At 41.4% G+C, this 144,179-nt stretch overlaps 1 protein-coding gene across 1 annotated transcript; it reads left to right on the top strand.

Annotated features, from left to right (window-relative positions):
• The first annotated feature begins 17,396 nt into the window (after positions 1 to 17,396).
• On the top strand, positions 17,397 to 90,086 carry LOC126189748 (uncharacterized). Its single transcript, XM_049930970.1, has 8 exons — positions 17,397 to 17,473; positions 44,819 to 45,077; positions 58,344 to 58,493; positions 62,359 to 62,828; positions 82,542 to 82,641; positions 85,346 to 85,459; positions 88,044 to 88,199; positions 90,027 to 90,086. The coding sequence occupies exons 1-8, from the start codon at positions 17,397 to 17,399 to the stop codon at positions 90,084 to 90,086; spliced, it is 1,386 nt and encodes a 461-aa protein (XP_049786927.1).
• The last annotated feature ends 54,093 nt before the right edge of the window (positions 90,087 to 144,179 follow it).

Raw genomic sequence — 144,179 nt, forward strand, 5'->3', positions numbered from 1 at the left:
ACATAGTAGGTGAATATGGATTGGGGCTAAGAAATGAAAGAGAAAGGCGTCTGGTTGAATTTTGCACAGAGCATAACTTAATCATAGCTAACACTTGGTTCAAGAATCATAAAAGTAGGTTGTATACATGGAAGAATAGGGAATAAGGGAATAATTGACAGGAATGAGGGAAAGAAAAACAATAGAAAACGAATGGGTAGCTCTGAGGGATGAGGTAGTGAAGGCAGCAGAGGATTAAGTAGGTAAACAGACGAGGGCTAGTAGATATCCTTGGGTAACAGAAGAAATACTGAATTTAATTGAGGAAAGGAGAAAATATAAAAATGCAGTAAATGAAGCAGGCAAAAAGGAATACAAGCGTCTCAAATATGACATCGACAGGAAGTGCAAAATGGCTAAGCAGGCATGGCTAGAGGTCAAATGTAAGGATGTAGAGGCTTATCTCACTAGGGGTAAAATAGATACCGCTTACAGGAAAATTAAAGAGACCTTTGGAGAAAAGAGAGCCACTTTTATGAATATCAACAGCTTTGATGGAAGCCCAGTTCTAAGCAAAGAAGGGAAAGCAGAAAGGTGGAAGGAGTATTAGAGGGTCTATACAAGGGCGACGTACTTGAGGACAATATTATGGAAATGGAAGAGGATATAGATGAAGATGAAATGGGAGATACGATAGTGCGTGAAGAGTTTGACAGAGCAGTGAAAAACCTGAGTCGAAACAAGGCCCCGGGAGTAGACAACATTCCATTAGAACTACTGACGGCCTTGGGAGAGCCAGTCCTGACAAAACTCTACCATCTGGTGAGCAAGATGTACGAGACAGGCGAAATACGCACTTCTAGAAGAATATAATAATTCCAATCCCAAAGAAAGCAGGTGTTGACAGATGTGAAAATTACCGAACAATCTGTTTAATAAGTCACAGCTGCAAAATACTAAAGCGAATTATTTACAGACGAATGGAAAAACTGCTAGAAGCCGACCTCAGGGAAGATCAGTTTGGATTCCGTAGAAATGTTGGAACACGTGAGGCAATACTGACCTTACGGCTTGTCTTAGAAGAAAGATTAAGGAAAGGCAAATCTACGTTTCTAGCATTTGTAGACTTAGAGAAAGCTTTTGACAATGTTGACAGGAATACTCTCTTTCAAATTCTAAAGGTGGCAGGGGTAAAATACAGGGAGCGAAAGGCTATTTACAATTTGTACAGAAGCCAGATGGCAGTTATAAGAGTCGAGGGACATGAAGGGGAAGCAGTGGTTGGGAAGGGAGTGAGACAGGGTTGTAGCCTCTCCCCGATGTTATTCAATCTGCATATTGAGCAAGAAGTAAAGGAAACAAAAGAAAAATTTGGCGTAGGTATTAAAATCCAGGGAGAAGAAATAAAAACTTTGAGGTTCGCCGATGACATTGTAATTCTGTCAGAGACGGGAAAGGACTTGGAAGGGCAGTTGAACGGAATGGACAGTGTCTTGAAAAGAGGATATAAGATGAACATCAACAAAAGCAAAGCGAGGATAATGAAAGTAGTCGAATTAAGTCGGGTGATGCTGAGGGAATTAGATTAGGAAATGAGACACTTAAAGTAGTAAAGGAGTTTTGCTATTTGGGGAGCAAAATAACTGATGATGGTCGAAGTAGAGAGGGTATAAAATTTAGACTGGCAATGGCAAGGAAAGCGTTTCTGAAGAAGAGAAATTTGTCAACATCGAGTATAGATTTAAGTGGCAGGAAGTCGTTTCTGAAAGTATTTGTATGGAGCGTAGCCATGTACGGGAGTGAAACATGGACAATAAATAGTTTGGACAAGAAGAGAATAGAAGCCTTCGAAATGTAGTGCTACAGAAGAATGCTGAAGATTAGGTGGGTAGATCACGTAACTAATGAGGAGGTATTGAATAGGATTGGGGAGAAGAGAAATTTGTGGCCCAACGTCACTAGAAGAAGGGATCGGTTGGTACGACATGTCCTGAGGCATCAAGGGATCACAAATTTAGCATTGGAGGGCGGCGTGGAGGGTAAAAATCGTAGAGGGAGACCAAGAGATGAATACACTAAGCAGATTCAGAAGGATGTAGGTTGCAGTAGGTACTGGGAGATGAAGGAGCTTGCACAGGATAGATTAGCACGGAGAGCTGCATCAAACCAGTCTCAGGATTGAAGACCACAACAACAACAACAACAACATGAGGATCAAAGATATGTACAGGAATTCAAAATGGTTCAAATGGCTGTGAGGACTATGGGACTTAACATCTATGGTCATCAGTCCCCTAGAACTTAGAACTACTTAAACCTAACTAACCTAAGGACATCATACAATACCCAGTCATCACGAGGCAGAGAAAGTACAGGAATTCTACGTGTGCTTGTTGAAGGACTATCGACTAAATAATGACTTCTACTTCATCCACAGTCTGTTCATTTACACATTCTTATGGAATACGACTACTGGTCACTATACAAGTGTCACACAGTGTATTGAACACACGAGTAAACACTGTTGAATCGCATTCGGGAGGACGACCGTTCAATCCCGTCTCCAGCCATCGTGATTTAGGTTTTCCTTGATTTCCCTAAATCGTTTCAGGTAAATGCCGGGATATTTCCCTTGAAAGGGCACGGCCGATTTCCTTCCCAATCCTTCCCTACCCCGAGCTTGCGCTCCGTCTCTAATGACCTCGTTGTCGACGGGACGTTAAACACTAACCACTACCATCACCACTGTTGAATCTGGTAGTTTGCTGTTAGGAAATCATATGCGATAATCTCTAGAGGCAGCAGCAGCGTTTCTGTTACAAAACCCGCACACAAATACCATATCGACATACTGAGCATGTGTAAATACGTGCAGCATGTTTACACGCTACAGTACAGTACACTTGGCCAACAAACCACAATGAAAACTTCAATGTAAAACAAAGAAATCTTCATAGCGGGAACATCTGCACTCTACTGGTGCCATTCGATAAATACGATCATCGCAATCTATAGAAACCACTGTACCAACACACGAGATGAAAGTGCACTAGTCTCAGCTGTATCTCTGTACTCAATAAAATTTGGGCAGATGTTATTTCATTGCAATTCGTCTACACTAAAACTAAGCTCCACCGGGACAGACCCTGAAGGCCCAACGGTACGGACCGGCCGACCTGTCATCCTCAGCTCACAGGCGTCACTGGATGTAGAGATGGAGGGGCATATGGTCAGCACACCGCTCTCCCGGCCGTATGTCAGTTTCTCAGTCAAGCAGCTCCTCAGTGTGCCTCACAAGCGCTGAGTGCACCTCGCTTGCCAACGCCCTCGGTAGACCGGATGGTCTCCCATCCAAGTGCTAGCCCAGCACGACTGCGCTTAACTTCGGTGATCTGACGGGAATTCGTCTCTACTACCACCTTCTAAAATATTTACCATTGGTCCTGAAACATCCTGTATATTATTTATCAGATAAGTAATGCCTCCTTCTGTGCGGACCGCAAGTTGTCACGAGTTACACTGGCTTGAATTCCCGCTCGTGCCTCTCGCTGCTGCGCAGCGCCGGGAAGCAGCTCGACTGTGGCGCCGCCCATTAGTAGCTGCAGCTTACCGGCTCGTCGGTGGAGCTTTCCTCAGCCTTCAGGAGCTTTCCTCTGCATTCAGCCTTCACACAGAAAGCGCCAAGGAGTCACCTCACTGTCAATTCAGGACGATGCTCGCTGGACGACTGTAGAGCGAGCTCTTGGTACCTGCTGGTTACCATCATACATTAATGCTATTTTGGTTACCATCATACATTAATGCTATTTTGTGTACTTGTAGCGACTGACACTGGAAAAAGCTTGCACTCTGGACTTCCAGTGTGGCGGGCGCAGCTGCATGAGTTGGCTATTGTTTTCGTGTGGCTGCTGTAGTGGGTTACTGCACAAGAATAAGAGGTCGATGGTGTCTTTGTGCAAGCCACATTGAGTTGTAGGCGTCTGTTGTTTATCAGTAGTGCCCCATTTTGAAGAGTAATTAATTGTGTTGAGTTGTAAAAATACAGGCTAGTTATGATTTGTTTCGCTTTTTGAGTTGGTTAATGGACATGCATAATGACATGTTGTTCATTGTTTAAATGTGTTGCAGTATAACGTTCAGTCAGAATATGTAAAGGTTGAAAGGGGCATAATCAATAACATTTCTGATATTGCTTCCAGACCTTGTATCATTTTAATTCTAAATACCATTTACTGGATATTTTTTGCCATTCCAAACAGAACTGTTACTTGCACGTTGTAGGTGGATTAAATGTAATGTATTTCCAAAATAACGCCGCATCCACTTCAACATAGCACTTACACTCACTGGAACTGTTGCACATTGGTATCAGGGGCTGTGGTTCGGAAGTGGTGTCTTGTGCGTCACACCAGTGAAATTTATCTTTTGGGGAACACTAGAAACTGTGTGTATGTGCCGTATTCAATTTGGTGGATATTATCAGTTGCGGTTCTGTTTCAGCATGATTGCCAAGGAGGTGCTCGTTATGGCGGAACTCGAAGGAAGAATTAAATGTCGACTTAAAAGATTCGCGGGGCTGATACACTGGGAGGCGCGGTCGAGTTATCAAGCCGTTTACGGCAGGTTGTCGATCGCCCGGTGGCCAGCTGGACTTGCTGGAATCTCAGGTGAGTGATGCCGCGTCTAACATTAAAATTGCTTTAACGGACATATAATAAGTAGTTTTGTTTGAAGTTCGCTAGGTATGTCACTCGCAGGTTCACAGAATTAAAGTCCGTGTTACGCGTTATGTCGCGAGGGTAGAGCTAAGTATTTTGTATACGAAGTGGAGGCCCTGACAGCCTTGTTCGCTTTCGAAAATTTTAAGTGTTATTTGGAACACAAACCTTTTTTGTTTGAAGCCAATAATGGGTCTCTCAGTTGCATGTTCGTGACACCAAGGAAGGTGGGACGAACCGATAGACGGGTAGCTGGCATTTCAGCATTTCAGTTTAAGGCCAGACGCATTCGCGGCTTGGAAAACGTCGTGGGAGATGGAATGAACCGAATGTTTAGTCAGGACTCGGAGGAACGTCTAAATGATGAAGAAACTACAATGGAGGTCACACCGGAGTCGTTAGCTAATCAAAGTTGTGCCATCGCCTGTGGGCTCCCAATTTTCTTCAATGACCGTGCGGTGCAGCAGGTTGGAGACCCTGAGCGACATAGCATTAAGAATGGGAGAAGGAAAGGAGAAATCTTCAGGCCCCATACCTCGAGGAGAAATAAATCGTGTTGCACTGGGCTTGGGAAACGGCTCGAGAAAATCGTGCTGACGGAAGACCTCCTTTCTTTACCGCTAACGTATTATCATAAAACCCCAGTCAGGGACTAGGGAGCGTTGAAATGACGCATGAAAGTTGCAGAAAGTCACAATTCGATACCATTGATAAACGGATCAAGGAGGTAGAGCCAGAAGCAAAACCTGTGCGATCAGCCAACCCTTGTTGAATATGCAACATGGATATCTGTCTTCAAATATGGTTAACAGAGCCCGTGCAAAAATTACTTTCTAGTTATACCGAGCCTCTCCCGCCTTCTGAAGAGGCCTACCGGTATATCTTCGTCGGAGTAGATACGTTCACACGCTTCTGGTCGTTGTCGCTCACTCATAATATCAGCGCTCAAGTGCCTACAAAGTGTTTAAGCCATGTTCACTCGCCTCGATTTTTCTGTTGCGCTCGCTCGGCGCCGCTTTGGCTCTGGCGGGCAGCCGTATCGGAAGGGAGTCAAGTGAGTTGAAGTTGGGCAACCTTCGGGGCCGGAAGCGGAGCCTTGCGGCGTTCAGCACGTGTTGCTTTCTGTGTGTTGGCGTGCTTGCCATTTCCTGTTTGGGGACAGTTGGTGGGTTTATCGGCTGCGTGCCTTTCGAGGGCTAATCGCGCGGTGCTCATGTGATCTGTACTTGCTGGCTTGCTTGTATGGCCGATGTATATTCTTTGGTGGGTAAACCTTGTGGCTGTTGGTTCTGTGGGCCTGCCTGCCGCCACGTAATCAAGTCTTCCTCTGGCCTCCATTGCTCTGAGTTGACTTACTGCCTTGATAGTGGCTCATTGTGTAATTTTTCTGGTGTATCATTAATGTGTGCTTGATATTGGTAAAATGTTTTTGAGCACAGCCTAATTTTCAGGGTTTGTTGTGGAAGGCTTTGCTTATCTTACGTGTTAGTTTAAATACATTATTAGTTTAAACGGGTCTTCTACATATGTTTAAAAGGTTACATTTTTAAAAAGAATTCTGTGTTTATTATGGTCATTATCTGTTTTTAATCAAGTATGTTCCTGAACTACGTTTCAAATGCCCTGGTGCTCACCAGCGATGCACATTTATTCACATGTCAGTAGGATTACTGGTATTATTTAAGGTAAGCTCGACGGTGTGGGCTTCGTGCCTAAGCCAAGATCCTTCCAGTTTTTTTTTAAGTGCTCTTATTCCAGTTCAGTACTTACAGATACATCTTACCTAAATTCATTAAGGTCATTGTTCGTTATTTCTCTTAGATTCTCTGGTAATCTGACGTTACCAGGGGTTGCAGAGGAACAATCACGGGCCTTTCACTAGGTTATTTGGGTGGCACCCTCCTTTTATTGAACGTCTATATTTCTGGGGCAAGCGATTTCACTTACGTACCTTTGACATTTACCTTTATTTCTTCAGGCGGAACTCGATATTTCTTCCTGTCACATGTGGCGGAGCTGGACATGTTGTACTTTTGCGAGGCGGGCATTGGGAGCGAGTGATAGCGAAGTGCAGCTTGTATGGAGTCTCTGCTGCGTGACTTCGGTGCGTATTACAGTCGCCAGTGTGGTGGTTTGATTCCAGCCTGCCTTCCTGTATCCTGGCCATTTCTCCGCAGAGATATCGAAGCTGAGTTTCTTGTCTTATTCCAGCTTAAACTGGTGAGCGTTAAATTAATTTGGGATGTTGTTCTTATTTCAGTTAATTTAGAGAAAGGAGTGCCTGTTCGTGTCTGAACAATTCTGTAACTGCCATCAGAGCAAGCTTGGGTTTTAAGGGAGAATGTTTTACGCTTGTGTTTTTAAAAGGTTCTCGTTTTACTTACAATGTAATCGTTTTCCTGTTGTCACCCAGGTTAACTTGGTAACTTATTGCAACCGATTGTGCTTTCTTTGCAGTTATTTTACTGTCGTGATAAACTGAATTATTGACTAGAGTTCATGTAATTGTCACTAATTGCTGCACTGACCATAAACAAATTTAATGTGAATAATTACTCTGTATCTGTCTGGAGGCTTATCGATTTATTGCTATCGATATTTTGCTAGCCCCATGGTAAAACCATTGTGCACTTGGAGTACTGCCACACTAAAACTTTCCTTAACTATGTTTGCTAGTGATATACTCCTGTTTTTCTGTAACTTCTAAATATGTATATTGCCTTGTAACATGTTTCGTTTATTGTGTTTATCGATCGTTTAAAAGTAGTTTCTTTATCTTAAAATAAGCTTGCAGATATGTGTGAAGAAGCTATCATATCAGATTGTGAACATTATACTAATTGGTAATAAATGCAATTGTTGTTGGTGAAGGAATTAATGATATGTAATTGCTGCCGAGCCCTTCACGCTCACCCGGCATCCTTCTGGTAGCCTAACTTGGGGCATTCCAGTGTTTGCAAGGTATATTTGGCGCCTTTCAGCCTTATCGCATGCTGATTTCGGATAACGCTGTGTCTTTACAATTTGCTGTATTTCGTACTTCCTTGCTTTGAAGTAGTGGTGTCTCATAGTACAATGACATCCTCTTATCCAAGCCTTTCAGTGGAGCAGCACGTGAATCGTAATTTGGGGGTACTCCTGATCGGGTTATGCCATATCGATCTAAATCGGTCGGATATCTCCTTATCGTTATTAGTATACGCTTCCAATACGGCCATGCACGGAGCTCACAAGGCAAGGACAGCTAGCTACGTGTTTGCGTTCAAAGCCAGTTCACTGCTCTCCTACTTATCGTCACCTAATGATTTAGTTCCGGAATAGGTGGTCGCTGCACAAATCTGCGCTAATTGCAAGCGCGTCCACAATAACTTAAGGGTAGCCCATGAGAAAATGGAAACACTTTACAATGTTGGAAGCCGGCCGGGGTGGCCGAGCGGTTCTAGGCGCTACAGTCTGGGACCGCGCGACCGCTACGGTCGCAGGTTCGAATCCTGCCTCGGGCATGGATGTGTGTGATGTCCTTAGGTTAGTTAGGTTTAAGTAGTTGTAAGTTCTAGGGGACTGATGAAGTTAAGTCCCATAGTGCTCAGAGCCATTTGAACCAATGTTGGAAGACGACCGATCTTCCTGCAGCCAGGAGATCAGGTTTGTCTTAAAAACTTTGGCGCGACAAGTTAAGGGACATATAAAATTATGGGAACGCTTTTGCCCCCGTTTGTGGGACCAGCCCGAAATTTGCTTTTGGGCATCCTGATTACCTTGCTGGTCAACAAACCGCCGAAGCAAAAAGTATGTATAACGCACATGTCTCGAGTTAAAACTTATGTGGTAAAGAATACCCCTAAATGAGAATGCATAATTATGGTGTGTCATTTATTGATAAAATGGCAGATTTTGATTTGTGCTCCGTGTAGCAGCTGGCTTAATTTTGCATTTGTATCACGTGTTCTTCCCTCTGCTTTAGAAAACGACATCTTGCCCATTAAAAGAGCAATGTGTGGGACTGTTTTCTCAGTGTTTTACACTGCGCGTATACTGGAGTGGAGAATATCCGGCTAATGTGCAAGGACGAGGTTTCAGCTACAGTCCACCCCCGTGGGCTTGAGTTAGGCGGGCGACGATATACTGACCGTAGGTAGTGATGACTTTCGCTGGTTTGAATTCCCGCGCGTGGTTCTCGCTTCGGCTTGCTTGGGCGCAGCGCGACTCTGGCGCCGCCTAGTTGCAGCTGCGACTTACTGAGCACGTCGGTGGAGTGTTCTTCTATATTCGGTTGGGCGCGCGATGCCGACGAGTGCGGACAACGGAGCGCGCGCGTCCGAGCCAGCCGGCACGGTCGCGCCGGGGCCGGCCGCTCCCCACAGGACGGATACAACGGCGACGACCCCTGCAACGACAACGGATTCTGAAAGGCAAGATAACGAGGACAGGACCACGACAAGCGCTATGCGAATGCAGAGCGGAGGACAACATACGTCAAACTCCTCTGACGAGAGACATCAGATAATACAGAACGATCGGCAACAACGGGAACTAAGACGTGAAATAGAATACATCATTCTGCAAAGTCAGGAAGTATACGACAACCGCACTAGCACAGTTCCTACTTCACAGGCTGAAGAACAAGTAGACGACGTGGAACAATTTTCTGCACCAGAAGACGACGACGAAATGGAGGGAGTCTCGTCTGAAGAAGTTTGGACCAGTCAGCCAACCGACGAAGAGGGCGATTTTACACTAGTTCGACAATGAAAACGACTCAACGCTTCTCCTAAGCAGAACAACTCTTGGAAGTGACAACGTCCAGAAGAACTGAAAACTTCCAACCGGTATGCGGCTATTGCGACGGAAGATACTACGGATGCTCCAGAACGTATGGACCAGACGAATGAAGCAGATAAAGAGGGGACAGATGGCTCTGGCCGGAACTTACTACGCAAAGTCCCGCCCTTTACTATTTACCATACCAAGAACTACATGGAACTCAACAAGGCGCTGAAAGCGAATATTGTCGGCAGTCTTAAGGCCACCTACCAACCAGACAGGATCAAATATCACTTTGACTCCTATGAAGATCAACGGCGGGCCATCAATTTCTTTGTGTCGAATGACATCCACTTTTTTACACATCAGGCCGCAGAGGACAAGGACCTCAAAGTGGTTGTAAAACGTCTACTTGACGAAGTTACGGAGGAAGAACTGAAAGACGCACTGATAGAGAAGGGTTTCCCTGTCATCAACGTCCACCAGTTTAAAAATCGAGACGACAACACGAAGGAATCACGACCTCAAGCTGCTTACTGTGTCACGTTGCCAGCCCAAAAGGAAAACTACAATATTTACGACATCAAATACCTACTATATACTAAAGTCGTTATTGAAACCTACAACAGACAAGAAGGACCTGTTCAATGTCGCCACTGCCAGCGATTCGAACATACAGATAAGTATTGCAGCTTGCCTACCCGCTGCATTCGACGTGGAGGGCAACACCGATCTTCAGCATGTACTCGTCCCCGAGGGGCTCCGCCGAGATGTGCTAACTGTGAAAAGGACCATCCTGCCACATGGCGTGGCTACCAGAAATAACAGGAACTTCTCAGGAAATACAGACAACGGTCTTCCCCGCAGCCCTCTCAACGGAAGACTCGTGTAATAAGGAACTCCAACCTGACGCCACACCCTCCGCCTCACCGTCAGCAAACGCCACAAGAACAGCCGGCGGCGACACGGCAGCCAGTAACACAGCCTCTTCCTGAAGCACTTCCACCTCGACAGCACCACCAGCATTATTCATACGCCCACGCAGCATCACCACGACGACCGGAATCGGAAACCTACGTCTCACCAGCTCTTTTGATGGAATCTATAGCTCCAGTGCTCTCTGATGTCGTCAAACTTCTCACCGCTATGCAGAACAACTAGTGGGGATACTTTCTTTGATCGAAGGTGTATTGAACGCCTTTGGAACACCTTAAGATGGATCGCCCTGGGACCTCTTCGTACTGCGCCTGTGCAGAGCCGCCCACAACTCACCACACCAGCAGAGATCCGTAAAATTATCCGGAAGACTCGGAGTAACGCGCCGGGCAACGACTCCATAAGCAACACCGATTTCAAACAGTTGCCCAGGAAGCCAACTGTGCTCCTAACCCGAATTCTCAACAGTTGTCTTCTACAGGGATATTTTCTTGCGGCATGGAAGACGGCTCGCGTAGTTCCAATACCCAAACCAGGTAAAGACCCAGCAGTACCCAACAGTTACCGGCCAATTAGCCTCTGGCCGACCCTTGGCAAGGTGGTCGAGAGAGTGCTGTTGAAGAGGCTCCATGACACGCTTACAGCGCTTGATCTTATACGACCCGAACAATTCGGTTTCAAGGACAAGTTATCTGCCGAACTTCAATTTCTACGGATCACCGAACGGATACAAGAAGGATACAACAAGCAGCGGCCCAAACTTATCGTCAAACTGCATCGCACTACCCCTATTGCGGATTGTTACATTGGACTCATAAACAGCTTTGTGCAGGACTGTATGTCCGAGTCGACGATAAAAACTCCGAAATGAAACTGATCTCCGCGGGAATTCCGCAGGGCTCTGTCATTTCGCCTCTGCTTTTCAACTTATATATAAATGACATCCCAACGGTCCCCCTTGTTACGGCGAGTTTTTATGCGGACGATACGGCCTTTCTGACAACTGGACGACACTTGGACCAGCTAATCGCTAGAATGCAACGGCAACTTGCTGTAATGGAACGCTGGGCGCTGCAAAATAACGATCAACCCGAAGAAGACGGCAGCCGTTCTGTTCAAACGGAGGAAACCAGTTCTGAACGACAGACTCCAAATAGCTGATACATTTTTCCCTTGGTCACCGGGAGTGAATTATCTCGGTGTCTACCTTGACAAAAAATTACTCTTTACGCAGCATATTGACGACAAGAAGACGGCAGCCCAGAAGATGGCCAGGTCATTGATTCCGTTCCTGAAGAGTAAGGATCTCAACCCTACGACGAAACTCCAATTGTATAAGGCAACGGTGGAACCCACAATGTTGTATGGCTCCACCTCGTGGGGAACTACGTGCGTCTCCAACTACAACAAACTCCAAGCGCTGCAAAACATTTGCTATCGATGGATCACAGGAGCTCCGTGGTGGACAACAAACGTCGACATCCGCACCGTACTCCACGAGACCACTATACAAGAGAAGGTCCATGACAAGACTCTACGAGTTTTTGACAAAATCGATGCGCTTAGGGACGAATTTCGACAATTAGAATCGGTAGGAACGGTAATCCCTGCAAGATGGCACAAGTATCGAGTACCGAAGTCAATAACGTTTCACCCCCCATAGGCAGTCTGTCATTACACGAGGAAGCAGTCACACATAACAGCTTCGACACATTTCACCCTCCACAGGAGATAGACATCACCAAAGACAGCAGGCTAACGGATCCATTGCGTGCCCAAGCCTAACTGAATGTGTAATAAATAAAGTGTTTTCCTTTTATCCTTACATCCCATCCTAGAAGAATAAGTCATCTAGGATGATCTCTTCAGTCCACACTACACACACACACACACACACACACACACACACACACACAAAATCTTCTGTATTAAGCCCCCGGTATAGAAATACCAAGAAGTGCGGTTGATCTGTTTTTTCATTACACAGGGCAACAGGCTCTCTGACCGAACACGTTGAGCTATCGTGCCGGGTACCACTCAGCTAAGCAGGCGGACTCAGTTAAAATATTTCCTGAAAGAGCGTATTCTCTAAGACTGCTGATGCTGCTTCTAGCATGATGATCAAGTCGTTAAATTGCACCCTACTGTTATGTGGAATTAGGAGATTAATGTCTATTTTGTAATAATCGTGAAGAGAGTAATTTTTAGTGTGCTTTATTATAAATGTAAGGGAAGCGACTTGTATCATCTTACACTACTGGCCATTAAAATTGCTACACCAAGAAGAAATGCAGATAATAAACGTGTATTCAATGGACAAATATATTATACTAGAACTGACATGTGATTACATTTTCACGCAATTTGGGTGCATAGATCCTGAGAAATCATTACCCAGGACAACCACCTCTGGCCGTAATAACGGCCTTGATACTCCTGGGCATTGAGTCAAACAGAGCTTGGATGGCGTGTACAGGTACAGCTGCCCATGCAGCTTCAACACGATACCACAATTCTTCAAGAGTAGTGACTGGCGTATTGTGACGAGCCAGTTGCTTGGCCACCATTGACTAGACGTTTTCAATTGCTGAGAGATCTGGAGAATGTGCTGGCCATGATAGCAGTCGAACATTTTCTGTAACCAGAAAGGCCCGTACAGGACCTGCAACATGCAGTCGTGAATTATCCTGCTGAAATGTAGGGTTTCGCAGGGATCGAATCAAGGGTAGAGCCACGGGTCGTAACACATCTGAAATGTAGCGTCCACTGTTCAAAGTGCCGTCAATGTGAACAAGAGGTGACCGAGACGTGTAACCAATGGCACCCCACACCATCACGCCAGGTGATACGCCACAATGGCGATGACGAATACACGATTGCAATGTGCGTTCATCGCTATGTCGCAAAACACGGATGCGACCATCATGATGCTGTAAACAGAACCTGGATTCATCCCAAAAATTGACGTTTTGCCACTGTTGCACCCAGGTTCATCGTTGAATACACCATCGCAGGCGCTCTTGTCTGTGATGCAGCGTCAAGGGTAACCGTAGCCATGGTCTCCGACCTGATAGTCCATGCTGCTACAAACGTCGTCGAACTGTTCGTGCAGGTAGTTGCTGTCTTGCAAACGTCCCCATCTGTTGACTAAGGATCGAGACGTGGCTGCACTATCGGTTACAGCCAGGCGGATAAGATGCCTGTCATCTCGACTGCTAGAGATACGAGGCTGTCGGGATCCAGCACGGCGTTTCGTATTACCATCTTGAACCCACAGATTCCATATTCAGCTAACAGTCATTGGATCTCCACCAACGCGAGCAGCAATGTCGCGATACGATAAACCGCAATTGCTATAGGTTACAAGTCGGAAACGTGATGGTACGCATTTCTCCTCCTTACACGAGGCATCACCACAACGTTTCACCAGGCAACGCCGGTCAACTGCTGTTTGTGTATGAGAAATCGGTTGGAAACTTTTCTCATGTCAGCACGTTATAGGTGTCGCCACCGGCGCCAACCTTGTGTGAATGTTCTGAAAAGCTAGTCATTTGCGTATCACAGCATCTTCTTCATGCCGGTTAAATTTTGCGTCTGTAGCACGTCATCTTCGTGGTGTAGCAATCTTAATGGCCAGTAGTGTATTATAATTGTGTCTGAGCTCGTCTGTAATGAACATTTACTGGAGATTTCTGTGATTCACAGTCTTGTAACAAAGAAAGTTTTAGCGCGATTTTCAATATTATATCTGAATGAAATTTTTATTGAATGTTGCAACTGTAATGAATGTAATGTGTTTGTAAAAGTATGTGTCACGCTCACTTTAACCTGGTCTTTCTACTCATTGGAACTATTCGACATTCGTGGAAGGGAGCGTGGTTTGGGTGTCTTGATTGGGTGCATTCTCAATAACACTCTTCTTTTGGGGTAAATTGAAAAGCGCTCATTTGAGTAAATGTGTCCAATAGAGTTATCGGATATTAGTTATCGCGGTTCTGATCCTCTGGTGATAGACTAAACGTAATTCGATCTGACGTTTTTACAAGGTTCCAGTAAAGCTGCACCTCACGCAGGAACATTTAAGGAGGGGACTATGGGCAAGAGGGGGGGGGGGGGGCGGAGGGGGTTGTGGTGGGGGATGGGGGACGTGGGGCGATAGGGCATCGTGTTCTGCACTAGAAATATATTTGTCGTCATTGACTGCCGAATATATGAGTAGCATTTTATAGTTTAGATCTTCGGTTTTATTGAAGTTAAATTACTGGTTTTCAGTGATGCAAAGGCTACGACATTTACCGATCAGAAATGATGCTAGGTTTTTTTACTGCAAAATGTACGAGTATGCCATGTCATCGACTACTGTTTTATTTCCTTACATTTCAAAGCAATAAAACGTACTAAAAATGACGTATTTTGTAGGGATCTTTAATGCAATGTAGCATTTAAATTACATGTTTTCCTAACACGCAAGTATAACTACGAAAAGCCCAAATACCACATGATAGCTTCGTAACCACTTACCAGAGTAGTTCCGCAGAATCGCTAAACCGTCTTTTCGACAAGACGACAATCGATAGTTGAGTTTCATCTTTGACAAGGATCACGTCTGCTTATGACGTGTAACTCCGGCCATGTCCCTTTTTCTACACTAGATGTGTCGCTCTCAGACGTCCGACCCGTCAGTCGCAAGGACTCAACGGAGCAGAAACTTCTCTGAAGATGTCCAGCCCGGTTCTCGATGAAACGTTATGAATAGAACAATTTCGTGGACCACGACCTTATAAACTGAAACGTTTACTAGCAGCAATTCCATCGGGTCGTGAGAGCCCCCATTCTACCTCACTGAAACTGTGTGCTTGGGATGCTGTTTTGGTTTTGGAATTACACCTTTTGGGAAACTTTGAACTAGTTAAAAATAACTTTTGCACTTCGGGAAAAGATTCCACTGTGCGGAGGCTATATTGGTTCAAATAGCTCTGAGCACTATGGGACTCAACTTCTGAGGTCATCAGTTCCCTAGAACTAACTAACCTAAGGACATCACACACATCCATGCCAGAGGCAGGATTCGAACCTGCGACCGCAGCAGTCGCGCGGTTCCGGACTGTAGCGCCTAGAACCGCTCGGCCACTCAGGCCGGCCGAGGCTATATTGATATATTCTTACTAGTATTATTTAGCTTGGAATTGTTCTCTTGAGCAATGCTATACACGTGTGCTTTTGTAATTGCAGGTGAAAATCTGTTGCTGTATGGGAAGACTTCAATAAGTCTGCTTTTGTGAATGACTTTCTTGCAATGATCAGTGAACTGAAACGTTATCTACTTCTCTTCTGCTTCACTTGATGGTCGGAATTTTCTTAGTCACAGTTTGAGGAGGAGTTAACATACGTTGCGTTTGTATGTGCATTGGTGTCTTTATAGTCATGTTATGGTTTGATATTGCTTGAAGAGTCGGGCGGTGCGGGCAGACGATATTTAAGAGTAAAAAATTTGGGACCAGGGATTTGATGAGGGACATGACAGAATTAACTGTAATAGTGGGGCGCACCCAAGGGAAACTGTCGTGTTTTGTGAGGAATTCTCTTTCTGCGTGGCACTGCAGAAATGTGAGAGATGTTTTATGACTAAATGGGATTAATACTGCATTATTATTCAGTATAAATGACATTCTTTTCCTTTGTTTTCTTGTAGTATTAAGAAAAAGTGAACTTACTTCTGAGAAATTTAATGAAACGTGTGCAGTAATATTCCATGTACAATTTTTGTCTGCTGTGTGCAGTGTTGTTGTGCATTTAGATTCATCTGATGGGATGGGATTTTGGATGAAGGATCTGGTTACTGGTTCACAGCAGTTGTGTTTGTGTAATAGGGTACACCTTTGGATTCGCCATCTACCTTTTCCCAGTTAGTACTTGAGATATTGTAAGAGGGATTCATTACTGGAGCTTCTTTAGGTTGTTACAAGTAGCTTTATTATCGCGGGAAATGTGGAGTAATTTTGCTTAACTATTCGTTATTTCTATAATAAGGAGCTTGTGTTTGTGTAATAGGGTACACCTTTGGATTCGCCATCTACCTTTTCCCAGTTAGTACTTGAGATATTGTAAGAGGGAGTCATTACTGGAGCTTCTTTAGGTTGTTACATGTAGTTTTATTATCGCGGGAAATGTGGAGTAATTTTGCTTAACTATTCGTTGTTTCTATAATAGGGAGCTTGTGTTTGTGTAATAGGGTACACCTTTGGATTCGCCAGCTACCTTTTCCCAGTTAGTACTTGAGATATTGTAAGAGGGATTCATTACTGGAGCTTCTTTAGGTAGTTACAAGTAGTTTTACTATCGCGGGAAATGCGGAGTAATTTTGCTTAACTATTCGTTGTTTCTATAATAGGGAGCTTGGCCCGTGCTCTCTAGAATTGTCAGATTAGCGTCGTCTGGAATATAGTGGTGAGAACCTGTCAGACGCCTGAAAGCGTTAGGGAAACGTTGCTGTCAGTTTACGCAATTATCAATAATTACAGCATCGGCTTCTCCAGATCGTTGGAAGCCGGGCGAGCCAGCAGATTGCTCGCCAGTGGTATTTGCTGAAGCTGGTGCACACCTCAGTGTCGAAGCGGCAGCGGCAGGTCACGTAGCAGCTGCTACATTATGGATTATCGTCGAACCAGTAGCTCCGGGGCCACAGCCAGCGACTTTCAATTGTCTGGAGCTCTGTTCACCACGCTACTTGGGTGCTCTCGTTAACGTCGTAGACGGCGCCCTGAAAAAGCAGCCGTCAGCTCTACACGAGACGGCTGCAGTTAAGGAGATTTGTACTACGGCCTCTGAGCGAGAGGCTGTCTTCTGACGCTGGAATCTAATCTCAACTGCGAGTCGGGGGACAGCAGTTACTTCGCTCCTGTGAGACGGTGGTGGCTGACAAACTCCTCGAGGTCCACCATTGGGGCCTGCAGAGGCCTCATGTTGGAAGCGCCAGTCTCCCCAGCAGCGAATTAGAGGATGGGCACCAGCTGCTCTTGGCTGAAGAGTTCATATGATCTAGTTACCGGCGGCATCATACGAGAGCACTCTGGAATGTAAGGCCTCAGAATTTTTCTATTTGAAAAGCGTCAGCTGTTTAAATAAAACAAACGTTATTACCATTCTACATCTTTATGTCTACGTATATGCAGCCTTCAGCCGCTAGAGGGTTCCTAACTGCAGTGTATAACATGGTGGTGTTCAACGTAGCTGCGTCTGTCAGTGAGAAACGGCGTCCTCTGATAGAATTTCGAATTCGAAGAGTTCGTCCATACATAGAGCGCACTGTCCTTCAGCATGACGGTGCCATACCACAAGAAAGCCGGCGACATCTGCAATAATCCTGTGCCTCTGGTTCTCTGTCACGATCATCTACTTCTACGTTTACATGGACACTCTGCAAATCACAATTAAGTGCCTGGCGGAGGGTTCATCGAACCACCTTCACAATTCCCTATTATTCCAATCTCGTATAGCGCGTGGAAAGAATTAACAGCCATATCTTTCCGTACGAGCTCTGATTTCCCTTATTTTACCTTGGTGATCGTTTCGCCTTATGTAGGTCGGTATCAACAAAATATTTTCGCATTCAGAGTAGAAAGCTGATGATTGGAATTTTGTGAGAAGAACCGTCGCAACGAGAAACACCTTTGTTTTAGGATGTCGAGTCCAAATCCTCTATAATTTCGGTAAAACTCTCTCCATATTTCGCGATAATACAAAACGTGATGCTCTTCTTTGAACTTTTTCATGTACTCCGTCAATCCTATCTGGTAAGGGTTCCACACAGCGCAGCAGTATTCTAAAAGAGGAAGGACAAGCGTAGTTTAGGCAGTCTCCTTAGTAGGTCTGTTACATTTTCAAAGTGTCCTACCAAAACAGCGCAGTCTTTGTCTACCCTTCCCCACAACACTTTCTATGTTTTCCTTCCTGTTTAAGTTGTCCGCAATTGGAATTCCTAGGTACTTACTTGAATTTACGGCCCTTAGATTTGACTGATTTACTAAGTAACCGAGGTTTTACGGATTCATTTTAGCACTCATGTGGATGGCATCACACTTATCGTTATTTATGGTCAACTGCCAATTTTCGCAAATTTCAGATATCTTTTCTGAATCGTTTTGCACTTTGTTTATTAGTCGGCAAACGACAGCGTCATCTGCAAACAACCTAAGGTTGTCTCCAAAATCCTCCATACATTCAGCACTTAACCACAACTGAGAACTACGCTATGGAAGTCATGTAATTGTGGGGCTACAATGATGGCGTTATCCATATGTGGTGCTGACGTCATGTGCTCTAGTTTTCTGAGCCTGACAATGGTCTTCTCGTTTGGGATATCACAACTTCGTCTTCCAGCACTCCTTACTGCTGTGTCGGTCAATGAGTACACTTGCGTCAGATCAAAGCTTTCTTGTGCTACTCTGCGTAATCACCATTATGACCATTTCCCTATGTTGTTGAGATGTTAGCTCATTATGTTACTTATTTTGACGCTCAGTCCGTCCAGGGTGTTACAAAAGTTACAGAGTTTACATTTAAGTAATCAATATTTCTTTTCCTCTGGCATTTTTCCTGGTCGTTGACCGTGTCTGTTCTGGCTCTGGCACTCTCAGGGAAGAATTTAAACAATTTTGAATGTCCGTCTGGAATAATATTCTTTGGGACAACAAACACCCCCTCCTTCCCCTTAGAAAATTCGTCACGAATTTTCTGCTTGGAGTTTCTCTGAAACAATTTCGTCATACGTATCTGACAGAAACAAATATAGACTATACAGTTTAGTTATCCATCTGTTACCACGGGGCTCAGCCACACGGCTCATCTATTCAATACTAATCCTGTGAGACTACATTCTACGTTCAGTCCACAGAATTTATCTTCTTGACCTTTACCAACGTCATCATTTACACGTTAATACAATTTTCCATATTTTTTATCTGTTTATCTGTTTTATCTGTATACAAGTTTATCTATTATTCCTGAGCTCTATAACAAACCAGTCAACAATCTGGTGTGCGAATTAAAGTGAGTCGTGTGCAGACCATTGTTCAAAGCAAAACTAGCTTGCACAAATCGCAGTCAGAACCACTACAGCAACGGAATATGTAACTCTGATGGCCGAAATGTGCTCATGTTGTTTACAACTATGTTCTTGCATACGCTGGAGCACTGGCTCCGCTGGGTTCCGTCCTTTTTGTGTCGCTAGATCTTCTTCTATTGAATCTAGGATGACTGTGTTCAGGGTATTGTTGAGAAAGGTTAGGTGTTTGGTTGACAACATATGTAATTGTTCTTGCCGTGAATATAACACAGGTTATGTCCACTTTGAGCATAGTCCTACCGGTGACTAGACTGTAGCTGGAAGACGGAACGTCATGCCCAATATGTTACAGTTCGTGCCATTTATCATACTACGCTCTCGTCATGCGCTACGGTTTCTCAGTTTTGTAAAAATTTATGATTACCATTACGGGTGAAAATCTGAGTAGATGCGGTAGGTGCACAGCCTCTGGAAACGGGGCAAACACTTCCTTCGAAATTGAGTTGCTTCCAGTTTCGAAGACAACAGCATAACACGCTCCTGTGCAGCAGCAGGTACCATCCTACTTGACCAGACTGTAATACTTCTACTCTGGCATCCGCGTAAATTTTCCAATGACTTCAGAACGCATGCTTCCCTTCGCTTCGAAATTACTAACACTCCGCAGCTTCAACTATTTTGTTACGGTTTATGACTTCGCGTCCCATTTTCAAAAGGCGTGGCTCCATGGAGTCAACAACACATCCTCAGCATCTCATAAAGGTAACTTTCGCTTTATCCTCTGACACAATTTATAAACAAAGAGTGAGAAATAAAACTAGCTCCCTAAGTCAAATAGTCCTACCGGAGACTAGACTGTAGCTGGAAGACGGAACGTCATGCCCAATATGTCGCAGTTCGTGCCGTTTATCATACTACGCTCTGGTCATGCGCTACGGTTTCTCAGTTTTGTAAAAATTTATGATTACCTTAGCTTTCTAACTTAGCGTTCCATAGTCATGATAACGGCACTTCTGGTAAGGCTTCGACACCTCCCTGAAATGGTTCCATGAGCCACACATGAATTATACAATTTTTGTCAGGATCTGTATCATGACACTGACAAGCGATGTCTTTTCCGCCATTTGGTACCTTTCGTGCTATCAGATTAGTAATTTCTTCATTCCACACTTAGATGTGCGAAAGTCTCTTAGTAGACCCAATGACCAACCTTTTATTGTGGCAATTACCCGATACATTGTCTTATCCATTCGTGTCGCTTTGAAACTTTCCGCCAAATGTCTCACAAGCTTTTTGTAAATTTTCGCATCGATTCAGTATCACATACCACCTCTTTAACACTTGCTAATTACAGACTCAAATATTTGCTGGATGTATTCCAGTCGATGTCTTCGTCTATAGGTTCTGTTCTCTATAGCTCCCTCTGCTACCACAAAAGGTATATCCTACTTTCCTGAAAGATTTTCTAATGTCCTGCCCCTTCTTCACTGTACTGACTTTTTAAGAAAACGCAAAAATTTTAACTGGAAGTTAAACTTCTCACTCCTGTATCGGAAGATTGCAGGTATTCGACATTCTAGCCAGGTGTCACCAAATCTGCATATGAGGTTAAGGCTGAGAGAACGACATACCCTTATTGAAGTTGTGATGAAATGTAGACCTTCCGCTGCTCACAGGAGTTGATAAACATCAATGGGGACAGTTGAAGAATGCGTGCCCCGTCCGGAACTCGAACCTGGGACCTCCTGCTTACATGGCAGACGCTCTATCCGACTGAGCCCCCGAGGACTCAGACGATATTGCGACTGCAGTGACTTATCTCTGACACGCTCCCAGTGAGACACACCTTTTCCAATTTTCTGTCCACACACTACATTTGTAGTGCCCCTGCCCACCACACTCATTACTCGCGGCAGTCAATCTACCGATTCCCGTAAGAGTTTGAGCAATGTGAGTGCATCCACACACATTTTCAACTGTACCCGATGGTATTTATCAATGCCTTTAAGCAGTTAAAGGTCTGGATTTCATTGTAATTTCATTCTTCGAGAGTTACAAGATTACCAATGGTATCTGTAACGATATAAGATTCATATACAGGGTGTAAATTTTAAGTTGAGAAACCAGAATAACTCCGAAAATGAGCCTGACACGAAAAAATGTGTAGAATCCAAAATTGATTATTTTCGAGGGGGACATCTGCTGGTGCAAAAATTAGCCCGCCACCCCAGCCCCCTGTGGGTGCGGCGGGAGGCAACTTTATAATTTCAAATGGGAAGCTCCCTTTTAATTGCAGAATCAGATTCTACATAAGAAACTATGTACATTTTCTCTTAAACATTTGTTTTGATTCTTGGTAGTTGGCGCTGTAGTTCAAGAAAATCCATGTTCTCATTTTTGCGTGGAAAATGGTTACGGACAAATGGAAAATACTTATTTACTTCGTAAATTTTGATTCGCTAAAATTAAAACTCTCCCTGTCTCCCCATAAGGTGGGGTTTGAGAGAAAGGAATTAGAGGTCTACAAATGTAGACCCAAATACTGTATTAATTTTTTCATCAGTTTCGGTTAAGTATTGTTTGTTTCGTGGTCATGAGGCCACACAACTTTTAACTATCAAAAATATCACCTGACTAGCTAACTAACTAACCAAACATGGCCACGAAACAAACAAAAGTTTTAACGTGCCAATTGGACAGAATTTGGCACTGTGTTGCTCAGGAGGGCTTCCAACAACTTTTCCAGTCAATGCCAAGCCGAATAACTGCTTGCAGAACAACCCATTACTAACTTGATCAGTTTGTGACACACTTTCTCTTGTGTACATCATCCAATATTTTAAAAATATAATCGTTTGTTTGTCTGTACATCTACATCACAATATGATAATTTGGATAATTTCTTCACAGTGCACCGTAGTTTCTTTTACTTAGAGTATATTCAGCCTAAACCAGATGGCTAAAATATCAAACTTAATCGACGTTTCTTCTATACTATTAGTGAATGTTATGAATGTGATGATACGTCATATCGTTAATACTATGGGGCTTGTGTTGTAGTTAGAGCATTAATTTCATTTGAATTACAAATGATTTGTTTCAGAAATGGAGGTAGAGGGAGATTATTTTCTGCTTGTAAGACTGCGTAAGCGTGGTATGGCTCTCGTTGTGGTACTACTACTGCCTACTAGTTCCATCCTTCTCGAACTAGACCTCAAAATATGTAAATGCCGCTGCATATGATACCCACCCACCCACACACACACAAACACACAGACACACAGTCATTGATTCTAGTGAGGCTGACAACTACTGTGTGTTGAACAACACATGCACCAGTCAGTTCCTCAGTTGGCGTCGAGTGGATGGGATTTTTCAATTACCTTGCATTGCAAGAATTGTAAGGAGGAGCCTGAAAGTAAATGGACTTGTATGCTAAAGAGCTGCGACAAAGCGAAGCCTGACCGATTATCAGATAATTGTCCACGTGGGTTTTGTGGACGAGTATACTTTTAGTAGCCGCGCGGGATTAGCCGGGCGGTCATGGGCTGTGTGGCTGATCCCGGCGGAGGTTCGAGTCCTCCCTCAGGCATGAGTTTGTGTGTTTGTCCTTAGGATAATTTAGGTTAAGTGGTGTGTAAGCTTAGGTACTATGCTCCTTCAGAGCCCCAGTAAAAAATATACACTCATCAATGCACGTGTCCCCACCAACATCGAAAATAAGAAAAACACCGAAAATGTCGAAAAATTCTGGTTCAAAATGGTTCAAATGGCTCTGATCACTATGCGACTTAACTTCTGAGGTCATCAGTCGCCTAGAACTTAGAACTAATTAAACCTAACTAACCTAAGGACATCACACTCATCCATACCCGAGGCAGGATTCGAACCTGCGACCGTACCGGTCGCTCGGTTCCAGACTGTAGCGCTTAGAAGTGCATGGGAAAAATTCTGGAACCAAGTCGAAAATACTATGAGCAAAATTCACCAGGATGACGTGAAAATACTAATGGGAAACTTCAACTCTCTATTTGGGCAGAAAAAACCTGTAGAAAAATCTTTGGTACAAATTCAACACACCGAAACGCTTAGACCAACGGCACACGTCTGACTGACATTTGCCAACAATTCAACCACAAATGGACGTCTTCCCAGTTTAGGAAAAAACCAGTTCCCAGGTAACATGCTTAGCTAACAGGTGCAAGCTGCTTTCGTTCGCCATTCGCGACTCGCTGAAAGCCAGATTTTTAATTCTTTTGTAGCACAGCTACAAGCAGGCTGATAAAAACTCAATAAGGGAATCGTAAGACAACGCTTGAGCAAAATTCGTCTTGCTACTTTCAGTAACTCTTAGTGTCAGAGCGAAAACCTTACGGTACTGCCAAATTCATAATGCCACTTTTGTTTTCTACCGACATATTTTTTGTTGTTGTGAATACATAATTTTACCTATGAAATGTCACATTTTCATAATACTTGCGAATGGTACAGGAAATGAAATAAATACAGATCTTTTCGAAGTCAAAAGTTGGTAATATCCTACTAATTCGTGTTAAAATAGGTTCAATCGTCTCACAGACACTTAATGCTTTATTAAGATAGACTGCCGTCGTGATGTTCTGTAGGAAGCTGAATTTAATTTGTATTAGTACAGTGAATATTTTAATTGCATTTTCCATTAGTTTACTAAACGCAACAGTAATTATCAAAGAGAAATTAATCAGCAGCAGAATTTTCTTTCACGATATCTAAAACGATCTGACAATGCTAAAGTTGTTTACAAATTCTACACCTGTAGAAACCTACTGGTTCTAACGATGTCATTAAACCAGAGTAGTTTTAAGAGTATTTCCGTCTAGAAATGAATTGCCTTGACGGTTGATCGATCAAGAGCGGGAAAGGTAAAATTTTACAAATATATGACGAGAGGGACAAGTGCTTGAGAGAGGACTTCCCTATCAATACAAGTGCCTGACAGACGACTTTTCTATCAATCTCCTGGATTGTTTTCTTTCTCAAATCAACATAGTGCGTTATCATACAGTAGCACAGGTGATGTAGTTTTGTTGCTCGATTCTCTTACACTGCGAAAGAAAGGTGTCTCAGTTGTGGCAACAAACGCCAGCTGTGTTGCACACACCCTGGGTGCAGAATTCGTAGCCCAAAACACACTTTTGGAATTATCAGATGTAAAATATCATGTTCACGTTACTCTTTCCTCGAGTTTACGTCTTTTGGTGGGGCACAGCCTTTATTTTTTCTTAGGAAGTTGACAATAAAAGCAACAAAATACGTCACCAGTAACAGTACTGCATAGGAATGGTCGATGAGTGACCTGATGACGTTCAATAATAGTCACTCCATTGATTTTTGTTGTTTCGAATCAGAGCATGCAGTACTCCTACACCAGATTTCAGAACTTTGCCTGTTGAATGCAAACATCGCATGATGGTTAAATAGTAATCTATCACATCTATCAGTAGTCGAGACTTCCTTAATGTGGAAAATCATTCATGCCAGAACGATCTTTGTTGAAACACGAATATCTTTTTCTGGCGTATTTTTACCAAAAGGACTCGCTCCAAACACAGTTCAAATCTTTCCAGCTGCCTCCTCTGCATTCACCCCTCTGTTATACCAAAAGTGAACGTTGTGTTGCAGATGTTACACCTTTTTCCACTTGCGACTCAATTTTACAATGCTTAACTGTAGTTCATGATTTTCAAGTATGCAAAATCCAGTGCTTAACTGCAAGATGATAACTAGAACTTCAAATTCGAAAATGACGGTTGATACATACACTGACAACGCGGCGCCGCGTTCACATGGGCGGCGCCGGATTTCAGGCGGCGGGTGGCGTCTGGCCGGTGGCCGGTAGCCGCTGCAGCGCGAGGAAACGCTCGAACGGAAGCTGTTATGATCGCGGCGCAGCCACGAGCTGTCCTGCGGAATTGTTTCTGGAATACTTGTCGTTGCTGGTGGGTAGAATGTTAAGCGAATTATCTTCGATGCTCAATCAGAATCATAACTTTAGACCGAAATGTGGTAAAAAAAAATTGTTGGACACGAACAGGAGACCATAAGCTTAGAATGCATGACGATTACCATTTTTTCTTTTCTTTTTTTTTTATTGTTCATTATCGATCGTTGTGTTTGGTCGTTGCGGACGTCGCAGGACATCCTGTTCAAGTTCGGTGGTTGATCCTTCCACTCAGTTTTTTTATTACAGAGGCCAACCGGCTCTCTGACCGAACACGCTGAGCTACCGTGCCGGCTAGCACTAGACCACGGGCTCACACAATCCGAGAACAACTCGGAAGTAGACAACACTTCCTCCTAACGCTTCCGCATCTTACAGTGTTGCCATATTGTGCAGATGGCCGGTCAGTTTTATTGGCTACGTTAAGTGAATAGACTCGGACTTAGTCTCTGTGGCAAGCGGCCGGCGGTCAGTTTTTATGTCTAAAACTGTACTCCAATGTGTTTCATTCACATATCTGTGTGGCGCTGAAGTGTGGTTATGGATAATACGTATGCTCAGATTGCGAATGTAACATCATAAGTAAAGAGAGGGAAATGAATTAGGTGTCCTTCGTCTTCCGTAACATCTAATATATTTTAGTTATTCTATCTTAAATGAACTGCGCAGAAAATCATTCACCAGAAGTAAATAACTTGTTAGCAACATCAGATGATATTAACAGCTTTCCGGCGCGGGTTAGCCGTGCTTTCAACGGCGTCATATCGCGGATCCCACGGTGCTTGCGCCGGTGGTGTTTTTATGTCTAAGGCTGTACACTTGAGATATTTCGTTTCCCATGAAATGGTGGCAGACGATGCTGTGGTGTCTTCGAAGCGCGAGCTTCGTCAGTGCAAGATATCTCATCACAGCTGAGCGCACGTTTTCTTCCTGCTGCTAGTCTAATGGACAATGGCAATACTGTAGACTACTTTTTTACAACTATGTGATCATCGATTTATGTTCGTGGGTGGTTTATAATTATGTTAGTAAAATCACTCGATATTTTTATGTCCTTTAAATTACATTTGCTTCATGATTCGTATTGAAGACGTAGGAAACGTATGTTATTTGGTCCAGGAAGCACGTTCCAACATAAATTGATGCTTACACTGACATTTATGTTGCGAATTAGTCGTCTTATCCATCACATGGATAACGAGGATGCTCCGTTTCGCTACAGTTGTTTCATAGCTAACAAGGGAACCTCCCTATAAGTTGGCGCAGTGGATAGGCCTTGAAAAACTGAACACAGATCAATCGAGAAAACAGGAAGAAGTTGTGTGGAACTATGAAAAAAAAAGCAAAATATACAAACTGAGTAGTCGATGCGGACTGTGATGTCCTTAGGCTAGCTAGGTTTAAGTAGTTCTAGGTCTAGGGGCTGATGACATAAGCAGTTTGGTCGCATAGTTCTTGAAGCCATTTTTTGACCTTTCGCGTAAATTTTCTTTACATAAACGGCCGTATCTTTAGATTGCGTTGACATAGAAGCTCACTTTTTTACACCACCAAGGGACCGGTTACCACAAGAAGTGCGATACATTTCCGCTTATTATGTCTACCCGTTCTGGAGGTAAACGGGTTTGAAAGGTTGGGTAGACAGATAGACGGTCAAGAAAGTGAGACTAGTAGGGTTCCGTTTTTACCGGTTTAGGTGACGAAATCCTAACAACGAAAACAGCTACGGCAGCTACTGAAGATGAGGGCCGCATAAATAACACCCCCTACTCTTTATTCGAAATGTTCTAGTTGTAGTCGATACATCAGCATATTAATCGTAGCTACGCTTTCGATCCAAATCACGTTTACAGGAATGCAAATAGAATCCATTTGCCTATACACGTTGTAATTCACATCCCAGTATTAATGCTACCGTGTTTTAGAAGTGCGAACATTCCCATTGCTAGGTAGCTTAAGAAACACTTAGGCTAATGAACGTTTTCTGGCTGCGGCGAGTCTAGTGGAGAATTCGAAACAGTGTAGAATATGTTTGGCAGCTATGTAGCCGTTTATTTCCTGAGGTGGTGCAGAATTATCCCACTAAATTTACCCTCTAATAAGAGTATTTTGTTATTTCGATAAACATCCCGAATGATTATCACATAAGCGGTGACATAAAGGAAGAAAATTCATGTTTTTGAGCCCAGAAAGCTCTATGGAACAGAATCTGTAGATCATTTTACCATTTTCATTGCGAAATTGCCGGCTTATTCATGTCTGGGGTAATACTAGAGGGCTGTTTGCCTGGGTTGTCTGCTAGCGTAGTGAAAGGAAGGTCTGGTTTGTTTTCGGTTCTAATCTCGATGGAGGCAGGTAGAATATCAGTAAAGCAATTTTAAGAAATTCTCGCGCCCTCAATACTTTTTATCTCTACCTTTATTCTGTACTGCCGCCCTGTGCATGTCAATATGACACTCTTGTAGAATTTCATACATGTTACTGCCTACTTTCTCCGCTTCTGTCAATAATGGAATTGACTTAAGTGTGGCACTGAATGATTTTTAACTGAATTTCGTTATGAATCTTCACGCATTGCTAAATTTTCACACTTTCATGGTAGGTCAGCAACGGTAATCCAGTAGGACTGGTCTGAATGTTGACGCAGACCGTTTCGCGGCCGAAAGCGGATAATATTTTGCTAATTCGTAACGATCCGGCGTTCTTTGTATTACTAAAACAATTATGTTATCTCGATAAGTTGAAATTCATTTTTATTGGTACAGTTCATACCAATTAGCGTTTCTTCCTTCATTCTGTCTTATATTTACGTGTTGTATTTAACACACTAATCAGCATTAATATAGTCTTACAAATTATTGAAAACAGCCTAAAAAAGATCAGATAGTTTGTCAATTTCACGCCTGTGCATAGTATGTTGGTAGCACTTCGTCGCCTTGCCGGTTATGCTGTGTAGCAGACTTTAAAGCCGTGCGGATCAGCATAACGAAAAGGCGAGGGGTCTCGCTCGTTTTGTCCACGACTGTACATCCAATGAATATAACGAATATTTTGTGAGACACCGTCCTCTACGATCACCGAACATCCATCACAGCTTGAATCCTTCCAGTCAAATGCATGGTAACTATGATTTGATGTCTTGTTCAAACACTTTGTGGGAAACAAGTTTTTTTTCCATTTAATTGCTCCATTTCTTCCTTTATTACATCGCACAGGTGACGTACCTGTCAGTTATGTAAGATGTACTCGAACCAACAACAGTAGGTGCACCGCTGCTGACAGAAAGCCAAACATCTTCCACTGCACCACCAGTTATTTCACTATTACTGTCATGATCACTGTTTATTTGGAAATTTGGGTCCCTGTCAGAAGAGAATCGTGTAATTCAATCTCATCATCATGTAAAATTCTGTAAATTTCAATGTATGGAAGATTTTCTCTTGCCACTGTAAATTTTAAACTATTGACGATGATAATTCAGTTTTAGGACATCACAAATAGTTCGCAAAGTAGCTCAGTGGTAGACGTACACGAAAAGAATAATAGGATCGTACTGGCAGAAATTAGTAACGTAAACAGTCTGACAGACCCGCGCGCTTTTTGGAAGGCTGCCGAACACTTACTAAACAACGCAAAACCTTATTCATGATGTGAACACTTTCTCTCGGATGTTACAGGAAGCAAGCAGAGCGCTCCAGTCAAATCAGCAGCTATAAGAATACAAATTGGGTGTCACAGACATAGCTCGATCGTTCTGGTTCAAAATGGCTCTGAGCACTATCGGACTTAACTTCTGAGATCATCAGTCCCCTACTACTTAGAACTACTTAAACCTAACTAACCTAAGGACATCACACACATCCATGCCCGAGGCAGGATTCGAACCTGCGACCGAAGCGGTCGCGCGGTTCCAGACTGTAGTGCCTAGAACCGCACGGCCACGCCGTCCGGCGATTGTTCTGGATAAAGGAATCTAAAGTGATAAAAAATGAAGGAAACAGCGTCCGTGGAATATCATTAAAGTGTAAGGACCATTCTGGATATGTATCTGTAATGTCTCTATGTTCGTAAAGAGCTACAATTAACATACATATGCATTGCAACATTCTACCGTAGCCCAGATTGAATGCGCTGCTCTTCAACAAACATTCATGTTCCCTCATGGTAACGGAATCAGTTTCACTTTTCTAGGATGCAGTGCAAATATTCGAATAAGTATATCGACACAGAAAAATTAAATTTAATAGCTCTTAGAGTCCTTACATTACTGGCGACTAGGTCATCGGGAAAGACCCCCGTGCTGCGTGGCGCAGTTGTTATCTGATTATGTCATCCCACTTTGAACGAATTTATCTGTATTAATGAGACTATACTTCTGGGCGCGACTGTTTAATATACAATCCATATAGAATAAGTACCCGCCGAACAACCGATGTCCATAAGAAACGTATAGTGGTCTGCGATTAAAACTGTTTGAGTCCACGTAACGTGCGTTCCGCGTTTTGTCAGTGTATTATTCAATAGGTTTTCCACAGACAGTAAGAGCTGTCGTTGGCTCCTGCAGAGGTCTGTCTACGCCACGGGAACCAGTATTTATGATTGACGCGCCTATGAAGCTTTCCATTTGGTGAAAGAATGACAGCTCTTTGAACCGCAGGGTATACATTACAGCTTCGAGAGATGCGACGTCAAACAAATAAGGCCGTTTCGTAAAACAGTCGCAGTCCACGTGACCCGAGAGCGACAGTTAAAATTCCGTCGTAAGGCCAGCAGGCGATTTCTTGTCGACTGGAATCCGGGGACGGCACAAGGGAGAGAGTCTGTCAGGCCTGCTTCCGTCCGTGGACAAAGATAAGGTTTCTTCCGATTAACTATCTTCTCCTTCTCTTTAATAGTTTTCATTCAAAAACGATATTACGAATCTTCCTGTTTGGTGATTAATATAAAATTATATATGAGATCCCATGTAGTTTTGCAACGTGTAGAAAATTACAATGCCTGTTTCTAGGTTTCATTTGCAAACGTTGTAGATGACGTTATAAGACCATCTCATTCTGGTAAGCTAATGTTCGTATCCTCATATAGTACGTTTGAACGATCTCTTCGCGTTCTGTTGCGTGTTATCAATTCGGAGGTATGCACTGTTATTTATTTTGCTCAGTGCTGATTACTTCAGAAAACTTTCTACGCCACTGTTCTTCTCACATGTCAATGCATATATTCAATACATTGTCTGATGCAGCAGAGTGACTGGTGCATGTTTGTACACACTATCATCCTTACAGTTTACGTTACGTCTGTTTCAAAGGGAATATGATACATTATCCTAGAGAAAAGAAATGGCAGCAGTAGTTTTCGATCATTTGCAGACCATGTATTATTAACAAATTTTAAGATGGAATTGTAAAACCAGTCTCCACAACCATCAAAAGTAGGACATGGTGTCACACGTGAGGGGTACACAAAAATCGCCACAACTTCGTTGATTATTTTAGCCTTTGTGTCTTTTATTCTGGAAGAATGTTTTGCATCTTTGTACTTCCACTCATAATTGAGCCAATATTTTAACAAATATGTGAACATACATATTTTAAGCTCATTTTTGTATTACAACATTCTTTTCCGTATATCCAAGATATTCGTCTTGCGAGAATCAGCAGCCTTATTAATATTTAAGACCATTCTCATTTACTGTTCCGTCTCAGTCGCACATTTTTCATTATATCCCATGTTTAGATCTCTCAGGATCGTCATTAGATCTAAGTAGTAGCCCCAACAGCCCGCCTTGTCCACTCAGAACCACATACAACAGCACTGTGATGTATGGTTCTGAGCAGACGATACAGGATCATGAAGGAACGACTTGGATCTGAGGATGATCCTGAGTGATCGAAACACGTAGTGTAACGAAAAATGTGACACTGAGGAGGGATAATAAATGAGAATTGTCTTGAAAATTTTTTTTATATTTCTCAATACGTTGGGTAAATGTCTAGTCTCTGACCGCTACACATCTGTAGATCTGTAATTAACCAATACAGTGGAAGAAATTGGTACGTACGTAATCTTTAGAATAGTATTAAAAGATAAGATTTATGTGATAGAGAAAAGTTTCGAAAAAACCATGGAGTGCTCTTAGTTTTTTCTTTTGCTATTCGCTTTCTATAAGAGAGGAGTTAATGAGAAGTTAACATTGCTTATGGACTTCACAAACTGATGAATACAAGGGTACTAGGGAACGTCCTGTTAATCGGTCGGCGGAGGTTCTTATGGCTACTAGCTTATCGTTTTAGTAGTTGCACGGCTTTCCTTGAGTTTAATCAACTGCACTAAAGGACCATATCACGTGGTAAGGTAAGGTTAGAGACCACATCGGAGCAATTTCAGAATTACCATTTGCAAGAGATTTCCAAAGAAGTTTCTAAAACGTGTAAACTTGTTTAATACTGAAAGCGATATCAGGGTAGATGAAGACCTCTTTCACTTCCGTTTGTTCTTTATTACAAAGTGAATTAAGCTGTTTGGCACAACATGGAACTTTACGTTTGTTTCTAAAAGCAAATAAAAAGGTATGTGCGGTGATTAAAATACTACCTAATAGGAAATAGGGGTCCCTGCGTTGACAGTTACCAATGATGGTAGCGCCCTATAGCACTTAACAGATACAAATTACCATCCTGGAATGGAATATTTAGTTTTTAGAGCAGATTTCCTTATGAAATATTAGATATTTATGTTCTATTTTAATAGTTTTACAGCAGTAGAAGGACTTAGGCTACACTAATATTTTTCGCAGTATTTGTTCCATGTAGAACTAATTAGTGCACGGTAGTGGCACCAATTTCGAAAGCAACGTGTTACAGCAGAAATGATGCATCCAAACGTAATAGATAACAAAACAAGCACTGCATCTAAGACGACGGTTGTGTGAGACAGTGTGTGTAGAAAGTCCCGGAATGAGTGGTAAATTTTCAGGGATGTGAAAGGGCCGATCATTGGAGGCAAAGAATTCTAGCAAACAAGATTTCTAAAATGCATTCTGTAACAGCTACGACCAATTCTATATCTTTGCTACTCTGAAACGCGTCTTTTCTATTGAATCAGTGCTCATAGATCTGCAGGTGCGCATTTTAGAGCTCGTATTTACTGGACAAAATTGCTTCGAATGAGCGTTCGTGACAGACCCTTGATCAATGACCATTCCTAATGGTACAGCCTGTATGCTTGTTACCTTATTAAAAGCAAAATCGAAGATGATGATGTATCAAAGAAGAGATGTGAACAAACGTATCAGGTACGTACACACTAGTGAGCCATTGAATTAGATGTGCCCGATACACTAGTCAGACAGTTGATCCGTCACAGTGGTGGAAGACGTAATTCCATACGAAAGTTTTAATATATATATATGTTCATTCCACCAGTCTTCAGTGTCGGTGAGCCTGATGATAGAATATAAGGTTGCCCATATCCATATACGCATGGGGGAAGGGGGGGGGGAGAGGAGGTAGCTAATGGAAAGAAATAAGTATTGTGTAGTCAGGTGTTTTTCTTTCAAAAATAATGATTTAAAAGTCGGTATTACGCAGCTTTGTAACAGGTTCGGAACTTGAACTAATTAGGCTATTTATAAGTCACTATTGGTCTTCCATTGTATTAAAAGTAATCAATACTCCAGGTCTTACACCCCCCTCCCTAAAATCTATCGCACGGGCGCCTTTCGGAGACTATGTCAAAATGTTAACAGTTAGTGAAACGAATAACAACACGTTGAATTGTTAAAAGCCAAAATGAAATGAGTCATGGAAAGTATGATACAAATAATAAAAAACACACAACACAACAGTCCGTTTCTATTTACGCAGATAAGCGGAGCTAATAGTCTAGTGGGTAGAGTGCTCAATTCCAGTCTAGAATTCCTGCGCTCAATAGTGGAAGCTAGACTCCAAGTGCTACTAGATTCCAATTGTAAAGTTTCCGGGTTCGGTACCGGGTGGGAGGGGAAAATATTTTATGTTCCAGTTCTCCACGACAGCCTCAGACCCATTCAGCCCTCTATCGGGGGATCTTTTCTGGAGGGAAAAAGGCGATCGCGGCTATGGAGTCGTCGCCTTCACTCTACCAGCGGCGCGGTGAGCGAGAGGCTGCTCTCTGCCTGCTGTCAGAAGTTAAAAACTAATATCCCTTCCCAGACTACAGAAGTGGGATACTTGTTCTAAGATTTTCACATTTACTGTTATTTTCCATGTGGCTGGATATTTCCACAGAAAGCAGGTATCTTAGTCTTATTTGTAGATATACTGAAATTGTAATATATTGCGTTCTGTCTCAATCTATGTACTGCTCTTTCAAAACGATCTTCTTTTTGTACAGTTATCTGGTCATTAGCATCAAATACAGTTTAATAGTGTGCAATATATTATTTCTATTTCGAACTGTATTTCATCTTTCCACTTCAAAACGTGTCACCCATACATTGATTAATTAATGTGAGTGAGGGACTAAACTTTTGTCAAACACCATAGGTTATTAAAATTTCATCCAACATTTCACCAACTTCAGGAGACTTATAAGAGGAAAGGTAACGTTTTAACAACGCTGAAATGAATTGCCGAAAATAGTGGAACATCTACATCTTGCCGTGATGCCCATACAATTATTTTCATCCTATGCCTTCCAACAAAGTAACTTTAAGCTGGATAATAGACGTGAACCTCCACGGCAATTCCTTAAGCGTATGCCATTCGTCGATACAACGACAGACTCCACGCCACACTCAATTTCCCTCCTCCAACTGCGGCATAAAATAAATTTTTGATATGGTGAGGTAAAGAGTAGATTATGTGACTACCATTACAACAATAAGTTCGTTAAAATTAATACGATCCTCATAGTGTGACTTTGGTATCGATGTACATCGTAATTTGTTAGTGGAATGTTATTCGTATAATGACTCAAGATGAATTACATTGTACGATTTCTAAACGGCAACTCTCTAGCTTGGAGCTTAAACAGTTTCCTTGCTTAATGAATTTTACATTTTTTGGTCTGTGTGAAAGAGACTTTAAAACGCATGCTACGTTCTTGCATTGTCAGTTATGCAAACTTACACATAAGAGGACAGTTAAATCTTACAAGTTGTGCAAAACAAATGTCCAAATGTCCTGTTTCATCTGCGTTATACTACATAACTGTATTCGATACGTCGGCGGGAATTCAGATCAAGCTCAGAATCCAATTTAACATAGAATCTGGCCGTAAGAGCTTTGTCTGCAACCAATAATAGAAGGGAAACGCATGTGGCCATTCAGTCTGAAGCTACTCATAGTTACAGGAAAAAGATGCACTGTCTGATAAATATGGCTCCGTTGTCATCATATGTCTGTACAAAGAGATTGACATAGTGATGGGAACAGTTAATGGGATTATAGAAAAAGTGAAAATCAGCCATAAATCAGTTTTCAACATTTCTGCATGACGCATCTAGATGACGAAGAAAGCCGCCCTATGGGATCCGCGACCTCTCACAACCATTCAGAAGCCTGATGAATCCAGGCAGCAGCAGCAATGTAGGAGCGAGGTTGAACAAATCCGGATGACTTATTCAGGCGCTTAACCAATTTTCTTTTTACATAATACAATTAGATATTACTAACTTTAAAATTGGTATGAAGAGTATTTATTTAGTAAAAAGTAAATACAAATACATTTGCCTTTACGCAGTGAACAAATACATGACACAGAACCGACAAACTCTTGCACAGTAAAATATTATATTCATTATTGAGATCCTTATTCACACGCTCAATAGCATCCATGAAAATGTACCTCATTGCATCTTGCCTCCTTACGTTTATGTTGAATCAAATTACATTCAACATTTCTGAGTATTTTACAAGTTTATCCTTACTCAAAGATTTGCTAAAAATGTGTGTTACATTGCTTTCTGACTCGACTTTACATATGTCTATAATTCTTTTCATATAGCACTCACTTACAAAACAGTAGTGTGCCTCAATATACTATGAATTTTTAGTAAGCTTCCCATATCCAGCAATACTGATTGTCAGTGAGTTGTGTTCATATACTTTAATACGCTTGTCAGACTTAGCATAAAAAATATTCAAAATGTCTCTAATTTATTCAATCGCAGTGAGAGCTTCTGACGATGCTACATACGTAGCAAAAGTGTAGTCTGGTCTTCTCGGCAGCCGAGTACTGTGAGTCGGTGTAGCTCAATAACTGCCACACGAACTTGATCGACGTCAAGTTGAATTACACTATGTGGTTAATAACTGGGGTAATCCGACCAATACCAATTTATTGATTTTCTCTGCTGAGCATCATCTATCCACCCACAATTTGCAGAAGGGGGGGGGGGCTTGTTTAGGAAATACCGCAAGCTACTGTAGAATCTGGAATTACCCATACAGGGAGACATACCAAGTCTACAATGAAATAGACAACGTTCAAGAAACACACCATTACAGCAAGCAGAACAGCTAGACGCCAGTAATAGTAAAGTGGGAGACCTGTGGGACCAGAGCTGTCAACGTATTGAAATTCCTGAACAGCGTGAGTGGTTCCAAAAGTGTAGCTGTGATACTGCTGGCACATAACTCGATAGGAAACTACAGGTCAAACTGATCAGAGCGCATGCTGGGCATGGACGATGTGCAGACTCTCTTCAAAAAATGTGTGATATGGTACTATGGGACCAAACTGCTCTGATCATCGGTCCCTAGGCCTACATACTACTTAAAATAACTTTCGCTAAGGACAACGCACACACCCATGCCCGAGGGAGGACTCGAACCCCGACAGGGGAAGCCGGGCGAACTGTGACAGGAAGCCTCAGACCGCACGGCTACCCCACGCGACCACTGTCTTTACAAATGGGGCGTTACAGAGTATCCAGTTTTTGATTGTGGGGCTCCAAATCAGACAATCAAGTATATTAGAGATGAATGCACCTTTCGTTCCCAAAAAGGGAGTTGGAGCGACCTCATGGAAGCTGATGATATGGCTTTTATACGGATTAGGAACTTGGATATTGACATTTAGTTAGTTTTATATGTAGTTTTGTATTTTCATGTTCCTGTTATATTTACTATGACTTAAGTTACATATTTGTATTTTTAAACTGCATGTGAGCCATACGAATAAGTAAATAATAAATAGCTCAGCAAAAGTAAAATATTTCGTGCAATTTTCTTCTTTCTTAGAGTTCCAAAACGTTAAATTTCCAAATAATCCAATTACATAACCTAAAGTGGACTTATAATCTATAGATCCCCTGCCCAAACTACATCTACAAAACTATATCGGAAATCAATATTTTCAGCTCTTTCAAATGTTAACATCATACCTTTTGTTCCATATAAATATTTCAGAACTCACAAAGCATACTCAGAGCAGTATTGTAATAGTTTTGAAGTCTATTCAAATAGTTCACACTTTAGCTTATATCTGGCTGACTTCTTGATCTGATGTACAGGAGATCACCTACTCCATATCATGACTTAAATATTGAGCTACTTTCAGTATGTAATTTTCTTCCATTTCAGTACTGTGTAACTTTGAATGTTTAATCTGGTATTATTAGCTAGAGATACTGTATTGTTTCCCTGACTCAGAGTAATATACCCTCTGCATAATTATAATTAATACTTATCCCAAGACAATTATTTAACTTGCTCATTTCTGTTATCTGAAATAATTTGGATAACAGATATTTATTTCTTGTAATTTCCCTTTATTTTAAAACAAATTAACATATTACCAATAAACATAATTAAATAAATCACATAATTTTCTGTCATCAGTGCATAGAGGCATTCATCACATTTACTTCTTTTAAACCCATGATCTATCAAAGACTCACTTAAATAATCATACCATGCTATGGACTTCCCATCAAGGCAAACAACACATTAAAAAACATACAAAGTCTGTCTTTTCTGTCCTTGTGTCCAGGGAGCTGCTTCACATAAACTTCTGAGAAGACTTTACCATTAAGAAATTCAGTCGTACATCCATTTCTTCCACAATTAAACCCTTTATTAGAACAGAATAAAAACATAACTTCCAATGTATGTGTCATAGCTACTGAAGAATAAGTGTTATCTACTATTTCTTTTTGTTGAAAGCGCCTTATACCTAATCTTGCTTTAAAAGTATCACCTGATTTTCCATTTCACATGTTCACATGAAGAACACTTACGTTCAGTGATTTAGTTACTAGTTTATAAGTTTTATATTTGTTCAAACTTCCGATTCCCTATTATTCCTCGCTTCCAAATTTCTCATTAATACTCATCATGGATTGTCAGCACTACAAACGATTTCATAGCTGTAGATTCTCATGACATAATCATTAAAGCTGCCAGACCTTCTGTATTTTCCCATTGACCTTCTCAACTCTTGTTCCTGTTTATGATTATGATTGCTATAACACTCTTCGATACCACTTTCTTTCAGTTGCTAATTTACTGATTCACTGTCTATGATGTTGCGCTCAGAATCGATTCCTTAACATCAGTACATCAGACATCACTGTTGTTGTTGTTGTTGTTGTTGTGGTCTTCAGTCCAGAAACTGGCTTAATACAGCTCTCCAGGCTACTCCGTCTTGATCATCTCCAAGTAGCTACTGCAACCTACGTCCTTCTGAATATACTTAGTGTATTCATCTCTTGGTCCACCTCTACAGTTTTTATTCTCCACATTGCCCTTGAATACTAAACTGGTGATCCCTTGATGCCTCAGAATATGTCCTATCAACCTATCCCTTCTTCTAGTGAAGTTGTGCCACAAATTCCACTTCTCCTCAATTCTGTTCAGTACCTCTTCATTAGTTATGTAATCTACCCATTTAATCTTCAGCATTCTACGGTAACACTACATTTTGAAAGCTTCCATTCTCTTCTTGTCTAAACTATTTATCGTCCATGTTTCACTTTCATAAATGGCTATACTCCATACAAATACTTTCAGAGAAGACTTCCTAACACTTAAATGTATACTCGATATTAACAAACTTCCCTTCTTCAGAAACGCTGTCCTTGCCATTGCCTGTCTACAATTTATATCCTCTCTACTTCGACAATCAGCAGTTATTTGGCTTCCCTAGAAGCAAAACACATTTATTACTTTAAGTGTCTCATTTCCCAATCTAATTCCCTCAGCATCACCAGATTTAATATGACTACATTCCATTATCCTCTTTTTGCATTTTCTGAAGTTCATCGTATCTCCTCCTTTCACGACACTGTCCATTCCGTTCCACTCCTCTTACAGGTCCTTTGTTGTCTCCCACAGAAATACGATGTCATCGGCAAACCTTAAAGTTTTTATGTCTTTTCCGTGGATTTTAATTCGTACTCCCAATTTTTCTTTCGTTTCCTTCACTGCTTGCTCAATATACAGTTTGAATATCATCAGTGATAGGTTGCAAGCCTGTCTCACTCCCTTTCCAACCACTGTATCCCTTGATTGTTATAACTGCCATCTGGTTTTTGTAAAAACTGTAAACAGTCTTTCGCTCCCTGTATTTTATCGCTGCCACCTTCAGAATTTGAAAGACAATATTACAGTCAACATTCTCTAAAGTTTTCTCTACATCTACTAATACTAGAAGCGTAGGTTCGCCTTTCCTTAATCTGTCTTCTAAGATAATTCGTAGGGTCGGTATTGCAATATGTGTTCCAACATCTTCCCCAAGGTTGGCTGTAAAGAATTTGTTTTAGTATTCTGCAGGCGTGACTTATTAAACTGATAGTTCGGTAATTTTCAAGCCTGTCAAACCTGCATTCTTGGGGGTTGGTATTATTATATTCTGTCTGACATCATCTTCCATAATATAAAAATGTTTGGTAATGATAAGTTTGTCGTTATTCAGTACTCTGTATGCAACTTCACTATACCGTGTTAAATTTCCCAAGTCTGCCTTAACGATTCTACTTTGAGATTCTAGGCTGTCCTGGCGCAAGTACAAAAATACAACTTCCATAAACATTAAATGTTTAAAATTAGGTTCCTTCCCAAACAACATCTCATAAGGAGTTTTCCTTTTAATATATTAGCTGAAGTCCTCTTTAAGGTGTGCAGCTGGACAAATTTCATTAGGATAAAGTCGCCTACCTTCTCTTGCTTCAGCTAACAGGCGTCTTGACACACTTATAATTCATCTGACTATCTTTCAGCTGTATTATTTCATTTATGTATGCAAGGACGACATTCATCTAAAATGATTCTTTTCTGTCTTATAAATTGATACACATCTGAATTTAAATATTCTTTCCCATTGTCACATCTCTGTTTCTTAGTAGTTTCAGGAGATGAATTTTCAGTTGCAGTAGCATTTTCTCCAAGACAACTATAAACTTGATTTTCAAATTTGACAGTGTGTACTCGAACTGCTGTACTATAATCGTTGATGAAAGTTAATTGCTTTACCCATGCGAATCATGAATTGATGGGGTCCATTCAAATTAGTTTGAATAATCTTTAATGGCTCTGAGCACTATGGGACTCAACTGCTGAGGTCATTAGTCCCCTAGAACTTAGAACTAGTTAAACCTAACTAACCTAAGGACAGCACACACATCCATGCCCGAGGCAGGATTCGAACCTGCGACCGTAGCGGTCTCGCGGTTCCAGACTGCAGCGCCAGAACCGCGCGGCCACTTCGGCCGGCAATCTTTAATGTTTCTGTTGCTTTGCTTACATTGTTTTCGAAAGGTAAATTCTGCATTTTGTTTTCAGTACAAACTTTACATCTCATAAATTCAGCCTCTAAATTTTTTGGCAGTTCGTGAGCTACCTGATGTTTACACAACGTTTTAAAATCATTAAAATTTACCTCTCCAAGTAGATGAAGGCATTTTTCCTTTACCAACATATTATTTTTACAGCTGTCACTATTTTCTTTAATCACTTTCTTGTAAATTTAAGTTATTGTATTACACAGCCTATGTTCTTTCAAAGCAAACGCAAGTAACTTATTGTGTTTATCATAGAATCTTCGAGAACTCGCCTATAGCCACCATTTCTTTGTTTTTCTGTTACTTTTACTCAGTCAATCAAATTTCTGTACAGGCATCTGACATAAAAAGTATTCTTCATTTCGACTGGAATCATGTCATCATGAACTGCAATATCCATCCAACTTTGTAGCCTGCAGAACTTTACCATTCGCAATTCTTACATTCAAAGGCTCCTTTAAGTTTATGCATTGAGACATATAGTTCCCTTTATTTACAACATGATCTGTACAACTGCAAGCCAATAATCGATCAGTCTGTAAGTTGTCACTTGACTCAACATTATTAGACCTACATTCCACTGTAGGTTGTTCCTCCATTACAAACCTACTCATGCCAGTGACGTTCTTTTCACATTCTTAGTGTCCTGGGTGACGGTTACCTCTTGAACCGTAAAGTTTTCTCTGACCACATAACCAGTTGTTGTACCAACTGCGAAGATCGCTTTGTCAATGTTGCCAACAGTTGCTACCGCCTCATAAATGATGTCCGCCACGTGTCCATGTACCTCTGCTAGTTCTTCACTGGCAACAGCCTCTTTTGAAATCTCCTGGTTTGCGACATCCGTAACACAGCTGCTCGCGATAACTCATGCTTGTTTCCCTTTCAGCGTAAAATGACTTGGATATCACACCTTCCCTTCCACCATTTTCTTTTAAATCCACCAACTGAAGTTCAGTTTTAACATATTCCATTTTCTGATAGTTTTCTTCTTTCAAATCATCAATTTCACCACCAATATAACGCAAGGATTACGGCAAAGTTCTGAACATGGAGTTTAGCTTCTCCTGTTCCGCCACATTCGCACATGCTAATTTTAATTTATTCACAGTTTTTTTTCTAAGATACTGAGGAATATTGCCATGCCACTATAGTCCTTTAACTTTAGTTTGTCCAGACTATTTTTACACACAATTCATAGAACCGTTCTTTTGAGTATAGCTCCTAGAATTTTTCATTATCCTCATTGCTTACGAATTCTGGTTGCTTGTTCGAGACTGATCTGTATGCGTCGTTCATTGCAGTCACGTTTTCTTTATCCAGATACCCACCGTTTTCGTGTTTGTTTTCGCTCCTGAAGCCGCTGCATAGTATTTCTTCGTTTTCAGGCACATTTCCATTCTCTATTTCCAGTTACCATAGTCTGCATGTCAGCAATGTCCAGTTTCACAAAGCGCACAGTTCGAAGACAATCTTGTTTTTCGTTCATAACCTTTTTCGTTCATAACCGATCACTACTTTTGCGAATGATGCTCTTCTTTTTCTAGTTTACAACCGCAGACTACTACCATCAGTAGAACATTTATTTAAAAGAAGGTAAATACAAATACACCTGTTTTTATACAGTGAACACATTCATGGCACGGAACTGACTGTTGTGCAACAAAAAATGTTCAAATGTGTGTGAAATCTTATGAGACTTAACTGCTAAGGTCGTCATTCCCTAAGCTTACACACTACTTAACCTAAATTAATCTAAGGACAAGCATACACGCCCATGCCCGAGGGAGGACTCGAACCTGCCACACAGTCCATGATGTTATGCACCAAAAATACAATAAACATTGATGAGATCCCTATTAACACAGTCAGCATTAGCGATACAAATGTAACACATAGTAGCAATTAATATACACAGAAATATAAATTTCGAACATTAGCATTTAGAAGTAGAACACAGAAAATTTACCTTGACTGCATCTCGGTTTTGTTCCTTTATTTGAATGAAAGCTCGGCTTTTGGGAGCATTTCAGCTTCAATCGACCATTGTTGCGGGCTTTTGGTCCACAGTTACAAAAGTGTGACCGTTATGTCCAGCATGTTGCCAAACAATATTTGATTCTTATTATGGAATCTTATTGTTTGATGTTGGAATTCTACGTATGGACAGTAATCGTTGAAAACGTCTGGTCAGTCGTGAAGTATGTGAAGTGCCACGTGTCTGGTCTTCAACATGTTTGCGTTTTATTTGCATCGTGGGTACTGCAGCTTTCGCGGCCATATCATTCCCTCTGTGTCCACGTCAATCCCCTTCCGATGAAGACCTGATCAGATACGGATCCTCATGTCAACCTGTCAATTAATGCTTCGACTTAACCGCGTATTTCCACTGTAAAAGTTGTACTAAGATGGAGGTAGTATTAATTTTTCGTTTGTTGCTCGTTTTTCGTTGACGGTCTTGTACCATATGGTTTCAACAAAACATGAGGTGATAACGCTGTGTAGATTCCTCCAGACGATGTTTCACTTTATCTGAGGACAGAGATTTACTATATGATTTCGACAGATGTTGTTCGTTAAAAAGTCGTAGATCTATTTGTTTGGTAAGATCTACTAGGGATTATGGTTCTCGCGTACTTAGCTGAACTATAAAATATAAGACCTAATATTTTGTAACGTGCTTGGTTTCACTCTTTTGTCGACACCGGGCTCCGTACTCTCTTGCTCCATCTCTTGGGCCGGCCGGTGTGGCCGAGCGGTTCTAGGCGCTTCAGTCTGGAACCGCGCGACCGCTACGGTCGCACGTTCGAATCCTGCCTCGGGCATGTATGTGTGTGATGTCCTTAGGTTAGTTAGGTTTATGTAGTTTTAAGTTCTAGGGGACTGATGACCTCAGATGTTAAGTCCCATAGTGCTAAGAGCCATTTGAACCATCCATCTCTTGGTCATGGAATTAATTATACATTGAAGAGCCAAAGGAACTGGTACACCTGCCTAATATTGTTTAGGGCCCCTGCGAGCACGCGGAAGCGCTGCAGCACGACGTCGCATGGACTCGAATAATGTCTAAGAAGAGCTGGAGGGAACTGGCATCATGAATCCTGTAGGGCTGTCCGTAAATCCGTAAGAGTACGAAGAGGTCTCTTCTGACTAGCACGTAGAAAGGCATCCCAGATATGCTCAATATTGTTCATGTCGAGGGAGTTTGGTGGCCAGAGGAAGTGAATAAACTCTGAAAAGGGTTCCTGGAGCCACTCTGTAGCAATTCTGGACGTATGGGGTGTCGCATGATCCTGCTGGAATTGTCCAAGTCTGTCGGAATGCACAATGGACATGAATGGATGCAGGTGATCACACAGGATGCTTACGTACGTGTCACCTATCAGAGTCCTATCTAGACTTATCAGGGGTCCCAGATCACTCCAACTGCACACGCACCACATCATTATAGAGTGTCCACCAGTTTCGGCAGTCCACTGTTGAGATCCAGGGTCCATGGATACATGAGATTATCTCCATATCCGTACACGTCCATATGCTCAATACAATTTGATTCGCGACTCCTCCGACCAGGCAACATGATTCCAGGCATCAAGCGTTCAATGTCGGTGTTGACAGGTCCAGGCGAGACGTAAAGCTTTGTGCCGTGCAGTCATAAATGGTACGTGAGTGGGCCTTTGGCTCCGAAAGTCCATATCGATGATGTTTCGTTGAATGGTTCGCACGCTGACAGTTGTTGATGGCCCAGCTTTGAAATCTGCTACAATTTGCGTTCCTTTCAGTCGTCGTTGGTCCCGTTCTTGCAGAATCTTTTTCCGGCCGCAGGAATGTCGAAGATTTTATGTTTTACCGGGTTCCTGATATAGACAGTACACTCGTGAAATGGTGACACGGGAAAATCCCCACTTCATCTCTGTCTCAGAGGTACTGTGCCACATCGCTCGTGCGCCGATTATAGCACCACATTCAAGCTCACTCAGATCTTGATAACCTGCCATTGTAGCAGCAGTGTGTTGTTGTCTTATATAGACGTCACCGATAGCAGTGCCGTATTCTGCCTGTTTACGTATCTCTGTATTTGAATACGCAAATCTATGGTAGTTTCTTTGGCGCTTCCGTGTATTGAGGCACTGGGTGTGTCACCATGATGCCGAGTCACTGTTATTGCTACTGCCATTGTGAAGTGCTAAGAGATCGTGTTCTTTAAAAGTCTGAGAGTGTCCAAGGAAGTGTTTCTGCTCCACGATATCGTCTCAGCTCATTGCGTATAGGACACAGCGACACACGACGTATTTTTTGAGCTAATACGCTTAGTATTTTCCAGACATAGCACCAACTGACTTCCTACACTTCCCTGAAAGGCAGGCTTCTATAACTAAGATCTTCGTCAAGTCGTGAGGGAAAAAATGTCGCACTTCAGGATGGATGAGTAGAGAAGGATTAACCCCTTCGCCTAGTCTCAAATTCGTATCTCGATTTTTCCGAGTCGACAATCAAAGTTTTACTCCTCTCCCTCATATTTCAATAACAAGGAATGATAATGTTTTGTTTGTCAGCGAACTGTGAACCTGATTTTACTGTCATGTGTTTGAGAATTCTGTTACTCTCTGCAGGAGCATGAAACATACAAAAAGCGACTGCAGCAAGGTGCTGGGTCCGGAGGCACTAGTGCTGCATGTGTTGGGACTTTGGAGGCCTCAGCAAGTTGGCGGGAACTTGCCTGGAGTTCTGCTTGCGTCTGTAACTCTGCTCTCCATCGCTGCAGTTCCTGCTGGGGCTGCTCTCAGACTGTGCGGAGATTTTCCAGAAGAGCTGGAGGATCTGGCACTCTGCAGCTACATGCTTATTATTTGCTCCGGATCTTTCATCAAGGTGAGGCTCACAACGTTTCATATAAAGACAGCACTCGGAAAAGTGTCGTACGGATTTGAAGGAGTGTTCAGGTCACCAATCCGATCTCGATGGTGTTTCATATTTTCTTTTCTTTCTATGTTTTCACTTTAATATTATTATGCAATGTTCAAGTAACAGTTGGTTCTTGCCTACGTGCCATGTAGGATCGTCCATTCAGAAATGATTGTGAGTACACAACAGGATGCTTGCGAGAGAAACCACTTGTTGGCTGCTGGCCATTACATTGAGTGTCGGATCCATACTGGGGTCTCTCTCTGCAGCCAGGTTTCAGTTGGCAATGACATGAGCGAACTCCTCACCGTCCATCCTTCTGGGACTTTGTTCTGACACTAGAACTTTGATCTTTTCATGATCACCATCACGGGCTGACCATCTCACAATCAGACCAAGGAGACCCCTTATCTATATAGCCTAAAGAATGACTCTTTTATTGAAGAAACTCGCTGTAAAAGCTCAAATTCCTGCCTCTCGTGGGTAGATTCCTCTCTGTACCTGAACACAACAGCTCTGAAAGAAATGTTTCTAAAAGATAGCAAGTTCCCTGTGTTAGGGTTTATTGCAAAATTTTCGCCTGTATTTTGACACTGATCTAAAATCGCAAAGAACTCTACACTCTTTCGCAGAAATGGGACTGGACGAGAAGAAGAGCCCTTGGTCAGATTTCACCAGGGCACTACATCTCCTCTGCATCGCCTCGCCACTCCGTTCTATTCTTCCTACGTGTCAAATTAGGATTCTAAATCAGATCATTGATGTTTTCTAGGTAGTTTCTACCAATTGACCACTTGATTACAATCCACTGATCAAGTGAATTTTTGAATCTGCCAAGACACTTTTTGTATAAATCACTAGCTTATTTTCTTGTAATATTTTCCTGGAAATTATAGTAATGCATAATAATGTAACATAAAACTCCAACTCTTAAAAAAGATGCCCGGATTGAATGAAATCTTAGAAGAAGCTTCTGAACACTGTACCAGCAGTAAATGAATGAATGGTGTTCACTCTGTCTCAACAACACCCTCTCTTATGTGATTGGAAAAATCAGCATTCTCCAAGTTTCTTATATAAAGCGCCATTAAACGAAGCAGGAAAACGAAAATTGCTGACGAGTAACATTTAGTCTTCTAGAGATCAAATAGTGGTGTACTTGGAACCAGAGAAGGTATAATGATCGTACACAGCGACAAAATGGTACCAGACCATGCAGTTACCCACATGATGGGATGAATGACATCCATACTTCGTAATGCACTATGTAGCTCCTTTGGCTCGATGCAAGTGCACACACTCCATTGCATCGACGTTTAATTTCTAGAAACTTTGACCGCTCTCCAATGCAATACCAAGTGAACCCTGTGGGTGGGCCGGCCAGTGAGGACGAGCGGTTCTAGGCGCTTCAGTCTGGAATCGAGCGACCGCCTCGGTCGCAGGTTCGAATCCTGCCTCTGGCATGGATGTGTGTGATGTCCTTAGATTTAAGTAGTTCTAAGTTCTAGGGTACTGATGACCTCCGATGTCAAGTCCTATAGTGCTGAGAGCCATTGGAACCTGTGGGTGGCATGCTTAATAGAGGAATGTAGTATGCTATAAAGGAGTGACGCTACTGCAGTGACAGCATGCCTATTAGCTGTCACTATGGTGACCGAAATCTAACAGCATGCTTTGCTGATTAGTCAGCCAGTCGACAGTATTTTAGCGAATCGGTTAAAGAAATGTATGTCAAAGGTATCAGGCACTTCTTTCAAGCACTTTCCCATTTCATTTCCCACTCATTTAAAGTGCCTACCAACCAACCCAGACCAACTTTCTAGAAAGAAGCAGTTCACCCTGATAAAATATGGTGACATGGGATGCCATCAATGCTCTGCTGAATAAACAAGCATACTCACACCACAGTGTCAACCCACACTGTCAACCAATAGCGTATGGGTGAAGCTAGTCAAATGTGTGGTTATCGGAGGGTCTTAGAGGACAGAGTGGATTTTCATCTCTCACTTACCGCCTAGTCGTCGTACAGACTTTCTTGGTCTCTAGCTTTTGAACAGTGTGGGTGGCCTCGTACAGTCCATCTTTGGCCTGCTCTCCAGGACAGGGCACCAGCCACACAAGTGAGAAGTGCCTGCTCTCATTCTTCCTGTTTCTTTCCTTTGTTCACGGCGCAGCTAGACTGGGTGTCAGCCTTTGCTCTTGTCCTTTCAAGCTCTTTATAAAACATCATTGAGAATGACTTTAACTTTTTTATACCATCAAATATCTTTTGACGTTCACCAATCTCTCTACATAACCTGTACAACTGGTATAGTTATCGTTCGGTCTCGAGAGTGACTGCGAAGTTCTCGGTTGAAATTGAAGCTGTGTGGCAAATCAGAAATCCCACACTGGCTGGGATTTGTGGACAGGCTAGGGACAGGTCGTGTTCACTACCTTCTGCCTCGCCAGGGTCATAGTCTAACTGTTCGTCCACCAACGTTGCGTGCAGTCCGAGTCATGGGTTCACCTTGCAATGGAGTGCAGCACAAAGTACACATATTCGTGACATGCTTTCCAGTGCCTGCTGCGAGTGCAGAGCACAAGATTCCAGCCGTACGCTGCCGCTCACAGCCACCTTTCCCTTAGTTGGCTGTTGCCCAACAGAGTCGCTCACCAGGTGCCTTCCTGCTGGCTCTACTAAGAGCGTCGCCAAGTCCACATGGGCACCGCCCACCAGTTGCCACACGACTTAGCCTGCCAGCCACGTCACCATTCTGCCTGGTCTGTCGGCCACGTTGTCTATACCGCAGACCATAATGTTTAAAGCCACTTAGTCACGTGGCACATTTCAGTCCGTTAATCACTGATCAAGAGCATTATGATTCCGTCACCAGAGTGGCATCTGACCGCTGCAGTCTATAGCTGTGCAGATCATCAGCTCACACGTGCTGCCTGTTGTTGAGCAGGCTCAAGTCGCTTCCGACCTGTAGCTACGCCTTACTTGCTAGTAGCCGCTTGCTGCAAATCATACTGCCATCCAGTATCGCGGCCTACATTGCTCTGTGCCATGTGGCGCATCCGTCACCTGTCTGTCGAAGTAGCCTGCTCTGCCTAAGGGTTCTAGCATCTTCCCGAAGGCCACATTGCTGTTGCGCTGTTGCAGCACTGTTCACTCTGTCCAAGTCCACGTGTCACATGCATACTCTCTCTGCTGACCAAGCGTCTGGTTGCTGCCATCAAGCACAGAATGGATAAGTTTTTCACACTGACCAATTCCATGTGTCACATGGATATTCTCTCTGCTGACCAAGCGTGTGGTTGCTGCCATCAAGCCCAGAATGGGTAAGTTCCCTTCACTTTTGGCTCAGTGATAGCGAAAAGGGACTTATGACCAGGAAATTTTAGCTTTAAATGGACAAAAACCAAAAGAACTTTCTGCCTTCAGCAGCAATCGTAATATCTGGAGAAGGTTGGTGTGTGCTGAAATACAAATCCCATTGGGTCAAACTAAATAGGGACAGATTAGAACATAGGTTTAATTTACGAGACCAGTGGCTATGCTATGATTCTAGTGATGCTATCACTAGGTAGAGATGTATAATGGAGTACATAGAAAGGCGTCGGCGAATAACACCTAGCCAGAGGGGGTGGAAGTGTAGACGACCCAATGTGCTGATCTAATATCAAAATTATTAACAACCAGACATGACTGTAGATCAGTATATCTGCAGCAGACAGCCTTCAGGTGCCTAGGAATATCGTCAGTACCTAAGAACCCCAGCACGGATGCATCAACAGTGTGAGGCAGAAGGAAGACTGCATAGACAGCATGGATGCGACAGTTTCCGTTTTGGTGGCTGTATTGGCAGGGGCGTTGACCGACTGACTGGCTGTGACTGCGGGCTGATTTTAGGCCTCGGCTTTTCTTGCATGCCGCTACTCTTATATGCTGCTACAGATACATTAGTGACTGATGAAGAACTGTAATTCTATTGGCACAACATCTAGTTTGTTTATCAGGTACGGCATTGCACTAGCCACACCGTCTTGTTAAACAAACGTGATGACCACTGCCATGAACAGCATTACCTACAGATGTACGCTCTTAAGTGTCATTTTTTAGTTGACTTCTGTTATTCACTTCTAATAATATATAGTGATCGACGTGTGGACTATTAGGGAAAACGTGTGGATGTATATTTCTTAGAAAGTATTTTCTTAATCTGATTATTAGGCAGTGTTGTGAACTACTTTCAAGGACATTCTGCCTGCCAAGATGTGGATTACCAGCTACAGAGTATCCGAGCTGGACATGGCATTCCCTAATAATTAGCTTAGGTGTCATGACAATCACTGTCTTTTTTATCTTTTTTGTTGTTGTGGTCTTCAGTCCTGAGACTGGTTTGATGCAGCTCTCCATGCAACTCTATCCTGTGCAAGCTTCTTCATCTTCCAGTATCTACTGCAACCTACATCCTTCTGAATCTGCTTAGTGTATTCATCTCTTGGTCTCCCTCTACGATTTTTACCCTCCACACTGCCCTCCAATTCTAAATTTGTGATCCCTTGATGCCTCAAAACATGTCCTACCAACCGATCCCTTCTTCTAGTCAAGTTGTGCCACAAGCTTCTCTTCTCCCCAATCCTATTCAATACTTCCTCATTAGTTACGTGATCTACCCACCTTATCTTCAGCATTCTCCTATAGCACCACATTTCGAAAGCTTCTATTCTCTTCTTGTCCAAACTAGTTATCGTCCATGTTTCACTTCCATACATGGCTACACTCCATACAAATACTTTCAGAAACGACTTCCTGACACTTAAATCTATACTCGATGTTAACAAATTCCTCTTCTTGAGAAACGCTTTCCTTGCCATTGCCAGTCTACATTTTATATCCTCTCTACTTCGACCATCATCGGTTATTTTACTCCCTAAATAGCAAAACTCCTTTACTACTTTAAGTGTCTCATTTCCTAATCTAATTCCCTCAGCATCACCCGACTTAATTTGACTACATTCCATTATCCTCGTTTTGCTTTTGTTGATGTTCATCTTATATCCTTCTTTCAAGACACTGTCCATTCCGTTCAACTGCCCTTCCAAGTCCTTTGCTGTCTCTGACAGAATTACAATGTCATCGGCAAACCTCAAAGTTTTTACTTCTTCTCCATGAATTTTAATACCTACTCCGAATTTTTCTTTTGTTTCCTTTACTGCTTGCTCAATATACAGATTGAATAACATCGGGGAGAGGCTACAACCCTGTCTTACTCCTTTCCCAACCACTGCTTCCCTTTCATGCCCCTCGACTCTTATAACTGCCATCTGATTTCTGTACAAACAGTAAATAGCCTTTCGCTCCCTGTATTTTACCCCTGCCACCTTCACAATTTGAAAGAGAGTATTCCAGTTAACATTGTCAAAAGCTTTCTCTAAGTCTACAAATGCTAGAAACGTAGGTTTTCCTTTTCTTAATCTTTCTTCTAAGATAAGTCGTAAGGTCAGTATTGCCTCACGTGTTCCAACATTGCTACGGAATCCAAACTGATCTTCCCCGAGGTCGGCTTCTACCAGTTTTTCCATTCGTCTGTAAAGAATTCGCGTTAGTATTTTGCAGCTGTGACTTATTAAACTGATTGTTCGGTATTTTTCACATCTGTCAACACCTGCTTTCTTTGGGATTGGAATTATTATATTCTTCTTGAAGTCTGAGGGTATTTCGCCTGTCTCATACATCGTGCTCACCAGATGGTAGAGTTTTGTCATGACTGGCTCTCCAGAGGCCATCAGTAGTTCAAATGGAATGTTGTCTACTCCCGGGGCCTTGTTTCGACTCAGGTCTTTCAGTGCTCTGTCAAACTCTTCACGCAGTATCTTATCTCCCATTTCGTCTTCATCTACATCCTCTTCCATTTCCACAATATTGTTCTCAAGTACATCACCCTTGTATAAAGCCTCTATATACTCCTTCCACCTTTCTGCCTTCCCTTCTTTGCTTAGAACTGGGTTGCCATCTCAGCTCTTGATATTCATACAAGTGGTTCTTTTCTCTCCAAAGGTCTCTTTAATTTTCCTGTAGGCAGTATCTATCTTACCCCTAGTGAGACAAGCCTCTACATCCTTACATTTGTCCTCTAGCCATCCCTGCTTAGCCATTTTGCACTTCCTGTCGATATCATTTTTGAGACGTTTGTATTCCTTTTTGCCTGCTTCATTTACTGCATTTTTATATTTTCTCCTTTCATCAATTAGATTCAATATTTCTTCTGTTACCCAAGGATTTCTATTAGCCCTCGTCTTTTTACCTACTTGATCCTCTGCTGCCTTCACTACTTCATCCCTCAGAGCTACCCATTCTTCTTCTACTGTATGTCTTTCCCCTATTCCTGTCAATTGTTCCCTTATGCTCTCCCTGAAACTCTCTACAACCTCTGGTTCTTTCAGTTTATCCAGGTCCCATCTCCTTAAATTCTCACCTTTTTGCAGTTTCTTCAGTTTCAATCTGCAGTTCATAACCAATAGATTGTGGTCAGAATCCACATCTGCCCCAGGAAATGTCTATAATTTAAAACCTGGTTCCTAAATCTCTGTCTTACCATTATATAATCTATGTGATACCTTTTAGTATCTCCAGGATTCTTCCAGGTATACAACCTTCTTTTATGATTCTTGAACCAAGTGTTGGCTATGATTAAGTTATGCTCTGTGCAAAATTCTACAAGGCGGCTTCCTCTTTCATTCCTTCCCCCCAATCCATATTCACCTACTATGTTTCTTTCTCTCCCTTTTCCTACTGACGAATTCCAGTCACCCATGACTATTAAATTTTAGTCTCCCTTCACTACCTGAATAATTTCTTTTATCTCGTCATACATTTCATCTATTTCTTCATCATCTGCAGAGCTAGTTGGCATATAAACTTGTACTACTGTAGTAGGCATGGGCTTTGTGTCTATCTTGGCCACAATAATGCGTTCACTATGTTGTTTGTAGTAGCTAACCCGCACTCCTATTTTTTTATTCATTATTAAACCTACTCCTGCATTACCCCTATTTGATTTTGTATTTATAACCCTGTAATCATCTGACCAAAAGTCTTGTTCCTCCTGCCACCGAACTTCACTAATTCCCACTACATCTAACTTTAACCTATCCATTTCCCTTTTTAAATTTTCTAACCTACCTGCCCGATTAAGGGATCTGACATTCCACGCTCCGATCCGTAGAACGCCAGTTTTCTTTCTCCTGATAACGACGTCCTCCTGAGTAGTCCCCGCCCGGAGATCCGAATGGGGGACTATTTTACCTCCGGAATATTTTACCAAAGAGGACACCATTATCATTTAATCATACAGTAGAGCTGCATGTCCTCGGGAAAAATTACGGCTGTAGTTTCCCCTTGCTTTCAGCCGTTCGCAGTACCAGCAGAGCATGGCCGTTTTGGTTAATGTTACAAGGCCAGATCAGTCAATCATCCAGACTGTTGCCCCTGCAACTACTGAAAAGGCTGCTGCCCCTCTTCAGGAACCACATGTTTGTCTGGCCTCTCAACAGATACCCCTCCGTTGCGGTTGCACCTACGGTACGGCCATCTGTATCGCTGAGGCACGCAAGCCTCCCCACCAACGGCAAGGTCCATGGTTCATGGGGGGGGGGGTTATCTTTTTTAAGAAATTTATTACTACTAGCTGGTGCACTTGTTAAAAGCAGTTTTCTGCCACAACAGATGTAAGGATTTGAAAGGTTTTGCCTCCCTCCTTGCTCTATAAAACTGAGTTACACAAAGGATATGAAAGTGACGGTAGTAGTACGCTGGGTATAATATAATTTATGAATTTAATTCTTTATTAAGTACACATTCACAAACTATCTGTAATTTTGGTGCTTGTACTTGTCAGATATTTGTAGTTATAAATGACTGAGTCAATGCGTGATCTCATATTCTGCGTATGTTTCAAGTTGCTATAAACATTAGTGAGTTTTGTGAGAAAGAATTCGTTTTTTTTTCAGTACTAAAACATAAGTATAAATGTGCTGGAATTAGGTGTTGAAGTATACACTTTCTCATTTATTGTATAGGTCTTTGAAATTGTAGTATGATAAGCAGTTTACAATATGTCAGTATAGGTTCATATTTTTTTCTATATGGAAAGATTTTACTTCCTCTATTTGGAGGACTTCTTTGATATTGGAAAGAATGTTCTCAGCTTTACCCTATCAATAAACATGTTTGTAACCTGTCATGTACATTAATCTCAGTTTTTTAATGTTACACTGCTCTGTATTTGAGTTAATGCATCTGTTTCCGTTCATTTTCAAGATGTGAAAGTTAAAAGTACTGCATAGATTTTAATTACGACCACTAAACTGCATTCTGCTTTTCTTTGTAAAGCTTTCCTCCATCGATGGTACTCTGTTCGTGTTCGCTTGCTTTAACTAGCCTAATTTCATCTGAAATCTGAGCTACAATATTCTTTTGGACACCCTTTTTTTCTGATCGGAGTTACGTCGTCTTTACGCTTCTGCATAGTGGAGCTGCACTGAGCCATTGCGAAAACATTGAAACAGCCCATTTATGACGTCAGAAATCTACAAAAAATCTATACTTGCCACACTGAATTAAGCTTTTCATAATATGTTTTGTCTCCTAAGTTCACCATTCTTTGAGGTCATTCTATCCAGCGTACACACTTCTCCATCTCATAGCCGCCCCCCCCCCCCTCTTTCCAACCTACGCACCTACGCACCTCGCAGAGATACGTCCTCCCCACTTTCTCAGCCTCCCAAACCAGGCAGTGCCTCCTCGTCGTCTCCTTATCTGTCCTGCGAAAGCTATATCTCACACCACAAGGAGTAACCCCTCTTCACTAGAGTACTTTGGCACGTAAATTATGAATTTAGTTCTGTGCTTCTTAGGCGATTCTTTATTTAATGTTCATGTTATGAAAAGTAGAATGTTAGTAACGTAGACAACTGATTAACAAGGCTAGAGCAATTTTACTTGAGAATTTCCAGTTTTACTAGAGATTCAGTAACAGATGATTAATACTGAAAGTTCATTCAGTTTTATTCACATTATGAACTTGCATTTAGTCCTGCTGAATGTAGGTGGCTGCCTCTTGCCAGTTTCACGTTTTATACATCCCACGCAGAATTTGAAGCAATGGAAATTTTTGTGTGATTTTTCTTTCAGTTGTACCTGAGAAATGAAGCTTAAGTTTCGTTGGCCTGTTCCTACTCTTATATTCTGAGTTTGCCATTGAAGGAGAATGCTTAAGACATTTTTGAAGCTAAGAATCACCGTTTAGTGTTCACATACTAGTTCTGTATCTGATCCCTTAACTGTTGTCTCTACATAGCTGTAGCAATAACTATTTATGAGTGCTTGAAATCTTTTGAAGCAACTGTGAAACCGTCTGTTGAACTTTTTATTGTTTGCTGAATGGTAAAAGGAAGTTTGTCACTTCTACTGTAACTGCTAATGCAGTACATTCTATTCGCTGTGCACCTGTATTTGGTTCGGTCATTTACAACTGCCTAAATTTGGTTTGGGGAAATCAACGGTAACTGACTTTTGTGGAAACTTAAGCCACATGTTGTTCCATACGATATAGACTTACATGGTCGGTATTTGTAATATTGTTCATATTTGATTTCAGAGGGTACGTCTGTGGGCCAAAGCATATATATCTGCCTATCTTCTTCCTCTGCTGGAGACTTCACAACAGGCTCTAACGATTCAGAAAGCTGTTAGAAACTCAAAATAACTTCAGCAAACCAACTTGTTTATATGTACCCACGCTGTAGTCCTTTTGTGACGTAATCAGACCGCCGCCTAGTGCTAAATAAACGAACAGTGTCAACTCTACCAGCTGCAGGGCATACGTCGGCGAGGCTCCTCTGTCCAAGGAAGCTATCTAATGACGTCATGAACCGACCGTTGAGTAGAGGGAGATCTTAACACTTCCGCTTGATGAGCTGTCTGTGACAGCTTCCTGAGTCGTTAAAGCCTGTGATGAAGTCTCCAGAAGTGAAAGACGAAATGTTAGGCACAGAATTATGACCTTATGCCCATAATCAAATATCAGAAATATTACACATTCCTTGCAACTGTTTGAACATAAAATAGTACCTTTCTACAATAGTAAAATATTGTGGACTCTAGATTTTATTGAGTGTATTTAATAGCTTTATAACAATTGATCCCAGTTCTTTTTATGCATACGGTGTGAAGGAACAGATTAATTATCAGTTTCATTTTACATTTAAAATGGAATTCCTTATTTAATTTTTAAGTTATGATAGGTGGGATGTTAATTATATAGATAGTTGATTTACAAGGCTAATGTAGTTTTCTGGAGAATTTAAACTTTATTGTGGGTTTAGTAATAGGGGATTAATCTTAAAAATTCTTCCCAATTTCAACCACATTATGATCTTGTAATTATTCTTAATGAATCAACTGACGTTTGTGTTTGGATTCCATTCTACAATACCCGTATTGCACGACATTTTTGATTAATTTTAATTAATTTCGTTAAATTAAACCACTGGTTTTCATATCTAGGCGAAGATTCATAAACTATGGCTCACTTACATTGCTCTTCAGCATTGTGAAGGAATTTACTTGCAATCACGACAGGCAAGGACTAGTTCGGACACACACTCTGCGACACAATTTCTTGTGCTGCTAAGGCAATGACATCACAGTTTTCTGTTCTGCCAATATAGATGGGCAGTTGCCTGTGACACTAACCCGATTTATTTTTTGGCCTCCCCTATTCAGTTTTTATCCTCCTGCTGTGCTATCAACGCTATTGTGTGTTTCTTCTTTTGTCAACGAAGGATACCTCACGCTTAACCCCTTCTGGCTGTACCTGTTTTTCTATCTCGCTTTCCCATCCATGATTACTGAGGCAGCGTGCTTTCCTTCTTACAGATTCCGTCTAGTTATGTTTGCTGAAGCTCTCCTGCTGCGACTGAGCTTCCCTTTCATTCTCCCTGCGCATAATTAATAATGAGTTGATTCCCTTACCAATTACTTCCTATTCTCATATTTCATTTTAGTAACTCATAAATATTCGAAAATACCTTTCCAACCTTAATTACACATGTGCACACAAGAGTTGTAGTTACTGCTACGATTTGCTGAGAGACTAGCTGTACATGGGAATTAAATAAGATATTCTACATTGAAAGTTGTAATTTCATTCTTACCATATCAAAGTATATGAGAATAATTCAGCATAAATTAAAACATGTTGTGTCTTAGTATTTCTACTTCTGAGCTGACGAAAACCAAGAGAGTTTGTATACTGGGAGAAAGTTACGATTTCGCAAAATCAATGAAACGACAATGGCGTAGATATGTCTGAGTAGTGATAGTATGTCTCATTATTGGAGAATACTACAACAAGACAAACATTTGTATTTTATTTGAATGAGTATTTCAAGATTATTTCAAAAGATTACTTTCATTTTGATGATTATGTTTTTAACTGTTAGGATTCAGAGAAATTTAAGTATATAAAAATCCCATGCCTATGGAAACACTGCAAACATCAATTGTAAGATAAGTATCACATAGACTCTAAGCACCTACGGGGCGAGCTGCGTTTCTGAAGGAGTGTTTGATGTCGTTTGGTAAACCTGGTGAACTGCCATTTCCCATGGCAGGGGGAGAAACATGTACAGGATGGCCAGGAAGTAGAGAATATTTTAGAGAATTGGTTAAAAATATTTGTTTCAAATATACCGGCCACATACTTCAAGCACTTTCCCAGCTTCACTCCTTACGCCATTTCAGCGTCTACATACCAACGAAGTTCACTTTTCAGGACAGAAGGAGTTCACTCTGGTAAAAGTTGATGACATGGGATGACTCAAACGACCTTCTGAATAAACCAGCATACCCACGCTACTGTATTGTATTAACCAAAAGCGAAGATGAGAATTGAGTCATGCACGTGATCACTACTGAGTGCCGGGTCCACCTACACCCTCATCTCAGAGCGAACCATCACTGAAAATATATCCCAAGTTTATTTAATTTAAATCTCTTTCTTCGCCACATCCTTTCTGGTACTCATCCGCACTCATGCATATCCTCGACGCAAACTAACGTCTTACGTTTTCTGCAACCGACAACTCACAGCGTGGAGAGTGAGTGGGCAGTAATATATCCACGTATTCTTTGATGCCATATTATGGTGTTAGATGCTACTACAGCAGTAAGATCGCCACGCCTTATTGAAAACTCAGGATCGTAGGTAACGTGCTATTCCGTAGTTATCCTAAATTACGCATTTTCATGTAGCCAGTCTACGAATATATGTGAGTTGTAGTTCAACAACTGACAACGTAAATTAACAACCACTCATTAATTTATGTTTAATTTTAAATTATTCATTTACCTGTGAACTATTTTATTACATTGCACAACTGCTAAAAATTTCACTAATTTTATGAATATGTTAATGACTTCCCGTTTTTACTACAGTTTCAAACAGTGAGTACAGAAGTGGACAATAAACAAATAACTCATTTCATTCTAATTGTTATATGAGATGGTGAATGCAAGCATTGCTAAAAATATATCTGCCGTGCTACATCAAAATGAAGAAAATTGTAATCAGTTTAATTCCTCTGTTACTATTTATTATTATTATTATTATTATTATTATTATTATTATTATTATTACCCTTTTCTTCATTAGGCAATCTAAACTTAACTGTTAATTTAGTTGCCTAAGCGCAGTTATTACTATAGTTGTCTCTTGAATAAACACTGTTCCTTTTTGTCTTTTTACTGTAAATATGCGACTCTTGAAATCCAACCCCAGTGGTATTGTCTTATGTAGCATATTACGTAGCTGTAACCTCCTCATGTGAATCGTATTCACAAAAAAGTAAAATAAACTAAATTAAAATAAAAGATCCGAACCAAAAAAGATAGGTAAAATACTATTTAATTCAGAGCGGTAGGAAATGCTCATAGTTCCCAGTGTTCTCGATAACACCTCAGTAACAAGCATACTGATTATAGATCTTGCTAATACGGTAGTGGCTGTACAAGAGAGCTGAATATTTCAGGTAAGGTGTCGGAAAAAAAAACTGTCTTCCGCGTTTATACGCCGTGACCGATGACTTATACATTGTTGTAGATGTTCATGCCTCAAATTAAGAGGATGGCGTAAGAGGAAGCTGCGGTTAAGAAGCATTGTTCGTTTCTTTAATTTTTTTCAGGCCGCTCTTTTCATTGGAGAAGGGGGAACACTAGACGAACTGGTGCGGCTAATGAATGCCATAAGGCAGCAGTACGGTAGTGGTGACAGCACTGGCTGCATCCGAAACCATTACACAAGAATGATGGACACTCTGTATCGATGCTTCCAGGTGTGTGTCTCTGGTAACTTCTTGTGGCTTTCTAAGGCTTCTTGAAGTAATGTTACTGATTTTTATTTCTATTCAAGTAACACAAAACTACGCTGTTTGTTTGTAATCTGATATGGACAAGAATGGAATTTTTTTGCGCCATTATGTGAACTTCCTTCGCAAGAACACTATACCTATTGCTCCTTTAAATAACGTATGCTGTTAATACCGCGAAAATAAACTTACATTGTAATTATATTATATCCTTCACACTATTAATTTTATAGTATTTGGTGGCCGCCATCATTTATCTGAAATTGTTTTCGTTCATCTCGTGATTAATTTTTTTGTTTAATTTAAATGGCATTAGCAAATATCATACATGTAGCCAGCAAAATTGTACTTCAGTTGATTGACAAAGACATTTGATTTAACTACGAGAATATCATTAACGTTACAGTGTAATCCATATGCAGTAGAGAAAATATAAGAAATAAAACAGTCACTTTACATATATGTATCTACTCTGAAAACAGTTTCATACAGAACACCAAATTAGGGAAAGTGTAAGACTTCATTTGCAGGTGTAGATGACTGTTTATACAGACATGGAAAAAATGTCAACGTCTTCAAATTTAGTATACCGATGAATGCAATACAATCACCAGCTTGCCAGTCATCTTAATAGGCCTCAGATCTGCTGCATTTGTACTGTGATTTTTAATCTGTATTTTGGCCCATGCCACTTATTTATAAATCGCATTTTACTTGTGTAATTTAAACTTATGCTGTGATATAGTAACAGCATATAGTAAAAGCATTTGGTCATGAATTTATTTGTACTCTGTATCTTGTAGCTCGTTACTATTACTGCATGACTTAGAAAATCAGTCAGGTCAACTTCATCATGTTTGAGGTCATCACAACTACCAAATTATAGAGTTACAAGGCAATGTAAATGTCTACACAGCATTCGTATGCCCATCACGGACGTCACACCAAGTTCGCTTAGTACCACACAATCGAACTATGAAGTAATTGTCTCGCCTTCCATCTGCCGTCAGGCAGCTAAGAAGCACATTTGTGTTATTCGTATTAGGCAGATAATCGCATCTCAGTTCTGAAATCAGTATGTGGGATCGTCATTTGCTGAAGCTGACCTTCAGTAATGGCCTTGTTTGAAAGTTGGAGAACTGTCTCATTACCACAATGGAAAATTGTACTGAAATGCAGGAGGATCTGCAGCGAATTGACGCATAGTGCAGGGAATGCCAATTGAATCACAAAGTAGACAAGTGTAATGTTTTGCGAATACATAGAAAGAAAGATCCTTTATCATTTAGCTACAATATAGCAGGTCAGAAACTGGAAGCAGTTAATTCCATAAATTATCTGGGAGTAGGAATTAGGAGTGATTTAAAATGGAATGACCAAATAAAATTAATCGTCAGTAAATCAGATGCCAGACTGAGATTCATTGGAAGAATCTTAAGGAAATGCAGTAAGAAAACAAAGGAAGTAGGTTACAGTACACTTGTTCGCTCACGGGTGTGGGATCCGTACCAGATAGGGTTGATAGAAGAGATAGAGAAGATCCAACGAAGAGCAGCGCGCTTCGTTACAGGATCATTTAGTAATCACGAAAGCGTTACGGAGATGATAGATAAATTTCAGTGGAAGACTCTGCTCTGCAAGAGAGACCCTCAGTAGCTCGGTACAGGCCTTTGTTGAAGTTTCTAGAACATACCTTCACCGAGGAGTCAAGCAATATATTCCTCCCTCCTACGTATATCTCGAGAAGAGGCCATGAGGATAAAATCAGGGATATTAGAGCCCACACAGAGGCACACGGACAATCTTTCTTTCCACGAACAATACGAGACTGGAATAGAAGAGAGAACCGATAGAGGTACTCAACGTACCCTCCACCACACACCGTCAGGTGGCTTGCGGAGTATGGATGTAGATGTAGATGTAGATACCGAGCTGTAGATGCCGCTGTCCAGAGCAAGCCGACATGAAAAGTTCATTTAGCATCCCTTAACCTTTTCCATTTTTTTTTTTTTTGAGTGTCCCAGACATTCTAAGCTACAAAAGTCATGAAAACTGGCAATATGGCAGTATGGCTCTTCTTAACAAGATTATCAATTATTTTCATGTAAATTGCCAGTCCAACATGTGCAGTATTGTATGTGTGACTGAATAACCCGTAATTTAAGCCTTAGTGGTGAATTTGAGTTGTTGCAACAAATGCAAAATTCATATTTTCTGGTTTAGGACTCTTCCTACACATCTATATATCTTTAAAATATGTGTTGTGAGTAAAACTCAAAGATAACTTAACAAAATTTGGGTTTTCGATATTGTTTGTAGTATCTTAAAGTACGTCTCATCTCCATTTACATATTACAGGAAGTGAAACTGTTATTATTATGATGATGTACAAAGATATCTGCAGGTTCTAGACCATACCTGTGCATCAGTACCTGTTTCAAAAGATGTGTTGTTAACAAAAGTTAACAACAATCAACTAAATTTGTTTTTTAATTATCTTTTGTTGTTCCTAGTACCCTTTTTTTTAATTACTTTTTGTGGTACCTAGTATCCTGCACTTGGTAGTACACATGATGTAAAAATTTTTGGTATTGCTGGTGTTAAAATCTTGTCAAAAGCTTAATTTTTAATGTAGTTAAATGTGTCAAAGCATTAGAAATGAGATGTAGGTGCAGAGAACACCACAGGAACCGAACTGCTTGGAGGTCCCATATTGACAAAGTAATTAAGTAAGATATAAATATGCAAGTCAGCATCACTAATTTCATTTTTCTAATGTAGATCACAATTCATTCTCTGCTCCCACAATAATAGAGCTTGTTGAGCCTTTCTTGTTCAGTCTCTCATTTAGAACAAGGATAAAATATTAAGTCTTTCTTAAGTACACTACAAATGTTTTGTAGAGTTGTAAAACAATTTACGAGTAGACCTAGGATTATGGAAATCAATTTGACGGGTCTCTGTCACACTGTAGCTGCCATGCACTAATTGCATCCTTCCAACGGCAATCAGCAATGTAGACTACCTATTTGTCTGTGTGCTGGCCTGCTTTGCACAGTATTTTGGCTAACACATGTTTTGAGGATTTATAGTTTTAGTCAAGTTTCTTTTGCGAACATTGTTTCATTCAGTCTTTATATTAAATGTCAACTGCCATCGTAAGATGTTACTTTTAATCCACATGTGGTTTATGATAACTGAAATGTGGAAATAGCATACTGCCACACAATTTGAAAGCCCACAGTCATGTTTGAAGCATCAATTTTATCAAATGTGTGTGTGTGTGTGTGTGTGTGTGTGTGTGTGTGTGTGTGACGATCGAGCTATAGATGTTTATAAGTTTTACTTAACCTGTTAAGTTCATGGAAAAAAGTGTGTTTGTGTGTGTGTGTGTGTGTGTGTGTGTGTGTGTGTGTCTGTTGCTCCTACTCTAGATGAATAAATATGTTACACTTTTATATAATTTTTATTTTTTGTGTACTAGTGTGAGTTGACAGGTATATTATTTAAAATAAACATCATTTTCGTATTTTTCATTGATAATAAATGTCGTTCAGAAATTATGTACATGTTAGCTGGTGAAGTACTGGACTGTGACTGGGAGGGGGGAGGGGGATTGTGATGTCATGGGTATGCCCTAATGCCCTACATGACCTTTAGCCAACATCTAAACGTCGAGCTATATCACGTCCCTTATCCCCCACAGCCACACTACATTAAATTCAATCTAATTACTGGTAGGCAGCATATTGTTTACTTCCAACCACGAATTCCTAAGGACAGAAGGATAATCGCAGCAGACAGTGCCTGTGATGCTTGCCGTGATTTGCAGGTGATGGCTGTTCCCTCGCTGATGTGGTGGGTGGTTTCTCCGCTGCTTTCCATTGGCGCCCAGAAAGAGGGCCAGGAAAACCATCGACAGCTACCTGCACCTCTCTGGCTACCTGCAGACATACACTCGTCGCCGATGTATGAACTGCTTTACGTCACCCAGATCTTCTGCCTGACACTAACAACTGAGGTTACGCTGTGTTTGGACGTTTTCTTTGTTCGCCTCATGATGATGACTGCAGCTGAGATTGAAGTTTTGAATCACAATATTTCAACAATGCGTGATTTCCATTTGAAGAGTGCAGTATCGGATAACCATCTACGTGGGTTGAAAGGCAGCGAGCTGTCGTCGATGGTGTCCGATGGAGATCAGTCATTTCCAGCTGCAGACAACACCACACAGAATGGTTCAGATGAGGAGATGTTGTCAAGGCTAGTGAAGAATGTTCTTCATCATCAGACAGTTCTCAGGTTAGCACCAGAACACAAATGAAATCCACATCTTTCACTTTCTTGCACAGTTAATATCATACAATTTCCATAACATGTAATGAATAGAGTTTTTAGAGAAGTTGTACTGTAGCAGCGTAAATATGTTGACAAATATTTGTAAGATTTTACGTTGTTCTCGAAATAATTCTGAAATTACTAACGAAATGTAGTCTACACAAATTTCTATACACTATCACCAACATTCCTCGAAAATGCGGTATCAATACCCGTTGCATGCTGTAACAAAGTTTCGACTTGCTATTTCTCTGTAATATATCAGATTTGAAGGTATTGGACTGTTACATACAGAGTATGTATAATCATTTTATTAAGCAATCATACCCGAAATTATACCACTTTCATCCTATGGAATTAACATGTATAACGTTGGGTTTAGCTCTATTGCACCTCCAAGACAAAGGAGCGAGAGTGATTTACTCTTAATGTAGCAGTTATTAAACTTGAAACCAACTACCCAATGTAGCTAAAAACTCAATTTAATAATCGGCGCTGCAAAAGTATTTTTTTAACATCTGCACCCACCTTTACAAAATCAATGTTTATTTATTAGTAGTTTCGGTTACAATATAGCTCTCAAGTCTGTTTACTTAACAGAAAATAGTAAAAATATAGTAGGTCACTTATGATTCAGCGTACATAAACGTGTGAGCAAGTAATATATAACTATCATTCAAGATACCACATAAGATACTCAGATAATGTGATCGTATTAAAAGAATATGTAGATAACTAATAGGTGTCATACGTCATATATGGGTTGACAGGCGTAGTAGAACGTAAGACATTACAAAAATAGAAAACCACTGGAAGAAAGGAGCCTATAAATTAATACTGCTAACAATAAAAAAGAATGGCAATGATGTGAACGTAATATGTGAAAGGAACGGAGCAGAAAATGTGCTCAGGTGTCTCAAAAATTGTGATTTCTTCTTCCGGACAACTGCTTGACATAAATACGTGGAAAAGAACGTCCTCATTCTGAATGGAACGTCATTTTGAGGATCGTTCACTAAGCTTCTGTTAAATGTTGGCGGTATACAATCTTGAACGACCACTCAACAACCAACGACCGACGGAAATGTAGAAGATATATTGGATCGAAGCTACTGTTTCGCTACATTTTGTAATAGTGGAACTGTAATTCACAGTTTTACGAGCATTTACGCTTACTGTGGACGATCATCTCCTTCTGGAAACCTAAACCTAGCAGTTATTTACAGAACAGACTCTAACAACACCGAGTTAACAGACACACGAAGAGCATAAAAATTAAGACACCTGTAACTCTAACCTAAAATCAACACAGAAACATGGATATTTACTGGTACTGAGATATGCGTGACAGCCAGAAAATATGGTCTTATGACTATACGTCACGAGTAGATAATGAAAATTGGAGTCAGCAGCTCGTGGTCTAGCAGTCAGTGTCGCTGTCTCTAGATCGTGGTTACCCGGTTCAGTTTTCGGCACGTTCGGAATTTTTCTTTATTCAGGGACTGTGTTGTTCCAAAGAATCCATCTTTTTATTATCACAAAGACGCGCTAGTAGCAGATGCGGCGTCAAACAAAAGAGTTGGGCCAGGCGGCTGAACAACTCAGATGAGATCTCCCGGCAAATAATGCCTTGTTATGATTTCATCTTGTGAGTGTTGGGATGTTAAACAAGACCCGCTAGAGAAGGGAAAATTTAGTAAAATTTTATGCTTAATTTGATGTCATAACTGCCATCCATGGTAGGACATACAGGTAGTTAGCTAATCCATCAGTTATCGGAATGTACAATCGATCATTAAACAATATGGCAACATACTGATGAATTACATAATACGTAAAGGTATGTTTTTACACGACAGCTGTAATTTTTATTTAACTGCACTCTAAGATAGATGAAGAAGAAAATAAACGGCGCAGCTCGAAGTAATTATCCAAATAGGACGATATCGGTAGATGTAATTTACGTAAACAAACAATCAAATAATTACGATTTCAGAAAAGTGGATGACTTATTCACGAAAAGAGCTTCACAAGTCGAATAAGTAAATAACACGTTGGTTCACCTCTGGCCCTTATGCACGCAGTTACTCGGCTCAGCATTCATTGATATAGTTGTTTTATGTTCACCTCAGGGGTATCGTGCCAAATTCTATCCTATTGGCGCGTAAAATCTTCAGATTCCCGAGCTCGTTGGTTCGCTCTTCCCATAATGCTCCAAACGCTCTCAACTGGAAAGAGTGATCCGGCGACCTTGCTGGTCAATGTAGAGTTTTGCACCCACGAAGGCAAGCAGTAGAATCTTTTACCCTGTGCGGGTCAGCATTATATAACTAAAATGTTAGCCAGGATGCCTTGCCATGAAGGGTCAACAAAACGGAGCATAGAGTATTGCCTACGTACCGCTGTGCTGTAAGGTTACCGCGGATTTAAACCAAAGAGGTCCCGCTATGAAAAGAAGCGGCACCCCAGACCACTACTCCTGGCTGTCGTGAAGTATGGAGGGCGACGATCATGCCAGTGTCCCACCACTGTGTGCGGTATCTCCAGATACGCCTTCGCTAGTCATAGAGGTTCAATTCGAAGCGGGACTCGTCAGTGAAGACAAATGAGATTCCAGACTGAAGAAATGTCTGAAGAAGGCACGGGCAGCACCGGATACCTACTTTTCCGTGCCTGCCATACAGCCAGACAATCAGGAGTGATGGTTTGGGGAAGCCATTCTGGGCTTACATTTCAGCAAGATAATGTCCGTCCACGCACGCGAAATATTCTATTGCTTATCTTCGTGCTTATCCCAGAATCTCTTATCATTTGAGAGCGTCTGAACGATTAGGGGAAAGGTTATTCAATCTCTCGGAATTTTTACGACCAAACGAGCCAGTTCGATAGAACTTGGCATGACATTCCACAAGAGGACACACAAGACTACGTCACTCAATTTCCAGCCAAAGGATTGCTTGCATAAGGGTCAAAGGTAGACCTACACGATACTGACGTATTCAATTTGTGGGACGTTTCTGTTGAATAAGTCATCCATTTTTTTCTGAAATTGTATTCATTTGTTGGTCTACACATGTACATAACCTCTACCGACTTTGTCATATTCTGATAATTCCTTAGTAGCGCGTCGTCGTTTTTCTTTTTCTTCTTCTTCTTCCGGTGTATATTTAATTTCTTGTCATATATGTTCAGTTTTTCTTACGCTTATTTAAACACGTATTCACATTACGATTACACAATCAGGAATTCTTCTGTGGAATATAAGGCAATGTGAGCACATCCGATTTCAGCTCAAGATTGTAGATAACTGTATTATGGATTACATCCTTTATAATACTAGATATGTTGTGAAAGATTTTTACGTCTGAATATACTCACTCCTTACTGTGGCACATTAAGTTTGAGAGACAAGTAGAGTAAATTATTTATTCCTCTATTTTTATATTTATAACAGTTACTGTTGACAATAGAGTTTAGGACTAGTAAATGTGGGACATTTGTCCATATGCCAAATCGTTTAAAGAGTTGATTAGAAGATAATGTAAAGAGAACACCACATATTATTCATATGGCAAGCGTCTGTGCCACAAACACTGACGTCTCTAGTAATCCCAGAGTGTGAAGCCATAAGGAAAAATAATCGAAATTCTTGATTGTACAATATGATGTTTTCCTTAGCCCAAACGTTTCACAGTTTGTACGTGTAACAAAAACGGCAACATGCGACTTCCTTTTCATTTTCTTATCAACATAAACACCTAAAATTGGGAATAACCTGTTTCCTTTATCAATTTAAGTTATGTATTATTTATAGCGGTATAGTCAATTCATGTGCCTCGCAGAATTGTGTGTAACGTGTTGGACCTAATTTCAGCAACTGTCCATTAGCTAGAAGTCAATTACTGTTCTTCTAGAAAGTATTGTTTACATTTTCAAGTGTTGAAGTAACTTCATTACCCTCGAATGTTATATATACATTGTCAGTAAGGAAAACTATTTCTTCATTTTCGGTATATGTTGGAAGTCATGAAATTAGAACAAGAGGGGACAAATATCGATCTCTGTGCTAAATCATTGGTAACCTTTGCTTATTCAGAAGATGACGTGTCGTTGCTTACGCTTTCCGAGTTTCATAACGCAATAGTGTGTCGTATCAGCTAGAAACAATTAGAATTATTTACCAGTAAAGAGTCAGCTGATGAACAAAGGCTTGAGAGTCGAAACTAAAAGTCTATTGTTACTTATTACATAATGCCGCCCCTATGTCGACTGCACAAGAGGTGGTATTCCTCCTACACGTTGGTCACGTAGCTGAAGATGGCGGGGTGAAACGTTGAAACTGGTCGCATAAATAAATTACATTCAAAATATACAGGGTGAATTACTAACTATTGCCACGTAGAATACCTCCTAAAGTAAGGAACTGAAAAGTTGGTGGGACAAATGTTGTATGAGACAACGGGGGCCATAATATGACGTTTGGTTTTTGTTGCTGGGTGGGCTGTCTTTAGAGATATCACTGTGAACTCTATTTTTTCAAATGGGATGCAATTGTTTTGTAGTCATTTTCTGATAGCGGCTATCGAGACGAATCCAATGATGTGTAACAGTAATGTCTTCGAAGGTCAACGAAGGTCACACAGGTGGCATGAACGTCCATTTACAGAAGGTGTTCGAAGTGATGACCATTGGTGTCAATGCAATTCTGCAATCTTCTTAACATGGTTTGAGTGGTATTCCCTATCACATAGACATTTATCGAAGCACATGCTCTGACAATTGTCTCTCGCATATCTTCAGGTGTAGTTAGAACGTCTTTATAAAAAATGTCTTTTAGGAACCCCACAGGAGAAAATCTTAAGGCATCAAGTCTGGTGAACGAGCCAGCCACGACTCATCCCCTTCGCATCCAATCCAACGATTTGGGAACTGTCTCCTCAACTCATTTCTAGCCAGCAGTGAAGAATGTGCTCGATACCAATCGTGTTCATACCACATTCTGTTCCTTGTTCCAAAAGGTATTTCTTCCTATAACAGACCTAATGTGTCTTGCAGGAATGTGGTGTACTTCCTACCATTAAGATTTCCTTCGAAGAAATAGGGCCTGTAATTCTGTCCTGCAGAATCCCGCACCATACATTCACCGATCACGGTTTTTGGTGAGCAACTTGCCGCAGCCAATATCAATTCTCAATTGACAGTACTGCATGTTATGCACATTAACATTTCTATGGTTCGTGAATGTAGCCTCGTTAGTAAATAAAACAAATTGATAAATCTGTCATCCCTCTGAATCTGAAGTTGAGCCCATCGGCAGAATTCAGTGCGGCGCGTACAATTCCGTACCAGTTAATTCTTGGTGGAGACTGATGTGGTAAGGATGATATTTACGGCGATGCAGAACAATACTCTCGTTCATGCCAGATCCCCTTATGATTTGATGCGAACTCACACAGTGGCAACAGTACCGATTTAGGTTTCTTCGTCAGTAGCTTTCCTTCGCCGTGTATGTTTCCTATCCTTTAAAGTTCCAGTTGTTCTCAATTTATCATACACATATTTAAAGGTACGACGTGTAGGGTGAGCACGTTGAGGATTTCTTTCAGCGTATAAGTCTCTAGCTCTCATTAAATTTCGTTGCAATTCTCCGTATATCGACAGTCTCTTGATTCGACGATACTAGTCTTACCGTTCCTATTAGTGTTGTAATGTGAAACCGTCAAATGATGTTGACATGTCAATGACACGTTAAATGGATACTCCGTATTCGGCAAATATTTATTATTTACACGATATACGAGAGAGAACTGTAAGAGCATGTGCTTCAATATGCGCCCAAGTCATAAGGAATACGAGTCAATCCATGATAAGAAGATTGGAGCACTGTACTGATACCAATCGTCATCACCTTCTATAAATGGACGTTCATGCCATCTGTGTGACCTTTGTTGACCTACAAAGACCTTACTGTTACACATTATTGGATTCGCCCCGCTAGCAGCTATCAGAAAATAAGTACCAAACTATAGCATCCAATTTAAAAAAGCGAAGTTGATCTTTATATCTCTCAACAAGAAACCAACGTCACATTATGGCCCCCACTGTACCATGCAACATTTATCCCACAAACTTTTCAGCTGCTCTCATACTTTCGGAGTTATTCTAGGTGGCAATAGTTAGTGACTCACCATGTAGATGGTTGAAGGTGCTTTTGATTTCATATTTTCGTGAAGTACCAACTGTCAACATTTGTAGTTATTTAAATTCTGTATAACCTGATTCGAGGAACGACAAGCAGCATGTGTCGTCTGGTGACATGTTTGGCAAGACGCACCATGGAGGTGCAGAGCCACGTTTAGATAGGCCGATGAGTGTAAAGTGACAGTGGATTCATGGCCCGACTACAGATACAACTTTGGACGCTAATTTCATGCCGCTTGACGCCAGCCTCCAGTAACTTCCCACAGGAGTCTTTTCTCTCTTGGAGTTCTCCAGAACTGTTTGTACTTCACAATGCTTCTGTTGACTGCAACTTCTGTTATCTCTCACCCATAGGACTCTGAAATCTGTGGTGCCAACATTCCAATACTTTGCTTTTACTAACTCTGATAGATAGTCTCCTGTGTAATAGTTTAGTCTGAATGAAATAAAGGAGATTTATGCAGAACCTTGAGTCCATGAGGCTCCTACGAGTACCCTTCTTGAGTCACAAAATGCGGACTTCTCAAAGGTTTCCTGTGACAGTGTTTGACGCTAGTCCGATCAATCACCAGCCATCAGTGGAATTTTGTCTTTCAGCACTTTAATCTAACCTCCGTAAAATTTCAGACTTATTTGAACCCTTTGAACCCTTCTTCTATTCTATACCAGTACACGACAACGGGTCAAGTGGTTTCTCCACGGAAGGGAGTATGAACATCTCAGGAAAACGACTGGCACAAGAAATGAGCAGCTATTCCATGTAATTAATGATCACTTTTTACCAACTATGCCGGCCGCTTTGGGCGAACGGTTCTAAGCACTTCAGTCCGGAACCGTGCAGCTGCTACGGTCGCAGGTTCGAATCCTCGGGCATGGATGTATGTGATGTACTTAGGTTAGTTAGGTTTAAGTAGTTGTAAGTCTAGGGGACTTATGACCTCAGATGTTGAGTCCCATAGTGCTTAGAGCCATTTGAAGCATTTTACCAGCTATATTCACAGCTCGCAAGCCTACTATGACAAGAGGGCTGCACGAGGCATCGCTAGCGTGGGTCAGCAATCAGCCACCATGAGCTTCGTCAGTCGCCGCCACTACATCAGCTTCTGGCACATACCACATTTTCTGGGACTAGGTGCTGGTCCCCTGGTGAAAAAATTCCAGGCTGACTCCAGCCGCTGCTCGACTTCTGACCAAGGTGCAACGGATCCTGCACAGTTATGCAGGTACATTCCCTTCTACGCTGGGGTGGGTACCATGGCGGGACACGTCAACATTCGCAGAGGTGAGATTTCCGACTGGGTGGCTGGCAACTACTGTATTTAGAATGAGAAATCACTCTGCAGCGGAGTGTGCGCTGATATGAAACTTCCTGGCAGATTAAAACTGTGTGCCCGACCGAGACTCGAACTCGGGACCTTTGCCTTTCGCGGGCAAGCGCTCTACCATCTGAGCTACCGAAGCACGACTCACGCCCGGTCTCACAACTTCAGCTGGCAGAAGTGAAGCTGTGAGACCGGGCGTGAGTCGTCCTTCGGTAGCTCAGATGGTAGAGCGCTTGCCCGCGAAAGGCAAAGGTCTCGAGTTCGAGTCTCGGTCGGGCACACAGTTTTAATCCGCCAGGAAGTTTCAACTACTGTATTTGTTCGGCCATCGTCTGCACTGGTGATGCCTTGACTTGCGCCATAGGGTGGAGGGGTTTCGGGTTGCGCTGAATAGGTCAGGAGTTCTCAACACTCAGCTGGCGGCTACACGGGTAGCGAAGGCTGTGTGGCGTGGATTGGGCGGTTTTTTACGTTAGAAGGCCTCGGGAAAGTACGGGGTGGACTGCAATCTCAAAGGGTGCACGGCAAATACAGGACGTGCTTGGATCAAGGAACAGTCGGAATTGTAGTTGTAAATTGTTGTAGTTGTGCTGGGAAAGTCCCTGAGCTTCAAGCGCTAATAGAAAGCACAGAAGCTGAAATCGTTATAGGTACAGAAAGCTGGCTAAAGCATGAAATAAGTTCTGCAGAAATTTTTACGAAGTCTCAGACGGTGTTCAGGAAAGATAGATTAGGCAGAATTGGTGGTGGAGTGTTTGTGTCTGTCAATAGTGATTTATCTTGTCTACATCTACATCTACATCCATACTCCGCCAGCCACCTGACGGTGTATGGCGGAGGGTACCTTGAGTACCTCTACCGGTTCTCCCTTCTTATAGAGAAGTCGAAGTAGATACTCCGTGCGAATTGGTATGGGTGTAGGTTATACTTAACAGCCGAACTAAGTTAATAATTGGCTCCTTCTACCGACCCCCAGACTCCGATGATACAGTTGCTGCACAGTTCAGAGACAATTTGAGTCTCGTAGCAAATAAATACCCCACTCATACGGTTATAGTTGGTGGGGACTTCAACCTTCCCTCGATATGTTGGCAAAAATATTTGTTCAAAACTGGTGGTAGGTAGAAAGCACCTTACGAGATTGTCCTAAATCCTTTATCCGAAAATTCTTTCGAGCAGTTAGTCCACGAACCCGGGCGATTTGTAAATTGTTGCTAAAACACACTTGACCTCTTAGCCACAAACAATCCAGAGCTAATAGAGAGCATCATGACTGATACAGGGATTAGTGATCACAAGGTCGTTGTATAGTGCGGGCGCTAATGACCATAGCAATTTTGCGCCCTAAAACCAAAAAAAAGAAAAAAAAAGGTCGTTGTAGCTAGGCTCAATACCGTTTCTTCCAAATCCAACAGAAACAAACGCAAAATAATTTTATTTAAAACGCGGATAAAGTGTGACTAGAAGCCTTCCTAAGAGACAATCTCCATTCCTTCCGAACTGACTATGCAAATGTAGACGAGATGTGGCTCAAATTCAAAGATATAGTAGCAACAGCAGTTGAGAGATTCATACCTCATAAATTGGTAAGAGATGGAACTGATCCCCCATGGTACACAAAACAGGTCCGAACGTTGTTGCAGAGGCAACGGAAAAAGCATGCGAAGTTCAGAAGAACTTGAAATCCCGAAGACTGGCTAAAATTTACAGACGCGCGAAATTTGGCACGGACTTCAATTGGAGGTGCCTTTAATAGGTTCCACAACGAAACATTGTCTCGAAATTTGGTAGAAAATCCCAAGAAATTCTCGTCGTATGTAAAGCACACAAGCGGCAAGACGCAGTCATTACCTTCTTGCGCAGTACCGATGGTGCTGTTACCGACGACTGTGCCGCTAAAGCAGAGTTATTGAACGCAGTTTTCCGAAATTCCTTCACCAGGGAAGATGAATGGAATATTCCAGAATTTGAAACACGAACAGCTGCTAGCATGAGTTTCTTAGAAGTAGATACCTTAGGGGTTGCGAAGCAACTCAAATCACTTGATACGGGCAAGTCTTCAGTTCCAGATAGTGTACCGATTAGGTTCCTTTCAGATTACGCTGATACAATAGCTCCCTACTTAGCAATCATATACAACCGCTCGCTCACCGATAGATCTGTACCTACAGATTGGAAAATTGCGCAGGTCGCACCAGTGTTTAAGAAGGGTAGTAGGACTAATCCATCGAACTACAGACCTATATCATTGACGTCGGTTTGCAGTAGCGTTTTGGAGCACATATTGTATTCAGACATAATGAATCACCTCGAAGGGAACGATCTATTGATGCGTAATCAGCATGGTTTCAGAAAACATCGTTCTTATGCAACGCAGCTAGCTCTTTATTCGCACGAAGGAATGGCCGCTATCGACAGGGGATCTCAAAGCTTCTGACACCGTTCCTCACAAGCGACTTCTAATCAAGCTGCAGGCCTATGGGGTATCGTCTCAGATGTGCGACTGGATTCGTAATTTCCTGTCAGGAAGGTCACAGTTCGTAGTAATAGACGGCAAATCATCGAGTAAAACTGAAGTGATATCAGGTGTTCCCCAGGGAAGCGTCCTGGGACCTCTGCTGTTCCTGATCTATATAAATGACCTGGGTGACAATCTGAGCAGTTCTCTTAGGTTGTTCGCAGATGATGCTGTAATTTACCGTCTAGTACGGTCATCCGAATACCAGTATCAGTTGCAAAGCGATTTAGAAAAGATTGTTGTATGGTGTGGCAGGTGGCAGTTGACGCTAAATAACGAAAAGTGTGAGGTGATCCACATGAGTTCCAAAATAAATCCGTTGGAATTCGATTACTCGATAAATAGTACAATTCTCAAGGCTGTCAATTCAACTAAGTACCTGGGTGTTAAAATTACGAACAACTTCAGTAGGAAAGACCACATAGATAATATTGTGGAGAAGGCGAGCCAAAGGTTGCGTTTCATTGGCAGGACACTTAGATGATGCAACAAGTCCACTAAAGAGACAGCTTACACTATACTCGTTCGTCCTCTGTTAGAATATTGCTGCGCGGTGTGGGATACTTACCAGGTGGGATTGACGGAGGACATCGAAAGGGTGCAAAAAAGGGCAGCTAGTTTTGTATTATCTTGTAATAGGGGAGAGAGTGTGGCAGATACGAGAGTTGGGACGGAAGTCATTAAAGAAAAGACGTTTTTCGTCGCGGCGAGATCTATTTGCGAAATTTCAGTCACCAACTTTCTCTTCCGAATGCGAAAATATTTCGTTGAGCCCAATCTACATAGGTAGGAACGATCATCAAAATAAAATAAGATAAATCAGAGCTCGAACAGAAAGGTTTAGGTGTTCGTTTTTACGGCGCGCTGTTCGGGAGTGGAATGGTACAGACATAGTATGATTGTGGTTAGATGAACCCTGTGCCAAGCACTTACATGTGAATTCCAGAGTAATCATGTGGATGTAGATGCCACCCACAAGCAGTCATGCTACGCGTAACTGGACCATGTGCTGGTAGGTGACCAGCAGGTATCATTATTCGTAAGTGCATTCGTTACGGCATACCCATATTATGAGGAGCTCGCTTACCACGCTGATATGCCGAGAGGTGTAGTTGACACGTTGCGGCGTATGAGTGTAGTCAAACGAGAAATAATAAGGTGACTCTAATTCGATGTTGTTTTATGAAGTTACCATCAGCCTACTTCTCGCCATGACCTTCCACTACAACCCAAACCTACACAGAAGTGGCCCATCAAATTCAAGTCCACCACAGTGGGTATATGAATCTTACGTTATGACGAATTTCATATGTGGTACTAGGATCAAAGTATGTCCACCTACTATGTAGTGGTCTTTAGTACTGAGACTGGTTTGATGCAGCTCTCCATGCTACTCTATTCTGTGCAAGCTTCTTCTTCACTGAATAACTACTGCAATCTACATCCTTCTGAATCTGCTTAGTGTATTCATCTCTTGGTCTCCCTCTACGATTTTTACCCCCCACGCTGCCCTCCAATACTAGATTGATGATCCCTTGATGCCTCAGAACATGTCCTACCAACCGATCCCTTCTTCTTGTCAAGTTGTGCCACCAACTCCTCTTCTCCCCAATTCTATTCAATCCCTCCTCATTACTTACGTGGTCTATCCATCTAATCTTCAGCATTCTTCTGCAGCACCACATTTCGAAAGCTTCTATTCTCTTCTTGTCCAAACAATTTATCGTCCATGTTTCACTTCCATACACGGCTACACTCCATACAAATACTTTCAGAAACGGCTTCAGGATACTTAAATCTATACTCGATGTTAACAAATTTCTCTTCTTCATAAACGCTTTCCTTGCCATTACCAGTCGACATTTTATATCCTCTCTACTTCGACCATCATCAGTTATTTTGCTCCCCAAATACAAAAACTCCTTTACTACTTTAAGTGTCTCATTTCCTAATCTAATTCCCTCAGCATCACCTCACTAAATTCGACTACATTCCATTATCCTCGTTTTGCTTATGTTGATGTTCATCTTATATCCTCCTTTCAAGGCACTATCCATTCCCTTCAACTGCTCTTCCAAGTCCTTTGCTGTCTCTGACAGAATTACAATGTCATCGGCGAACCATCCCTCTCCATGGATTTTAATACCTACTCCGAATTTTTCTTTTGTTTCCTTTACTGCTTGCTCAATATACAGATTGAATAATATCGGGGAGAGGCTACAACCCTGTCTCACCCCCTTCCCAACCACTGCTTCCCTTTCATGTCCCTCGACTCTTATAACTGCCATCTGGTTTCTGTATACATTGCAAATAGCCTTTCGCTCCCCGTATTTTACCCCTGCCACCTTTAGAATTTGAAAGAGAGTATTCCAGTCAACATTGTCAAAAGCTTTCTCTAAGTCTACAAATGCTAGAAACGTACATTTGCCTTTCCTTAATCTTTCTTCTAAGGTAAGTCGTAAGGTCAGTATTGCCTCACGTGTTCCAGTATTTCTACGGAATCCAAACTGATCTTCCCCGAGGTCGGCTTCTACTAGTTTTTCCAGTCGTCTGTAAAGAATTCGTGTTAGTATTTTGCAGCTGTAACTTATTAAACTGATAGTTCGGTAATTTTCACATCTGTCAACTCCTGCTTTCTTTGGGACTGGAATTATTATATTCTTCTTGAAGTCTGAGTGTATTTCGCCTGTCTCATACAGCTTGCTCACCAGATGGTAGAGTTTTGTCAGGACTGGCTCTCCCAAGGCCGTCAGTAGTTCTAATGGAATGTTGTCTACTCCCGGGGCCTTGTTTCGACTCAGGCCTTTCAGTGCTCTGTCAAAGTCTTCACACAGTATCGTATCTCCAATTTCATCTTCATCTACATCCTCTTCCATTTCCATAATATTCCCCTCAAGTACATCGTCCTTGTATAGACCCTTTATATACTCCTTCCACCTTTCTGCTTTCCCTTCTTTGCATAGCACTGGGTTTCCATCTGAGCTCTAGATATTAATACAAGTGGCTCTCTTTTCTCCAAAGATATCTTTAATTTTCATGTGGGCAGTATCTACCTTACCCGTTGTGAGATAAGCCTCTACATCCTTACATTTGTCCTCTAGCCATCCCTGCTTAGCCATTTTGCACTTCCTGTCGCTCTCATTTTTGAGACGTTTGTATTCCTTTTTGCCTGCTTCATTTACTGTGGTTTTATATTTTGTCATTTCATCAGTTAAATTCAATATTTCTTCTGTTACACAAGGATTTCTACTAGAACTCGTCTTTTTACCTACTTGTCCTCTGCTGCCTTCACTATTACATCCCTCAAAACTACCCATGCTTCTTCTACTGTATTTCTTTCCCTCATTCCTGTCAATTGTTCCCTTATGCTCTCCCTGAAACTCTGTACAACCCCTAGTTTAGTCAGTTTATCCAGGTCCCATCTCCTAAAATTCCCAACTTTTTGCAATTTCTTCAGTTTTATTCTACAGTTCATAACCAATAGATTGTGGTCAGAGTCCACATCTGCCCATGGAAATGTCTTACAATTTAAAACCTGGTTCCTAAATCTCTGTATTAGCATTATATAATCTATCTGATACCTTCTAGTACCTCCAGGAGTCTTCCGTGTATATGACCTTCTTTTATGATTCTTGAACCAAGTGTTAGCTATGATTTAGTTATGCTCTGTGCAAAATTCTACCAGACGGCTTCCTCTTTCGTTCCTCACCCCCAATCCATATTCACCCACTATGTTTCCTTCTCTCCCTTTTCCTACTCTCGAATTCCAGTCTCCCATGGCTATTAAATTTTAGTCTCCCTTCACTACCTGAATAATTTCTCTTATCTCATCATACATTTCATCATTTTCTTCATCTGCAAAGCTAGTTGTCATATAAACTTCTACTGCTGTGGTAGGCGTGGGCTTCGTGTCTATCTTGGCCACAACAATGCGTTCACTATGCTGTTTGTAGTAGCTTACCCGCACTCCAATTTTTTAATTCATTATTAAACCTACTCCTGCGTTACCAATATTTGATTTTGTATTTATAACTCTGTATTCACCTGACCAAAAGTCTTATTACTCCTGCTACCGAACTTCGCTAATTCCCACTATATCAGACTTCAACCTATTCATTTCCCTTTTTAAATTTTCTAACCAACCTGCCCTATTAAGGGATCAGACATTCCACGCTCCGATCCGTAGAACGCCAGTTTTCTTTCGCCTGATAACGACGTCCTCTTGAGTGGTCCCAGCCCGGAAATCTGAATGGGGGACTATTTTACCTCCGGAATATTTTACCCAATAGGACGCCATCATCATTTAACCATACAGTAAAGCTCCGTCCCCTCGGGAAAAATTACGGCTGTAGTTTCCCTTTGCTTTCAGCCGTTCGCAGTACCAGCACAGCAATGCTGTTTTGGTCAGTGTTACAAGGCCAAATCAGTCAATCATCCAGACTGTTGCCCCTGCAACTCCTGAAATGGCTGCTGCCCCTCTTCAGGAACCACAGGTTTGTTTGGCCTCTCAACAGATACTCCTCTGTTGTGGTTGCGCCTACGGTACGACCATCTGTATCGCTGAGGCACCCAAGCTTCCCCACCAACGCCAAGTCCATGGTTTCCTGGGGGGGGGTCCACCTACTAACTTATAAGTTATTTCATTATTATCTACAAGTGAGCCATGTGTATTTTAGTACGTAATGTAGACAATTAAGATGTGGAAATAGTTCATTTTAAAGCATATTGTGCTTGCAAAGTGTGGTACAGCAATCTAAATTTCGGTGTTAACAATTGCTGCTTAACCTGAAAACCGTAACCTGTGTTTTGTGTTCAGAATCTTACATCTTTCGAAAAATAGAACAATTATAGTTTATCTGCAAAGTTCGAATTTATGGTTGAGACCAGAGATCTGTAATTATACTTCCGTGGCAAAATTTTGCTTTCGAGCTATCGACCTTCAATCTGTGTCTTGTTACACCACCATCTTTGGCGATGTTCCATCTCTGTCTTCTGCCAGCTCCGTCTTTGTCGTGTTTTAATCTACGTAAATTTTTCTTTTGAGGATGAGGAGTTTCCTTTTGCATATTACGAAAATATATAGTTAAACGATGTAAGACATAATACATGTTATCAAAACGCATTATTTTTAGTAAGATTTGTTGTGCTATAGTCTCGGAACAAGTAACGTAGATGGATAACCATAAATCTATTTTTTTTTTTTTTTTTTTTTTTTACTACTAGCAACATTTTGTCCTAGCAGAAGCAGTTAACTGCCCACTTAGCAGCTACATGTGTGTACATAATACACACAAGTTACACACGGAATTAACATGGGTCACTTAATATGTGACTGTCACATTTTACGCATCCGTTTTGACGGACATGGCAATCTTTAGTTTTTACCTTTTTTAATATTTATCGCTGTTGTACTGCAACGTTTGGCGCTATGGACAGATGGTGGCAAATGTTTGGTACTGCAAGACAAAGTCGGTATCCCACCATGGAGTCGCTATACTGTTTAGCTGACTGCAAAAGCCTAGAAACCCTTGTTATATACCTATATGAATGTGTATTACTACTGTTCAATATGCTATTGCACCACAGAGTCGTGTAATTTCCATTGTGTTACAAGAGAGAACAAGAAACGTTTTGAACTGCAAGATGTAGAATGTCGTGTGACTAGGACCTCCTGTCGGGTAGGCCGTTTGCCTGGTGCTAGTCTTTCGATTTGACGCCTCTTCGGCGACTTGCATGTCGATGGGGATGAAATGATGGTGATTAGGACGACACAACACCCAGTCCCTGAGCGGAGAAAATCTCCGACCGAGCCGGGAATCGAACCCGGTCCCTTGAGACTGACATTCTGTCGCACTAATCACTCACCTACCTGGGGCGAACAGTTGCAAGATGAAACTAATTCCCCAACATCGTGTCACCATAATGTTTATCTGACCCTGATAGCAGTATTAGAGACGAGTTTTTAAAAATGTTCAAATGCGTGTGAAATCTTTTAGGACTTAACTGCTAAGGTCATCAGTCCCTAACCTTACACACTAATTAACCTAAATTACCCTAAGGAACAACACACACACAGACACCCATGCCCGAGGGAGGGCTCGAACCTCCGTCGGGACCAGCCGCACAGCCCATGACGACGACTTTTCGACGGACTTAGACGTTCCTACGTTCATTTAGGTGATTCTCATTGACAAGAGAACATTTAGGTATAAGTTAAATGGGCAGTGACGCCCACGTATGATTAGTAACGCAGAATGTGTGTTACGCTACACTATGCTGTGAGTCAGATGAATTGGATTTTAGCAAGATAAGTCTTTTTGGGATAAAAAGAACTCAGACAGCAAATTCACTGCTGATGGCAGCCTGCCAGCCTTGTGCCACTTGACAGTCTTTGTAAAACAATTTAGAAGAGGAAAATAATTTATTTGAGCTTCTATTATGCCCTGCATAGTCTACTGTACGAATATTAAAGTTTGCTTTTACGCAAAGTTTCCTTTACATACTTTTTTGGGTAAATGCTTTTCAACGTGGGCTCTGCTTTTGGATACTTTTACCACAGTTAAGATGACTAAATTGTGATTACATGTCCTTATCTGCTGTCAGCTCTCGAGAAAGATAACTCACCAACCTCTCACGGCTAATCTACCTTCTGCAGTGACACCTCTCGATAATGTCAACAAAAATGCCATAATAGGTAGTAGTAGCAGGAGCTATTAGCAGTTATAGACATGCCTGGATACGTAGACAATAAAATTGTGACATCTGCCTTGTTTCAAAATATGGATTCCGGACTCATTTTTTCAGGCAGTTTCAACGGAACTCGACTTCAGTGAAATGTACGACTGGTTCAAATGGCTCTGAGCACTATGGGACTTAACATCTGAGGTCATCAGTCCCTTAGAACTTAGACTTCTTAAACCTAACTAACCTAAGGGCATCACACACATCCATGCCCGAGGCAGGATTCGAACCTGCGACCGTAGCGGTCGCGCGGTTCCGGACTGAAGCGCCTAGAACCGCTTGGCCACCGTTGCCGGCAGTGAAATGTACGAATTACATTTTGTTCCGTTTTTCTTTCTGTTACTTACTGACGATGCAAGGCAATAGTAAAGTGGTTAGTGGTGGAAACAGTTTAAAGAATGCATAAAACACATTGTACCAAATAAAAAAATCAATAAAATATGCGAAAAAACGTAAGTACAGACTATCAATTAATAACCATTGTGAAAATAACTGCAAATCCATACTTATACTTCTTTTTATAAAATAAAATATATATGTCGGAAATTTGGACGGTATTTAGGTACGAGAATCTCATTGAAAGGAATGTGACAGTACTATAGTTTAAAATTTTTACCAAAAGTCTCGAAAAGCTCTTGACAGGTCTTTTTTCAAAATATTACACAATGGTCTAAAGAACGGACGTTACCTGCATGTAAGCAAGGGAGAAAGGATTTTAGCAAAAATCTCAGAAAGTTCTTGAGCGATTTGCGTCAAATTTTCAAACAATTTACTACAGACTTTTCCATGATACTCTAATAAACGGACGGATATAGGCCATATATTTTAGAAGTATGTATGGTACATAAATATAAATTTAATACATTAAGAGGAAATGTTGCCAGTAAACATCTCGGAAAACGTTGACCGATTTTTTTCTATTTTTCTCTACACTAGAATAATCTTTCGGACGGATATAGGCTACATACTTTTTAAACATATGTGGCATATAAATATATACGTGATAGATAAGGAGTAAATGTTGTTAACAAAAATCTCGGAAACTTCTTGACAAATTTACTTGAAATTTTTACTCAATACTTACATAAAAATTCTGACAAAAGAAGGCAGTATTTTTTTAAATATATAGTATATTTAAATGTATATAGAGTACATAAAAAGGAAACTTTGGTTAGCAAAAATCTTAAAACGTTCTGGAGCAAATTATTTCAGATTCGTACACGCTGCTCTAATAAATTAAAAAACACACTGGCTGCATCTTTTTTCAGAAATATGTAAGTATAAAAAAGTATTTAATATATAAAGGGAAAAAGAAGTTAGCAAAAATCTGTAAGAGTTCGCAACTGATTTCCTACAATATCCTTATACGGTTCTCTATTAACATTCAGATGCTCATGAGTTACATATATTTTTTAACAATAGAGTGAAAGAAAATGCTGTGCTGGGAAAATGTGCGGACTGCTTTGTTTTTCTTTTTTGCATATCAGGGCTTTTAAAAAATTAGAGAAACCGTTTATTTCACATACATTATTACCCCTACATGCCTAATTTTAAACAAAAACTATACATATGACAGTATGTTTTGTCATCTTTGTTGCAGTCGGTTTTAAGAGGACATAGAAATGTTGTATTTATAACTTATCGATTTGTACTTTGAATACTACTAGGGAATATGGATCATCCGAAACTTAGCAGTCGTATCCATTGGTAGATTACAACTATAAGAAATACTGTCATTGTAGATACTTTCCTCATAGACTCAGCTGTTGGAGAAGTCTGCCTTGTATCCCTGATATTAATTATCCCAAACAAATTACCCATTCATTTTGATTGATTCCATTTCCCTATCCAACGTTCGTCCACAATAACAATAAACAAGGCTGAGATCTGAAAGAGTGGGTAAGAGGAGAAGGACAGAGAAGAGGGAGGGAGGGAGGGTTGAGAGTGAGAGAGATAGATAGAGGGAGGAGATTGGCAGCGATAGGTGTGAGGTGGAGATGGTGAAAGATTGGATGGGAGGAGAAGATGGACTGAGGGAGGGGGGAGAAGCTGGAGATAGCCGAAGAGGTGGGGGGGGGGGAAGAGGAGGAGATGGACAGAGAATGGAGGCAGAGGAGATGGACGGTTAGAGTGGGGGAGAAGGAGATTAGAACATACATACAATCTGTATACACATTTAGCAACTGCGAAGCATTGATGACCTGTCTAATTTGTGGTAAGTCCTTAGATGAGATGCTGCCAGGCTTGTTAAATTATGTATTTTGGTGTGAGAAAGACTATCAAAGCTTAACTAAATCACTATGGCCTCATATATAAAATAAAAATAGAAAACCAATCAAACCTGTACCACTCTCATGCATAAACAAAGAGTAAATTTTCATCAAATGACACGTATGTAAGAAAAAATGACTTATTAACGAAACTGAAAAAATAAAAGAAAGACATTAAGGCCTTTTCTGAAAGCGAAACGATAAAAGTCATACGATCATAGCACTTTGTCGTATTTCAGAGAACATAGAAGGATGAGCGAATGCATCCTGTAGCATTGATAAAACCATTCTTTGTGACTGAAAGCAGATTTTCATTTCACATTTTACTGGGACAACGTAGTCACGATTCTACTATCGACTTAAGTTCCTACAATAATGTCCTTGTATCCTTTTCACTTTTGGTTTATTTATTTTATTTTTAGAGGAACACCATTATCTATTTTCATTAATAAACTGAAAAAGAAGGAAAAAAAGTAATAGGGTTTTTGCAGAGAACGATGTGACATAAATCACACGAGCGGAGCACTCTGTCATGCAAAACAACAAAAAAATTGTTCTCTGATTTAAACATCTCGCACTGAATGGCTAAACGCATGCTTTCATATCGTATATTATTCTTTTGCAGGTCGGTCTCTTTGTTGCAGACGTCAATGAACATATCCATCTTCATTCTTCTGTTTATCAACATGGCAAACTTATGTTCCAATATGTTTGTCACATGTGGTGTAAGTAATTTTACTTCATCGATGATAAAGTGTAAACAACATTTGCATGATTGGTAGTGCATATAGTAAACGCTTGTATTGGTTGCTGTGAGGACACCATACAACACGAAGCTCGAAAGCATCGCTAACCCAGAAAATGTCTAGCAAGTAAGACGTTCAACTAGTGCAAAGCTGTTTTGCTTTGATAATTGTGTTGTGTCCGTCTCAGCAAATTCCTGCATGTGTAATATTGAAGTATCAGATGTAGACTTACGTAATGCTTCCAAACATTTAGCTTGCGCTTATATCACTAGCATCTTCTCAGGAGGAAATTTTGTGGTAAGTTCCTATGGGACCAAACTGCAGCGTTTATCGGTCCCTTGGTTTACACACTACTTAATTTAACTTAAATTAACTTATGCTAAGAACAACGAACACACATCCATACCCGAGGAAGGACTCGAACGTATGACGGGGGCAGCCGCGCTAACCGTGGCGAGATGCTTCAGACAGAGCGGCTACCCAGCGTGGCTTGTGCGGAAGAAGATAAACTCGTTACCTACGAATCATTTTCCAATTAATATGAAGGAAATGAGTATAAAGAGCTATTAGTGATGTAATACAGCGACCCCACTTGCTTTTTCGTCACTCTCTTACTGACCGATCGCTGCTTGTTTTCCGCATTAATGTTGAGGTAGCGTATGTTCATCACACCCTTATCTTGCTAGGTAAAGCCAACTGACCAAACTGTGGATGCTGCTACGACTAAGCAGAAATCATTGTTGGATCAATCTAGTATATCCTCATTTTTCCTTAATTCAACTTACACCGCATTGAGTAACATAAAATGAAATTAAAATATGCCATTAGCATATTTCTAGGTAATTTTTCTTGTAATAGATATTGTCTTCATTTCTATATTAATTGCATCTTTTTGCGACTGTTTTCGTCGATTCAAGTTTACGGTAACAAACCTGATGTAAAGACTAGTGATTCCTTAACTAGGAGATTTTTTGTATTTCACACTGACTCGTTATGTAAGTTTTAGTAAGATTTTAATGGTGTTGACATGAAGGATTGAGTAGCATCAACTGCAAGGGCTCATAGTGAGGTTTACTTTCTCGCTAATATTTTTCGTGCAGTAATTTGAAAGTGTGTTAGCCGTAGCACCTTCTTCTGGGAGTTGTCGCCGTTAACTACATTAAGTTTACGAGAATGGAAGTATTCGTAATTTTAAAGCAAGAAAAATTCCTGTATAAAATGCATTATATCTAATGATCACAACAAAAATTCTTGCTTGACTAGCGGGTATTATTTTTCATTTGTTGACAAGAGCAATGTGCATTGTCAACTTCACCTAGCAGAAAATGTACTCTGTTGGTGCAACATAATTTTCGTAATATTAACTGTGATAAGCTGACGCAGCAGTGAGTGTAGAAGGTGTTACAAATTAAGCTAACTGAAAAAAAAAAAATCAATGGCATTCGCAGGTTTGCTTACACGCTTAGGCTGACATCCGAATTTTCTTATGTGTGAGTCCACGTGCATTGCACTTATGCTTCTCAACTCTAATCCACAACTAGGACGCTTCATTTAAGGTCTTGATAAGGTTTCAGGGTGGTGTCGTGTTTGTCAAATTATTTTAACTGTTCAAAAAAGTCAATAGAATCTCTTGACTACATTATCAACGAGACACAGTCGGAATCAGTAAACTCTACACAAATACCTAGGAGTAACGCTTTGTAGGAATATGAAATTGAACTATCACATCGGCTCAATCATAAGTAAGGCACGTGGCAGACGTTGATAGAATACTAGGGAAATGAGATCGGATAACAAAAGAGGTTGCTTACTAATTATTAGCCGTGCGACCCATTCTAGAATAATACTCAAGTATATGTAACATGTAACAAATGGGACTAACAGGAGACACTGAATTTATACAGAGAAGGGCACAACAAATGATCACAGGTTTGTCTGACGCGTGGGACAGTGTGCACTCGGATTGAGAATAAACTGAACTGCCTCACGGTTAGAGACAAATGCCAACTATCCAAGAAGCCCTACATACAAAATTTCAAGAACCAGCCTTGCATGACGATTTAGGAATGTACTGCAACCCACCACACATTTCACTATAGGTATCATGAGGACAATTTTAATTACAGCTCACACACAGGCGCTAAAACAATCATTCTATCCGCGTTCCATACATGAGTGCATCAGGAAGACTCCCTAATTACTGGTCAGTGGGAAGCACCCACTGTCATGTACTTCACAGTGATTTGCTTGGTGTAGCTGTAAATGTAGATGTGAAGCAAGATTTCATATTCCGTTGCGGAGAGTTCTTTCGTGTGATACTCGCAGAATCGCTGTTATTGCTTCATAAGTCATGAGTAATGCGTGACACTTTACCAGAGTAATAATTACTTTTGATTCGCGTGTAGTGGTTGTAGTCATGCTTATACCAGTTAACGTAGAAGTCATATGTTTCGCATACTTACCCATAATTCTTGCTCTGCTATTTTGTAGGCAGTTTTGTGTGTGTGTGTGTGTGTGTGTGTGTGTGTGTGTGTGTGTGTGTGTGTGTGTGTGTGTTGTTTAGTGCACACGCAGGTTGCTTCATAATACATATGTCCAGTGTTATATCATAGGAATATTGTTTTACAAATATGGCCAGCTGATTTCAAGGGCGCTCAGTACACCAACGTTCTCTTATGAATAGCTGCTGCAGAGAGACGGAAGTCTGACAAAGGCTATGAAGGCGCTCTTGACGATACCTCCTGTCCTCTTCCAGACGGGGATGTACTGCATTTTCGGACAAATCACAACTGACCAGGTACGTGGTGTTATATATAATGCCATTCAATTGTATCGACATCCATTTAGAACTCTATTTTTTATTTGTTCGTTAATTTCGGAGTCTTACATACTGCATCCCTGCATAAACAGCTGTAGAGTTGCGTGGAAGTTGGAAGACTGTAGTCAAAACATTACCACCTTGGAGACAAGGAAAATTACAATCTGTCATTTTAGAAATGCGAATCGATTTTACTCACACCTGAGGTTGTAAACTTTACCAGCAGGGTTTCCCAAACTGAATGGAAATCTTTAAGACAGAATTCCTCTACTAGCCTGCACCAAGAATGGAAAAAAATTCTAGTCCTTTCTTTAATAAATCTGTGCTGTATCCTGTGCATGAGGGGTGGATCTCCCAATCGCACACTAAGATTTATTTCATTGATTCAGTACCAGATAACTACCAAGAGACAGTTTGCGAAATTTAGTAGCTCCATTGAATAAAATGTAAAGAGAGAAGAAGAAGAACAGGCACGTGAACACAAAGTGTAATAAGTCCTGCAGCCATATAATCAACTAACATGCTAATATAATTCTGTGTATTAGGAAAGGTTCCACTAGACAACTCAAGAAGTTGTTGGAAAATATGAACCAGTACCATTATAACAGAAAATTCAATACTGAGTTAGGGATTTCCACCACTGATTTCGTGGAGTCAACTTACAGATACAAAACTGTAAATGGAAATTTTAAATTTATCTGGAGAGGCACCTTTACTGACATGTTCGTCCCAGTTTCTTCCCTACATCCCACAGCTTACAAACATGCAGCATTTCACCACATGATCCAAAGCTTCCTTTCCATCACCATGTCCCAAGAAGGCTAACACCAGTAGTCTAATACAAGGAAAACAATAGCTACAGCAGTAATTTAAGGTCCAACACTACCGAAAACTTTCTCAGTTATAAAAGCGAAGAAAGAAGTCAGATCTTTAATCTACCTAGCGAACAACATAGACCGAATAGGAAGTGATGCAGATCACCATTTGTAGGTATAATTTCTATCTGGACAAGGAATTTTTGAAAGACAAAGAGTTTCTTTGTGCTTATCTGTTTTCATTTAAATTAGGTATACGTTTCTTCAACGCAGAGAATAGACAACCTACTATCGTGAGAACAGAGGTTTATAAGACTATTTGCCAAGAGTGTTAGTCCTGCTATATAAGGTACACTGGGTATCCGATCTGTACTAGGCTCCGGCAACATCGTTGAAGCTGGAGATTAAAGAAGGCAAAGTCATCCTTTGTTGAATATTGTTTAAATTAGGACCATAGAACGGCAATGGATGTAGAACTTCGACACATAGAAGGAACTGTGGCAAAGATCACACACATTTAAACATTAGATATTAAAAAAATAATGTGTGTATCCCCACTTTTACTATGGAATGAGTACCCTCAATTAAATTATTCACCCCTCTTAGGTAATGTGTAAACTTCCACATAGGATGGGAACCTTGGTGTCTTCATTCCTAATTAGGTTAACACAAATACACATTCCTGTCCACATAATCCAAAGTCTCTCTATTCCTAGTCAGACTACATACTGCCCTAATGAATATTATAGGGGTGTACAACACAAATATACCAATGTTAAAGTAGCCAACACAGATAAATTTTACTGTGTGGGCCGTCTACTGATAGATTAAGATTTTGATAGTTTTTCTTTGCTTGGTTGCTATCTTTGGAATCAACAGTCTTATTGCAGAAATGACTTAAAACAAGGAAACTATGTCACATGTAAATAAAAAAAAAGAGAAACAACTCAAAATGGTATTTCGTTTAGTTCATGCAACATAAATGTTTCACTAAGAACTCATAGTTGAATCAATAAAAATTTAAGTAATGCTGCTATGCACATTTGATTTCAATTAACTTCCTGTTCTCAATGATACGAGAAGATTATTTCAGTACGTATGTATTTACACTGTTGAGGCTTTACCCTGGACGTTCATGACTTTATCTCATTATTTTTACAGGGATTATCTCTTCAATGGATTAACTTTCAGGACCCATTCATTGAAAGTGGTCTGTTCACAAATTTCATATTGACATTGCTTGAGAAAGTTAAATTGTAACTATGTCATTCATTGCAAATAGCAATGAACTGTCTGCTATCTGTACTGAGCTGACCACAGCTAGGTCTTCCAGAGTACTGTTCCATTACTATGTTTAAAATCAGTTTTCTTCAAAGACACTGTGGACTCTCACATTCCGTTGGGGCTCTTATCACAAGTAAACAATTCTGTACAAGTAAACAGCACTATACTACATCCAGCTTAAAAAATGCATGAACCGGTTTACTCTGATGCCATGGTGCTATCACATTTTTAGTCACTACAAAACCGTAATATATGTTCATTACAAATGTAGCGTCAGTAGTCCTAGTGATCGTCAGCTAATCCTTTAACTTCGACACCCAGAGGATATAGACATACAAAACGCTGTGAATAAATGTAAGAACTATGGCGTTACGAATTCTGCAGATGTGCTATCTAACCACCAGTAGTGACTGTAAACCGGTTTACCAAGTTCTTCCTCGTTAATGAGACATTCAATGTTACAGAGTGAGAAGCTGTCCGATTCGGCCTTCGGCTGTGGTTGGATCAACTGCAATGCTGACTTTAAACGTAGCCTGATCATCCTCATGATGATGGTGGGAAGGCCAGTCGAGATCACAGTGGGAAAGACGTGTCAGCTGTCGAAGCAGATGTTGCTCCAGGTTAGCAAGCAGCATATAAATCTTGAACGTACATAGCCTGATCTCTGCCTATTTCCGTAAATTTTTCTCTCTATCGACCCCTCCCTTGCTAAGTTAACTACTCGCCACGTACTATAGAGCTGGAGCCTCGTTTGAAGAGGGACAGTTGTGACGTACATGCTAAGGCATCTGTTAATAATACGTAAGGTTGTCTTCCTTGTGAACTGGGAGCAGGAGTATGTAGTATAATGTGGATGATGAATTCATGGAAATGGGCCAACTGGCGGAGTACCGAAAAAGCCTGTGGGGAAAGTAGTGTGGCGCGAAATGTCGGTCATTTGCTGGCTGTTACTTCATCAATTACAACCACAACTGAAATTCTTTAAACCGGTGCTGCCTTACACCCCAACAGGCCTTTCATCACTATTATTCTGCTAACAGTGAGGATTGCCCGCAGATTCCTTTCCGATGCTATTCATACCACTAACTCTCCATTTCAAACTTTCTCTGTCCACTTAAGTCTTATCGGTCTTCTGTAGCACCTCCATCACGTTTCAGCTTCTAATTACTCCACCCTGGTTGTCCCCTAGTCCTGAGTTACTGCTATGTAATGCTGCTTTTAGAACAAAAGTTCTGGTTTAGAAACATCTGCCTCAACTTTGTTTCAGTATGTCCCTACTTCTTCTACCCTTTGCAGCTTTGCATACTAACTGGCTAATTAATTCAGCTCTGTACTTCCTCCATCTCATTCTGCTATGCAATTCTGACTCCTTATTGTTTTATGCTAGTAATTTTGCAATAACATCTGTAGCAATATTCTTAAGGAGACTGCCGATCAACTGCTGATTTCGTTGCCTGTGACATGTTCTTGTCCCTATTCCGGTGGGTGTGAGAGTGACTTTTAATTTTTTTTTCAGCTGCCAAGTATTCAAATGTTTCAGTTGCACACTCCCCTGACTATACTGGAGCATAGCTTTAATACAATGACAGACTTTTTAAGAAATTTTAAGTGTTTATTTAAAATGCCGAAACATTTTCTGTGTTGAATTATATAGATAAATACTGTGCCTTGTACGGAAATAAATTCATTTTATACACGTAAACAGAATAAGAGACGAGAAAAGGATACGCATGTGTTTTAGAATGATGGAAATTTCTATGTCAGCATGGTTAGGGTCAAACTGACAAACGTCTTGTGGTCTTTCTGTATCTGAATGTTTCCTCACTGGCATCAAGACAATACAGGAATGCAGCAAAGTCAGTATCATGTTCTAAATCTGTTTGCCAAAATAAATTGTGACGAAAACCTAATATATGTACCATTTGTCACATATGTATTCAACTAATACAGAAAGTGTCATTATTTGAGAAATATCTTCTCGAAAATTGGAGGAGAACTAGTTTGTATTTGAATCGCATTCCACTTACACATGTGAATCTATTACTGAACGTATTTAAGAGTAGAGTACTACATAGTGAAATATATTTGCTATAGGTGTTTCCGTTGCCACCATATTGTTGGTAGGTACCGAAACATACAACAACGTACAACAGCCTAAGATCATATTAGATTTGGTTGGATAATTCGTACAAAAAACTTATAATCATAGAAAAGAACATACTGATATCAATAAACTTGATAAAAATAACGTTGAAGTAACGAGGAAAGTATGAAAACGCGCGTTGGTACATAACAAGCACAACACATTAACATGTAAGATACACGTGTTTGAAATTGTTAATGAATTGTATGTGAGGTGTTACTATGAACCCGACAGCCACATTTCACGATTTTTCATTGTTTAGCCTTTTGTAGTCTGTTCTAATTAGGTATTGTTCTATCTACAGGTGCTCAACGGAACTTACGTCCTGCTGAACATGCTATTCCAGGTGCGCAGCACTGAGTGAAATCTCAGCAATGAATGTGGCTGATAAGTGGCACAGTGTTCGAAACACATCTCCACTGCAGCCTTGAGCAAAAAAAAAAAAAAAAATAGGAGTACTAGTATCAAATTGGAAGACATATAGCAAACGTTAATTATATATCTTACATAAGCTAAGACAAAAATTTCAAATGAATAATACAGTTGTTCACAAAACTGCTAGTTTAAGTTATTGTGCACGCTCCTTTTAAATGACATTTTCAATATTTGTTATCTCAGTTGTGTGACAAATCCTCATACACAGTTCCAAATCATTTATATGTTCACCTGAATAATAAACAATGGCAATCTATACCAATCAAGTAATTTACCTATTTTTTGTGATTATTATTTCTTTAATAAGTAAATTAATTCAAATAGCAACTGAACACAGCAATGAAATTAACTGCACTAGTTGCAGAAGGGGCACTTAGCTACACAAATTAGCTTTGTCACGTTGGTTATGTCCCTCTGCAGCGTAGCTTACGACGCTATGGAACTGTCTGACAATTTAAAGCAGTGTACCATACCAGATCTGGACCCTGTAGCTTTTCTTAGGCGAGATATATATATAACGAGAAATGAGTGAAAAAACTGTATAGTTGTGTAATTTACAAGCTCGCACAATGATCAAAGTTTACATGCTACACTAAACTTCAAATTACTTATTGTAAAGTGTAAAAAACGACAATATACAGGAGTTAGTATGTTAAAAAGAGCATAAAAAGTTACACATTAATTTATGTGTATCCTATTATAGAACGTAGAGGAAGGATTTTTATCCTCCCTTCATGGCGGGTCAATACTTGACATTGTGAATGTCTCAGATATATTGACGTTCTCATTAAATTTATATGTACTGTTACGCAACAAGGTATGTAAATAAAGAATGGTATTATGTATCAACTGAAAGCAGTTGTTACAATAGAATTTTATAACTTTGTGACGCCGTTCGCTAAGTGCAATGAATCTGCTTATCACTGGCTACAGATAACATTGTGAACACATATGTACAATTTTGCTCCACATGAACCGGAAAGTTCACAGGAAGAGATTCTTTGGGATACTAGTGTTCAAGTTAGGTATTTTCATTCACTGCATCCTAAAAAAATAACGTAAAAGGTTTTAAGGTGCTGAAGGGGTTGTGGGTACAGTCAACTATACAATAATAGGTAGAAATAAATATCAAATGGGAAAGTGAACTTTTCTTCCATTCTCTAAATCGTACATGAGACTTAATTGTTTCTTCTGTTTGATTGTCCACTTTCATCGGAATCCGATATAGTATTAGTGATGCCTGCTATATTTTGGAAATATTAGCTCCAATATATTGCTATCTGCGGAATCGTTTCACTAGAAATTTCGCCTTGGTTCGTGATTCGGAAAAAGTTTACTTTTGAAGCTGTTTTGCCAACGAAGAGGACTCATTAAAATCCCAGATAATTGGACTCATTTATCAATACTCCAGACGTCATACAATTTAATGGAGAAACATTGATTACGGCACAGTCTGCCATTACCTATGACACATCCTCATCAGCAGGGATAATGGATGACCTGTATGTCTATTACCCCATTCACTCTTTTAGTATGAAATCATTACGGACTGAGATCGACTCCTAATCTCGTAAGCCATCATTTGCTCTGGTAGTAAAATATTCCAACGGCTTAGAGGTGTATAGGGTATAAATTACAGTCCCTGGATTTGTAATATAGCTCTAAAGTTAAAAGGTGGCGAACTTAGCAAGAAACGTCAATAATGGATGACAATCGATTCCCACACAGTTGTCAATGAAGTAAGAAAATTCTTGTTGCAGCAAAATTACAGCAAATCAAGAGAAATTCAAGAACAGTTGCGTTCAATAGTTAATATTATGGAACTCAACTGAAATACAAGAAATAGGCTTTCCAACTTCTGAGTAAATAACTTATGGCGTTTATTCCACAAATCTATCTACATTTTATTGTATTTTGTTATTAAGTTTTAACCAATAGCATATAAATATAGCGGGAAGGTAGCACTTTTGAGTTACCCATACGACTACTTGGTAGATGGCTTAGAAAGTGAGAACGTTGGTATGTGTGGAAGCCATATCGCTCTGAAACATGGAGAGACAGCGGGAATTCATTCATGTGGCCCGGTATCAGGGAGTGCACCTTTCATTATTTACATGTACTGTTTAAATGTTAATACACATCTCCAACCACGCTACTAACTTCTATTCCATTGATAACATGTTAACAATATATCTGTCACTTTCATTTCTTATTGAGACCGTAATTACAAATTTTAGCTGCTATTATTAGTCATTTGTAGATAAGATGAGCCAGTCATAGTCGCGACATGGGTGGGCAAACGCCAAACTATTAAGATAGTCCACTAGTGCCTGTAGTCTACCATCGGCTTCCGAGGAGTTAATACACGAATCCATGTATGAAATGTGATCTCAGATAAAACGGAACAGTTTGTTGTAAATTGCCTCGGATGATGTACATATGCACTCCAATGTTGATCTAAAAATCGTGTATAGGAGTCTACGATTTCCAGAGATGCAACAGATGATTAATTGTGTGTAGTGCTATTTCGTGTATTAATGGAACAGTTTGTTAAGAGTTGCCTCAGGAAAGATATATATGACGTGAAGCTGTGAGGACTGATCCTGACTCGACTCGTGCTTGGGTAGCCCAGTTGGTAGAGCAGTAGCCCGCGGAAAACAATGGTCTGGAGTTGGAGTCTGCCGGCCGCGGTGGCCGAGAGGTTCCAGGCGGTTCAGTCCGGAACCGCGCGACTGCTACGGTCGCAGGTTCGAATCCTGCCTCGGGCACTGATGTGTGTGATGTCCTTAGATAGGTTAGGTTTAAGTAGTTCTAAGTTCTAGGGGACAGGTGACCTCAGCAGTTAAGTCGCATAGTGCTCAGAGCCGTTTTTGAGTTGGAGTCTCGGTCTGTCACACAGTTTTAATCTGCCAGGAAGTTTCATTCAGCGCACACTGCGCTGCAGAGTGAAAATTTCATCCTGCAAACATATATATGTGCGATCTCATGGGTATTCTGAGATCGTGTGAATCATTTTTTCCCCCTGGAAGTTTCATTCAGCGCACACTGCGCTGCAGAGTGAAAATTTCATCCTGCAAACATATATATGTGCGATCTCATGGGTATTCTGAGATCGTGTGAATCATTTTTTCCCCCTTTTCTTATGGTGGTCGCGAAATAATGATTAGTATCAACGAACTTTGCTATGAAAATCGGTAGCAGACTGGCTCCAGGAGTCGGTTTAATAATTTTGTGATAGGATGAATTAAGCAAAACTAGTTGGCACCCCAACATGTTGCTTATCTCATTATAGTGAAATTGGAACGTTTTCGTTTGCCATTGTATTATGCGCTATTTATGGCAAGAGCGTTAGCGCCTGCCTCCGGCGATGATGAAATCAATTGGGATGACTACTTCGAATCATCTTTGGAAGACAGAAGGTAAGCAAGTTGACCACAATTCAGCTACGAGAAGTTGGCGCGGATGCTTCGTTTAGAAAGGTATCGTGTAGCAGACAAGGGTTATAACTTTTATTTGTCCTGAAACCACAAACAGAAATTAGACATTCAGTGACATACACTCCTGGAAATGGAAAAAAGAACACATTGACACCGGTGTGTCAGACCCATCATACTTGCTCCGGACACTGCGAGAGGGCTGTACAAGCAATGATCACACGCACGGCACAGCGGACACACCAGGAACCGCGGTGTTGGCCGTCGAATGGCGCTAGCTGCGCAGCATTTGTGCACCGCCGCCGTCAGTGTCAGCCAGTTTGCCGTGGCATACGGAGCTCCATCGCAGTCTTTAACACTGGTAGCATGCCGCGACAGCGTGGACGTGAACCGTATGTGCAGTTGACGGACTTTGAGCGAGGGCGTATAGTGGGCATGCGGGAGGCCGGGTGGACGTACCGCCGAATTGCTCCTACACTGGCCGTACACCACTGGTGATCGTCGAGGGGACACTGAATAGTGCACGGTACATCCAAACCGTCATCGAACCCATCGTTCTACCATTCCTAGACCGGCAAGGGAACTTGCTGTTCCAAAAGGACAATGCACGTCCGCATGTATCCCGTGCCACCCAACGTGCTCTAGAAGGTGTAAGTCAACTACCCTGGCCAGCAAGATCTCCGGATCTGTCCCCCATTGAGCATGTTTGGGACTGGATGAAGCGTCGTCTCACGCGGTCTGCACGTCCAGCACGAACGCTGGTCCAACTGAGGCGCCAGGTGGAAATGGCATGGCAAGCCGTTCCACAGGACTACATCCAGCATCTCTACGATCGTCTCCATGGGAGAATAGCAGCCTGCATTGCTGCGAAAGGTGGATATACACTGTACTAGTGCCGACATTGTGCATGCTCTGTTGCCTGTGTCTATGTGCCTGTGGTTCTGTCAGTGTGATAATGTGATGTATCTGACCCCAGGAATGTGTCAATAAAGTTTCCCCTTCCTGGGACAATGAATTCACGGTGTTCTTATTTCAATTTCCAGGAGTGTATTTGTGATACTTTTCTTTAGTTATACCCTCACAGTTGTTAGAAACTACTAACGTGTCGCTATGTATGAGAACATAGTTTGGTTACTGTTTGAGAAGTAACTCAGACAATACCCAGTCCTTGATGGTCTACCACCTAATTAAATTGAACAAAAACTGATAGAAAGTCTGCCTGTGACATACACGGGATAAACACTCTCTTATTAAAAAGTGACAGCCGAAGTACATTCATTGTTAGAAACTTCTCATCAGCTAAATCCAGTGGTAATTTTCTGACAACCAACATCTAAAGATTTTTTTAAAATGTGTGAAGGTAATTCTTATTTCAGGGGCACAGTTCAGGCAACAGTTTTTCTGTTGGAAGAGGGAGAAAAAAGTTAATTTTCCGCTTTTTTAAAAAAAAGATAACTAATTTAAAATAGATTGAAATCAATCACCATTACACATTTCCGTCGCTTAAAATTTCTAAGAAGTGCGAGTCATGTACTCACTACAGTATTCAACAATAATTACTTTAATGGAATAAATTGTGGTCTGTCGTTTGTATGAACTGTGTGAGGACGTTATTTTATATGATGTATAAATATTTCGTCCAAAATGGCTAAACTATGATAAATGTAAGTCCTCCGCAGCTATGAAAACATCCATACATGTTATATAGCTCCCTGAATTATTTTTTATATCTGTATGTGAAGGCTAATCTCAGGAACAACTGTACATATTTTGACACGATTTTCACAAATAGAATGACCCAAGGGTTGTTTGCGGGTTCAGCAGAGCCGCTTGGCTTCAACACCACGTCGCCTATTCGTAAGCAATGTTCAGTACGAAGACGTGTGAGACATTAAACAGATAAGACACATTTTTCTGGTATACAATAAACGTTTAATGGATGTGAATGGAAATGTAGGGAAATTTGTCACAGATAACGGCGCTCAATCTCGACAGTCGCTAAAGTCAGGTGCCTGGAAGTGGCTATAACAGGCGCCGAACTCGCTCTGCCGTCTGCCGTTTGTTTCCCGCTACAAAGAAAATTATTTTTAAAGCTGAGTTTTTCGTGGACATTCAAGAGATCAGTCCCAAATTATTCTGATACCATATCTGTTTTATCGTTATGCATTAACAGGGACATAAAAGCACGAAAAATGAACAGCTCTCCAGCAGCGGCTGGCGCGTCACCCTTGCCCCCACTGACTGCTGCCGCCGTTGAGCAGTGCTGCTCAGCCGCTGCTGCAGTACTGGCTGATCTTCGTGTTTTTCTGTCCTGTTGACGCACATTGATAAACCTAATGTCGCACTACATTAATGAGGGACCCCTCTAACGAATGGGCACGTAGAGTTCGACTTCGAAAACCATTTCCTTTTTAACGCGAAAGATATGATGAATGGTATTTCTTTGGGCTGATTCCAGCCACACATTGCAAAAGCGAAATTGCAACTACTTGGTGAAACACCAGAGCAAATAAGTCTGACTATTCTTTGAAGGCCGGCCGCTGTCGCCAAGTGGTTCTAGGCGCTTCAGTCTGGAACCGCGTGACCGCTACGGTCGCAGGTTCGAATCCTGCCTCGGGCATGGAACTGTGTGATGTGTAATGCCCTTAGGTTAGTTAGGTTTAAGTAGTTCTAAATTCTAGGGGACTGATGACCTTAGATGATAAATCTCATAGTGCTCAGAGCCATTGGAATCATTTTAAACCATTCTTTGGAGGGACGCCCTAGATACCAGCTACACTCTCTAGATACTCGCGGGTAGCACTAGATACCTTAGTTGGACACCTTGTCAAGCGTAGTGGTGATAACATTATATACGCAAAGTTACCTCAAATATCACTGTATTAGTGAGCTTAGTGAGCACCGCATCAAAATCGCTACCGTGGTTCCTCTGTTTTGCCTTCACACAACGACAAAAATCGGGACCGGGGATTTTAAATCGTCGTTGTTTGGCCTGTTTTCACGAAATGTTTATAAAGTATGCACACAATCTACCCTCGTGGATCAGTCCCTCCACTGGTGAAAATTGTTTCAAAGTCCTCACAGTACTTCCTGAGACTGTCCTTCACATGGAGACCAATAAGTGCGACTTGCGACTTTAATTCACTATAGCATAGTAAATTAGCACAAACTGTTTATGAATTATACACACAAACCTCTCTCGAAAGTCACTATATGTCTTAGTGAATATATCAGAATCCCTAGAGCAATTACAGAGGTGTTTTCCAAATTATTAAATTTTGGGAGACCTTAAATGTTGTCTTCATGTTGTGTGAATGACCTTTTCTCCATAAATGGTATATCTGTATACATCATTATCATTTCACGTTTATTCCTTCTCCTGTAGTTGACTGAACCTTTATTTTAAATGTCACTTTCACTAATATTCAAAAGTAAAAAAAAGCTAGTGTTGCTCAGAGCTGGATCACACAACGTTTAATTACCAGTTTTATTCACTGTGTGACTATTCCTCTTGGTCCCAAATTCAATTCATGCATCTAGGTATTGACGTTATCCAAGTGATATTTCGGAGATTAATTGCTGCATATTCTTAAGAGAACTGCGTGTGATTACCTTTCATTGTAATACTCCCTTCCAGTTAATTAATATTATTTTGGCGAATTATGTAGCAGAGGCATCAGTCACATTAACAGAAGATGTTGAGAGGAAGCTCACACTCAGTTCGTATTCTGTATTTCACATATAACAGAAAGACGTATTCCATGAATTAGCTTCCAATAAACTACAACTTAGTTTTACTGGTGAGAACATGCCGATTACGTACAGTGCATTTACTGCTCTTCAAGGCCACTGACATTTTGATATGAACATCTGGTGTAATTCATGCTGTTACTCTAAGGTTCTCATTCTCACTCCAAAGTAAGCCACTGCTTTGATTAGTATTTCCCTACCGAATTAATGAAAATATTTACTGTCTCATGAGTTTATCACCACGTTCAAGAACGATCAGAATAGATATGATCTTGAGCGTCACTCAAACATAGATAAACCACTCAAACCAATCTTGTCGCCAAAACCCCAACACATCTCAAGTTCCTATACTGTTCGTCATTAAATCCACCCATTTTAAATAGGTGAATATCTATATGCTGTCTCGAAACTAAGTGGTGCGTATATAAAGTGACCGGTCCGCACAGCTTAAGAACTTCAGTACGACCCCTCTGCAACACACTCATAAAAACTATTAACTCATAAGTGGCACGAGTGTCTATCTTGACAATGCCAAATAAGCTCATGTCAGCGTTAGCCACGTATCCAGAATACACCGAACTACAGGTTGGGCAAATGAAAGTGGTCGGGTGAACAGAGTTCCAGCGTGCAAAGAAGCACAGCAGAGAAAAGGAAATACAGAATCAATCTCACATCAGCAGATGTTGAAAGCGACCAACATTCATCTCTTGGCACTTTTGGGCGCTGCTCGAGAAGGTGCTGAAGATTGATCGAAGTTGGACTATTGAAATTGCTGCAGTCTCTTTCGAATGTTCTGCTGCACTTCTTGAGGAGTGTAAGAGTTGTTGCGTTACACCTTAAACTTTAGGGCTCCAGTGATGGGACCAATAATCTTTCATGTAGACGCTGCACACTAAACCCCAGCCTTCAGATCATACTGTGCTCTTTCGTGGAAGTTATGCGGATTTCACGCTGCCCAGAACCTGTGATTCTGTGAGTTGATATTACCACTCAGTTGAAACCAGGCTTCATCAGACAAAGAACAGATCCATATACAAGCAATTCATTGTTATCTCAGTGAATAGCCACTCACAAAACTGACGGCGCTGAGGAGCAACTAATGGTTTTAATGCGTGAACAACAGACAGTCGGTAGCGACGCATGTGCAGGTACAGGTGTAGTAATCGCCCGCATGACCAGCTTGATATGCTGGTCTCTTGCGACAGGTGTCGGGTTGATTTTCTAGGATTCTGAAGAATTTTATGGTGTATTCAGCCACGTTTCTGAATGTTTTTTGACTTTTTCAAAACAGGTCCTATCTGATACCATTTTCGGACTATGCTTTGCATGGCACTGTTTGCTGGCACTTTAACACAACTGAACCTGTCAGCAAACAACTATTCACACCGTTCGCACGGGTTTCTTGTCACGTAACTTTCCGAAATGGACACCCGCTACTCTACTGTGAATACCATCGTCCTCTTTATCACAGCTGCACTCATACTCACAAGCCCGTCACACGCTCTTAGCCGGTATGGATCTCATGGCGGGTGTACACATGGTGTACGCGATACGGGGTGTGATTATACGCATATGTTCACGTCCAACCCAACCCACTCATCTGGGCAACTTTTGGTTGCTCCACCATGTATAACGCACTGTATTCTTACGTCAGGAAATGTACTTTAAACTCTCTTGTTGTGAGAAATAAGGAATAAGTACTGCAACAGTCTTCGTTATACAGAGACTGTCTCGTACGTTGGAGCCCTCAACATCACAACATGCGCTGTAAGAATCAAGGTAAAAATCTTAAAAGTACGCTTTGCAGATCACTTCTGTTTGAGCGGTGTTACATGTCTACGTTGCAATGAAATAGTGTATTGCCAGCAGAAAGACAGTGCTCTTGAACTGCGAATGTGTTTAACTTATCTCAGAACTCTTATGTCTTACAGTCCGTTGTTAAAGAAGCATATCACACGATTGACAAGATTCGTCACTATATAAGTACAGGTTTGTAGGAATCATGAAACCCTCTCAGCTGCTACTGCAAATAACCGACAAAGGGTAACAGTACAGATGGTCAGTGAATGGTTCTCATTTGATGATATTCGAGTCTGCAGTATAATCAAGTTAATATCTTACTTAAAAGCATTAGGTGTACTTGGAAAAAATAATTATTTACTACAAAAAGCAGTTGCTTTTGTTAAACATCTTAGCGGTGACGTAAACACCTTACGGCTTTTCTGTATGATTACATCCATGAATTTCTTTAATTCTTGCAACGCCGCTCTCTAGCTTTCTCAGACTGAAGGAACCTGCATGCATACCTGGACTAGCCTACCTAGGAGGAGTCATATTGTGAAAGAATGATTTGGCCGTCTTGATTCGAATTTTCCACGTCAAAGGTTTGAAACTTAAAAGAAAAGCGTTTCAAACTGAATGCCTCGTCTCAGTGTATTAGTCGGTAAGAGCAGTCCCAGTCTGTCATGCTGTTTTAATCTGCCAGGAAGCTTCAAAGCGGTCCACATTACCATACAGCGTGAAAGATCTATTATGGCCACTATCGAGTCTTTTAGGATGAAGATGACGTCAGAAACACTCTGTTAGGAACAGACAGACTTTTCACATACACTAACATTTCTCAGAGGTCATAACTATGAACTCCTCTGCCGAAATATATGGAAAAATATTATTATATGGAAGTAAACCAATTCCCGATTAGAATTCCTAAACTTGAAATGCTCAAGGGAAAAAGGATTTTGATGTGATAATACAGTATCGGTGGATAGATAACTGAATAATATTATCCCTCAGAAGTGAAAAAAACTGTATTTAAGGACTTATTCTGGAAGATATAGTCGCAGGAAGAAAGTTCATTTCGCATTATAGACGCAGATCGAATGTTAAGCTAATAGATAACGTCAATGGAAATGGTTTTCAGCACTGTAATTTCTGTTCTAGAGAATACTGAAGGTCCCTTACGGAAGTAAGTTAGGAGATTAGTAACTCGAAAACCACTAAAAGGTGTATCCAAACACTTGTCAACTGGACCGGCCGGGGTGGCCGAGCGGTTCTAGGCGCTACAGTCTGAACCGCGCGAGCGTTACGATCGCAGGTTCGAATCCTGCCTCGGGCATGGAAGTGTGTGATGTCCTTAGGTTAGTTAGGTTTAAGTAGTTCCGAGTTATAGGGGAGTCCCATAGTGCTCAGAGCCATTTGAAACATTTGAACTTGTCAACTGGAAGACGTACGTATTGGCTTAATGAAATATAGTTGCTACGTTTATTTGTACAGGTAGTTGCAAAATTAACACACAATCTACCCAGGACAAATCTTTTTATTTTCCTTCAGCGTTTGTCCCAAGTGACTGTGGGGTCTACTACATGGGTCCGTTGTTTCCAAATGTTCAAATGTGTGTCAAATCTTATGGGACTTAACTGCTAAGGTCATCAGTCCTTAAGCTTACACACTACTTAACCTAAATCATCCTAAGGAGAAACACACACACCCCTGCCCGAGGGAGGACTCGAACCACCGCCGGGACCAGCCGCACAGTCCAGGACTGCATCCGTTGTTTCCATTTCGCTCTATCACGGGCTGCATCTGGGTGCATTTAAGGTCTTTATGAATCGTAAGGTCCTGGCAGCATAGTCATCACCGGCCCGAAAAAGATGCCCAGACCAGCAAAGACGACTCTCACAAATCTTGTCTTGGACCAGTGCAACACCAAACTGTTTCGTAATGCTGTCATCGGAAACGTGATCTAAGTAAGTGAAGCCCGGTCTGCACCTTAGCATCTTCGTTTCCATTACACTTAGGCGACGTTCTGTCCAACTGTAGTCGGCCATCACTTAACAATCATACAAGGCGACTGGTCGGATGACACTGCGATAGATTTTTGATTTTAAATTATCTTTCATCTTGCGGTTGCAAATGACTCCAGTTGTTGTTCGCCACTTCATCCAGGCTGCCTGAGTTGGAGTATTGATCTCTTCGGTAAGTTGGCCGTCAACAGTGATCGTGGAACCAAGGTGCTTAAACTTGCTGACACGGGTCAGATCTTCGCTATGACCCGTGATGGTTCCCATTTCATGTCTGTACGTGTCATGTACTCTGTTTTCTTTAAATTAAGGCGCAAACCGTGTAGCGCCAACCGGTCACTCCATTTTTGAGTTTGACTCTGCAAATCAAGCTTGTTTTCTGCTGCCAGCATCACGTCGTCAGCATAAAGTAGGGTCCATGGTAATGGCCGATGCAGGTCAGCTGCCACGGCGTCCATTACTAGAATGAACAGAAGTGGTGATAATGCAAAACCTTGATGGATGCAGACTGTGATGGGGAAGTCGTCGCCAATCAAGGTTCTGCATTATCACCACTTCTATTCATTCTCGTAATGGACGAATCTACCAAGTGCAAATAAATTATTAATTTATGTAAGAACTTCTGTGCTTCGCCGATAGCTTTCGACGATACAGGATTGTACAACTAGAATGCGGCCAGTTAATGAATGTACCAACTCTCAGTTCTTGCTTGGGGACATTCACTACAAATAATTAGAAATAAAGTATTACGTTCTCCTGCTTACAAAATTTGTTTTTTTCAGTGTCCGCTTTCTCTTGTTTCATATGGACTAAAAATCTTTGTAGTCTAGTCGTCTAAAGTAAGCACATAAACAACAATTTGTTCGAGAATAGCGCCGACAGCTGTCGTATAGCTTTGAAGTCACGAACAGTTTGATCTTAAGAATGTTGTGTCATGGTCCACATAGTAGTTAAGGCAATTTTCTGGTTACATCTTTTTAATAACTGACGTATGGCAAAGAGGACGCTTCATTATAATACGAGGACTGCAGAGCTTCTAGCTCACGGTTTATAGGCTCAATGCTGTACCGTCTAGTATCGCCCCCTAAAATCGCTAACCTGACTTGCCTGCAAACAGGGGCAGATTGAGACAAGTGAGACAAGACGTGTAGCTATACTTGGAATTAGTCGAAACAAATATTGCTCATCACGTTTCATGTGAACCACAGTCTCATTAGTAAATATCAGTTTCTTTCCCATTATAAACGAAATCATATTTCAAACAGAATACTACGTTCCAAGTATAGTATAGTGCGGCCCCAGAAAAGTGTAGTGCCATACTTCTTTTATTGGCATGTCTTAACAGGGACAGTAAAACCCGAAGAATAAGCGTAGTCGAACAGAGACTGAGTAGTGCTGCTGCATGGTGGTAACAGACAGAGTGGGGCAGCCTTACTCTGTCACTGCAGGTGCACTGGTTATTCTTCTTATTTTATTCTGCGTGTTAATAGATATCGATAAAACGAATATCGCCTTACGCTGATATAGGACTACTCTCTCGAATGGGCATGTAAAACTCTAATTTAAAACATTTTTTTGTAAGGGGAAACAAATCGAACCTTTCCACTGACGCTGCGCATTGCTGATGGGCAGTATTTGTTTAGGATGACTCTAGCTGCACATTACAGGAACGAAACTGTAGATATTTATCGAAACATTAGAGAAGGGAAGTGTTTCTGCTAAAACGAGCATGTAAGTAGTTGTTGGTATCTCACTTAGTCAATGAATTGACATCATTTGGTTCCAGTATGATGGACGTATAGGTGCTAAGGGAAAAGTTCAAGTAGATTGTAAATCGCGCTATGGAGAAATATGTGTGTTGTATGTGTATTAAAGATAGATAAGATTCATGTGGTTTAACAACAAAACTTGTAAAATGCTGAGGCAACACAGGTCGTTAAACTCTTGATTCGAAAGAGAACGCATAAGTGATGACAGAAAAAGCTTAGTAGAGGTTTGTGAGTCTGTAAAACGACGTACGTGCAAAGAATACAACTACTACCATTATACCTTAGCAAAAGATCTGGCAGAGAACCCGAAAAAATTCTGGTCCTATGTCAAATCGTCCGTGGGCATAAGTCATTAACTGACCAGCATCGTGTGGAAGCGGAGGACAGGAACAGGGAAGCCGAAGTTTAAAATGTCCCGTTTAAGAAATCGTCACAAAGGAGAATCGTACAAACATATTGTCGCCTGAGCATCATACAGACTCTCATTTGGATGACACAGTAATAGGCATCGCTGTCGTAGAGAGACAACTGAAAGAGTTGAAAACAAATAAATCGGCAGGTCCATATGGAACATCAGTTCGGTTTACAAAGAGTAGTCAGTGGCATTGCCCCTTTACATAGATTGCATTTATCGTGAATCTCTCCTCCAGCGTAATGTCCCAAGCGACTGGAATAAAAGCGTAACTGACTCCCATATAACTTTACTAAAAAAAACGGATCCGCGAAAGTAAAGACCGGTATCTTTAAAATCTGGTTGCTGCAGAATTGTTGAACACAATCTAGTTCGAGTACAATAAATTTCCTTGAGTCCGAAAAGCTGCTGTCCATGAATCAGAACGGTTTTAGGAAACATCACCCTTGCGAACTCAGCTTGCCCGTTCTCACGTGATATAATGCGAATTATGGATGAAGGGAAATTGGAAATTCCATATTTCTATATTTCTGGTATCGTTTGACACATTACACCGCTCCAGACGGTTCACGAACGTATGAGCATACGAAATAGGTTCCCAGTTATGTGAGTGGCTCGAAGATCTCTTAAGAAATCGAACCCAGTAGGCTGACCTCGATGGCAAGTGTTCATCAAGGCCAAGAATACAGTCAGAAGTGCCTCAAGTAGGTGTGATACTGACTCCCGTTGTAAAATAATTTATGCATCAGGTCCTAAGGGGAAGGAAGCATATGATTGCGCTCTGATTGCAAGGAATCTTCACATGGGACATCGATGCCTGTTACGTTTGCCAGCGGAATTAGGTTGCTAAACGAATAACAAACCTGTGCGGAAAATTAGTAATATTTAAAGTCTGTACTCAATAAATTGTAAATTACCTTTACTCATTAGAAAACAAGATCAACGAACATTTTAGGGTTAGATGCAGGTTATTACTCAGTGACATCATTTTAATTAACCACTGCACATCATTGGAAATTCATTATCAAGCTTATTAATTGTATTTACGCCAGAGATATAAACATGGTGTTCTTACGAGCATCTAGACAGAAAAAGGAGTGGGGAGTATATACGTCTCTAAGGAACTTCCTTTGTTTCATAGAAAAGAAGAACTAAACTAATCTGTCGCCTCTAATACACTCCTGGAAATTGAAATAAGAACACCGTGAATTCATTGTCCCAGGAAGGGGAAACTTTATTGACACATTCCTGGGGTCAGATACATCACATGATCACACTGACAGAACCACAGGCACATAGACACAGGCAACAGAGCATGCACAATGTCGGCACCAGTACAGTGTATATCCACCTTTCGCAGCAATGCAGGCTGCTATTCTCCCATGGAGACGATCGTAGAGATGCTGGATGTAGTCCTGTGGAACGGCTTGTCATGCCATTTCCACCTGGCGCCTCAGTTGGACCAGCGTTCGTGCTGGACGTGCAGACCGCGTGAGACGACGCTTCATCCGGTCCCAAACATGCTCAATGGGGGACAGATCCGGAGATCTTGCTGGCCAGGGTAGTTGACTTACACCTTCTAGAGCACGTTGGGTGGCATGGGATACATGCGGACGTGCATTGTCCTGTTGGAACAGCAAGTTCCCTTGCCGGTCTAGGAATGGTAGAACGATGGGTTCGATGACGGTTTGGATGTACCGAGCACTATTCAGTGTCCCCTCGACGATCACCAGTGGTGTACGGCCAGTGTAGGAGATCGCTCCCAACACCATGAAGCCGGATGTTGGCCCTGTGTGCCTCGGTCGTATGCAGTCCTGATTGTGGCGCTCACCTGCACGGCGCCAAACACGCATACGACCATCATTGGCACCAAGGCAGAAGCGACTCTCATCGCTGAAGACGACACGTCTCCATTCGTCCCTCCATTCACGCCTGTCGCGACACCACTGGAGGCGGGCTGCACGATGTTGGGGCGTGAGCGGAAGACGGCCTAACGGTGTGCGGGACCGTAGCCCAGCTTCATGGAGACGGTTGCGAATGGTCCTCGCCGATACCCCAGGAGCAACAGTGTCCCTAATTTTCTGGGAAGTGGCGGTGCGGTCCCCTGCGGCACTGCGTAGGATCCTACGGTCTTGGCGTGCATCCGTGCGTCGCTGCGGTCCGGTCCCAGGTCGACGGGCACGTGCACCTTCCGCCGACCACTGGCGACAACATCGATGTACTGTGGAGACCTCACGCCCCACGTGTTGAGCAATTCGGCGGTACGTCCACCCGGCCTCCCGCATGCCCACTATACGCCCTCGCTCAAAGTCCGTCAACTGCACATACGGTTCACGTCCACGCTGTCGCGGCATGCTACCAGTGTTAAAGACTGCGATGGAGCTCCGTATGCCACGGCAAACTGGCTGACACTGACGGCGGCGGTGCACAAATGCTGCGCAGCTAGCGCCATTCGACGGCCAACACCGCGGTTCCTGGTGTGTCCGCTGTGCCGTGCGTGTGATCATTGCTTGTACAGCCCTCTCGCAGTGTCCGGAGCAAGTATGGTGGGTCTGACACACCGGTGTCAATGTGTTCTGTTTTCCATTTCCAGGAGTGTACATCGAGATCAAACATATAGAGTTATCCCTGCATTGTACTTAATTAAACGATGAGAATTAATTTATTGCACCTCTTTTCCAAGGAAGAGTAAATTTATTACGAAAACCACCAGCCTTACCCTGTATAGCTACTTCCTCACGTAACCTTCGTCGAATAGGTGTGCAACTATACGAACTTTCCCAGTTCATTCATACCATTTATATTTAGATTTTAACAGCAGGAAAAACACATACTTCAACTGACGTTTTTGCAGATAGTTCGTGCACATTATAAGTCACCAGGAAATACCCGCCAGCAGTTATTTGAGATGCAAAACCACCAATATACAAAGTATTTCAGCATTTGAAATGGCTGCACTTATACGAGCCACCTGTTCCGAAAAGCCAATTGCAGATAAGTCACTGCCTTTAAATAATATTGTTGGGGCTATCTGAAGATGACCAATCTTGTAACGGTGAGCTGGAAATCCGGAATAGTGAAAGAACGCTTAGGAGAACAACTCAACATAGTGGACATATGCAGCTTATTATATTCGATTTATCTAGCAGGACACAACGGCGCGAATGGGACCAACACTGGATTGTACAAACTACTGAGCGCTTACTGGAATAAACCTCAAATAACTGAAATATTTTCCACAGACTAAGGTTCAAAATTAAGTGGACAGTTCGTTTCAGGTTAGACAGGAAGAGTAACTCTTCTTCTTGAGGACAAAGGGAACGTTGGTCGAACACTAACGCATACAGGATTAGGTAATCGGGCAATATATAAACCAGTGGAAAGTAGTTATAGTAAAGGGTACTAACAATAGGCTATGTACTACAGATTAGTGACAGCACTGAACGTAGTAGAGATAACGGCGAAGGGTGTCGTCTTGCTTATATCTATAGATGTACATGATGTGCAATGTCAATTTCCTTCTGTCGAGGAAAGTAATCGGCATTATAAATATTTGGAAGCCCGGAGAATTTCAGGTCAGTCTTCCCTGTACTTAAAATTAGGGACAAGGTTTACTTCGACTCCTTTTAGTCGTCTGCCCAGATTCCTAAACAAAACTGAAAGCAATGTCGTATCATTTACATGATTAGAAGACGTTAAGAATCAATAACTTAGATGTTTGGAGCAGTTCGCCTATGGCAATCTACAGCACATAATTTTCATCCTCGTGTACTTTACGAATACGGATGATTTTATCGATTACTATTGGTGAGCGGACGAGTGAAACTACAAGTGGGGATTTCCCTTTGTGCTAATGTTCGCAAAAACATATTGCAGAAAGCTGTTAACTGTAACGAGTTACTTAGTATCCAGAAAGGGTGGGGTAGGTAGAATTTCCTGACATCCGGATGCGTGGGAAACGATAAATGGGCGACAACACTCTTACCCAAAGAACGTCGGGGCACCCCTGCTGCAGATCATGAAACACAACTTAAAATAATATACAGCCAGTCTTGTTCACGTAATTCTAATCGACTGCCGTAACAGCGTATATTGCGCCAGGCCAGTCTCTTGTTGGATTAATGCTGGGTCTAGAATAACTTTAAAATATTTATGAAATAAAAATTTTTCAATGTGAAGGAAACATTTAATGCTTGTACCGGAATTTTCAGCATACAATTAAAGCACGATGACTGGTTTCCAGACGTTTCAAATCGTAAAAAACTGTGAACGTGCATTGATACGATCGTCAACTGTAGTCATGCACTGACACGCATACGTATGATGCGCCAACTAGACTACGATAGTATGCAGTTAAAAAATTCATCGTGAGTGAGTAAGGTCAATAGTCATAATGTCGCGAAATGACAGTAATTAAGAAGAAAAATCGCCTGTTCCTTTGGTAATAACTGTGTGATTTGTAGTTGCACAGCACGTATTGTAGTGAGAACAGTATATGCAACGGTAACAGGCGTTTCATAGCGTGGCGTACAAAGCAGTGATGCAACATACCGTACAAAATAGTCACCATGTAGTTTGAAGATTAAAAGTAAACTACCACAAGTCCAACCTGCCTGGCGAGACACATCAAATAAATGAAACAATTCGTTAGAGCGTTTGTAGTCATAAAATTGAATTAAATTAGTCTTGACGGCAATACAACATCTGTAGGCAATGGTAACCGGCTTCTGTCATAATGTGAGCATATTATGCCATAATAGTAGGAGGAGATGGTGAACAGAGCAGATATCGCATATCTACGAACGTCAGCTGCTCATGTAGTTGACTTTGTGGATCCGCCATGCTTACTCCGTTGACCGCCGCCGGCTGCTATTGTCGTGTAATAGGGTCTGAAGATGGTTTCGTTTTGACTGCCCATAAATGTTTAACTGTGGTCAGGACTGCTGTTATACAGTTTTAAAATAATTAACAAGGCCACTGATATTCAGCACTGGAAATGTTCTCAAAAATATCAGTTTGTAATCTTTATGATCTGTAGTCTGGAGTGCTGAAGTGATAGTGTATTCCAATGTGATTGCTGAATTTGGATTGTTTTCGCGTGTAGTGAACAAGATCACCTAACACTTTCAGGTGAGATGCAGTTTATTTGTCAGGACCATCATTTTAATCAACCATCGCACATCATTGGGGAGTTATTTTAGAGTCCTATTCCGGATAATCTCGCATGGACCGGACTTAATATTCATTCCTAGCCCAGGAGCGGGAGTATGTTAAGATGGACAGACAGTGTAGGAAGACTCGATATTTACTCACAGACAGATAGATTGACACATGTTAATGTTGTTTAGCAATTTTTCTTGCAATATTTATATGGACTAGAAAGTAGTGGTACTGTCAACAATGTCAGAACGTCATCGTTTCAGCTTGGATAGCGAGACAGAGACTCATAGCAGGTCCTTTCCGACACTATTGTAGCTACAGTGCTGTTAGCTGTTATGGAAGTAAATGATCACTGGAACAAATGAGGTTTGTTCCAGGAATATAAACTGAGTGTTTAGCCTCTGATATTTATAATAATTCGCTGTGAATACTACAACGAATACGAATGAACAGTATCACAGTCTTCATCACTTGTATTAATCACTGCAAAGGAAGTGCGAATCATATTGCAATCAAAAATAGTTATCCGCAATTTACGAAATACATACCACTTCGTCTTGGATTCATAGATTTTAGAAAACTTTTGTCTAAGTTTTAAAAAAACTGTGCAAATAGCTCTTGAGAAACAAGGCACTCATTAATCTATGTTGGTGTACAGAAGAATACGTACTTCAGTGCTTCAGTTCCATTAGGCTCCTTTATGATTGTAAAACTTAATTCAGCCAGAAAGATTAGATATCACTAAAACTATTTTTAGTGGTCCTAGGTACTATTGGTAAGCTAAAAGAGAATTTCCAAACGAGGAATGCCTACAATCAGTCGATGTTATTTGTTTTGCGTTGTCGCAGAGAGACAAGGATTTTTAATGTGAAATCCAAAACCAGAGGCTCACGCTGCGTACAGTGGAGAGGTGAAGTAAGTTTCGAATTAACGCGAGTGAGAATAAACAAACTACGATACAAGTTTCACTGATTCATTGAAATATGCCATGGAGCATTCGGGAAATAGTAACTATGAATTAATCAAAATGAAATGCAAATTAAGAAAAGGAAGGAATGAAGATTAGATTTTAACGTCCCGTCGACATCGAGGTCATTACAGACGAAAACACAAGGTCGGAATGGTCCGTGCCGTAGTTAAAAGTGCTCCAGCACCGAACTGTCTTTAACTTTCTTCTTGGGAACTTTGTCTGGCGTATGGCGGAAATGTAAGTAGTCTTTGCCTTGTGGGGCCCTCTCTGGACGCTAGCCTTAACTAAGTACTCTCTCAGTTTCCGGCAGCTCGGGTGTTATACGATCTTGACAAGCATATTGCGATTGTCATCGAATGAGTGTGTCATACCTCTTCTTTTAGCTATCAGCTGCTCATTGTCCACACGAGCAGCACAACAGCACGACTTCATATTACGACATCCACATCCACCTACCACATGAGACCAAATGTGTTTTCTGAAATTCTTTCCTCCAGGCGAAAGCTCTCATAACTTTAGAATCAGATGCCTCATTACCCTGTTACATATGCAAAATCTCAGGGCAGAAACAGAGTCCAAAATTTAAATATTATTGTCATCTTTCTGGAAAAAAATATACAGGAGTATTGTTTCGTTTAATAGTTGACAAAAGGTAAATTCCTATGGATGGACGCCTGGAAACCAACATCTCGGGAACGGCAAAGCAGATAGAGTTTGCACATGCTACTGTTGTGAGAACGTCTTTGGAAAATGTTTGAAGGACGCTGAAACCACAAGTAGGCGCTAAGGAGGTGACGTCCACACATCTCAGAACATCTAAATCAGAGTCTTCCACGCACTGTAAAGGATAGGGAGCGATCTGCATCACACCCGATGACAGAGCATAACGGTGGTGCGGGCACAAAGGTTTCGAAGTGCATAATTCGACTCTCATTGTTTGAACATGTGTACCCACCTGGCGCCAATGATATTTTCAAATTCCATTGCTGTGGGTACGGAATCATCAACATTGGACTGTGAGTCAATGGAAACTTGTCGCCTTGTCGGAAGACTCTCTGTTGTTTTTATACCAAGTCGACAGTCGTGTCCAGATTCGCCGTCACCCAGGAGAGCGGCTGCTCGAAAAATGCACTGCGGCACGGATGCAGACCTAAGAGGACAGTGTTATAGGACTGGGCTAGGGTATATTCACCTGCGCTTCCATCACTAATCGAAGGCAACACGGCTGTGAGATACGTGAGCATTAATGTTGACCACTTGTAACCATTTCTGCTTGATGTCTTAACCAACTGTGACGGCAGATTCCAACAGTATAACTGTCCTTGTCACAAAGCCAGAAGTGCGGAGGAAGAGCAAACCGCATTTGGTGGTGGAGATGGAATCAGAAAACACATGGATGCTTGCGTCAGTGCTTTCCAGAATGACGAGATCACTCAGGGAATGTCTTAAAAACATCTTACCGACCATCATTTTCAAGAACATGATAATGAATTCACATTAACATACTGCCCACCAATTTCTCCTGGCCTGAACTCGACGGAACACGTCAAGGAAGCTATCAGGAGCCAACGCCATGCCCACAAACCACTGGTCCTCAAATACTGAAATTTGATGACCTGGGCGTAGACACATGGTACTGTGTAATCGGGAAATGCACGAACGTACTGCCGAATCAATCCCACGAACAGTCGCCACTATACTGCATCGTAAAGTATACCTTCATGCTCTTAGCCTGGTAATTATAATACTTTGGCTAACAATCTTCATACATTTTTGCCGGTATTAAGCACTTTTTGAAACACGTGTCACCAAACAGCCGCCTAACAACAGCAACGTTAATGAGAGTAGCGCTGAAAGGTAAAATATAGCCGCTACGATAATTATAGTAGTCTATCTTATTATCAGATAGATTATATAATGGTAAGACAGAGATTTAGGAACCAGGTTTTAAATTGTAAGACATTTCCAGGGGCAGATGTGGACTCTGACCACAATCTATTGGTTATGACCTGTAGATTAAAACTGAAGAAACTGCAAAAAGGTGGGAATTTAAGTAGATGGGACCTGGATAAACTGAAAGAACCAGAGGTTGTACAGAGTTTCAGGGAGAGCATAAGGGAACAATTGACAGGAATGGGGGAAAGAAATACAGTAGAAGAAGATTGGGTAGCTTTGAGGGATGAAGTAGTGAAGGCAGCAGAGGATCAAGTAGGTAAAAAGACGAGGGCTAGTAGAAATCCTTAGGTAACAGAAGAAATATTGAATTTAATTGATGAAAGGAGAAAATATAAAAATGCAGTAAATGAAGCAGGCAAAAAGGAATACAAACGTCTCAAAAATGAGATCGACAGGAAGTGCAAAATGGCTAAGCAGGCATGGCTAGAGGACAAATGTAGGGATGTAGAGGCTTCTCTCACTAGGGGTAAGATAGATACTGCCTACAGGAAAATTAAAGAGACCTTTGGAGATAAGAGAACCACCTGTATGAACATCAAGAGCTCAGACGGAAACCCAGTTCTAAGCAAAGAAGGGAAAGCAGAAAGGTGGAAGGAGTATATAGAGGGTCTATACAAGGGCGATACACTTGAGGACAATATTATGGAAATGGAAGAGGATGTAGATGAAGATGAAATGGGAGATACGATACTGCGTGAAGACTTTGACAGAGCACTGAAAGACCTGAGTCGAAACAAGGCCCCCGGAGTAGACAACATTTCATTGGAACTACTGACGGCCTTGGGAGAGCCAGTCCTGACAAAACTCTACCATCTGGTGAGCAGGATGTATGAAATAAGCGAAATACCCTCAGACTTCAAGAAGAATATAATAATTCCAATCCCAAAGAAAGCAGGTGTTGACAGATGTGAAAATTATCGAACAATCAGTTTAATAAGCCACAGATGCAAAATACTAACACGAATTCTTTACAGGCGAATGGAAAAACTAGTAGAAACTGATCTCGGGGAAGATCAGTTTGGATTCCGTAGAAATACTGGAACACGTGAAGCAATACTGACCTTACGACTTATCTTAGAGGAAAGATTAAGGAAAGGCAAATCTACATTTCTAGCATTTGTAGACTTAGAGAAAGCTTTTGACAATGTTGACTGGAATACTCTCTTTCAAATTCTAAAGGTGGCAGGGGTAAAATACAGGGAGCGAAAGGCTATTTACAATTTGTACAGAAACCAGATGGCAGTTATAAGAGTCGAGGGACATGAAAGGGAAGCAGTGGTTGGGAAGGGAGTAAGACAGGGTTGTAGCCTCTCCCCGATGTTATTCAATCTGTATATTGAACAAGCAGTAAGGGAAACAAAAGAGAAATTCGGAGTAGGTATTAAAATCCAGGGAGAAGAAATAAAAACGTTGAGGTTCGCCGATGACATTGTAATTCTGTCAGAGACAGCAAAGGACTTGGAAGAGCAGTTGAACGGAATGGATGGTGTCTTGAAGGGAGGATATAAGATGAACATCAACAAAAGCAAAACGAGGATAATGGAATGTAGTCGAATTAAGTCGGGTGATGTTGAGGGTATTAGATTAGGAATTGAGACACTTAAAGTAGTAAAGGAGTTTTGCTATTTGGGGAGCAAAATAACTGATGATGGTTGAAGTAGAGAGGATATAAAAAGTAGACTAGCAATGGCAAGGAAAGCGTTTCTGAAGAAGAGAAATTTGTTAACATCGAGTATAGATTTAAGTGTCAGGAAGTCATTTCTGAAAGTATTTGTATGGAGTGTAGCCATGTATGGAAGTGAAACATGGACGGTAAATAGTTTGGACAAGAAGAGAATAGAAGCTTTCGAAATGTGGTGCTACAGAAGAATGCTGAAGATTAGATGGGTAGACCACATAACTAATGAGGAAATATTGAATAGGATTGGGGAGAAGAGAAGTTTGTGGCACAACTTGACCAGAAGAAGGGATCGGTTGGTAGGACATGTTCTGAGGCATCAAGGGATCACCAATTTAGTATTGGAGGGCAGCGTGGAGGGTAAAAATCGTAGGGGGAGACCAAGAGATGAATACACTAAGCAGATTCAGAAGGATGTAGGTTGCAGTAGGTACTGGGAGATGAAGAAGCTTGCACAGGATAGAGTAGCATGGAGAGCTGCATCAAACCAGTCTCAGGACTGAAGACCACAACAAACAACATCTTATTATGAAAACGTTGCTTTTATTTTACTACCCGTTATATTACGTCGATGATATGTTTTTTATTTTCTATTGTAACACAACTGATGTGGTTCATGGTGTGGGTTCCCGTAGTCATGTCCTAGTTCATGAACCATGGGCAACGTATGAGTGGCCAAGTAAGTGGTCCCGACAGTCAGGATACCAGTTACTTTGGAATAAGGCAGGGCATCTCGGACATATTCTGAGTCGTCGTCACCTTTGTGCTCATACGGCAAAGATTACCAAATCCACCGGTTAATCCCTCAACCGTTAGGGGTAATACCCAATGGGACTCGGGGCAAGTAAGGCTAGCAACCTGCTTCCCTGGTACTTTAAATATGATGCTGGCAACAATCAGAGCAAAATGCCTCGGACCTTTGGAGGTGACGGAGTCCCACCTCTAACTGACAAACCAGGGACTCCTAAGATACGACTTGGCAAACAAATGGTAATGAGATGGGGAGCTATTAATATCAATGGGGGCTACTCTGGGAAGAAGGTAGAGCTGGCAGAGGCTGCAAGTAAGATGGGGCTGGACGTTTTAGCTGTTAGTGACATTCGGGTAAGGGGTGAGAAAGAAGAGGAAGTGGGAGAATACAAGGTCTACCTGTCAGGAGTCAAAGCAGGAATAGCACAATGGGGTGTAGGGCTTTACATCAGGAGAGAAATGGAATCCAGCGTAGTTGCAATAAGGTATGTAAACGAACGACTGATGTGGATAGATTTGACAGTGTCTAGCAAGAAAATTAGGATTGTGCCAGTATATTCGCATTGTGAAGGGACAGATCAAGATAAGATGGATAGTTTTTATGAGGCACTCAGTGATGTAGTTGTTAGAGTAAAGGACAAGGACAGTGTTCTGCTCATGGGTGATTTTAACGCCAGGATTGGAAATCGAACAGAAGGGTATGAAAAGGTTATGGGTGAATTTGGAGAGGATATGGAGGCCAACAGGAACGGGAAACAACTCTTGGATTTCTGTGCCAGTATGGGCTTAGTAATCACAAACTCCTTTTTTAAACATAAGAACATTCACCGGTATACTTGGGAAGGCAGGGGAACCAGATCTGTCATTGACTATATAATAACAGATCAGGAATTCAGGACGACTGCGAGGGACACACGTGTATTCAGGAGATTCTTTGATGATACTGATCATTATTTAATCTGCAGTGAAATTGGGATTGTGAGGCCGAAAGTGCAGGATGTCAGGTCCATATATAGGAGGATAAGAGTGGAGAAACTTCAGGTTAAGGAAATCAGGCACAAGTACATAACAGCGATCTCAGAAAGGTACCAGTTAGTTGATGTAGTCAATTACAGTCATCGGAAAAGGAATGGACAAGGTACAGGGACACAGTACTAGAAGTGGCTAAAGAATGTCTTGGAACAGTAGTGTGTAAAAGTAGGATGAAGCAAACAGCTTGGTGGAATGATACAGTCAAGACAGCCTGTAAAAGGAAAAGGAAGGCGTATCAAAAATGGCTACATACCAGAACCCAGGTAGACAGAGAAAGTTATGTTGAAGAAAGAAACAAAGGCAAACAGATAATTGCAGCATCCAAGAAGAAATCGTGGGAAGACTTTGGAAACAGGTTGGAGACTGTGGGTCAAGCTGCTGGAAAACCATTCTGGAGTGTAATTAGCAGTCTTCGAAAGGGAGGTAAGAAGGAAATGACAAGTATTTTGGACAGGTCAGGAAAACAGCTGGTGAATCCTGTGGATGCCTTGGGCAGATGGAGGGAATATTTTGAAGAGTTGCTCAATGTAGGTGAAAATGCGATCAGTAATGTTTCAGATGTCGAGGTAGAATGGGATAGGAATGATGATGGAAATAGGATCACATTTGAGGAAGTGGAAAAAATGGTCAATAGATTGCAGTGCAATAAAGCGGCTGGGGTGGATGAAATTAAGTCGGAACTCATCAAATACAGTGGAATGTCAGGTCTTAAATGGCTACACAGGATAATTGAAATGGCCTGGGAGTCGAGACAGGTTCCATCAGACTGGACATAAGCAGTAATCACACCAATCTTTAAACATGGAAACAGAACAGATTGTAACAACTACAGAGGTATCTCTTTAATCATCGTTGTGGGTAAAATCTTCTCAGGTATTGTTGAAAGGAAAGTGCTAGTAATAGTTGAGGACCAATTGAATGAAAATCAGTGTGGGTTTAGGCCTCTTAGAGGTTGTCAGGACCAGATCTTTAGCTTACGGCAAATAATGGAGAAGTGTTATGAGTGGAACAGGGAATTGTATCTATGCTTTATAGATCTAGAAAAGGCATATGACCGGGTTCCTAGGAGGAAGTTATTGTCTGTTCTACAAGATTATGGAATAGGAAGCAAACTTCTGCAAGCAATTAAAGGTCTTTACATGGATAGTCAGGCAGCAGTTAGAGTTGACGGTAAATTGAGTTCATGGTTCAGAGTAGTTTCAGGGGTAAGACAAGGCTGCAACCTGTCTCCACTGTTGTTCATAGTATTTATGGAGCAGATGTTGAAAACAATAGATTGGCTGGGTGAGATTAAGATATGTGAACACAAAATAAGCAGTCTTGCATATGCGGATGACTTAGTTGTGGTGGCAGATTCGATTGAAAGTTTGCAAAGTAATGTTTCAGAGCTAGATCAGAAATGTAAGGATTATGGTATGAAGATTAGCATCTCCAAAACGAAAGTAATGTCAGTGGGAAAGAAATATAAACGGATTGAGTGCCAAATAGGAGGAACTAAGTTAGAGCAGGTGGACGGTTTCAAGTACTTAGGATGCATATTCTCACAGGATGGCAACATAGTGAAAGAACTGGAAGCGAGGTGTAGCAAAGCTAATGCAGTGAGCGCTCAGCTACGATCTACTCTCTTCTGCAAGAAGGAAGTCAGTACCAAGACTAAGTTATCTGTGCACCGTTCAATCTTTCGACCAACTTGGTTGTATGGGAGCGAAAGCTGGGTGGATTCAGGTTACCTTATCAACAAGGTTGAGGTTACGGATATGAAAGTAGCTAGGATGATTGCATGTACTAGTGGATGGGAACAATGGCAGGAGGGTGTCCACAATGAGGAAATCAAAGAAAAACTGGGAATGAGCTCCATAGATGTAGCAGTCAGGGCGAACAGGCTTAGATGGTGGGGTCATGTTACACGTATGGGAGAAGCAAGGTTACCCAAGAGACTCATGGGTTCAGCAGTAGAGGGTAGGAGGAGTCGGGGCAGACCAAGGAGAAGGTACCTGGATTTGGTTAAGAATGATTTTGAAGTAATAGGTTTAACTTCAGAAGAGGCACCAATGTTAGCACTGAATAGGAGATCGTGGAGGAATTTTTTAAGGGGGCTACGCTCCAGACTGAACGCTGAAAGGCATAATCAGTCTTAAATGATGATGATGATGATGATGTTGACACAACTGATTTGAACATCTACTGGCTACATTTAAATGTAAATTACGGGTTATACAAAAAAAGTAAACTGTGTATCTGAAGTACACCTAAATTCTGCACTGTCCAGTCACTTTAATGCGACCACCTGTTAAGAGCCGCTACAACCACCTTTTGCAGCGAGTACCGCTGCGAGACTTGCAGGAAGAGAGTCATGGAGGTTCTGGAAAGTACCAACAGGGATGTGGAGTCATGGCGACTCCAGTGCCGTGGCCAACTGTTTCTTGGTTGTGTATCTTGGCGCGAACAAGATGGTTCCAAACACTCTCGGTCGGGTTTAAATCCAGGGGCTCTCTGTGGCCGGGGGAATACAGTAAACTTACCGCGGTACTCTTCCAATCACTGACGTACACTACGAGCTGTGTCTAACACGTTGCAATGTCCTCCGGATAGATGCCATCGTGCGGAGGAAAGGCAAACGCGCGTTTAATGGTGGACATGGTCCCACACAATACATGCATACTCACGTTGATCCATTGTGCCTTCCGGAACGACGAGATCACTTAGAGAGTGTCGCGAAATCATTCCACAGACCGTACATCTCCAGCCTTCGTCTTGGACACTTTCGACTATTGTTGCTTGGCGTTTGCTTTCAGACGTTTTACGTCTAAATCGTTTGGAAAGGCCAGCAGTCACCAGTCAGTGCACGTAAAGTAGCGCTACTGGCGTGTAAATTCCACCTTCGTTGCCGATGAACCGCAGTCAGCGTGGCTGTATGAACCAGGCGCTTGCGGCGGAGGACCACACGCAGGAGCGTTCGCACTGTAAGCAGCTTCGTGTTTCACCTGTGCAGTCAGTTACTCAACAGTTGCACGTCTATTCGCCCCTACACATCTCCGCAGTCGTCGTTTACCCCTACCGTCTATGGACCGTGGTGCATCACAGATGCGTCGACAACAGTTTCGGATACCGTCACTTTGCAATGCAGGGTATACTTTAACCATGGGGGCTTGCGAAAGTTTACGAACTTACCCGTTGAGGAAGTGGTCCCAGGCCTAGGTCCAAAAGCCATTGATCATGCCCCTCTGGACGTCAGAAAAATCACTACCTTTCCGCATTGCGAAAACGGCTGCGCTGTATCTGCTGTGTTCCTCCTCTGACACAGGCTTCAATGGTTGCCACCTGCCGTTTGTTAGCGGTTACTACACGTTGACTTGGGACATAGATGGTTGTCACTATATATGTCAAGAAATAAAGGAGCCGGCCGGTGTGGCCGAGCAGTTCTACGTGCTTCAGTGTGGAACCGCGCGACCGCTACGGTCGCAGGTTCGATTCCTACCTCGGGCATGGATGTGTGTGATATCCTTAGGTTAGTTAGGTTTAAGTAGTTCTAAGTACTAGGGGACTGGTGACGTCAGATGTTGAGTCCCATAGTACTCAGAGTCATTTTGAATACAGGATATTCATAGCTAAACTCTCGCTACTTGATCCATTGAAAATGGAAAACTATTCATCGTATGAGAACGCATCTTTACAGGACTGACGCTCAGACCTTGCGCTGCAGGAACTGCATTGTCAGTAGTGTTAGTGTCATGACTTTCAGTTAGGCGTCGCTACTGGCAAGGACACGTAGAGCTGGAACACAGGCATCAGTCAGCATTGCTGACAAAGCTGGCGGCAGTGTGCGATCTTCAAACAATGTTGGTGCAGTGTCACGGCAGCTGAACATTCCATGATGCACCGTTCAAAAAGTGAGGCGAACAACTGTGTAAAGGTATCTCTAGTACATTTACAGGGTTCGTGGGTGCATATGTTCGTCAAATTCAGCAAGGTTAGTAACCTGGAACATATATGTATGCTACGCAGTTAACGAATATTATCCTCTATTGTGGGGATTAAAATTTAATTATAACCACACGCACATCAAATATTGCCTGAATTGCCTGTGCATTAACGATGAGATCTGTTCGTTTAGCTTAATTGTAGTGCGCTGGCTTGCGGCACAGTGAGGTGAGACAGACTCGCATAGAACCTGCATAGCGTATTAACAACGTTTGGTCTCATTCACCGTCCAGTTGGAGTGTAGTGATTATGAGTGTTCCCATGTAGTTATTACGAGGGTTCCATGTTCTTTTAGGCGAATCATGGGAGGGTCTCCAATTTCGGTCTTAGAAAATATGTTAGAGATATAGTTAAAGTACGATGACGTACTGAACGATGTTTACGCTATATACAGACAGGTGTTTGACGCTTCTTCCGTCTTAAGAAGACTGTACTTACAGGAAGCGCACCCAGCAGCAAAGTTGAAATGAAATAAAGTCTCCTAATTAACGAGAGCAGGTTTCGTTATAAATAGGAAGGTAGGGCAGAGAGTGAGTTACTGTGAACAGGTTTGTTCCCATTAGTATTGGGAGAAAATCAACACCACCAACAACAGTTCAGCTACACATGCCGAGGGCGCAAGCACAAGGTGAAGGGACAGAGAAGGTATATGAGGTTACGTAAAGGGTAATTCACTACTTAAAAGGATACGAAAGTCTAGTAGCCATAGAGCACTGCAATGCGGTTGTAGGGGAACGAGTAGAAAAAATAGTTAAGGAGGATATGGGTTTGGCAGTAGGGTGAGTTCTGCAATAAAGTTCAGTTGTTAATAGCGAATACTCTGTTATACAATCACAAAAGGAGGAGGTATACTCGGAAAAGGTCCAGGCATAAAGAAAGACTTCAGTTACATTACAGCAAGGTCAGGCAGAAATACCGAAATCAGATATTGGATTATAAGGCGTACCTAGGGACAGAGACAATACACAGTCTCGTAATGACAAAGAGTAGACTGAATTTTAAGATACTAATCAGGAAGAAACAATACACGAAGAAGTGGGATACAGAAATAATAATAAATGACGACAAACGCTTGAAGTTATCCGACGCTATGTCTACATCTACATCTATTTCTACATGGATACTCTACAATACATATTTAAGTGGCTAGCAGACCGTTAATCGATCCACCTTCACGATAATTTTTTACTATTCTAATCTCGAACTGCGTGCGGGAAAAACGAATACCAATATTTTTGCGTGCGAGATCTGATTTTCCTCATTTCATTGTGACGATCGTTCCCCCCTATGTAGATCGGCGTGATCAAAATATTTCCGCATTTGTAGGAGCAAGTTGGTGATTGAAATTTCATGGGAAGATTCCGCTGCAACGAAAAACGCCTTTGTTTTAATGAAGTCCACCCCGAGTCCTGTATCATTTCAGTGACGCACTCTACCCTATTTCGCGATAATACTGGCCTTCCTTGAACTTTATCGAAGTGCTCCGTCAATCCTATCTGGCAAGGATCCCACACCGCGCAGCAGTATTCTAAAAGAAGACGGGCAACCTTAATGTAGACAGTCTGTTTAGTAGATGTGTTACATTTTCTGAATGTCCTGCCAATAACACGCAGTCATTGCTTTTCCTTCCCCGCGGCATTTTCTATGTGTTCTTTCCCAATTAAGTTATTCGTAATTGTAGTTCCTAGATATATAGTTGAATTTACGGCCTTTGTATTTGATTGATTTATCCTACCCTAAGTTTAACTGATCCCCTTTGGCAGTCATGTGGATGACATCAAATTTTAGTTATTTGGGGTCAATTGCCAATTTTTGCAATGTAGATACTGCGCGAATGAATATCTCAGGAGCCAGTTCGGTTGAAGAAGAATGGACATTCCTAAAAAAGGCAATCACAGAAGTTATAGGGAAAAACGTAGGTACAAGGAAGCTAACTTCGGAGAAACCGTGGGTAACAATGAAGTACCAAAATGTTCAGGGAAATTCAAGAACACAAAAATATGTCACTTAGAAATGAAATAAATAAGGAGGGCAGGGAAGCTAAGGCGAAATGGCCACATGAAAAATGTGAAGAGATGTATGATAGTCGGACCAACTGACTCAGCATACAGAAAAGTCAAAACAAACTTCAGTGAAATTAAAAGCAATGACGGTAATACCATTCACAAAATTCAGAAGATGCAAGAGCCGACAAGTGCGTGAATTACCGCACAGTTATCTTAACAGCCCATGGATCCAAGCTGCTGACAAAAATATTATACAGAAAATTGGGAATCTGTCAGATGACGATCAGTTTGGCTTTAGGAAATGTAAAGGGACCAGAGAGGCAGTTCTGATGTTGCGACTGATAATGGAAGCGTGATTGAAGAAATATCAAGACACGTTCTTATTATTTATCGACATGGAAAAACCGTCCGAGAATGTAGAAGGTGTCATATGTTCAAAATACTGAGGAAACTGGGGTTGAGTTATTGGTAAAGAAGAGTAATATACAGCAAGTAGAAGAACCAAATGGTTACAATAAGAGTGGAAGACCAACAACGAAGTGCACAGATTAAAAAGGGTGTTTGACAGCGATGTAGTCTCTCAGCCCTAATGTTCAATCTATACGACGAAGTAGCAATGACGAAAATAAAATAAAGGTTCAAGAGCGGGATTAAAATTCAAGATGGTAGGATATCAGTGTTAAAATTCGTTGATGAGATTCCTATCCTCAGCGAAAAGAAGAAGAATTACAGCACCCGTTGAATGTAATAAACATTTTATTGTGCACAAACTATGAATTGAGACTAAATCGAAGAAAGAACGAAGTAATGAGAAATAACAAAAATGAAACAGCGGGAATCTTAAATCATAAGGGGTGATCACGAAGTAGATGTTGTTGTTGTTGTTGTTGTGGTCTTCAGTCCTGAGACTGGTTTGATGCAGCTCTCCATGCTACTCTATCCTGTGCAAGCTTCTTCATCTCCCAGTACCTACTGCAACCTACATCCTTCTGAATCTGCTTAGTGTATTCATCTCTTGGTCTCCCCCTACGATTTTTACCCTCCACGCTGCCCTCCAATACTAAATTGGTGATCCCTTGATGCCTCAGAATATGTCCTACCAACCGATCCCTTCTTCTGGTCAAGTTGTGCCACAAACTTCTCTTCTCCCCAATCCTATTCAATACTTCCTCATTAGTTATGTGATCTACGCATCTAATCTTCAGCATTCTTCTGTAGCACCACATTTCGAAGGCTTCTATTCTCTTCTTGTCCAAACTATTTACCGTCCATGTTTCACTTCCATACATGGCTACACTCCATACAAATACTTTCAGAAATGACTTCCTGACACTTAAATCTATACTCGATGTTAACAAATTTCTCTTCTTCAGAAATGCTTTCCTTGCCAGTGCCAGTCTACATTTTATATCCTCTCTACTTCGAGCATCATCAGTTATTTTGCTCCCCAAATAGCAAAACTCCTTTACTACTTTAAGTGTCTCATTTCCTAATCTAATTCCCTCAGCATCACCCGACTTAATTCGACTACATTCCATTATCCTCGTTTTGCTTTTGTTGATTTTCATCTTATATCCTCCTTTCAAGACGCTATCCATTCCATTCAACTGCTCTTCCAAGTCCTTTGCTGTCTCTGACAGAATTACAATGTCATCGGCAAACCTCAAGGTTTTTATTTCTTCTCCATGGATTTTAATACCTACTCCGAATTTTTCTTTTGTTTCCTTTACTGCTTGCTCAATATACAGATTGAATAACATCGGGGAGAGGCTACAACCCTGTCTTACTCCCTTCCCAACCACTGCTTCTCTTTCATGTCCCTCGACTCTTATAACTGCCATTTGGTTTCTGTACAAATTGTAAATAGCCTTTCGCTACCTGTATTTTACCCCTGCCACCTTTAGAATTTGAAAGAGAGTATTCCAGTCAACATTGTCAAAAGCTTTCTCTAAGTCTACAAATGCTAGAAACGTACGTTTGCCTTTCCTTAATCTTTCTTCTAAGATAAGTCGTAAGGTCAGTGTTGCCTCACGTGTTCCAGTATTTCTACGGAATCCAAACTGATCTTCCCCGAGGTCGGCTTCTACTAGTTTTTCCATTCGTCTGTAAAGAATTCGTGTTAGTATTTTGCAGCTGTGGCTTATAAAACTGATTGTTCGGTAATTTTCACATCTGTCAACACCTGCTTTCTTTGGGATTGGAATTATTATATTCTTCTTGAAGTCTGAGGGTTTTTCGCCTGTTTCATACATCTTGTTCACCAGATGGTAGAGTTTTGTCAGGACTGGCTCTCCCAAGGCCGTCAGTAGTTCCAATGGAATGTTGTCTACTCCGGGGGCCTTGTTTTGACTCAGGTCTTTCAGTGCTCTGTCAAACTCTTCACGCAGTATCGTATCTCCCATTTCATCTTCTTCTACATCCTCTTCCATTTCCATAATATTGTCCTCAAGTACATCGCCCTTGTATAGACCCTTTATATACTCCTTCCACCTTTCTCCTTTCCCTTCTTTGCTCAGAACTGGGTTTCCATCTGAGCTCTTGATGTTCATACAAGTGGTTCTCTTATCTCCAAAGGTCTCTTTAATTTTCCTGTAGGCAGTATCTATCTTACCCCTAGTGAGATAAGCCTCTACATCCTTACATTTGTCCTCTAGCCATCCCTGCTTAGCCATTTTGCACTTCCTGTCGATCTCATTTTTGAGACGTTTGTATTCCTTCTTCCCTGCTTCATTAACGGCATTTTTATATTTCCTCCTTTCATCAAGTAAATTCAATATTTCTTCTGTTACCCAAGGATTTCTAAGAGCCCTGGTCTTTTTACCTACTTGATCCTCTGCTGCCTTCACTACTTCATCCCTCAAAGCTACCCATTCTTCTTCTACTGTATTTCTTTCCCCCATTCCTGTCAATTGTTCCCTTATGCTCTCCCTAAAACTCTGTACAACCTCTGGTTCTTTCAGTTTATCCAGGTCCCATCTCCTTAAATTCCCACCTTTTTATAGTTTCTTCAGTTTTAATCTACAGGTCATAACCAATAGATTGTGGTCAGAGTCCACATCTGCCCCTGGAAATGTCTTACAATTTAAAACCTGGTTCCTAAATCTCTGTCTTACCATTACATAATCTATCTGATACTTTTTAGTATCTCCAGGGTTCTTCCATGTATACAACCTTCTATCATGATTCTTAAACCAAGTGTTAGCTATGATTAAGTTGTGCTCTGTGCAAAATTCTACCAGGCGGCTTCCTCTTTCATTTCTTAGCCCCAATCCATATTCACCTACTACGTTTCCTTCTCTCCCTTTTCCTACTCTCGAATTCCAGTCACCCATGACTATTAAATTTTCGTCACCCTTCACTATCTGAATAATTTCTTTTATATCATCATACATTTCTTCAATTTCTTCGTCATCTGCAGAGCTAGTTGGCATATAAACTTGTACTACTGTAGTAGGCGTGGGCTTCGTGTCTATCTTGGCCACAATAATGCGTTCACTATGCTGTTTGTAGTAGCTTACCCGCATTCCTATTTTCCTATTCATTATTAAACCTACTCCTGCATTACCCCTATTTGACTTTGTGTTTATAACCCTGTAGTCACCTGACCAGAAGTCTTGTTCCTCCTGCCACCGAACTTCACTAATTCCCACTATATCTAACTTTAACCTATCCATTTCCCTTTTTAAATTTTCTAACCTACCTGCCCGATTAAGGGATCTGACATTCCACGCTCCGATCCGTAGGACGCCAGTTTTCTTTCTCCTGATAATGACATCCTCTTGAGTAGTCCCCGCCCGGAGATCCGAATGGGGGACTATTTTACCTCCGGAATATTTTACCCAAGAGGACGCCATCATCATTTAATCATACAGTAAAGCTACATGCCCTCGGAAAAAATTACGGCCGTAGTTTCCCCTTGCTTTCAGCCGTTCGCAGTACCAGCACAGCAATGCCGTTTTGGTTATTGTTACAAGGCCAGATCAGTCAATCATCCAGACTGTTGCCCTTGCAACTACTGAAAAGGCTGCTGCCCCTCTTCAGGAACCACACGTTTGTCTGGCCTCTCAACAGATACCCCTCCGTTGTGGTTGTACCTACGGTTCGGCCATCTGTATCGCTGAGGCACGCAAGCCTCCCCACCAACGGCAAGGTCCATGGTTCATGGGGGGGACGAAGTAGATGAGGTTAAGGAATTCTCCTACCTTGGCAGCAAGATAACTAATGATGGACGGAGCAAGGAGGACATAAAAAACAGACTAGGGCTAGCAGAAGTGACATTCCTTGGAAAGAGAATTCTGCTAGTGTCAAACATAAGTCTTAATTTGAGTAAGAAATTTCTAAGAATGTATGTTTGCAGCACAGCATTGTATGGCAGCGAGTCATGGGAAACTGGAACAATAGAGAATATAAGCATTTCAGATATGGAGCTACAGAAGAACGTTGAAAATTAGGTGGAATGACAAGGTAAGGAATCAACAAGTTCTCCGCTGAATCGTCGAGGGAAGGAATATATGGAAAACACTGACAAGAAGAAAGGACAGGAAGATAGAACATCTATTAAGACCAGAATGAGATTTTCACTCTGCAGCGGAGTGTGCGCTGATATGAAACTTCCTGGCAGATTAAAACTGTGTGCCGGACCGAGACTCGAACTCGAGACCTTTGCCTTTCGCGGGCAAGTGCTCTAGCAACTGAGCTACCCAAGCACGACTCAGGCCCCGTCCTCACAGCCTTACTTCTGCCAGTACCTCGTCTCCTACCTTCCAAACTTAACAGAAGCTCTCCTGCGAACCTTGCAGAACTAGCGCTCCTGAAAGAAACGATATTGCGGAGACATGGCTTAGCCACAGCCTGGGGGATGTTTCCAGAATGAGATTTTCACTCTGCAGCAAAGGTCCCGAGTTCAAGTCTCGGTCCAGCACACAGCTTTAATCTGCCAGGAAGTTTCATCTATTAAGGCTTCAGCAAACAATTTCGTTGGTGCTAGACGGAGTTGCAGAGGAAGACAGAGATTTGATTACATCCAGCAAACAGATGAGGACGTAGGTTGCAATTGCTACCCTGAAATGAATGTTTCAAACCTTAAGCTAATCGTAGTTAGTTGTTACACCGGTGCGCACTTCACTTTTAAAAGAACAATGGAAGCAAATACATTCAAGAGTATCACACTGACCTTAGCACATTCTGCAGACGATTTACCCGTTATTTATAATCAGAGGGCACAAAACTACCTGTAGCAGCTCCTCTTCTCCAGCGACGGCTTGCAGATGGAGCTATCATACTATTCCAGAATTTCGAGGATATGTTTTGTAGTTACGGAACGCAGGAAGAAAATGTTCGGAAGCTAGTAGAAATATATAAGAACTGATTATATTAGTAGTAACATCCTTAGGCTTACTCTTTGAAGCTAAAGAGGTGTATGTGTATACACAAAATATCTCAGTGACACATATACCCTGGACTGGTATGGCTTACACCTGCTAGTGGCTACCCTGATTTTATTACGTATCATCCTGTTTAGTCAGCAATTTGAAGCAAGCTTTGTTGGAAAGTCGAAACTTGTTAAAATCTGTATTCACGAAATTGTTGATGCTCACATCAAGCAAGTCATAATTTGCCCAACTTACTTGAATCAACGTGTGGAGAACGTTTCCTGCAAAGGCACAGCGCTAGTAATTCGCGAGTCGAGGGTTTGTTGAAGAGCTATGTTCAGTACAACACGTTAGACTAAAGCTAGCTACTAGTCAGATTATTAACATATTTATAAGTTTAAATAAAAACATCGCCAGCAATATCGTTATGCACTTCAAATGAAGCCACTAGCATCTGTCGAAATACAGTGTGTTTTAAATCAAATAATTTCATACCAAGCCAAGTAGCTCACTTAAGGTTTGCGAGTGGCTCATATTCTGTAGGTGAGCATGAATGTCTGAGATGATTGCTTTGTAATATCACTAGCAACGGTCCCTTAAAGCTAAGTGGCAGGAGCAACTTAATGAACTCAAGGTGACGCTCTCCATTTGCGTTGCGGTGTCTCGTACCTAACACTGATCCTGAGTGCATTCACAGACGTGGGCGGTATCTTGTTATCTATGAACAGTGTAAATTCGTGCTACAGATGTATTTTCTACATTCGTAACGAAATTCACCGTGATAAATATGGACAAAAGTTGTAAGCAATGAATGTAGAAAGAGCCTCTAAAACATAGAACATGGTAGTAGACACTTTGATATTACTAATATTTTTCAGTGTTTATGGCGGTTTTTCGGTACTACTCGGTACTTTCAATATCTTATATACTTTTAGATACCTTCAGATAGTGTTATCAATTTCCTAGTGGTTTAAAGCGATAACAAGTGGCCTTACAAAAACATTAACATAAAGCCAGTGGCGGTCTCATGTTTTATTCCAACTTTCACCCAATCCATTGAAATTTGTCTGTTATCTTATACAATTCTGTCGTATATTTCAAATATGTTAAGAGCCCATAATCCAAAGACCCATATACACACTGAATACGATGATCTCTGATATCCTTACAATTCTCATCCATGTCTTATCTAAGTCTTATTCACCTGTAAATACACTAACGTTGTTCACGGGTGCCTAGACGTCGACAGATATCATTTTCGTCTCATTCTTGAGTACAATATTCTTCCTCTATAACAGTGGATGAAAATAGGTAAAGTAGAATTAGAAATTGCAGTCACTAATCTATTGTGGCCGAGCGGTTCTAGGCGCTACAGTCTGGAAAGTTTAAGTAGTTCTAAGTTCTAGGGGACTGATGACCTCAGAAGTTAAGTCCCATAGAGCTCAGGGCCATTTGAACTAATCTATGAAAGATTGAATATGACAGCTAAATTGTCTATGAGGTTGCTTCTGAGTGCATGCTTAGTTTTCGATACCATTATCTGCTTCATGATTCAGCTCATATCACTCGAACTGTGCCATTATTTTCTCAACATACAGAGATTTATATTGTCTCATATTTCATAATTTGAAGACGGGTGATGAAATACATACAGGAAATGTATCGGCGTGGAGAGAACGAAAATGATCTAGATTTTACAGTTTTAAATGTGGACTTCCACGAATCATCATCACACACCAATAAGATCACTGAAATAATTTGGAAAGACTGGTACAGTAATTACTTTTCTTGCTAGAATCTAAACGTCAGGAAATAATTCATGCGATAATGAAGTAATATCTGGTGACGAGGAACTTAGAGAACTAGCTGTCACTGTCTGAAGTTTTAGTTTGCTACAGAAAATGAACCGAAAGATTTAATTGCAAAATGGATGAAACATTCCTTCTGCCCAAAGATGACCACATAAGATGCAATTTGCTAATTCGAAAGAGACGGGGGTTCGCATACCAAACAGCCAATTTTGGACTACAGGCAGAGTTTGGGAGCTGCCACTAGAAAATTATGACAGCAGGTAAATTCCTCTGAGACGTTAGCAGATGCACTTGTGTTATCTTAATGAGAGTCAGTCGTCATGTCTCGCGAAAGAGCATCAGCAGACCTGCACGTCGCTTCACGCTGGCCTGCCTGACCAACCAGAAAGACGTTGGACAGCAACGTATGTCATTAACGCTGGCCAGTGTCTGGAACACTAGACGGTGCGCTAGTGTATTATCTGAGCATGGAACAGTCATCATGATTCAGACATCGGTTACACTGTAGAACCACGCCCTGAGTATCCAAAAACTACCACTGACCTTCATTCAGTTCTACCACTACGCTCAGAGAAAATAATATCATCACTAAGCAGCATCAAGTCAGAAGTTCCAATGAAATTGATTTTCACACTATATGGCAAAAATTATGTGATTCATACAGTAACTTAAAGGAGTGCCTCAGCATTAGATATAGGAATGCCTAAATGAGATAATTTTAAACGCTACTTGTAGGTTTGTGTTATGAGTATATGCTGAAGAAATTTCAGGAAAAAAGCTTTAAAATCTGTTACACAGAGACAGATAGTTTAATTTCTAATGTAACTACCTCACATATTCATGATTTTATTAAAAGAGCTGTGGCTAGGTGTTTGACACATAGACTCACCCCAACAATAACATTTACAACGTCCAGTATTTCAGTAAACGAGAGAAGGGTTTAAAGAAAGATAAATTATCAGGTGCTACAACTACGGAATTTAGAGAAGTGAGAGAGAAAATATACACAACTGAAAACACAAGTAGAAACCGAAACACAATTTTTAATGCTTAGAACTAAGGACGTAAGACATTTGTCAGCAAAGGAATTAAGCATAACGATTATTGATAATGTTTGTTAAGTGATGTTGATATATCGACTGTTCAGTACACAACTCAATAAATGCTTCATACATTATGATAAAGTGAGCTTGTAGCATGGGGTTATTTAGTGGTCCAGTTGGCAGCTCTGTGTGCAATAGAACGCGACTTAAAATTAGCAGTAAAGTACTGATTGCACTGTTCTGAAATTGTAATCTACACGTAGTAGTGCTGCATAACATCCTAGTGTTTTTCTTATGATCTGTAGATCTGTATCTATTATTCTTGTTCGTACCTGATTAACTGACAGGTTAGTGACAGAGATGCCTATTCCAACCTGCGTGGCGAATATTTACAAAGTTTCCATCACCACCGGATGAGAAAGATGCCGTGTGCTCTCACCCATTCTTGTGGCACGAGCTGTCTGATTGGATGTTTCATTTTTATACCGAGCTGTTATTTAGATAACTAAATAGGTGTATTGGCTTAGGAACTGTGTAACTGGCCCATTTCCTAGAAAGGGACGTGGCTGGTGGCTGATGAAGAGCTAAATATGTGTACTTGCCTAGAAACTCTCTGATTAGGTATTTGCAAGAAGCTGGCGTAGTTTAAGAAAGGGGAGGTGGGGGAAGGGATTTGGCTTAGGAATGGCGGAGCAGATGTTATGGCAGGGAAGGAGAAGTGAGGGGGAGGACAAAGAGAGTGGACAAGAGTGGGAGAAGGAAGGAGGGGAATGGAAGGATCGGGACAGTGAGTGGGAGGGCATGTATCAATGGCCGTATCAAAGTTAAAACTTTTGGTCTGAAGTGTCTATTGCACCCGTACTTGTTTTTCACTGATGTGTGTGAGGTGAAATGTTGGACAATCCTACATTTCTCGATCGACATCCAGTGTAGTTTACTGGGATTTTTTTTTTTTTTGCGCACATACGCCGATCCAATCACATATTGCTGAAAAAACACAACACTGATGTGTTATGATTATCAATCAACGAGGTATAGTGTCAAACGACATTTGCAAACATAGGTAAATGGAATATACCTGTTCACCTGAATATATAGTGAATCTACTAGCATTGTTATGACTCGCAATATCTTAAGCATGCTATACCAGATGGTTGTAATTAAACTGCCGGCCGTTGTGGTCGAGCGGTTCTAGGTGCTTCAGTCTGGAACCCCACGACGGCTACGGTCCCAGGTTCGAATCTTGCCTCGGGCATAGATGTGTGTGATGTTCTTAGGTTAGTTAGGTTCAAGTAGTTCTAAGTTCTAGGGGACTCAGATATTAAGTCCCATAGTGCTCAGAACCATTTGAACCATTTGTAATTAAACCGACACTGTTCCGGGCTCTATATATCACATGACGCTGAATCGTCACTGGTATGTTCATTAATTGATGCACTCGTGGAGTATGTGGAACAAATAATATCTCCAATTTCTGCCACCAGGTGAATATATGACGCTGTAAGCAGTCAGAATGCCTAATGTTTCACATTTTGTTGTCAATATGCGGTTTGTGCCTTGGCTAAGCATGTTGATTCCTTCTGTGAAGTGACGGTTGGTTTAAAGCGTTAATAATGTTAAAGCTTTTCATAAGAAATGAAAAGGCCATTGAGAAGAAAGATCGTGTACTATTGATAAAGTTAACACAATGGCGTTAATAGTAGCTCTGCGTTGCAGGAATATTGCCGACAGAAATAACTACAAAGACGACCCATATCAATAAATGGGCTAAAGAACATGATCAGGAAAGGGAGGCAGTGAGAAGAAGCGGCCCATTCCCATGTCAGTTGCTGATGGAGTTGCTGTAGCTATACTGTAGCTGGCCGTGCAATACGTGCCTCAAACTCTGCAGCTAGTGTTCGAGCTGTGTCATGGAAGTTGTCTCTCACATGGTCGACAGCGCATTTACATTGGTAGTCCTACAAGAATCAGAATATACACCAAATGAAGACCCAAGATAGGCTACAACGCCGTGAGTTTTCTCTTAATTTTTTGGCCCGCATGGAAATGGATGACATGTTGCCGGTGTACATTCTTTTGATGGACGATGCACATTTTAATCTGAATAGTACCGTGAATGCACTAAACTGTCACATATGGGGCTCTGCTCCACTACTTACTGTGCAGGAACATCCACTGAGCCCAGCGTATGTAACTGTGTGGTGTGGTTTTTCACCAGCTCCTTCATTCACGTTCCGTTTTTCTTCGAGAAGATGACATCTTGCTGGCCTGTTAGGTGCAAGAGAACGCATATAGTTGTATGATCACACCACCATTTTTATGCAGGAAACAGCGACGCTACATGTCACTTGCAAGATGAAAGATATGCTTCCAGAAACATTCGCTACTGACAGCATCATCTGTAGACAATTTCGAGTTGTTTGGCCTTCCGGATTCGCCGACCTGAATACATGACAGTTCCGGTTGTGGAGATATCTGAAAGATTATGTGTACCAGTGCTGTATCCACACTCTTCCTGATCTAAAGGGTAATGAATTCTTGTGTTTTGGAAATGTGCTCTAGTTTATCCATAAGAGCAACTGAATTCCCCTTGTCCACCAAGATTAGGACAAAAATTAGTACCTATCAACATACAATTTCTCACTTACCCTTACACTATAGACACGGACACCTGTCGCCCATGTACACCCGGTGTAACGGGACGCGTAAGAAATAACAATGCTGCCTCAAAGGGCGAACGAGACATCAACGTCGGCTCAGCCACTACAACTACACAACGCTGAGCAACACTGAGTCCGTAACGAAGAACGCGCACGCACTCGCGAGTAAACACTGTCAGGCTTCCAACCTAACTGACAACAGAGGTTATCAGGAGCGACGTTTATATTCACTTCTTCCAGGTGTCGCTCTTAGACGCGGAGTGGTCCGATTCCGTGCGCCATTAGCCGACTTTTCCTCACCGCCTTCTCTGCTCTTGCGTTCCATATTTTCGTTCCGGCCCTTGTGGTTACGCCAGAACAGTTCCCTTCCATTCATAGTACTGCATGACTCGAGAATTTCTTTTAAGTGTTTAAAATTTTCAATACACCATGATGTGAGGGCCATGTCGCCCCTATGTTTACCCTTGCATATCGATATGGCAACACTGACTGAGACCTGTAACTAAATGCGCCATATTCTGCTAGTCCGCGTTGATTTGTAACTAATATAAAAATAGTTGTTCAACACGAAAGAAGGTTCTTTGTGATTTTGAGTCTTGAGACACTGATTACATCAACAAAATCCCTTAAAATTCTTCAAAAGGCGTCGCCTGGAGCATGCGTTCTCTGACGTTTGAGAATCTAAGCAACTACTACTTTGGTTTTATAAGGCACACCCTTAATAAATTATAGTGGTCCAAATGCTGTTTTTAAAGAGGCATGTGCGGCAAATTAAACTATCTGAATTGAGAACAAGCTTTGGACTTGATATGATACACTCTGCAATAGCCACAACAAATGAACCACGACTGTGATCATTATTTAAAAGGGGGACCCTCTGTTTAGTTCCACACCGAAGGTCCAGTTATCATATTTATTTTATTTTCATATATTTTGGAAAGTGACTCGGACTTACGTAATTCTGTTTATTAACGAGATCCTGTCTAATGAATCGAATATATTCACAAAATGAAGAAAATAACGTCCCTGGACTTGCTTAAAGGTATGACAAGTCTGGATAGGTGTTCTTAATTGTCCCAAAGTTCATATAGTGCAAAGGTTGAAAAACGTATACGCAAATGCATTGCAAAATTGTGCTGCAACCCGGGATGACAGTGTCGCTGTTCAGTTAACATTTATGTCCTCTCGTGGTAACGGAACCGTTTTCTCATCTCCACTTAGATATGTTAACCTCATAATAAGGATATCGACGCTAAAAAGAAATTTAATACTTCTCAGAATAGTTAAATTACAGGCAGTGTTCTACATTGGAAACGAGGTAATTGGGAACGACCTCCGTGCTGTCTGGCACAGGTGTTATCACCTCATGTAGAACGAATTTTTCTTTATTGATGGAACGTGCTTCCGGGTGCGAGTGTTTGATAGTCAATCCATACAGAACCGGCCCGCCAGCAGATGGCCAGAAGAAATGTATAGTGGTCTGCGACTAAAACTGTTGGAGTTCACGTAATGTGTGCTCCGTGTTTTGCTTGTGTATTATTCAGCAGTCGCTCTACCGACAGTAAGAGCAGTCGTTGGTTGCTGTACAGCTCAGTTTGCAGCAACCAGTATTTATGATTAACGCGCCTGTGAGGCTCTCCATTAGTGAAAGAATGACAACTTTGAGAAGTGCCGGGTATACATTACAGCTTCGAGCGATGCGATGTCAAACAAATAAGGGCAAAGATGCCCTTCGTCATACCGTAAGACTACCGCCGTCCACGTGACCCGAGAACGACGTTAAAATTCCAGCGCAAGACCTGCAGCCCCTTCCTTGTCGACAGGGACCCGGAGAGGGCGCAAGTGAGCGAGTCGCCCGAGGTCTGCCTCAGTCCGTGGCGAAAAAATAAGGTCTATACTAATTTATTTTCTTCCTCTTTTCTTTAGTAGTATTCACTGTATGCATACTTGTATTTTATTGTAAAATTTGGGTCATCAGATTCACTGTTTTCTGATTTAGTTCGTAAAAATGTAGGTGTTATTATAAACGTCATACTCTTCCTGAAAGTGAAACTTCCGATACACCCTTAGTTTGTTTGAACGATTTCTTCCCGATCCGTTACGTGTTACCACTTGGGACTTAAGAACCCACATTAATTATGCTTAGAGCTCTTCACTTCACATATCTTTTCTTTTCTTTTGTTGTTTTGTGCAACACTGTTTTCTTCTCAGTAATCAATTCCTACATTAATACATTGTCTGATAAATCACACTGACTTATATATGTCTGTACGCAGCATCTGTCTTACAGTATATGTTATGTATGTTGCAAAAGAAATATGATACATTATTAGACTAGAGAAAAGAAACGACAGCACTCGGTAGTAATGTGCAAAATGTAACCGAACTTAAATATTGAATTCATAAGTCCAGTCTCTTACAACTTTGTACTATAAGGCATAGTTCCACATATGAGCAGTACACATAATTCGCTTTGGACAGAATGGATATTTCAATCGTTATTTTTTTCACTTTGGAAGAATGTTTCACATCTTTGTACTTAAATCCATCATCGAGGCACAGTATAAAAAATTCTTTAATGTCGTGTAGATTAGAATATTTTTGAACATCTTTTCCCTGACACATTTCTCAGTATGATAAGCAAACACCAAAAATCAGATAACTACAAATCAGTGACTCTGTAATTAAACAATATAGTCGCTAGAATTAGTATTTGCGTACATCATTAACATAGCGTTAAAAGGTAATATTCATAAGATATTGATTTTGTTTTTTTTGTTTTTTTTGTGAACACGAGACACACAATTCGGGATCTGTCACACCACAGAGTCAATAGGGTTCATCCTTGTTCTAAAGTTGATAAAGTCTTTCCGTTAACAGAAACCTAGGGCTAAAAGGAATCTCAAATGAGCCTTGGCGAATCTCCACATTATGTCGCTATACCCTACTATTACCCAGACTATACTTACGGCGGTCGAGTTCAACTCTTGCTAATGCTAACGATAGTGATCTGCGCTTAAAACTTCATGCTTCATACGAAACCGTCCAAATGGCACTGAGTTCATCTTCACCGTTCTCCTGACCAGCGACCCATCTGTGTATAATCGCAGAGAGTCGTTTCCACAGATCATATTTTCTAGAATGTGGTTTTAAGAAGGGATGGAAAATTTGCAAGAGCGTCGGTATGTTATAGACACGCATATTAAGCTTAAGCCCTAAACGAAATACTTCATCGTGCAAAATCTCTTAGTAATGCCTTTCGGGAGTACACTCGGCCGCCTTCGGATATTATACAATTTACTCTTCTGCTGGACTATTTTAATAGATTATACTAGACTATGAAAAAGTCGACAAATTTTGGCTCTGACCAGTGATTTCGCATTGTGCTTCCATTAGTAGCTGTCTTCGTTTTATTTTACAATTAAGTTCTTCATCAACTTGATCTGGGCACTTAATTTCGGACCCTCTCCTTGCTATGATCCATATTACGAACGAATCATCACAAGGAACCCAGCTGTCCACTATCGAGACAGAGAGCTGCGACAGTAGGTGGTCACTGTTGGTGTAGCCAACGCTCCGGAACTATGAAAACGACCACAGGCTCAATACAGTGCTTGCAGCGCTCAACCCGTCATTCACTTAAGAATGTCACATATAATTCGCGCTTCCATCGCCAAATTAACGCGAACCATTAAAGAAACGGGTGTGACAAGGAATTTAACTCGTTTTTCAGTGGTTCACTCTACGTATGGGAACTGAAGTGGGCCGTCCTGTTGCGAATGTCTGCTGTTTGCATGAATATATGTTACTTTTGTATTGCTTACCCGATTTGACGTTAGGAATTCACAAAAATATTCGACATGTATCAAACGTTCTTCCTTCACTCTTGTATGATCATTTACAACTTACAAAAAGGTTTTGATATCATTTTAACTATTATAGGACGACAGTAATTGTACTATTTTGATTACGTAGTTATATATCCTATTACAATGCATTTACGTGTAGAGAGTTGCGCGTTTTCAGTAAGACAGCAGTTAAGGAATGTATATTGCTTGTTAACTTGACTGAGTGGTGAAAACAAGGGGACTAGTGAACATCCGCCGGCAGCTGTGGCCGAGTGGTTCTAGGCGCTTCAGTCCAGAACTGCTGCTACGGTCGCAGGTTCGAATCCTGCTCCGGGCATGCATGTGTGTCATGTCCTTAGGTTAGTTGGGTTTAAGGAGTTCTAAGGCTAGGGGTCTGATGATCTCAGATATTAAGTCCAATAGCGCTTAGAGCCATTTGAACCATTTTGAAGTGAATAGCCCATAAATCGGTCAGCAGCGGTCCTAATGGCTTCCGGTTTATGGTCTCAGTAATTAGTGTTTTTCCTGAGCTTAATAATTTGCAGTACTGAGCAAAAGGGTCATATTACGTCGTTAGATAACGTTGAAGTTTACTTCAGAGCAATTTCGGAAGTATGATTTGCAAGACGTGAAAGGAACTTTCTAAACCTAGTGTGACCGTCAAAGAGAAATTAAGGTGGGTAAAGAACTCTTTCTGTTCAATTAGTTTCACATTCTACAGGGAAATAAACTGTTTGTCAAAGTGTGACGCATAAATTTTGACAGTCAGTCAATTTCTAAAAGCAGTACTTACATTACAGATACAGACCGTGATGAATCTACCAAATTCAATGAAGAGTGTGGCACTGTCCTGGCAATCGCTGTTGATATTAGCGGTCTACACCGCTGACAGGATTGTAACATGCCAACCTGGTATGGAATATTCAAGATTTGAGAAGATATTTCCTTGCGCAATATAACTATATATTCTGTTTTGAGTAGTTTTGTAGCAGCAAGAGGTTCTAGCGTATGAAACTGTCTTCACTGTCACAAAACAACCTGAATGGGTACCACAGGGACATCAGTTTCGACAGCGACTTGTTGCAACAGAAACGCTTTATCAAAACGCAATATAAAATAAAATAGCCACTGACGCTAAAAAGGGGATTGTGTTAGATAATCCATATGGTTCTTGAAACTTCCTGGCAGATTAAAACTGTGTGCCGGACCGAGACTCGAACTCCAGAGTTCGAGTCTCGGTCCGGCACACAGTTTAATCTGCCATGAAGTTTCACATCAGCGCACACTCCGCTGTAGAGTGAAAATCTCACTCTGTAAACATACCCCAGGCTGTGGCTAAGCCATGTCTCTGCAATATCCTTTCTTTCAGGAGTGCTACTTCTGCGAGGTTCGCAGGAGAGCTTCTGTAAAGTTTGGAAGGTAGGAGACTAGGTACTGGCAAACGTAAAGCTGTGAGGACGGGGCGTGAGTTGTGCTTGGGTAGCTCAGTTGGTAGAGCACTTGCCCGCGTAAGGCAAAGGTACCGAGTTCGAGTCTCGGTCTTGCACACAGTTTTAATCTGCCAGGAAGTTTCATATCAGCGCACACTCCGCTGAAGAGTGAAAATCTCAATCTGGCATATGGTTCTTACCGTATGAAATGCAAGAACATATGGCTTTTATCATGGATGACAGAAATCATTTGACCAGTAGCGTCTCTTAAAAAACCTATGAATTTTTAACAATGAACAGTAAGCAAAATCACTTAGAAGAAATGCAGATAAAGTGGAATGTTGTTAGGATTAATCTGATCACAAGTGTCCTACAGGTGTATAGGAGGGTAAGATACGGTTCCACATGACAACGTGTGAACTGACATGTCGAAGGAAACCTATGTTTCACATTTGAAAGTTGTACTGGGGTGGATATTGTACAATTCTTCGTTCGTTGCCGTATCTTTATTGATGATCGAGTCATACATGGCTTTAATATTAAATGACAGGAAGGTCCTGTGTAGATTCCTCTTGAAGATATTTCACTTCATCTAGATTTCCCCTAATTGATTTGGTTTCATGTAATTCGTTAAAATATCTTGGATACTTTTTAAGATACACTACCGACCAAAAGATATGTATCACCAATGACAAAATCTATACACTTTTTTATGTACAAACACATCATACAAACTGAATAGACCAAGAAAATAAGTATTTTTTTGTTTCTGTCGTTAAGTGCGTTGCAATACGGTCTATATTTTAGCCTGTTCAGGATACCCACCCTTTGCTCTGAGGAGAGCTGCACAAACTCTTGTTATTCTGCAGGTAAGATATTTTAGTGGTTTTGAAGCTATGGCAGTCCAACAAGTTCGTAAATTATCGCATAGACCTTCAACATTAGATGATCTCACTTTTCTCACATCCCTTTTCAAGTTCATCCTATGAGAGGTTAATGGAAAATAAGTCATATGACTGACTTGTCCAAACCATATTCTTCTGTTCCCAGCCACTCCCTTTTCTACTGGTATACTCTCTGCACAAATCAGGAGCATGTCCTCCTACAGAACAAATCCACGACCAATAAGTCTCTTTCCAGGTGGAACTGCATTGTTGGTCCCCTATCGTGTGGTACTCTTCCTTCTTAAATGTTACATTACTTCTCACAACATGAGCGAATTTATCACCCATAAAACATCCCGACACCACTGCCACTCTCCACCATGCTTCACCTTTGGCGTCACACACTGCCTCTTCATACGTTCTCCTCGAAGTCGACGAACGAACATTCGACGATGGCTTCCACATTCCTCAAACTCAAATTAGTCCGTGAATAACTCCGTGTACCAATGCTGCACGCTCCCGTTTTTATGGTGCTTTACCCAGTACAATCTTTTCACCATATTTTGGTTACGTGGTGAAGGTTCTATGCATCCATTGAAACCTTGTTCACGAAGACTGCATCGTACTATTGGGATCGAGACTGGAGCTGCTCACATACTATTTACTACCCTGCGAATTTCAGTTGCTGTGCGAATATTCTGACGTTTACCCAGTACGCGTGTGAACTGATCTTCCCCATCTCATGTTGCTCGGTGTCCTCTGGATCGCGAAACACTTGCATTGCCATCAGTTTGCGTGATACGTTGCATTGTATACAACACTGTAGATTGACCTATGGCAGCCTTTTTTGTTATAGCCCTAGCAGAATAGCCTTTCTGAATCAGAGGTATAATTACAGCAAATTTTTTCAGTTCCAATTTCCTGCTTGTCCCATTAGAAGGTAATATGTTACGAACATGATCAGGTATACTAGCACACTACTACATGCACATAATTTACATCTTCACCTACATCATACTCCGCAAGCCACCTAATGGTGTGTGGCGGAGGGTTGTTTCGATATCAGTATCTGATCCCTCCAGCCCTGTTCCACTCGTGAGTAGTGCGTGGGAAGACTGACTGTCGGTAAGCCTCTGTATTGCCTCTAATTTCTCGAATTTTCTCCTCGTAGTCAATACGCGAGATGTATGTGCGGGAAAGTAATATTTTGTCTGACTCCTCCTGAAAAGTGCTGTCCCGAAATTTCAGTAGTAAATCTCTCCGTGATGCACAACATCTCTCTTGTAACGTCTGCCAGTGGAGTTTGTTTAGCATCTCCTTAACTCTCTCTCGCCAGCTAAACGATTATGTGACGAAACGCGCCGCTCTCCGTTGGATATTCTCTATCTCTTCTATCAGTCGTACCTGATGGGGATCCCAGATAGATGAACAGTACTCAAAAATCGGGTGAAAAAGCACTTTATAAGCCACTTCTTTTGTGGATGAGTTACATTTCCTTAAGATTATTCCAATGAATCAGAGTCTTGTGTCTGCTTTTCCCACTATCTGTTTTATATGGTCATTTCACTTAAGGTCCCTCTGGATAGTTACGCCTGGATATTTTATGGCAGACACTGTCTCCAGCTGTTTATCATCAATAGTGTAGCTGTACAGCAGTAGATGCGCAATATGTTACATTTAATTACGTTCAGGGTGAACTGCCAGGGTCAGCACCATTTATCAGTTCTCTGCAGGTCGTTCTGCCCATTCTTACTATCTTCTGCTTTGTCCCGACGCTGCTACTTTGGTATAAAGAACTGCATCATCTTAGAACAGCCTTAAAGAACATCCGACGCTTTCTACTAGGTCATTTATGTATATTATGAAGAACAACGGTTCTATCACACTTCCCTGTAGTGCTCTGGATATTACCTTTCCATCTGTCGATTTCTTTCTGGTAAGAGCGACAAGCTGAGTTCTATCTGCCATAACGTCATGAATCCAATCGCCAGTCTCCTCCGATACTCCGAAAGTTCGTAGTTCTTCTTTAAACGGTAATGCGGGGCGGTGTCAGGTGCCTTACTGAAATCAAGGAACACGGTATCAGCCTGAGCGCCGTTGTCCGCTGCGCAGTGGGTATCATGGAGGAACAAAGCGAGCTGAGTTTCGCAGGATCGCTGTCTGCGGAATCCATGTTGATCTTTATAGAGGAGCTGTTCATTTTCCAAGAACGTCATAATTCTTGAGCATAAAACATGTTCCATAATTCTACAACAGACTGACGTCAACTATAAGGTCTATAATTCTGTGGATCTGTCTTACGGCCTTTCTTAAAAACGGGAATGACCTGCGCTTTTTGCCAGTTGTTAGGTACCATTCGCTGCTCAAGCGATCTACGATAAATTACTGCCTGATGGGGAGACAGTTCATTAGCATAATCTTTATAGAATCTTATAGGTATCTCATCTGGTCCTGAAGCCTTTCCACTACTAAGCGACTGTAGCTGCTTTTCAATTCCGCAATCGGTTATGTCAATGTCTGCTATTTCGACGTTCGCACGACGATTGAAAGGAGGGACAGTGTTACTATCTTCAGCGGTGAAACAACTTCGAAAGACCGAATTCAGTATTTCGGCCTTCTCTCTGTTATCTTTCGTTTCGTGCCGGTGTGGTCACTGAGAGAATGAACAGATGATTTTGACCCACTTACTGATTTTGCATACCACCAAAGTCTCTTAGGGTTTTTACTCAGGTCCCTCGGTAATGTCTTGCTTTCGAAATAATTGAACGCTTCTCTCATTGCTCTCCTTACGCTCATTTTCGCTCCGTTCAGCTTTTGTTTGTCAGCTAGGTTTTCACTTCTCTTGAATCTGAGATAAAGCGTTCTTTGTTTACGTAGCGCTTGTATCCACGTACTGTATTATACTGTACTGTACGTATGTGCTATAAAATAACGCGAACCGCTTGCTGCACAAACAACCGAAGGAATGAATCCTAATCGAATAGAAGCAACTTACGTAAAAACACGTCAATGTTGTGGATACAAGTCAGCTCTCCTCTGTACGAACAAATTGTCAAGTACACAATACAGGCGCTTAGTCTTTACGTGCGTAAAGTTATTTTATTACCCGAACGGGGATTTCATAAAATACTCAAAAAGAAATCCCTGTTTTAACCACAAATCCATAACTGCGATAGATGATCGAAAACTTTTGACACCAGTGTATGTTACGGATATTAGTATCTTTGCACGTAGCTGAACTCGAAAAAAATATATATTTTAAAGCTCTTGGTGTCTATTATGCCGGCGGTAGGCTGTATGTTTACGATTCCATCCGTTGATTAAAGACTTTATTATGGTTCTGAAAGAATTTTTATGACCCTGAGGTAAAGAAGCAAAGCAAATTGTGGGAACACGTGGATTCACTACAGCCAAACAGGCAGAGAGTAAACTATTATCGGGGAAGGTGAGGCTGACTGATTGTTGGCACTGCCGTGTAGGGCTGACAGACTATAATCGTAAGGAGATGTCAAGGTGAAGAGTAGCTGGACTCTAACCCATAGGGTTTTCCTTGCTTCACGAAGTTTCCTCAACTCACCCCGTATAGGACACAGCAACACATGCTGTTTCTTCGGACTGGCGAATTATACTTCACCTCTCGTATTCTTCGGATATGGCACCTAGCGACTTTAATCTCTTTCCTCGGATGGAGAAACCATTGCGTTTCAGGCATTTCTAGACCGAAAAGAAGGTGATATTCAAGGCGAAACGTTTCCTGAACAGCCGAAATGCAGACTTCTGCAACAAAGGTCTCCGTCACGTTACCCATCGTTGGTTAATATGTGGCGCATTGGAGACTGATTACGTTAAGAAGGTCTACTAACAGCGTTACTAACATTCATGGTCGTAGTTCGATTTTCTCGAAGTGATAGTTAAAAAGGTATCTTTACAATTAAGGGGTACCTTTACAATCAATCTGAATCTGGAGGGTGAAGTATGCCCTCAATACAACTGTCGCACAAAAGGAATGCAGTAGGATGTGCCGTACATCAGAGCTGGATGAAGCATGGAGAGCGTAAACAAAAATTCTGGCAAAAGAACATTTATACGCTCTGTAAATTTAATAGCACACATGAATATGTCTCGTGAGTAATGTGATGGTTGCCGTTGCCAGCAATCTATTACGACGCATATCAATTAAACGTAGAACTTTGCTTCGGAGTCCCCTGTAAGGTCTATGATCTATGGAAGAGGAATGATCAAAGGATGGTTTAATCACGAACATTTACATTCACACGCACTTAAGAGACTAACAGGAAGGAAAAGAACTAGAAAACTTCACCACAGCACACGTGAGTAGCGAGAGGGGCTCTTCTCTTCATTTTAACATGCGGGATAATTGAATAAAATTTATATTAAAGTGAATTGCTATAAAAATGATGCGTAAATAAAAATCACAGTTAATTCAGATATTCTACAGCGGAAGATCACTGTGGCCTTGGCACTGTATTCTTTCTCATTAGATCACGACCGCGTGGTCCTCACAAATAAAAGCGTGCACAAAGAAAGTTATCAAGTGACACGAATTGCAAAAATTGAATCATAAAATTAAGGAAATCATACGCAATATACATACTCTCACGAAAGGGTTACTAAACAAAATGAACTGAATCACAATAAACTCAACATGGTTCCACGCGTTTGATAAACAGTTTAACTGAACAATATCCCACACCTCCCCTAGATTTTAACGCATTTCACACTCGCGAATTAGCACGTAAAATTTGTCACACACGATAGTAAACTATGAACTGTGGAAGGAATCATTTACTTTGATTAGCTTTGAAAACCTTACATGAAACACAACATTAAGTTCTCATCGAAAAGGCACACTTACCGCCAGTAGGTCTCACCCGTCTCGCGTCCCACGGAACACTTCATGAGCCTTCGCTCTCCAGCCAAAACCGCTCCCCGTACCTACGTAAGTGGCCAGTGTAAGCCCTGTTGTGGTGCCAACCTATAAAAAAGGTTCGTCCAAGACAAACAGAAATTCTTTGCCATCTGTTACGTGATTCCTACAGTTGGCTGTTCTGACACAGTGGCAGTCTACTACACTCCCATCGAACTACACACTGAAATACTTGCACACTCTCGTTCATACATTTAATTGATCGGGCAAGAACGGTAAAGAATAGATAGACTGAGATATGGCACTTAAATGTATCAGAAATACGTACGGAGCTCCGACGAGTGCCAATAACCTGATGACATGTTAAAGCGAAATATGGATAGTATACTGTGGTCACCACAAAGACGCTCAGCTGCTCAGTCTTTTCCCTTTTCTTCTTGACATCTAGGGTAATAGACCATTTGCACCAACAGTTGAGGCGCAAGAGAGAAGCAAATGAACCTGTGCGGTTTGACGAAATCGTGAAGAGGCTCAAGCAGACAGCCTTCACAAACAATCAAAAATGTCTGTGTAACGCCAAATTTTACGTTGGTTTTGTGTTTTGATTATGAGAAATCCGTTCGTGTTTGCAGGAACATGGAATACAGAGAGCGTGCCCCCGGCCAACTCGTGGGCCCGGAGGCGCTAGTGCTGCGTCTGTTGGGATTCTGGAGGCCGCAGCAAGGCAGCAGGAACTTGCCTGGAGTTCTGCTCACGTCTATAACTCTGGCATCGCTCTCGATAATTCCTGCTGGGGCTGCTGTCAAACTGTGCGCAGATTTTCCAGAAGATCTGGAGGAGTTGGTCCTTTGCACCTACATTTTTATTATTTGCTTCGGATCTTTGATTAAGGTGAGAGTTAGAAGCTTTGAAGAATTATAGCTCTTGAAAAAGCCACGTACAGCATTGCAGACGAATTGTTCTAAATGGTAGCCAGTCATCCCTATTCAAGTTTAATGAAAAATTTTCAAAAAAAATGGTTCAAATGGCTCTGAGCACTATGGGACTTAACAGCTGTGCTCATCAGTCCCCTAGAACTTAGAACTACTTAAACCTAACTAACCTAATGACATCACACACATCCACGCCCGAGGCAGGATTCGAACCTGCGACCGTAGCAGTCGCGCGGTTCCGGACTGCGCGCCTAGAACCGCGAGACCACCGCGGCCGGCGAAAAATTTTCACCTCTATTTTAGCGCTGTTCTAGAACTACAGAATTTTCGACGATCAGTACCAGCAACGACCTCTCTTGTGTGATTGGGAAGATCAGTATTCTCTGAGGTTGTATAAAGAACGATTAAGTGGTACGGGAACGTAAAAAGAAGTGATCAATCACATTTCGACTCTTA

Source organism: Schistocerca cancellata, chromosome 1 (genome assembly GCF_023864275.1).
Source record: "Schistocerca cancellata isolate TAMUIC-IGC-003103 chromosome 1, iqSchCanc2.1, whole genome shotgun sequence".
In the NCBI taxonomy this organism is placed as follows: Eukaryota; Metazoa; Arthropoda; class Insecta; order Orthoptera; family Acrididae; genus Schistocerca; species Schistocerca cancellata.

What these genes read in the sequence shown, in the direction of transcription:
- LOC126189748 (XM_049930970.1), top strand. Translation starts at nt 17,397, where the DNA reads ATGGGCACCAGCTGCTCTTGGCTGAAGAGTTCATATGATCTAGTTACC. An exon ending in GCTCCGGATCTTTCATCAAG is followed by an intron (nt 45,078 to 58,343) that starts GTGAGGCTCACA and finishes AATTTTTTTCAG; the next exon opens with GCCGCTCTTTTCATTGGAGA. An exon ending in CATCATCAGACAGTTCTCAG is followed by an intron (nt 62,829 to 82,541) that starts GTTAGCACCAGA and finishes ATTCTTTTGCAG; the next exon opens with GTCGGTCTCTTTGTTGCAGA.